This window comes from Macaca thibetana, chromosome 3 (assembly GCF_024542745.1).
Source record: "Macaca thibetana thibetana isolate TM-01 chromosome 3, ASM2454274v1, whole genome shotgun sequence".
In the NCBI taxonomy this organism is placed as follows: Eukaryota; Metazoa; Chordata; class Mammalia; order Primates; family Cercopithecidae; genus Macaca; species Macaca thibetana.
The window spans coordinates 29,197,308-29,341,486 of NC_065580.1; the positions used below are offsets into that span (position 1 = coordinate 29,197,308).

At 42.9% G+C, this 144,179-nt stretch overlaps 1 protein-coding gene across 2 annotated transcripts; it reads left to right on the forward strand.

The window, feature by feature from the left end:
- Positions 1-1,490: 1,490 nt before the first annotated feature.
- On the forward strand, positions 1,491-120,143 carry UBE2H (ubiquitin conjugating enzyme E2 H). Of its 2 annotated transcripts, none has more exons than XM_050782547.1 (7): positions 1,491-1,977; positions 68,489-68,565; positions 69,746-69,820; positions 90,986-91,025; positions 92,757-92,809; positions 111,538-111,666; positions 115,826-120,143. In XM_050782547.1, the coding sequence occupies exons 1-7, from the start codon at positions 1,925-1,927 to the stop codon at positions 115,948-115,950; spliced, it is 552 nt and encodes a 183-aa protein (XP_050638504.1). In that variant the 5' UTR covers positions 1,491-1,924; the 3' UTR covers positions 115,951-120,143. The 2 variants fall into 2 exon arrangements, with proteins under 2 accessions (XP_050638504.1, XP_050638505.1); XM_050782548.1 differs by lacking the exon at positions 1,491-1,977 and adding an exon at positions 2,001-2,990.
- The last annotated feature ends 24,036 nt before the right edge of the window (positions 120,144-144,179 follow it).

The window sequence follows — 144,179 nt, forward strand, 5'->3', positions numbered from 1 at the left end:
CAAACTTCACTGTGCATAAGAATCACCTGGGGGCTGGGCGCCGTGGCTCAAGCCTGTAATCCCAGCACTTTGGGAGGCCGAGACGGGCGGATCACGAGGTCAGAAGATCGAGACCATCCTGGCTAACACGGTGAAACCCCGTCTCTACTAAAAAATACAAAAAACTAGCCGGGCGAGGTGGCGGGCGCCTGTAGTCCCAGCTACTCGGGAGGCTGAGGCAGGAGAATGGCGTAAACCCGGGAGGCGGAGCTTGCAGTGAGCTGAGATCCGGCCACTGCACTCCAGCTCGGGTGACAGAGCGAGACTCCGTCTCAAAAAAAAAAAAAAAAAAAAAAAAGAATCACCTGGGGACCTTGTTAAAACTGCAAATTCTCATTCAGTAGATCTGAAGTGAAGCTCTAGCGGCATTTCTAACAAGTTCCCAAGTGATGCTGACACTATAGACCCACAGACTATACTGGGGGGCTGTGTAAATTTAGTCTTCCTTTTCCTTTTTTTTTTTTTGGAGACAGAGTCTCACTCTGTCGCCCAGGCTGGAGTGCAGTGGCACGATCTCGGCTCACTGTAACCTCTGCCTCCTGGGTTCAAGCGATTCTCCTGCCTCAGCCTTGCGAGTAGTTGGGCCTACAGGCGCCCGCCACCACGCCCGGCTAATTTTTGTATTTTTAGTAGAAATGGGGTTTCACCACGTTGGCCAGGCTGGTTTTGAACTCCCGATCTCAGGTGATCCTCCTGCCTCGGCATCCCAAAGTGCTGGGATTACAGGCGTGAGCCACTGCGCCCGGCTAAATTTAGTCTTTCTTAGTTCACCATTATATCCTCATGTCCAGCAAGGTGATTAGCACATAGGAAGTGCTTAATAAATATTTATTGAATGAATGAAGTATTTAAGATTGGTGTAGGAGGTTCACACACTTTGCGAAGTTGCCTCATGCTCTGTAGAATAAGGATAGTAGTACTAAATTATTTCTGACCTTACCACATTGCTGTGTAAACTCTAATCTTTGAAATAGTGCCCGTAGACACGTGGATTGTGATGAACCCTGGTATTCAAGCCTGAAGAAGCCTTGCTGTGGTCTACAATCCTTGGAAACAAATTCTCTCCAGCCAAGGAGGGAGCGGAGTGCAAGGAACCTGCTGGTGTGGGAATTTCCAGATTTTGGTGCCTGAGTAATTGCTACCTTGGGCCTCCTCCAAATCAAAGAAATTAACAGCTTGTTAAACAGAGTGTGTGTGGAGGTTCGTTAACCTAAAATCCACGCATTTAATAATATTGCCATTATTTACTATTATCGTTTAGGATGATGATAACGACACTGGCAGTTGAGCGATGAAGTAGGTGGGGAAGTTGGGGGAGGGGACAGAGGGTGTGAGACAGCCGGAGAAAGAGGAACTACAACTCCCAGAATGCACCGGGAAAGCCCACGCCGCAGCGGCGCCCCACCCCTCTCGGCGTCCAGGCCCGCCCCCTCCGATGACGTCACCTCTGTGACGTCACGGCGCCCAGAGCGAGGCTGGGGTAGGGAGGCCGACTGAGCAGGAGTCGTCCGCTTGTAGTGGAGGCTGCTAGGAGCCGGTCAGAGGGTGAGTGGGAAACAGGCGAGCGAGCCAGAGCAGGCAGGAGGGAGCGTCGCGCGGCGCAGAGGAGTGCCGGGGCCGGGCCGCGGCGGAACCACAGCCAGAGAGGGGCTGCCCGAGCCGGGCGCCGCGGGGTCCCCACCCCCACCCGGCCGGACAGTGCCCGGTGTTCCCCCGTGCGGGGGGCGGCGGCGGCGGCTGACGGGACCGCCGGGACCGCGGGGGTGTTGCCACCTCCACCGAGGAGCCAGCGCGGCCGCGGGCTCCTCAGAGCCGGGGCCCGGGGCCCGTGACAGACGGGCCGAGGAAGGGAGAGAGGCGGCGGCGGGGAGGCGGCGGCGACACCATGTCATCTCCCAGTCCGGGCAAGAGGCGGATGGACACGGACGTGGTCAAGCTGTATCCTTCGTGGAGGGGAATTCGGGATGTGTGTGGGGGGCGGTGTGGGGATGCCCAGGGCACCCCCGAAACCACTGCAAAGGCCCTGGGGCACTCCAGGCCACTGTCCGAGACTCCCCTCCTCCCCCAGTGCCTACGGCGGCTCCTTGGCACCTCCCAGGGGCCGAGAGCCTTTTCAGCTCGCCTTTTTCCCGCAGCACCCCGAAATACGCGTTGCTGCTCGCTCTTCCTGTATCCCCACAGCCCGTGACTTTCCTTCGCGACGTTTGGACTCCCAGACGGCCTTATTTCTTTTTGCAGGACCAGTCGCCTCACTCTCTACCACCGAGCCCATCTTCAGGGTTTCTCTCTCCTGTTTGCTCGCTCTGGATTGAGGGACTCAAGGCAGAAATTCCCGAGACGGAAGCCTTTCTCCCTTCCTTGAGATGCCCCCATTTCCTCCAACCACAATGCTGCTTGAACTGGGGTCATTCAAGCGACCTCTTTTATCCCTAATTCCTTTCTATATTAGGAAGAGAGTCGCCTGCTCAGGGCCCCCTCTTCTAAGAAAGAGCTCTGTGTGTTTTCAGTCAGTCCCTCCTGTTAAGCTTTCTGGTCCCCGGGAGAACCCTACTGTTTTCCTTTCCACTGACAAAGCCTGTCCCACCCATAGTTGTATGTGATGAAGACCCTTGGGCCCTCCAGCAAGCCACCCTCCATGTTGTGGGTATGACAGCCGGGGAAAGAGGAGCTCCTGGACAAAATAGTCCCTGGACTGGCCACTTGGGCAAAACTTCCTCTGTGAGGGTCAGCTTCTTGGGGGAATACTTGCCCTGATGTCGCCAAGTGACACCCTTTATTTTCTGCCCCCTCCCCCCAACTTTCTGCACTCTGGAGGCTGCAGTGGGAAAGCCATAACTGATAAGAGCCCTTCAGGCAGTGGTTTTGGTTGAAGTCCAGACTGATTATTTAAGGACCAGCTAGAGAAATTCGCGAAGGTTCCTGTGACAAATGGAGAATTTGTTTTTTGAAGGGTAATTTAGAGGGTGGGGGGAGCCCAGAGTTCTGAACAGCTAGTCCTTGGGGAGGGGGGAAAGTGGGGGCTTAGGGGGTGGTAGTGTGGAACACAGTTTAAAAGTCCTGTCTCCTGTTTCTCTCCCTTCTCCCCATCCCCCCACCGTTTCCCCCTGTTGCAGGGTTTTGTTTATATAACTCAAGTTGTTTGGCTAAATTCTTCAGGTGAATTCCTTTTTTCTTCCTTTTACTTGTTGCTGTTTTTGATTGTTTTACTTCTTTGTAGAGGTCAGTGATTATTGTCAAAAAATTCAGTTAGGGAATTTGCTGAAGTTTTAAAAAAGTAGTTTTTGCATATGGTTTGGCAATGGGGGATGGGAGGGAAGTTGTCTGGGCAAGACATTTTTTAAAAAATAATCTTTTCAGAAATAAGGTGTTTTTCTCCTTGCTCAGGGAAAACTTGGCTAGAAATTAGGAGCAGTAGATAGACTTCTAAGTTTGTGGTTTGGAGTTTAGAATTTTTTGGGGGTGGGAGATTAGAGCGGAGCAACTAATAAAGTATAGCGTACCTAATATATGTTCAGGCACAAGTGAAATCAACTCTTTATGAGCTGTTTGTGGCTGTGATTGTTTTGTAAATGTGTGAATGATACCAGTAATGTTGGCTTTTCATAAGGCTGCAGGAAAACTTGTAACTGACTGTGTGTACATTTTAGACAAAGCAGTTTCAGGTTTTATTTTTGTTTAGAAACTAGGAAATGACATGGTGGCAGAATCTGATTTATTTTTATCTTGAATTGAGAGTTACTGTCACACCTAATGCGAATTTCTACCTAATGTTTAATTGGGATGGAGTGGGGAGATAGAATTCCAGCTGTTTGTGATCATTGTCAGAGTCTCAAATTATGTACATAGACATATTTTTAAAAGATTGAGGATAAAGAGGGGGGCCTAACTTGACCTGATGCCTTTTCCATACAGTGCCTTTTGTTCATTTAGTAGTTGTGGCATCTAGAATGATTACCGCATTTAGGAGTCGGGGTGTGGGGGGTGGAGAGGGAGAGGAAAACAGACAAAGAACAGCAGGGTGTCTTTTTTTTTCTCCCCCTAAGTGGCTTATTTCATAGCTTATTTTTAGTAGAAGATGAAGAAAGGCAAAGATGCATTGGCCTTCTGTTCTTTCCCCACCTTCCTTCCTTTCTGACAAAAGAAAGCAGAGGCGCTTTAAAATTGTAGATCTGAGATAGGAGGATAACAGTTTTAAGATTTAAAAGCCAGAGGTTATCTTTGTTTCGTGTTTATTTTCTGGTATAACGGAGTTTGGAAGTTAAAATGTTTCGGATTTCCTTTTGTGTGTGTTGTGTAGGTGAGAGATTTTGTGTCCTCCTTTCTCTGTTGAATTCACAGATCAGTAGGCCCAAATGGAGCCAACAATTTTTGAGTAAGGTATATTTAGCAGAAAATTTAAGGAAAAATTCCCAACCCTCTCTACTAAAATGAGTACAATTGTGTGAAAAGGCTGGGGGTTGAGAAAGATGGTGGAGAGGAAGTAGGAAGAAAAGGTCTGAAGGAATGCACTTCTTGCCCCCCAGTGTCCCTTGATGATTTCTTTGGTGTGGGGAGTGATAGCTGGTTTCCTTGCAGTCTCCTGTTTCAGCCCATTTTTGGATGTCTCCTAGCGTAATTATACCACCACAATTTACAGCCTAGCAGGGAACCTATATAGTAGGAAAGTAGCAGTGTGGGGGTAGGGAGAGAAGAGGATGTGTAACTAATTGGCCGCTGCCTTCCACCACCTCGCTTGGTTCTTTTGGAGACACTGTCCCTGGTTGTTGTTTGGAGTCAGTGATATTTCTTTTGTGACGGGTTGGTAGGAGGAGAGCTGACTCCCAAGTTATGCAGGGAGTGAGTGTTTTGCACCAATGCACTTAATAATCTGCTGGGTGATTATGCTCTGAAACTCTGACTCATTCATTGTTTCTCTTCTGATCCTTTGCTCAGGGTTGTGCAAACCTCCCCAGGAGCCTAGAAACTGATTTACATGACTTTTGGATCCTTTAGGAATGTGTCCCAATAAAAAAACCTTGCAGTTAGCCCAGATCCTATGGAATGGTCTCGAATAGTGCAGCCATTTGTTTGCAAAGTCAGGTAGATTGGTGATCTGTGCTGCCCAGAGCCTGGCAACCTTTGAGGTTTCCACCTCCGACCAGCTGATTATTTAGATTGTCTGAGAGCTGGGGCTCTGGTGACCTTAAAGCGTGATTTGCCCTAAAGGAATATCGGTTTAAGTTCTCCCTGGTGGAGGAACAAACAGCTCAGATTACACGGGTTTCCTTGTTGGTGGGGGTTACTCGTCTCACCCTGTTGCACAGCCCTGGTGATCCTTTCATCTGTGAACCAGTGGCCCCTGCTGAAGGCTAGAGCTGCTTGTTTTGGAAAAGCGTATGCAGGCAAAAGGCCGCAGGCACCGCTCCTCAGCGCTCATTGGCCGCCCTGTTACTACCCGGAAAAGGAGGAGGGGAGGAGCTACCAAACAGCTGATGGAGTGTGTGACAAGAGAGTGTGTTTATATACAAAAGAGGTGGGGGCTGGGGAGGCCCTCTGAGTGGTGTTACAGGAACAAGTGTGTTTTCGAGGGGTAAAAAGAGGAGAGGAAAACCTGACCTGTTAGAGTACAAGAAACGTTTAGAAAAATTAAGGCTAAATCAGAAAAGTAGATCAGATAATAATGGGGACTGGCATATACCATATGTACAATTTTGTAACTTATAATACCAAGAGTTTTCAATGATTCTTCTTTTCAGAGGGAGTACAGTAATAAAGTAGGAAACACCCCTTTATTTATTTTTAATTTTGTAGAGACCGAGGTCTGACTAGGTTGCCAGGCTGGCCTCCCAACTTCTGGCCTCAAATCTTCCTCCTGCCTTGGCCTCCCAGAGTGCTGGAATTACAGGTGTGAGCCCAGTGCACCTGGCCCAGGGCATGCCACTTTAAATGCACTTAACTGACTCATTTACAGGGATTCCAAAGTATGGCAGAAATGTCAGCTTCCCTTAAAGCATCAAGAGTGATAGAAAGGGACAGCGTCTTACACTAAATCCATTAGCAGCCTGAGTTAATTTTACAGAATTGCTGGTGTCTGCTTTAGGGTTTCAGAGGCTTTCTGTAACAAATTCAAAACCTCGGATGTTGCTGAGGTTGATGGCTCACACCTGTAATCCCAGCATTTTGGGAGGCTGAGGCAGGAGGATCATCTAAGTGTAGGAGTTTGAGGGTCCAGTGAGCTAAGATCATGACACTGCACTCATGCCTGGACAACAGAGCAAGACTCTCTCAATTAAAAAAAAAAAGCTGGCACGGTGGCTCATGCCTGCAATCCCAGCACTTTGGGAGGCCAAGGCAGGTAGATCACCTAAGGTCAGGAGTTCAAGACAAGCCTGGCCAACACGGCGAAAAGCTGTATGTACTTGTACCAAAAATATAAAAAATCAGCCAGGCGTGATGGTGCGGACTTGTAGTCCCAGCTCCTTGGGAGGCTGAGTCACGAGAATCGCTTGAACCCGGGAGGCAGAGGTTGTGGTGAGCCGAAATTGCACCACTGCACTCCAACCTGGACAATAGAACAAGACTCTTATCTCAAAAAAAAAAAAAAAAAAAAAAAAATCCTCATGTGTTTGGGTACCTGCTTTGTGCCAGCATGGTGCTGGGAGTTTAGTAGTGAAAAATTCAGCATGGGTGGTCATGGTGCTTATACAATTAGTTAAAACTTTTTTTAGTTAGAGAGGACAGGCTGTGGTTAGGTCATTGGTGTGTGTAGTGCCTTTTTGAGTAACTTGCATTTACTCTTAGAGTGGACTTTTCAAGGAATAGAAAGATGAAAAAAATTTTGTGTGTTAGGATGTATATGGGGATCTGTACACCTGTTTAAAAAATTACAAAACTAAAATATTAAAATATGTAGCCATTTGTCGTTGACTTAACTTTGGTATTTTGCTGTTAATCAGTAGTTATTCTATCCCTAAGTTAGTAGTCTTTGTTACTCTTTAATTTGTGTTCAGAGTGTAGACAATTCCGTAATCTTTTAACTAGTTCCAGTGTCAATTGGGAACCTGTGGTTTGCCTCTTTATTTCCTGTGGCCTCTGTTTTAGCGAGATGATGAGATGTAAGTTGGCACAGCTTTATGGTCTTCAAGCTAAAAGTTAAAGATTTGGCAACTCGCAGTGTTCTGAATTTGTCTTCCCTGCCTAGATTTTGGTGACAAATATAACATACTGATACTTATTTTGGTTAGGCAGGAACCTACATGAGTAAGCATTCACAGCTTCAGAACCTGATTCCTGCAGTGCAGTTCTAGTAAATTACACACAAGCATAAAAATTCAGCTTTTTGGGAAAAAAAGTATTTTGCAGATGTGACCCATAAAAGTCCCTCCTGTATTTGTGTACGTGTGTTAGAACAACCTAGATTTGTTGGTTTTTTTAGTGGTGCAATTTTCTTAGCCCGTTGACCTGCATTTTATAGATATATTTAAAATTTGGTGTTCTTTTCGGCCTTAACAGATTTGATGGTTCCAAGAATCATTGGATTTTTAGGCATGTAATCCAGACCTTACATTACATTATAATGTTTGTAATGTAACAACTTTTTACCTGTAGACCTACAGAGTGTACCTGTTAGAAAAATACTTAAAAGAACTTAGTTGGATTTCAAAAGTAAAAAGATAATTGAGGAAAACATAGGTTACAAGAAGGAAATCTAGTCACCTGTAATCCTACCCTTTAAACAGTAGTTCTCAAACTTTAATAATCACCTGGAGAGTTTGTTAAAACAGGTTACTGCATCCCACTCCTGGAGTTTTCTAATTCATTGGGTCTAGGGTGGGGTCTAAGAAGTTCCCAGATGATGCTCCTGGTCCAGGACCACTGTTTAAGAACTATTGGCCTTAAATGTTAACCTTATGGCTTTTTTCCTATGTCTTTTATTCTCCCCGGGATATATTGTTTTCAACCTGTTGATCGTACTGTATGCGTCTGCCCTGTTTTTGCTTAATATTTTTGCAATTGTTTTTCCCAGTTAAAAATAATGACTAGGGGCCGGGTGCGGTGGCTTATGCCTGTAATCCCAGCACTTTGGGAGGCTGAGGCAGGCAGATCACAAGGTCAGGTGATGGAGACCATCCTGGCTAACATAGTGAAACCCCATCTCTATTAAAAATACAAAAAAAAAAAAAAAAAAAAAATTAGCCCGGCATGGTATGGTAGGCACCTGTAGTCCCAGCTACTCGGGAGGCTGAGGCAGGAGAATGGAGTGAACGTGGGAGGTAGAGCTTGCAGTGAGCCTACATCACGCCACTGCACTCCAGCCTGGGCCACAGAGCGAGACTCGGTCTCAAAAAAAAAAAAAATAATGACTAGGCTGGGCGCAGTAGCTCATGCCTGTACTTCCAGCACTTTGGGAGGCTGAGGCGGGCAGATCACCTGAGGTCGGGAATTTGAGACTAGCCTGACTAACATGGAGAAACCCCATGTTTACTAAAAAATACAAAATTAGTCGGGCGTGGTGGCACATGCCTCTAATCCCAGCTACTGGGGAGGTTGAGGCAGGAGAATCAATTCGTTTGAACCTGGAAGGCAGAGGCTGCGGTGAGGTGAGATCGTGCCATTGCACTCCAGCCTGGGCAACAAGAGCAAAACTCCATCTCAAAAAAAAAAAAAGAATAGCTCATGTAATATGCCATCCCATGACTGTGCCATCTATATAATTCTTTGCCATTTTTCTCTGATGAACAAGATTGAAATTAACATCTTTGTGCATAGGCTTTTCTTTGGGTTATTTCTGTTTTCACGAAATGGAATTCTAGATCAAAGAAGGTAAACATTTGAATTAAAATATTTAATTAAAAATCTCAGAGCCCTACACTCAGCAGGCTCTTGTTTTGTTGTGTTGTGTCTTAGTTGGTATCGTTTTGGCACTGAAATAGCCTGGCATAGTGATTAAAGATGAATTCTAATTTCCTCTTTGTTTAAACTTTGATGTTTTTTCTGCTAATGGTGATCCTCAATTTAGGCATACTTTTGCATTCTCAGAGTGCATACTGCAAGTCGGTAGGTTAAATGTATTTATGAGCAGATACATCTGACTAACAGGAGCTGTAGAATTAGTTTTGGCATCTTGGATTCTTTTTCCTTTTGTTTATTGAGGTATAATTGACATACAGTTAACTGTACATATTTAAAGTGATATGTTTGATAAGTTTTAATGTTATGTATCACCCATGAAGCTTATCCTTATCAAGATAGTAGACATAGTCATCTTCCCCCAAAGTTTCTTGTGCCCTTTGTAATCTTTCCCTCCTTCCCCTCCAACCACTGATCTCATTTCTGTCACTGTAGATTATTTTACATTTTCTAGAATTGTATATATAAGTGGAATCATTTAGTATGTACTCTTTTTGTGTGGGTTCTTTCACTCATTCTGAGATTCACCCATGTTCATTTTTTTTTTAATTGCTGAGTAGTATTCTATTATATGGATATACCACAATTTGTTTATGCATTCACCTCTTATGCTTGGTGGCATTTGGGTTATTTCCAGTTTTGGGCTATTGCAAGTAAAGTTGCTATGAACATTGTGTGGACGTACGCTTTTTTTTCTCTTGGCTAAGCTAGATAGATCATGTGGTAGGGTTTGCGTGTGTGTGTGTGTGTGTGTGCGTGTGCGTGTGTGTTTTGAGATAGGATTTCACTCTATTGCCCAGGATTTCATGGTGTGATCTCAGCTCACTGCAGCGTTGGCCACTTGCCTGGCTAGTTTATTTTTCTTGTAGAGAGGAGGTCTTACTGTTGGCCAGGCTGGTCTCAAATTCCTGGGCTTAAGTGATCCTCTGGCCTCAGCCTCCCAAAGTGCTGGGATTACAGATGTAAGCTGCTGTGCCTAGCCATGTTTAACAGGCAGTTTGAGTTGAATGTTTACTGATGATGATCCATATTTCAACCCCAATAAAATTGTGACAACTGTTGTTTCACTTGAGTGTTTTTTGGTTTTTTTTTTTTTGTGACGGAGTCTTGTTCTGTCACCCAGGCTGGAGTGCAGTGGCGCGATCTCGGCTCACTGCAAGCTCCGCCTCCTGGGTTCAAGCCATTCTCTTGCCTCAGCCTCACGAGTAGCTGGGACTACAGGCACCTGCCACCAAGCCCGGCTAATTTTTTGTATTTTTTTTAGTAGTGACGGAGTTTCACCATGTTAGCCAGGATGGTCTCCATCTTCTGACCTCGTGATCCACCCGCCTCAGCCTCCCAAACTTCTGGGATTACAGGCGTGAGCCACAGTGCCTGGCCTCACTTGTGTATTTTTAAGGAATCATGTTAAATTACATGCTCTTAAAGCACTGATTTTTTAAAAATTATTAACCTTATTTTATAGTATATGAATTTTGTTAATTTTTTAATCAATAAAACGGATTTTATCTTATCACAATGATTGTGATACCTTTCACTTGAATAATGATTTAAACACTTTATCTTCCTTTTTTTATTTTTAAAGACAGAGTCAGTCTCGCTCTATTGCCCAGACTAGAGTGCAGTGACACGATCTCGGCTCTCTGCAACCTCTGCCTCCTGAGTTCCAGCAATTCTCCTGCCTCAGCCTCCTGAGTAGCTGGGATTACAGGGGCCTGCTACCACACCCGGCTAATTTTTATATTTTTCATTAGAGACAGGGTTTTGCCATGTTGGCCAGGTTGGTCTTGAACTCTTGACCTCAGATAATCCACCCGCCTCTGCCTCCCAAAGTGCTGGGATTACAGGTGTGAACCACGACACCTGGCCAATCTGGGTTTTTTTTTTTTTTTTTTTTTATGGAGTCTGGCTCTGTTGCCCAGGCTAGACTAGAGTGCAGTGGTGCGATTTCAACTCACTGCAACTTCTGCCTCCCGGCGCCTAGCCTAAAGCATTGATTTCCAGCTGAATTTGGTCACAGCTTATTTGGTAGCTGCTCTTCTCTCACCACCCCCATTTGAAATTAGTGAATTAAATTTTTATTGTGAAATATTTTTGTTAGCCTGAGCAACATGGCAAAAGCCTATTTCTACCAAAAAAGATAAAAAATTAACCAGGTATGGTGATGTGCACCTGTAATCCCAGCTACTCTGGGGGCTGAGGCAGAAGGATCGCTTGAGCCCAGGAGGCAGAGGTTGTGGTGAGTTGAGATCATGCCACTACACTGTAGTCTGGGTGACAGGACAAGGCCGTCTCAAAAAAAAATGTTTTGTGGCCCTTTGTAATTACACTTTAGGAATCTGACCCAGTGTGGTGGCTCAGGCCTGTAATCCTTGCACCTTGGGAGGCTGAGGTGGGCAGATCACCTGTCAAGAGTTCAAGACCAACCTGGCCAACATGGCGAAACCCCATTTCTAGTAAAAACACAAAAACTACCTGGGTGTGGTGGTACACGCCTGTAATCCCAGATACTCGGGTGGCTGAGGCAGGACAATTGCTTGAACCTGGGAGGCGGAGGTTGCAGTGACCCGAGATTGTGCAACTGCCCTCCAGCCCGGGGGACAGAGCAAGACTCCATCTCAAAAAAACAAAAACCGTATTACACTTCAGGATCATAGTCACAAACAACTATTTTATTTTTATATTTGCTTGTAGGACTCTAGCACACTTTTCGTTGATGGTAGTCTTCTCTTTGTAAAGTATTGATAAGATTTTTTTTTAAAACATTTCTTTAGCATTTCTAGTGAAGTTTACAGCAGTTGATAAATATTTCTGGAGCACTCTGTTAAAGTCTGAATAATATCTTCAGTTTTCACATGGAATAAACTTACATGAAATGAACTAATAGCAGCAACTCAGTGACAGAAGGGGAAACAGACTGTAAGAGTTAGGGTATCCTTTGATATCATGCTTTCCTGGAATGTGTGTGTGTGTGTGTGAGATGGAGTTTCACTCTTGTTACCCAGGCTGGAGTGCAATGGCATGATCTCGACTCACTGCAACCTCTGCCTCCCAGGTTCAAGTGATTCTCCTGCCTCAGCCTCCTGAGTAGCTGGGATTACATGCATGTGCCACCACGCCTGGCTAATTTTTTATTTTTAATAGAGAGGTGATCCCCCCCGCCTCGGCCTCCCAAAGTGTTGGGATTACAGGTGTGAGCCACCGTGCCCAACCTGGAGTTTTTTGAAGATTTATTTATTTTTTTTTTTGAGACAGGGTCTCACACTGTCACCTATGCTGGAGTGCAGTGGTGTGATCACAGCTCACTGTAGCCTCGAACTTTCGGATTCTGAACTCAATCCTCCTGCTTCAACCTCCCGGGTAGCTGGGACTATAGGCGTGTGTCACCACACCTGGCTTATTTTTATATTTTTCGTAGAGATGGGGTCGTGCCATGTTGGCCAGGCTGGTCTCCAACTCCTGGGCTCAGGCAATCTGGCTGCCTTGGGCCTCCCAAAGTGCAAGGATTACAGTTGTGAGCCACTGCGCCTGGCCTTAAGTTAATTTTTAATGAAATGGTGCTTAAAATTTTTTTTGGCATCTTAAGAGTTATTTGATAGGTTATTGGACACTGCCATAATAAAATTAGACATTGATTTGTAATAGTTGTTATTACATTCTTTCTGATAAATTATAAACAATTTATCTTATGGATGTTTACATGTGTGTTGCTAAAAAATAAATAAATAAATCTGGATTCAGTGGCCCATGCCTGTAATCTCACCACTTTGGGAGGAGTGCTTGAGCTCAGGAGATTGAGGGTACAGTGGGCCATGATTATGCCACTGCACTCCAGCCTGGACAACAGAGTGAGACCCTGTCTCAAAAAAATTAATATTACTGACAGCTGGAACTTTTAGTTTGGCTAACAAAGATATGATCTGGCTTGTACCTGTTTTTAGTTTGGAGCAATGATAGTATGTTTGGTGAGTAGACTGTTTTGGTATTCAGACACAGGGATGTCTGAATATGCCCTGAGCATATAAATTCCAGTGTGTTGGCCAGGTGCAGTGGCTCATGCCTGTAATCCTAGCACTTTGGGAGGCTGAGGCGGGCTGATTGCTTGAGCTCAGGAGTTCGAGACCAGCCTGGGCAACGTGAAACCCTGTCTTTACTAAAATACAAAGAATTAGCTGGACGTGGTGGTGGGCGCTGTAATCCCAGCTGCTCAGGAGACTAAGGCAGGAGAATTGCTTGAACCTGGGAGGCAGAGGTTGCAGTGAGCTGAGATTGTGCCGTTGTACTTCAGCGTGGGCAACAGAGTGTGACTCCGTCTCAAAAAGAAAAAAAAAAAAAGATTCCAGTTTGTTATTTTCTAATTGCCGAAGTGTAATTCAAGTGCATTGTAGGAACTTTTGAAAACACAGTAGTCTGTTGAGAGGCTGTTGTTGCATTAGTGGTTCTCAACTGGGTATCACATTTGAGAAGAATTAAGTTTTTGGGGGCCCAGGTACTATGGTTATTGTAATTTCTTCTGTGTACCTCACCAGATGCTTGGGGAAGGTGTCTGGTTGTTTATAGGCTGGTGCTCGTGGGGGTATCTGCCCATGCCCAGTAGAACCCAAATCCTCAAGGGCCCAGGGAAGCCCCACATGGCAGCCATATGCTTATGTGGGAAGAAGGATCCTTTTTGCCTCTCCCTGCTTTGTAGGTATCTAGGATGTTAGGTAGGCAGTGTGAATAGTTGCTGCTGATCTTCTGACCTGTTCCTGCAGAGAAGTCAGGGAGGACTAGGTAGCCCTTGTGGAGGGAGAGGTTTGGCTGGACTTTGCCATTCTCTGGAAGACTTTGTCATTCTCTGGAAGACAGGCATGGTTGGTGGGTCTGTCAGTGGTAGCACTTGGAGGGTCCATATTTAGGATATCAATTAATTGGGAATGGAATCTTTGTCTTTGATTCAATCTCCTGGTTTCTAACTTTTAAACCATTTTTAGGGAAGCATTGTGTGTGAAGGTAGGAGATACTCCCTACATACAAAATCATGTTGTTAATGTTGTGAATTATGCATTTTCTTTTTAATATTAGGCAAATTTTTTTTCATATGTCAAGTTTTTATCATGTACACTTTTCAAGGTTTTTTGGATTATAAAATCTTAGTTGAGGTAATATAAATAGAAAACTAGATACGGAGTACATGCCTGGTTCGTGTTACCTCAGAAGCAGTTGTGCTGCCACTTAGCCTAGCAAAAAGTAAATTTAGTTGTTTTGTCCAAAGGGTGCCAGTATAACTTTGGTGATCTGGATTTTACTTTTCTTTCTTTCTTTCTTTCTTTCTTTTTTTTTTTTTTTTTCTGTTTTTTTTTGAGGCAGAGTCTTACATTGTCACCCAGGCTGGAAAGCAGTGGCTTGATTTCAGCTCACTGCAGTCTCCGCCTCCCGGGTTCAAGCGATTCTCCTGCCTCAGCCTCCCAAGTAGCTGGGATTGCAGGCACACGCCACCACGCCTGGCTAATTTTTTGTATCTTTAGTAGAGACGAGGTTTCACCATGTCGGCCAGACTGGTCTCAAACTCCTGACCTCGTGATCCACCCGCCTTGGCCTCCCAAAGGGCTGGGATTACAGGCCTGAGCCACCGTGCCCGGCCTGGATTTTGCTTTTTAATTTGATGATTATATCGTATAGACAGTTTCTGGAAAGTTGATTAATTTAAAAATTCAAAATTTGGTTGGGCGTTTCCATCGCAGCATTTGTATGTAGAAGGTTGATTGGTTGGAGTCATATCAATAAGGGATCACCCAAGTGTAATACAGTTCGATATAATGTTTTCATGGTCTTACTGCTGGATGTTTACTACCCTTTTGCTGTTCTTTGAATCTAAACCTGTAAATAAATTAGTGATTCTCCTTGGCAGCAAAGCTTGGAACTGCATAACTCTTTTAATTTTATTCCAAAGGAAACTGGGTAACAAATGCTCACTTTCGCTGGTTGCAGTGGCTCACTCCTGTAGTCCCAGCTACTGGGATGGCTGAAGCAGGAGGATTGCTTGAGTCCAAGGCTGTAGTGTACAATGATTGCGTCTCCGAATAGCCACTGCATTCTCCCACCTGAGCGCTATAGTGAGACCCTGTCTCTAAAAATAAAAAAACAAAAACAGTCACTTTTATATGGCCTTTGGTTCTTACAGCTATGAATTGTACTTGATCAGATCGTGAATTCAAACTAGAGGCGGGGCATGGTGGCTCTCGCCTGTAATTGCAGCTCTTTGGGAGGCCAAGGCAGATGGATCATCTGAGGTCAGGAGTTCAAGACCAGCCTGGCCAACATGGTGACGCCCCAACTCTACTGAAAATACAGAAATTAGTTGGGTGTGGTGGCAGGTGCCCGTAATCAAAGCTATTTGGGAGGCCGAGGCAGGAGAATTGCTTGAACCCAGGAGATGTGGAGGTTGCAGGGTGCCAAGATCGCATCACTGTGCTTCAACCTGGTAATGGACTGAGACTCTGTCTCAAAAAAAAAAAAAAAAAAATTCAAACTAGGAGAGCCTACAAGTCCATAATCCTGTGAGGGGAATCTCGGACAGTTTGAGTTGGCTTTTTTTTTTTTAAGATGGCGTTTCGCTCTTGTTGCCCAGGCTGGAGTGCAATGGCATAATCTCGGCTCACCACAATCTCCGCCTCCTGAGTTCAAGCAATTCTCCTGCCTCAGCCTCCCGAGTAGCTGGGATTACAGGCATGCGCCACCATGCCCTGCTAATTTTGTATTTTTAATAGAAACGGAGTTTCTCCATATTGGTCAGGCTGGTCTCAAACTCCCAACCTCAGGTAATCCGCCCACCTCGGCCTCCCAAAGTGCTGTGATTACAGGCTGAGCCACCGTGCCCGGTCGACTTTTTTTTTTTTTTTTTTTTTTTTTTGAGACAAAGTTTCACTTTTGTTGCCCAGGCTGGAGAGCAATGGTATAATCTCGGCTCATCGCAACCTCTGCCTCCCGGGTTCAAGCGGTTCTCCTGCCTCAGCCTCTCCGGTAGCTGGGATTACAGGCATGTGCCACCATGCCCAGCTAATTTTGTATTTTTAGTAGAGACTGGTTTCTCCATGTTGGTCAGGGTGGTCTTGAACTCCTGGCCTCAGGTAATCCACCCGCCTCGGCCTTTCAAAGTGCTGGGATTGCAGGTGTGAGCCACCGCACCCAGCCTTTTTTTTTTTGTTGTTGAGACAGTCTCTCTTTTGCCCACACTGGAGCGTAGTGGTACCATCATGGTTCACTGAAGCCTTGACCTCCTGGGTGCAAAGCAGTCCTTCTGCCTCATCCCCCTGAGTAGCTGGAACTATAGTCACATGCCACTATGCCCAGCTAATTTTTCTATATTTTTGTAGAGACAGGATTTTGCCGTGTTGCCCAGGCTGATCTTGAACTCCTGAGTTCAAGTGATCCTCTTGCCTTGGCCTTCCAAAGTGCTGGGATTACAGGTGTGAACCATTGTGCCTGGCCATGGATATTTATTACAAATTATATTCAAATAGATGAAAACAGGAGGGAAAAGAATTTTCAGTATGTGGAGTAGTTTTGACAGGAGTTTTAGCCCTTTATCTTGGTGACTGATATTAATGTTGCTCTTAAGTGTACTTAAGCACACTAAAACATTGAACACAACATGTGTTTGATAACACAATTATCAAGGGAACTGAGGATAAAAGCACTCATCTTTGTATCGCAATATGACATTATTAGCATCTGTTAACTTTACAAACCTGACTCATTTAATTGTCCACAGCCACCATCGTGATAATGAATAAAGAGAAAACAAATCGTGTATTTTGTCACTCTATTCATTTTTATCTATAAAGATTTAAAATACCTTTCTTTTGAGTTAGGTTGGTTTTATGGTTGGAAGAAGGAAAGGAGGTAGACCTTTGAATGTCTTGATTGCTGCTCATTTCTCTAGGCAGTGAAGAAAGGTAGCTAAAGTGCTGTCTCTGATTATCAAATGCCATATATGTGAATATACCTGTGTTGTCTGTCGTGCTGTTGTGAACACTCACTTGCTTTCATCTTTTTTATCCATGAGCTCTTGCATTAGAGTAGTTAGTAACCAGTTCTTTCTCTTGGAGTAATTAATGTGACTTTTCCCTTGTTTGAGATTTAGCTAAGAGTTTTATATGTAACATATAAACCATGATACATCAGAAAGACTGTATTTGTGGTTCATAAAGACTGTAATTTCATTTCATTTTCATAAATTGTATGTTTTCAAGTCTATATGTTTGGGTTTTTTTGTTGTTTGTTTGTTTTTTTGATATGGAGCCTCACACTTGTAGCCCAGGCTGGAGTGCAGTGGCACAATCTCGGGTCACTGCAACCTCCGCCTCCCCAGTTCAAGCAACTCTCCTGCCTCAGCCTCCCCAGTAGCTGGGATTACAGGGACCTGCCAACACGCCTGGCTAACTTTTTTTTTTTTTTTGTATTTTTCAGTAGAGATGGGGTTTCACCATGTTGGCCAGGCTCCAGGTTGGTCTCGAACTCCTGACATCAGGTGACCCACCCGCCTTGGCCTCCCAAAGTGCTGCGATTACAGGCGCCAGCCACCTCGCCTGGCCTGAACTGGATTATTTTAATGGACATATGTATCTTTTTATTTGCTTAATGAGAATTTGGAATTCTATTTTTAATAGAATCAGAAATTAGTTTGTGACTTGTGTGCTTTTAAATTAGGCATATTACTCACTTGAATGAATTGGATAAAACATGATGGTTTTAGTCTGCCATTTCTGGCAGTTTTATTTCTTAAATGTCGTTCTTAAAGTGTTTTGTCAGCTCTGATGAAGTTCTGATGGCATCTTATTAAAGTTAAATTTTAATAGGTATTAGAGTCATAGATTTTAGCATGTTTTTATACTTGGAGAAAACCTGGACTGCAAATACTGGTATTAAAAAGCAATGGTGGCTTTCTGAATATAAGGGCTCTTAGTGTGGAAATTGATAATCATATTCTCTCTAGGCAATAGCATTTGTGGCCTTAAGTAGTAGCTTAAGAAGTATTAATGCTTAACTGTAACGCTTCAGATTAGGAGAGTAAACTCTGGTAACTTTGTTATTATTGATAGAAAAAAGTAGAGGTGAAGGTTGAGAGGATACTACTTTTCAACTGTGATTAACACCAGTTTTACTAGTAGTCATATTTGTTGTGTGAAAAATAGAATTAAAACAGCAGCCTAGTAATGTCTGTTAATCCTGCTTATGAATATAAGATTCGTAAAGAAAAATAAAAATGACCTAGTAGGTTTTTGTTTTTTGTTTTTTGTTTTTTTTTTTTTTTTTTGAGACGGAGTCTCACTGTGTCGCCCAGGCTGGAGTGCAGTGGCCGGATCTCAGCTCACTGCAAGCTCTGCCTCCCGGGTTTTTACGCCATTCTCCTGCCTCAGCCTCCCGAGTAGCCGGGACTACAGGCGCCCGCCACCTCGCCCGGCTAGTTTTTTGTATTTTTTAGTAGAGACGGGGTTTCACCGTGTTAGCCAGGATGGTCTCGAACTCCTGACCTCGTGATCCGCCCGTCTCGGCCTCCCAAAGTGCTGGGATTACAGGCTTGAGCCACTGCACCCGGCCAGACCTAGTAGGTTTTAATCAGTGTTCTGGTACCTCTCTACAACAAAAGATGGCCCTGCATCTTTTCTTAAGGTGTCAGAATTGTATTTACCCTGTTAATTTAAAGAACAACATAAGTCCTGTAAAAGTGCCTGATTTGTGGAAGCTTTTGTCAGGATAGAATGGCAGCATGCTGTTTCCTTTCAAAGTTTTATGTATTTAATTACGTGAATTATATTTTCTTTCTTTTTTCTTTTCTGGTTTTTTGTTTGTTTGTTTGTTTTTTGACGGAGTAACTTGCTCTGTCGCCCAGGCTGGAGTGCAGTGGCGCCATGTTGGCTGACTATAACTTTCACCTCTTGGATTCAAGTGATTCTTCTACCTCAGCCTCCTGAGTAGCTGGGATTCAGGCACGCACTACCACACCCAGCAAATTTTTGTATTTTTAGTAGATACAGGGTTTCACCATGTTGGTCTGGAACTCCTGACCTCGTGGTCTATCCACCTCAACCTCCCAAAATGCTGGCATTACAGACGTGAACCACCATGCCCAGCCTTAAATTTATTTTTAAAAGTTATATATGCATTTATATATGTTTATGCTTCTGTGTATACCTCTATATGTATGTTTATTTTTACCTTTCATCTCTATTCTGTGGTGCATATATATATACACACACACATGCGTGCGCGCGCACGCGCACACACACACACGTATATTTTTTGTAGAAATGGGGTCTTGTCCTGTCCTTGAACTCCTGGCCTCAAGTGATCTGATCTGGCTACGTTGGCCTCCCAAAGTGCTGGGATTACAGGGTGAGCCACCCTGCCTGTTTTTTTAAATTTTTATTTTATGTTTTTTTTTTAAATATATATTTTTGACTTCAGAATTTTCTAAGCAGTTGAAATTACTCCTTTAAATTAGTTTTGGTGTATTTTGTTTTGAGACGGAGTCTCACTGTGTCGCCCAGGCTGGAGTGCAGTGGTGCGATCTCAGCTTACTGCAAGCTCCGCCTCCCGGGTTCATGCCATTCTCCTGCCTCAGCTTCCCGGAGTGGCTGGGACCACAGGCGCCCGCCACCACACCTGGCTAATTTTTTGTATTTTTAGTAGAGATGGGGTTTCACTGTGTTAGCCAGAATGGTCTCAATCTCCTGACCTCGTGATCCACCCGCCTCGGCCTCCCAAAGTGCTGGGATTACAGGTGTGAGCCACCGCGCCCAGCTGGTGTATGTATTTTTATTTCAGCTCTTTTTTCTTTTTTTTTTTTGAGACAAAGTCTTACTGTTGCCCAGGCTGGAGTGCAGTGGCATGATCTTGGCTCATTGCAGCCTCCGCCTCCCGGGTTCAAGCGATTCTCGTGCCTCAGCCTCCTGAGTAACTTGGATTACAGGTGCCCACCACCATGCCCAACTAATTTTTGCAGTTTTAGTAGAGATGGGGTTTCACCATATTGACTAGGCTGGTCTTGAACTCCTGACCTCAGGTGATCCACCTGCCTTGGCCTCCCAAAGTGCTGGGATTATAGTTGTGAGCCACCACTCCCGGCCTCAGCTCATGTTTTTGTTGTTGTTTTTTGTTTTTAAAGCAAAGTCTGTCTCTGTTGCCTAGGCTGGAGTGCAGTGGTGCTTTCTCGGCTCACTGCAACCTCCACCTCCCAGGCTCAAGCGATCCTCCTGCCTCAGCCTCCTGAGTAGCTAGGACTACAGTCATGTGCTACATTTTAATGCCCAGCTAATTTTTGTAATTTTAGTAGAGATGGAATTTCGCCATGTTGCCCAGGGTGGTCTCAAACTCCCGAGCTCAAGTGATCTGCCCACCTTGGCCTCACAAAGTGCTGGGATTACAGGCGTGAGTGACTGTGCTCGGCCTGTCATTGCTCAATAATGTACTTTTCATTCTAATACATTTCACGTTTATCAAAACTTGCAGCGTTTTTGCTTTGAGATGTTATGGCCCACTTTTTGTGGATTAAAAATCTGGACCACACAGGTCAGTTGAAGGTTGAAGGTGCTGAGATCAGAGTAAGTCCTTATCACAGTGGATCTGGGGCTGACTATGGTTTCGTAAGCTTTTGTCCCTTATAGCTTTGCCTGTGTAGTAGATGCTCAGCAAACCCCTGTTAAATGGATTAGAATGAATTATATACTACTGGGTTTTCACCAAGTCCTTAGGTCATTTTTAGGCTAAACTTTGGCACCTGCAATTGAAGCGATAGGGAAATCTTGCAGGAAAGTGTTGAATCTTCTTCCAGTGATGGGGACTTCAGTTCTTTTCTGTGCGGATGTCATTTGCCTTTTTATGTAGTGTTCATTTTCCCACATGTAACGTGCATTTGTTTTCTGAAATGGTCCTAAATGCTAATACCTTATAGGTTATTCAATGCCATTTTCAGATGGTTAAGATTGTTTGATTCCTGGTGTTTAAGATAAAAAGAAATTAAGGTTGTGCATTGGGGAAAGAAACAGCTGAAACTTGCTTTACTTCATTTGTAAAATAGAATACCTTAAACCCATCCAAATTGTGGAGCTTTTTAGTACTCTGTTTTATACGTTGCAAAGTGTGTCAAGTTCCTCCTTACAAATTTAGAAGTTCTAAAAGGGGCTTTCCTTAATATTTGATACTGTCACTTCTTAGTTTGCTCAGGACTTCATTAAGGACCTTTATTTTGTGTTTACCTTTCATCTGTATTCTGTGACAGAAGAGGACTTAAGAACTACTTCAGCAGCTCACACCTTCCATAAAAATAATGTGGCCTTTTCTTAGTTATTCAGAATAATAGGAAAAATACTTAAACCAGGCTTTTAAAAATCTCATTTTACAGATGCAAAACCTGAAGTTTAGTGTTATATTTAAATGTGTATACACGTAAGTATAGCTTTGGTTTTTCTTTGTGTGTGGGCATGTGCTTGGTGAAAGAGAAACAGAATTTTACTCTTTAGGTTTTTGGTAAATAACAGAGGTTCTGGCACAGGTGATGTCTGGAGCCCCCTAGGGATCCCCAAGATACTTTCAAGGGGACTGTGAGGTCAGAACTTGTTTCATAGTAATATTCATTCATTATGTGCCTTTTTTGCCTGGCCAACAGTCTTCTGATATAGACATTTCTGACAGGATTTTTGATGTATGATGAAATGATGTCAACATTTGGAAGATCTGTGGAAGTCAGTGAAAACTATTTTCCAAATGGCCAGTACATGACAGAAAAATTATGCCTGGTTAAAAGATCTATTAAAAATGCAAAGTAGGCCAGGTATGGTGCCTCACGCCTGTAATCCCAGCACTTTGGGAGGCCAAGGCGGGGAGATCACGAGGTCAGGAGATTGAGACCATCCTGGCTAACACAGTGAAACCCCGTCTCTACTAAAAATACAAAAAATTAGCTAGGTGTGGTGGCGGGCGCCTGTAGTCCCAGCTACTCGGGAGACTGAGGCAGGGGAATGGTGTGAACCCGGGAGGCAGAGCTTGCAGTGAGCCGAGATCATGCCACTGCACTCCAGCATGGGCGGAGACTCCATCTCCAAAAAAAAAAAATGCAAAGTGGGCGGGGTGCAGTGGCTCACACTTGTAATCCCAGCACTTTGGGAGGCCGAGGCAGGCAGATCACGTGGTCAGGAGTTCACAGTGAAACCCCGTCTCTACTAAAAGTACAAAAATTAGCTGGGCGTGGTGTTTGGCGCCTGTAATCCCTGTTACTGTGGAGGCTGAGGCAGTCGAATCGCTTAAACCTGGGAGGCGGAGGTTGCAGTGAGCTGAGATTGTGCCACCGCACTCCAGCCTGGGTGACAGAGCTAGACTCCGTCTCAAAAAAGTAAAGTAGAACAGTGGATTTTAATATAAGAATATGAAAAGTTCATTGGTACAAATTAAGATTCCACGTTGTAGTTAGCTTTTAGGAGACAACCGCTTGTCTGTCAATTTTGGCATAATATCAACAAAAAATGTCCAGAATTACCTGAAAAGTCTATTAAAGGACTCTTCTCTAATTACATTCAGAATATACCAGATTCAATACAGAAGCACATATGAAAATCCAGCTTTCTTTTCTTAAGCTGCACATTAAAGAGAGTTGCAAAATCATTAAAAGCCGTTATTATATTATTCTTTGTTTTGGAAATTAATTTTTTCATAAAAATGATGTATACATGCATAAGATTTACTTTTAAAGGAATTAATATTTTGTGTCTCTAAAATGGTAAGTAACACACATAGAAAAGCTCTTTGAGGTCTTCAGTTTTTTTTTTTCTTTCGCCAAGGCAGAGTCTTACTCTGTTGCCCAGGCTGGAGTGCCATGGCGTGATCTCTGCTCACTGCAACCTTCGCCTCCCGGGTTCAGGCAATTCTCCTGCCTCAGCCTCCCCAGTAGCTAGGATTACAGGCGCACACCACCACGCCTGGCTAATTTTTTTTTTTTTTTTGAGACAGGGTTTTGCTCTTGTTGCCCAGGCTGGAGTGCAGTGGCACAATCTCGGCTCACTGCAACCTCTGCCTCCTGGGTTCAGGCGATTCTCCTGCCTCAGCCTCCCAAGTAGCTGGGACTACAGGCATGCACCACCACCCCCAGCTAATTTTTTGTATTTAGTAGAGATTGGGTTTCACCATGTTGGTCAGGCTGGTCTTGAACTCCTGACCTCAGGTGATCCACCTGCCTCAGCCTCCCAAAGTGCTGGGATTACAGGTGTGAGCCACCGTGCCCTGCGTTTTTTAAAAATTTAATTTAATTTTTTTTTTTTGAGACGGAGTCTCACGCTCTCACCCAGGCTGGAGTGCAGTGGGGCAATCTCGGCTCACTGCAACCCCTGCCTCCTGGCTTTAAGCAATTTTCCTGCCTCAGCCTCCCGAGTAGCTGGGACTACAGGTGCGTGCCACCATGCCCGGCTAAGTTTTTGTATTTTTAGTAGAGATGAGGTTTTACTGTGTTAGCCTGGATGGTCTCGATCTCCTGACCTCGTGATCCGCCCGCCTTGGCCTCCCAAAGTGCTGGGATTACAGGTGTGAGTCACTGCACCCAGCTGTTAATTTTTAAATTTTTAGTAGAGATGGGGTTTCACCATGTTGGCCAAGCTGGTCTCGAACTCCTGACCTCGTGATCCACCCACCTTGGCCTCCCAACGTACTGGGATTACAGGCATAAGCCACCACGTCCAGCCGTGGTCTTTAATTTTTAAGAGTGTAGGCCGGGTGCGGTGGCTTACGCCTGTAATGCTAACATTTTGGGAGGCCAAGGTGGGCAGGTCACCTGAGGTCATCGGGACTTTGAAACAGCTTGAGCAACATGGAGAACCTCGTCTCTACTGAAAATACAAAATTAGCTGGTCATGGTGGCGCATGCCTGTAATCCCAGCTACTCCGGAGGATGAGGCAGGAGAATTACTTAAACCCGGGAGGCAGAGGAGACAGAGGCTGCGGTGAGCCGAGATCACGCCATTACACTGCAGCGTGGTCAACAAGAGTGAAACCCCATCTCAAAAAAAAAAAATACGAAGAGTGTAAAGCATGCTGAGACCACAGTGTTTGAGAGCCACTACTCTAGCAAATGTATGTTGGAAGAGAAGTCATATTGTGATAAAGTCTAGGATGTGCTTTAATTGTAACCTAGCACAGTTTCTGGTATATCAGGTTTTTTTTTTTTGAGACAGAATCTCTGTTGCCCAGCCTGTAGTACAGCGGTGCAGTCTCGGCTTGCTGTAACCTCCACCTCCTGGGTTCAAGTGATTCTTCTGCCTCAGCCTCTCAAGTAGCTGGGATTACAAGGGGCCTGCCACCACACCTGGCTAATTTTGTTGTTTTAGTAGAGACAGAGTTTCCCCATGTTGGCCAGGCTGGTCTCGAACGCCTGACCTCAAGTGATCTGCCCACCTTGGCCTCCCAAAGTGCTGGGATTACAGGTGTCAGCCACTGTGCCTGGCAATGTGTTAATATGATATTTGAACCAGACTGGATTGAATTATTAAGTAAACCATGTCAATACACATGTAGCCAAGAAGGAAAATTGGTGGTGTGTGAAGATGTGTATTTTATAGATTCTAAGACCTTTTTTTCCACATCTTAACATCTTTGAAATTGAGATGTCTTAAAATGGTGATAAGTCATAGTCTAATGGGCAACTTTTTTCCTTTCTTGGTGTGTCATAAAATAATGGTGTGTCATAGATGTGATGAAATGTGCTAGTGTCTCTTTGTGTGTGGAGAGGAGAAGGAAACATACTGGATAGCACTTCAATTCTTGAGCTGCAGGATATGGTGCATTAAATGTTACTCTTCTTTTTTTTTTTTTTGAGACGGAGTTTTGCTCTTGTTGCCCAGGCTGGAGTGCAATGGCGCAATCTTGGCTCACTGCAACCTCTGCCTCCTGGGTTCAAGTGATTCTCCTGCCTCGGCCCCCCAAGTAGCTGGGTTTACCGGCATGTGCCACCACGCCAGCTAATTTTTGTCTTTTTAATAGAGACGGGGTTTCTCCATGTTGGTCAGGCTGGTCTCAAACTCCCGACCTCAGGTGATCCACCTGCCGTTGGCCTCCCAAAGTGCTGGGATTACAGGCGTGAGCCACCACGCCCGGCCCCTGAATGTTACTCTTATCAGGCATTTAATTGACTCTGGGCTCATAGTTGCAATATTCTATTCATAAAGCAATTATCTTTATTTCAAGCCAGAAAACTAGATTTCAATGCTAGAATTCAAGTCTTTAAAATAAAATGTAAAACGCATATTTGTGTATCTTTTTTAATATGCAGAGCCTTTTTTCTGTGTAACCATATTGTTGATTTTCTTATCTTTATATATATTTTTTTTTGTTCGTTTTTAATTGATGTATTTATGGCATACAGTGATACTTCTATAGATATATACAATGTGTAATGATCAAATTGGGCATATCTGTCACCTTATCACTGCTTTGTGTTGGGAACATCCAAAATCCACTCTTCTAGTTATTTGAAAAGACAAAATAGTTTTTATTTATTTATTTTTGAGACGGAGTCTCGCTTTGTTGCCCAGGCTGAAGTGCATTGGTGCGATCTCAGCTCACTGCAACCTCCACCTCCCGAGTTCAAGCAATTCTCCTGCCTCACGCTCCTGAGTAGCTGGGATTACAGGCATGTACCACCACGCCCAGCTAATTTTTGTATTTTTAGTAGAGACGGGGTTTCACCATGTTGGCCAGGCTGGTCTTGAACTCCTGACCTCAAATGATCCACTTGCCCTGGCCTCCCAAAGTGCTGGGATTACAGGCATGAGCCACGGCGCCTGGCCATAAATCATGTTTTTTTTTTTTTTTTTTTTGAGACAGAGTCTCGCTCTGTTGCCAGGCTGGAGTTCAAGCAATTCTGCCTCAACCTGCCGAGTGGACTACAGGTGTGCGCCACCATGCCCGACTCTTTTTTGTATTTTTAGTAGAGACGGGGTTTTACCGTGTTGGCCAGGATGGTCTTGAACCCCAGACCTCATGATCCGCCTGTCTCAGCCTCCCAAAGTACTGGGATTAAAAGCGTGAGCCACTGTGCCCGGCCAAATTTTATTTATTTTTTTAATTTTGAGATGGTATCTCGCCATGTTGCCCAGGCTGGTTTTAAACTCCTGGGCTCAACTGATCCACCTGCCTTTGGACTCCCAGAGTGCTGGGATTACAGGTGTGAGCCACTGCGCTCAGCTACAATAAATTGTTAATTACAGTCACCTTCCAGTGCACACTAAGACTTATTTCTTTTATCTACCTGTAATTCTATATTTGTTAACCAATCTCTGGCTACCTCCCCACCAGACTCTAGTAACCACTATTCTGCTCCATTTCTATGAAATTAACTTTTTTAGCTCCCACATGTGAGTGAGAATATGCGGTACATGTCTTTGCGTGCCTGCTTTATTTTACTTAACATAATGTCCCCTAAACTCATTCATGATGCTGCAAGTAAGATGGGGTTTTTTATTTTTTTAATGGCTGAGTAGTACTCATATATAGTGTATTACATACCACATTTTCTTTATCCATTTATTTGTTGTCCACTTTTTTTTTTTTTTTTGAGACAAGAGTCTCGCTCTGTCACCCAGGCTGGAGTGCAGTGATGCAATCTTGGCTCACTGCAACCTCTGCCTCCTGGGTTCAAGCAATTCTCTGCTTCAGCCTCCCGAGTAGCTGGGATTACAGGCATGTGCCACCACGCCAGGCTAAGTTTTGTATTTTTAGTAGAGACCGGGTTTCATGATCTTGGCCAGGCTGGTCTCGAACTCCAGACCTGAGGTGATCCACCTGCCTCGGCCTCCCAAAGTGCTGGGATTACAGGCGTGAGCCACTGTGCCGGGCCGAGGCCAAGAGTTTCATTACAGCCTAGGCAACAGAGCGAGACCCTTTATCTTAAAAAGAAAAAATCATAGACTTTTTCAAATGTGTGACATTTGAAGACGTAAAATACAGTGGAATAACTATAGGCTTCAGTCACAGATTGGATTTGTATCTCTTTGCCTTGGTTTCCTCAACCGAAAAAGGAAGGAAATACTTGTAACTTGTTTTGAGGTTATTTTATATGAAATGTATGTGAATGTATTTAGCATGTGATTGCTTACTGGACAGATCAGTTAGGAATTGTAGTTGGCTGCTAGTAACAGTTCTGGAATAATGTAGTTGTGACAGTAAGTTAGGTAGGCAGGTAAGGGCGGGCTTCATGTCATCAGGGAATCCAGATTGCTGCAGTGTGTATTCACAGCCCTCTTCAGTGCATTACTTATTCTTAAAGGAATCGCTTCTGCAGTCACCTCAGTTTCATGCAGTGGGAGGAAGAAAGGGGTGAGTTGGCAGAAGGCTAAGAGCTAGCTAAAACTATTCCCCTTCTCCAACAACCAAAGGAACTTTTCTGAATATGCCTCCCTACACATTGCCCTGATCATCTTGGGCGAGAAGTGTCTCGTTGCAAGAAAGGCTGGGAAACAAGGCTGTTTGACTGCCCTTAATAAAATCGGGGTTTTGATAGTAAGAAGGAGATAATAGGTATTGGGTTGGATAATGTACAGTCTTTCACAGCGAATGTTGTTTCACTTTTTTCTTTCATTTACGTATTTGGGAGTATTATTGTATAGGCCTAGCTCCCATGAACTGTCCCACACTGTGGATTTTATTTTTTTCTTGTTTTTTTCCACCTGGAGAGCACCGTGAATTTTTGTTTATGAATATCTTTTTTTCTTTCTTTCTTTTTTTTTTGAGCCTTAATCTCACTCTGTCTCCCAGGCTGGAGTGCAGTGGCGTGATCTTGGATCAGTGCAACCTCTGCCTCGGCCTCGCGAGTAGCTGGGATTATAGGTGCCCGCCACCACGCCTGGCTAATTTTTGTATTTTTAGTAGAGCCGGGGTTTCACCATCTTGGCCAGGCTGGTCTTGGAACTCCTGACCTCGTGATCCACCCTCCTTGGCCTCCCAAAGTGCTGGGATTATAGGCGTAAACCACTGTGCCCGGCCATTTATGATTATTTATGTCTTTTGGGTTCTGCTTTGCTGGGGGACTGGGCTTATGTGATAAAATTACTTACTTGAGCATTAAAGGAAAACAAAAAGTTTAACTTTTTTTTTTTTTTTTTCCCGTTCATAGTTTAGCTTACCCTCAACCTTTAACTCAGAGGACCTGATTTGGTAGTTTGGCGGTGGTTAAAGGTTGGTAGAGGAGAGGCAGAGTGTTGCTAGGAAAAGAGACTGCCTGGAGGACCGTTCAGGGCTTTCGTCCTTGGCTCTGTGCTACTCGGAGGCCTTGGGGCTTTTGGTTCCTTCTTGGGTTATCTGTGTCCTTATCTATCAAATAAGGAGTTGGTTTAGATGATTTTAAGTCTTTCCAACTTGAATATTCTGATTTTATATGTAGACATACATGCAACTCTTATTTTTTGTGTGTGTGTGTGAATGTAAAAGGCCTTCACAGCCATATGTATACCTGGTATTGCCTTCTAGGGAATACAGAAGTGAAGATAGAGTTATGACATGAAGTTAAAATCTCATTTTGAATCTTAGTCTCTTTGCAGATAAATATGCACAGTAAAACTAGGTAAATTCTGCAATTTATTACCTTCTTGGTATGAATTTTTACTAGGGCTTTTTTAGAAGTTCAAAGTAGAAGACTTTTAACATCTTCATTTTGGATTTTAAAATGTGGCAGTGAAATATTTTACATTTAGAAACCTGTGTTAATGTTGACTAGGAAAAGTCTCAGTCTTATGCCATTAGTAATGATGTGTTTGTTATCCTTTTGTTTCTAGAAATGGATCTCTGGAATTAGATGGAGTATTGTGAAAGTATGATATTAAAAAAAATGTTTTTGTAGAGACAGGGTCTCACTGTATTGCCCAGGCTGGTCTCGAACTCCCAGGCTCAAGTAAACCTATCACTTTGACCTCCTGAAGTGCTAGGATTACAAGTGTGAACCACCATGCCCATCCTGAAGGTATAATTATTAAAATGCTATCCGATGTTCATAATCTGCTTATCCAAGAATTCAAATACTTTGTTTGCCCTACTTAGGTCAGACTTTGGCCTACTCTGTGAGTGAATCAGTTTTTGCTTTTGTTACAGATGGTAGAATTGAGTCAAAATGTTAATGGCCCTTGTCCAATATGGGGAGCTAGTTAATGTCTTCTGATTCTATCCTGTGGAGTGAGAGTATCTATTTGTTCACTTGATGGAAACTTACAGTTCCCTTGTGTCTTGTTTCAGTTTTGTTTTTCATGTGGAATACATCTAGAGAGACAGTATGGTTTAGTGGATGGGACAGGCCCTTGTGAGAATTATTTCAAATAATTTTGTAATTTCAACCCAGTAAATTTCTCCATCAGCGTTCCTGATCCCTGGCATTATGAACAGTAGGTTTCAGAAAGCTTCCATGTTTTAGAACCTCTCCTACCTAACAGTAATCACCTCAGATGTTTGTAATTTGTAATTGGAATATTTAATTATTAGGTAAGAGCAAGGTATTACAGATTCTTTGGAGTGCAATGGCTCGATCTCAGCTCACTGCAGTCTCCACCTCCCAGGTTCAAGCGATTCTCCTGCCTCAGCCTCCCGAGTAGCTGGGATTACAGGCACCCGCCACCACACCCAGCTAATTTTTGTATTTTTAGTAGAGACTGGGTTTCACCATATTAGCCAGGATGTTCTCGATCTCTTGACCTTGTGATTTGCCCGCCTTGGCCTCCCAAAGTGCTGAGATTACAGGTGTGAGCCACCACATCCAGCCAAGGTGTTATAGATTCTTTAACCTAAATTTGGCTTGTTACTTGGAAATGTTACTGAGGAAATTGGTAATCAGTTTTATGATTTTCTAAATTACTATGTAACTTCTAGTCACATAAAAAGTGTCTAAGTCCAGTAGCAAGAGAGGGCTGCTTCAAATTGTGATTAATGATATTGCAGAACAAATTCTGGGTTGGTAGTAATATTTATTGGTTAAAATATAGTAGTAGGCCTTTAACATGGATATGACTGTATGTCTTTATTTTCAGCTGCCACATATTTATGAATAAAACCAAACTTAGAAAAAGCAGGTAAAACTTTATTTTATTTTGGAAGTTAGTTGACAAGGGTAATTCAGATTGAATTGCATAATAATGGCAATATTAAGTTTCTTGTTTAACAGATATAGACTGGAAAGTTCTCTTTCAGCACTTTGGGAGGCTGAGGCGGGTGGATCACAAGGTCAGGAGATTGAGACCTTCCTGGCTAACACGGTGGAATGCTGTCTCTACTAAAAACACAAAAAATTAGCCAGGCATGGTGGCAGGCACCTGTAATCCCAGCTACTTGGGAGGCTGAAGCAGGAGAATGGCGTGAACCCGGCAGGCGGAGGTTGCAGTGAGCCAAGATCACGCCACTGTACTCCAGCCTGGGCGACAGAGCAAGACTTCTTCTCAAAAAAAAGAAAAATCTCAGATACAAGCCAGGCACTTGTAGTCCCAGCTACTTGGGAGGCTGAGGCTGGAGGATCATGTAAGCCCAAGAATTCAAGTCAGTCTGGGCAATATAGCAAGATCCCCATCTCTAAAACAGAGCAACTCAGATACATATAATTAGAATAGTATAAATAAATACCTGTATGCCATCCTACTATATGGACTCAATATTTTGCTGTATTTGCTATCATATTTTTGGTTGAGCCATTTATAATTTGCAAATACCATGAGACTTCAGCATACTTTAACAAGCATCTTCAAAGAATAAGGACTTTTCTTCTGGGCACGGTAGCTCGTGCCTATAACCTCAGGACTTTGAGAAGCTGAGGTGGGTAGATCACTTGAGGTCAGGAGTTTGACACCAGCGTGACCAACATGTTGAAATCCTGTCTCTACAAAAATTAGCCAGGCGTGATGACGTGTGCCTGTAATCCCAGCTACTCAGAAGGTTGAGGCTGGAGAATCACTTGAGCCTGGGAGGCAGAGGTTGCAGTGAGCCAAGATCACGCCATTGCATTCCAGCCTGGGTGCCAGAGCGAGACTCCGTCTCAAGATAAAAATTAAAAGGACAAGCACAGTGGCTCACGCCTGTAATCCTAGCACTCTGGGAGGCTGAGGTGGGTGGATCACCTGAGGTCAGGAGTTCAAGACCAGCTTGGCCAACATGGCGAAAACCCGTCTCTACTAAAAATACAAAAATTAGTTGGGCTTGGTGGCTGGCGCACACCTGTAATCTCAGCTACTTAGGAGGCAGGAGAATTGCTCCAACCCAGGAGGCAGAGGTTGCAGTGAGCCAAGATCGCGCCACTGCACTCCAGCCTGGGTGACAGAATGAGACTCTGTCTCAAAAAAAAATTAAAAAAGAATAAGGATTTTTCTTACATAAACACAATACCATTATCACACCAGAGGATATTAATAGTAACTTCAATTATATCATGTAATATCCATACAGGAAATATTGAAATGGTGAGATGTTTCATCTAGCCACTTTCAAAGAAAGAAAGCCTGTATTTTTACGTTTTAAACAACATTAATCAGACAAAATTAGCGCCAAAAAGATTGCTCTGAAACCCATGCAATGTTACTGGGCAAAATGTTCTCATGCGTTCTAATAATTTATGAAGTCAGCTTTTAAATTAGTGTTTAAATTTGCTTTTGTAGCTGCGTATTTTAAAAAGTTTGCTTGAGCCCAGCAGGTTGATGTTGCAGTGAGCTATGATTGCGCCAATGCACTCCAGCCTAGGCGACAAAGTGAGACCCTCTCTCTGGAAAAAACAAAATCTTTCTAAAATAGAAGAGTCAGTTTTTCTGCCCTTAGAAAACATAGAATGGTGAATACAATTGGACCCTCAAGAGTAAAGACCAGAGACAGTGACACAGTCTAGTAGAAAATAATAGTACCTGCTGCAAAGGGTCATTGTTACCAAGTATGTGAAATTGTGTAGTAGTGGTTAGCACAGTATCTAACACATAAGTACTTCAGTGTTAGCTTTAAAAAAAAATCACATGTGGAATATGTGTTGATTTGGAACTATAAACACCAGGACTTTTTTTTTTTTTTTTTAAGAGGCAGAAAGTCTTGATAGATTGTCCAGGCTATTCTCAAACTCCTGGCCTCAAGTGATCCTCCCACCTTGACCTCCTAAACAGTGAACCACTGCACCTGACCAACACCAGGACATTTTAAAGGTTGCTTTTTTTTTTTTTTTTTTTTTTTTTTTGAGACGGAGTCTCGCTCTGTCGCCCAGGCTGGAGTGCAGTGGCTGGATCTCAGCTCACTGCAAGCTCCGCCTCCCGGGTTCACGCCATTCTCCGGCCTCAGCCTCCCGAGTAGCTGGGACTACAGGCGCCCGCCACCTCGCCCGGCTAGTTTTTTTTGTATTTCTTAGTAGAGACGGGGTTTCACCGTGTTAGCCAGGATGGTCTCGATCTCCTGACCTCGTGATCCGCCCATCTCGGCCTCCCAAAGTGCTGGGATTACAGGCTTGAGCCACCGCGCCCGGCCCAAAGTTGTTTTTTTTTTGACATCTTCTAGTCATTTGTTCACTACATTTTTTTCAATGACAAAATATTTTAAGCACCACAACAAATATGTGGAATAAAATAATGAACAGCATCCGTTTCCCAGTTGTCAGATTTTAACATTGTCTTCAGAATTTGTTTTTAAGGAAATAACACCTGAAGTCACACTAAAGACTCTTGTGATGTCTTTCCTGATTCTGCTTCCCTCCCTGTCTTCATGAATTATCATCTTTCCATTCATGTTTATTTTCTCATATATATATGTATGTAGTATTTCGCATGTTTATATAAATATACTTATACATTTTGATTCAATATTACTTTTAAGATTTATTGATATTATTAGAAGTATTCTAGTAGCTCTAGAATTTGTTTCCAGTTCATTTATATTGAGTTATATGTGTGTACCACATTTTTTCCATTTTGTTAATGCACATTTAGGTTATTTCCAGTTTTTTACCATTATATACAGTGTCATAATTAACATTTATGAGTGTCTTTTTGAGCACATATGTGTTTTTCTGGGATAGTGTTTTTCAAGCCTTTTTGTTCACTAGAAACAGTAAGAAATGTACTTTACATTGAGACCCAACATATGTATGTATGTGTATATTTGCATAATGCTCCTATATATGCATAAATATTTATGTGTAATGGAAATTTATAGTTTCATAAAATACTTACCCTGAAAAAATATTTACCCTTATAATGTGAGAGATGCATTCTTGAGATATGAATAAATATCCCTTCATTATAAATATGCTGATCAGAACAATATTTTACAAATAATAGTCTAATATATGTAACCTGAAGCAGAATTGCTGATCTTGATGGTGCTCATTTTCAGCTTGGCGAGAGATGAAAAAAATTCCTCTTCAAAGTGGTTTTACCAAACTCACATTCCCATCAGGAACATGTGAGAGTTCCTGTTTATTCATATCCATACCAACATTTGTCCAGCTTTCTAATATTTTGCCTATCTGATGGATGTGAAATGGTATCCCAATGTTTTCTCAGTCTGTTTTCTAGTCACACATTTTTAGTGCCGCCTTTCTGATTTTTTTTAAAAGCAAACACTGAAGTACTTATGTGTTAGATACTGTGCTAACCGCTACTACACAGTTTCACTTACTTGGTAACAATGACCCTTTGCAGCAGGTACTATTATTTTCTACTAGACTGTGTCACTGTCTCTGGTCTTTGCAAAGCAGTAAAGATGCTAACAAGAGAGGTGAGACATGGCTTTCCTATTCTAGGGAGCTTACATTCTAGGAGAGAGATGAACTTTGTCTCCCAGTGAGTGACAGAGGGACACACAACGGGGTGCAATGTGCAGCCTGCCTGGGGAAATGGGGCTGTTCCAAGAGAAGAAGTTTGACCTTGGTCTTGAAAGATGAGTGGACGTTTTCAGAGAGCTGTGGAGTTGAGGGGCATTCCAGGTGGAGGGGAGGCAAAGGCATAGAGCCGTAAGACCACATTATTCAAGGAACTTAATGAGTGTTCATGACTGTGCAGAGTCCCAGGATTGGTGAGGCCAAGGGATAAGCAGAGGAGCGCCTGAGGACATGGAGGCAGGTGGAGTTGTATGCTGCCTGCACCCAGACTCATTGAAGGTTTTAAGTAGGGTGTTAACAGGAGTTTTGTTTGGTTTTGTTTTTACAAGTCTAGGAATGGATTCTGGTATTAAAACAAACTTGATGGTCAATCAAGTTTTTGTCTTAATTTCAGTTTCAAACTCATTAGCTTGGCTGTTTACTACTGTCTTTTTGAAACAGGTAGATAATAGAAATTATTATACTTTGAACTAGAGTTAGTCATTTTCTGTTCTTTCCTAGCATATGACACATTTCCTTTCATCCATGTGCCTTGCTTTTGGTGGGGTTTTTTTTTTTTTCTTTGTTTGTTTTTGTTTTTGAGATAAGGTCTTGCTCAGTCACCCAGGCTTGAGTGCAGTGACACAATCATAGCTCACTGCAGCTTCGACCTCTCAGGCCCAAGTGGTCCTTCTACCCCAGCCTCCCCGGTAGCTGGGACTATAGGCGTGTACCTCCACACCTGGCTAAATTTTGTATTTTTTTGTAGAGATGGGGTTTCACCATGTTGCCCAGGTTGTTTTTGAACTCCTGGGCTCAAGTGATCTACCTGCCTCAGCCTCCCAAAGTGCTGGGATTACAGGCAAGAACCACAGTGCACAGCCCTCTTTCTTTTCTTTCTTACACGTTAAACATATACGTAGAGAAAGGGTCTACATTGCCCAGGCTGGTTGTGAGCTCCTGGCCTCAAGCGTCCAGCCCATGCTCCTTAGTTTTAAGTGGGACAACAGATGGCCTTCACAAGTGTTTTTTATTCTCAAATATGAATAGGTATGGCTTTGTACAGGTTGGTAATTTTAAGAATTTGGAATTTGGGACTGGGCGCTTGAGCTTGACCAACATGGCAAAACCCTGTCCCTATATTAATAAAAATACAAAAATTAGCTGGGTGTGGTGGCACATGCCTGTAATCCCAGCTACTTGGGAGGCTGAGCACGAGAATCACTTGAACCCAGGAGGCAGAGGTTGCAGTGAGTCTTGATTGTGCTACTGCACCTCCATCCTGGGTGACAGAGCAAGATTGTCTCAAAAAAAAAAAAAAAGAGAATTTGGATTTTTTGGGCAATGTCTTTCCTGAGGATACTTTCAGTCTTTATCTCTTACTCTTAATACATTGTATGTAGCAAGTATGGATATAGTTAAAAGAATTTCCTTTAGAAAGCTGGAGTGCCTCCTGTTAATCAACTGTATGTGCATGTATGTATATATAAAGGTGATGATATGAGAGATTGCTTTGGGCTTCTTGCAGCTTTTGGCATTCCTGGGCTGCCAGTCCTTTTTTAATAGGAGCATTTGTCTTGCTTTAAGACATGAAAGTTTGAGGCCTGCCAGTGTCTAATTTAATAGAAGCAGTTTTCGGAGAGCAAATTATAGAGTCGTGTTTTGAAATTCTCAGTGCCTTAAAAGAATAAACGTGAACCATAGCATGGAATAGTAAGCACTTACTCTCGTGTGCATACTTGATACTAGCTTTTGGTGAGAAGTCTCACACTTGTGCTAGTATTAAGGAGCGTATTCAAAGGTGTGTTGGTATGTTCATTGAGATGCAGGGGCAACACTGAGCGTTGCATAGATCCTATTTTTGATTTAGGAGAATCCTATGCAGGTAAGTTAACTTTTTTAAACTTTACAGTTCAAAGTTGTTGTTTTTTTTTACCCCTCCTTTTCACCTCCCAGTTCAAAGTTTTCTTTTTTTTTTTTTTTTTTTTTTTTGAGACAGAGTCTTGCTGTGTCGCCCAGGCTGGAGTGCAGTGGCCGGATCTCAGCTCACTGCAAGCTCTGCCTCCCGGGTTCATGCCATTCTCCTGCCTCAGCCTCCCGAGTAGCTGGGACTACAGGTGCCCACCACCTCGCCCGGCTAGTTTTTTTGTATTTTTCAGTAGAGACGGGGTTTCACCGTGTTAGCCAAGATGGACTCGATCTCCTGACCTCGTGGATCCACCCGTCTCGGCCTCCCAAAGTGCTGGGATTACAGGCTTGAGCCACCGCGCCCGGCCCCCCAGTTCAAAGTTTTAATTGTGTTTCCTAGGTACTTGATATTTAACAATTACATACTTCCCTGCTATCTCTAAAATAAAGTCTTTTTGTTAGTTCACAATTCAGTCCAGGGAGAGCTTTTACTGTGTGAACCATGCTTGAGATGAAAAGAACTAGATAGAAGCATGTGTTACCCAGTGTCCCTGCCTGTGCCCTTTCTTCTCAGAAAACCCTGGCTAGTTGATTGTCTCAGCCTCATGGTCTCCTGTTACCACTAACCTCCCTGCACCCCAGACTCCAGCAGGCACACACACATGTGGGCACACACACATGTGCACACACACACAGTTTAGCTGGCGGTATGTCCTCAGGGTAGGGGCTGGGACTATTTCATTTTCTTTCTGTCTTCAGCAAATGTAATGCATGTTAACACCTTGGCAGTAAAAGTAGGCTGGGTCAATTGGATACAAGGTGACTGTTGTAAAATAAACAGAATGAAACAGCATAATCTAGAATTTGTAGGCAACATGTGAGACCCAGCAAATGGAACTTTTTGTTTTGTTTGTTTGTGACGGAGTCTCGCTCTGTCGCCGGGCCGGAGTGCAGTGGCAGGATCTCGGCTCACTGCAACCTCCACCTCCCGGGTTCAAGCAATTCTTGGACTACAGGCGCCCACCACCACGCCCAGCTAATTTTTTTTTTTTTCAGACGGAGTCTTGCTCTATCGCCCAGGTTGGAGTGCAGTGGCACGATTTTGGCTCACTGCAAGCTCTGCCTCCCAGGTTCATGCCATTCTGCCGCCTCAGCCTCCAGAGTAGCAGGAACTACAGGTGTCCGCCACCACGCCTGGCTAATTTTTTGTATTTTTAGTAGAGACAGGGTTTCATCGTGTTAGCCAGGATGGTCTCGATCTCTTGACCTCGTGATCCCCCTTCTCAGCCTCCCAGAGTACTGGGGTTACAGGTGTGAGCCACCGCTTCCAGCCGCAAATGGAACTTTTGCAGGTGGTTTGGCCATTAGCCGTGTACATGCTCAGAGTGTGTTTAGGCTTGGACAGGATGCTCTGTGTGTACTGTGTAACCTTGAGGCTTTGCATCTATTTCCATTTCCCTAGAAATGAAATCTAAAACAGATAGGCTGCTTTCCTTCCTCCTAGCTTTCCAAACAAAAGTAAGGCTTGTAGATGTGAACTAGACTGTTGCAAAGTGCTGGAGAGGATGGCTGTGGTTTGGGATTTGATTTTTTTTGGTGAGGCTTTTTTTTTTTTTTTGAGTTGTTAGAATTCGAGTGCGATAAATGGCTTTTTTTTTTTTTTTTTTTTAAGTGGGAAGAAAATACAAGATCATTAACCACTTGTGCATATTCTATTTCAAATGGCTTAGAAATTTAAAGCATATTTGTTAAAGTTTGTAGAAGCTGAGTGTGTTAATTTCTGTGGTGGATAAAAGCCAATGCTGTATCTGGAAACTGTTTTCCTATTTTTCTTAGATACCCCTTGAATCATATCTGTTTAATGGAAGAGGATTTCTCTATTAAGCTGGTTATAATGCCTGTTAAACTTTGTGTTTAAGATATTAGAGTCCTGGAATGAATATAATTACCTGCCTATATAAAAAGAGCTGAAGTCATTTGACAAAAAATTAACAAGTGCAGGCATATGAGCCATTTGAAAATTTAAAATGCATCTGAGAGAGCTTTCTGAGATTCAGAGGGTTTTATGGATTTTTTCTGTCTTTTGAATAATTGAACTTGATATGAAATGTACATTTTAGCTGGATGGACTTACAAGGCTGATAGAGGTAAAGAATTTTTAAATTATAGATTATCTTTGCATTACCTTTGGTCTGTTTCTGTATTCTGAACTGATGATTGAAAGAACGACTTGTGGAACTCAACATTTTTATGAATTTTGAGATACAGAGGGAGCTCAAAGGTAACTGCATGCTGAGGATGGTAGGAGTTCTCTTGAAAGACAGGCAAGGTCTGGACCACTTAGCCTGTTTGCTTTTCTTTGGTCACAGGTACAGGCATGCTGTTTTACAAAGAGTTAAAGTTCTGCTTCTAAACAGATGCCTTTCTGTTTCACTGTTTCTTCCTGGTGCTCTGAAAACCATATGTGGGGAAAGTAGTCTGTTCTGTTTAGAGGTTAAGGGTGTTGCCTGCCTGAAAGCACCAGTAGTAGCATTTAGTATAAAGTGTGAAGAAGCAGATGAAGAAACCTTCGTACCATTTAACAAAAGGGAGCCAAGCCCGCGGTTTTTGTCTCAGGAAATGTGCTTCTACCACTCCTTTAAAGCTATGAAAGTTAATTTCACAGCCTCGGGGAAAGACGTCGTTTCCCCTAAAGATCAGTTCTTGAAGTTGGAAGTTGTCATTTGGTCTATAACTTAACGCTAATGAAAAGCCTCTTGGAGTGCTTACTGTGTGCCAGACACATTAATCACAGTAGTAACAGCTGACATTTGAGCGCATCTTGGGCCGGGCACTGTGCTTTTTAGCACTTTAAATAACTTTTTTTTTTTTTTTTTTGAGACAGAGTCTCGCTCTGTCGCCCAGACTAGAGTGCAATGGCGCAATCTCAGTTCACTGCAACCTCCGCCTCCTGGGTTCAAGCAATTTTCTGCCTCAGCCTCCCGAGTAGCTGGGATTACAGGCACCCGCCACAATGCCCAATTAATTTTTGTATTTTTAGTAGGGACAGGATTTCACCATCTTGGCCAGGCTGTTCTTGAACTCCTGACCTCATGATCCACCTGCCTCGGCCTCCCAAAGTGCCAGGATTACAGGCGTGAGCCACTGCGCCCAGCCAGCGCTTTAAATATCTTCCTCAGTCCTCAGAATAACTCCAAGAGGTGGGTACTATTTTTTTTTTTTTTTCCTGGTTTGGAGATGAAACTGTAGGCCCCAATCTCTTGCCAAGTAAGTTGCAGAGCTGAGAGATAAACTCAGTCTGTCTAACTCTGGAGCTTTGACTCTGAATCACTAAATTCTCTATTACGGTACTGATAATCCCCTGGACTATCTGGCAGAAAGGGTGGTCTTATTTCATCAAGGGAGTGGGCTCAAAGAAGTAATTTACTGTCATAAGCCTTGTGTTGAAACCAGAACTCAAACCTGGGTCAGTTTGAAGTGAAAGCTTATGTTCTTGCCACTGAGTATATCATATGACCTCTTAGAGTACATTACTGTAATATCTGATTTACAAAGATCTTTTTATTTCTTGTGTCGGCTGCCCTCTGCTTCTGGAGGGAAGCTGTTTAAAAAGTTTATTTTTGGTCGGGCATGGTGGCTCATGCCTGTAATCCCAGCACTTTGGGAGGCCAAGGTGGGTGGATCACTTGAGGTCAGGAGTTCACCCTGGCCAACATGGCAAAACCCCATCTTTACTAAAAATACAAAAGTTAGCCGGGCATGGTGAGGCGTTCCTGTAGTCCCAGCTACTGGGGAGGCTAAGGCAGGAGAATCGCTTGAACCTGGGAGGCGGAGGTTGCAGTGAGCCGAAATTGCACCTCTGCACTCCAGCCTGGGCAACAGAGTAAGACTCTGTCCCCAAAAAAAAAAAATTGATTTTTGAGGTGGCTGTTGGGAACTTGATACATTGTCTGCTGGCAGCTATGTTGCACCTGGTTGTGGTTCTGAGACTGTCTGGCCAGAGCCCATTGGTACATCAATACGTGTTACCTCCTTAAGCTGCTGACACCAACCTGGCTTCCAAGATTTGCATTGAGTTTCAAGTGGGGAAGACAAGCGGATATGTGTTTCCTAGTGTCCAGATTCCATTTGTTCCTTTATGAGTGTTATCTCCCTCCAGGTCGGTAACAAACTACAAAGTATGGGGTCGTGGTTAAGTACAGAGCTTCTGAGGTCAGACTTGGTTCTGTCACCCGCTCCCTACTAGGTGACTTGAGGCAAGGCCCTTAACCATTTTTTCCGCTTGAGAGACAGGGTCTGGCTCTTGCTCAGGCTGGAGTGCAGTGGCGTAATCATAGCTCACTGCAGCCTCCAATTCCAAGGCTCAAATAATCCTTGTGCCTCAGCCTCTGGAGTAACTGGGACTGCAGATGCATGCCACTGCACCCGGTTAAAGGCTCTTAACCTTTCTGAGGCTCAGTTTCCTCATCTGTAAAATGGATGTCCTCATGGGTTATCGAGGGGCTCGAATGAAACAAACAGGCCTTAGATGCTTGGAATGGCATCTAGACAGAGTGGGTATTCACAAAATGATGGCAGTGGTGGTGGAGATAGCAACAACTTCTCTGCTGTGTGGCCCTTCTCTTCTGTTACAAAAGACCAGGAGCTTTTGTAACAGGTCAAGGTGAATGCTTTCTGGAGTAGACTGTTGTGTTAACGCTCTGAATTGGATATAAAGTAAAATTTGGGATTCCCTTTATTTTGTAGGCACATGTAAGTCAATAAATTGCCTTGTAATTTAAATATTATATTGTCAAATTCTATGCTGTACTTTTCTTTTTTTTTTTTGAGACAGAGTTTCGCTCTTGTTGCCCAGGTTGGCATGCAGTGGCACGATCTCGGCTCACTGCAGCCTCTGCCTCCCAGGTTCAAGCCATTCTCCTGCCTTAGCCTCCTGAGTAGCTGGGATTACGGTGCCCGCCACCACGCCCAGCCAATTTTTTGTATTTTTAGTAGAGACGAAGTTTCACTATGTTGGCCAGGCTGGTCTCGAACTCCTGACCTCAGGCGACCCACTTGCCTTGGCCTCCGAAGTGCTGGGATTACAGGCGTGAGCCACCATGCCCGGCCCAATGTTGCACATTTTTATATTGTTTAAAACCTTGACTTTTATTGGAAATGCACTTGGTTGTGTTGAACAAAATATTTGAGGAAAATTTTTAATGATTAACTTTGATAGTTAAAAATGAGCCTTTTAAGTTCTTGTTGAACTTGAACATAATGTACGTTTCATTTCTCAAATGGAGAAACTGAGGTAGTAAGTAGGGATAAGCTTCGCCTAAAGGCTATTGAGTAAAGCATGAGTGAGCAGGCTTTATAAGGGCCAAAAACAGGTTGTGCATCCCTCATCTGAAAATCCAAAATCTAAAATGCTCCAAAATTCAAAACTTTCTGAGCACCTACCTAATACAAGTGGAAAATTCCACACATAAGTACTTAACAGACTTTGTTTCATGTACAGAATTATTTAAAATACTGTGTAAAATTACCTTCAGAATATGTGTATATGTATATGAAACATAAATAAGCCCAGTGCAGTGGCTCATGATGTAATCCCAGCACTTTGGGAGGCTGAGGTGGGAGGATTGCCAAGCCCAGGAGTTCAAGACCAGCCTGGGCAACATTATGAGATCCCATCTCTTTAAAAAAGAAAGAAATATAAATGAATTTCATGTTTAAACTTGAGTCTTATCCCCAAGATATCTCATTATGTATATGCAAATATTCCCAAACCAAAATCCAAGCATTTCTGGTCCCAGGCATTTCAGATTAAGACTGCTCAACCCGTAGTAAATATTTCAGGTTTTGTGGGCTGTATGGTCTTTTTTGCAACTATTGAACTCTGCTGTTGCAGCACAGAAGCAGCCATTGATCATACATAAATGGATGGGCATGGCGTGTTCCAGTAAAACTTTATTTACAAAAACAGGTGGTGGGCCCTAGTTTGTGGACCCCTAAACTGAGGGAACATTTTAAATTCTATCTCATAATAAAGGCCTACCTTGGTCCTACATCTCTCTGTGTACATAGATGAAAGGTTGTTTTTCCCATAGGCTTCATTCTCAGTCTTTTCACGTAACACATCCTTTACTATAAAATGATTCATAGACCAGGTATGGTGGCTGGTGACTGTAATCCCAGCACTTTGGGAAGCCGAGGCAGAAGAACTGATTGAGGCCAGGAGTTTGAGACTAGCCTGGGCAACATAGACGTCATCCCTACAAAGAAAAATTTAAGAATTAGCCAGGCATGGTGGCACACACATATAGTCCCACAGCTACTCTGGAGGCTGAGGCAGGAGGATCGCTTGAACCCAGGAGTTCAAGGTTACAGTGAGCTATGATGATGCCACTGCCTTCCAGCATGGGCAACAGAGTGAGATCCTGTCTCTGAAAAATAATAATTTTTAAAAACCATATATGTGCATTTTTAGTTGAGTTGTTGTTTCCTAAAGTCTAGGTTAGTGTAGGTTCCTGCCTTCCAAATATCTCTCCAAGACGATCTCAGCAGGCCCCTAAAACTTTGCATGTCCAATACTGATTTCAGTACTATTTCCTCCAAACTCTCACTGTAGTCTTTTTGTTTACTGATCTATTGCCCAAGTAACAACCTCCCTCATCCTGTTTGTTCTTTTTTTTTTTTTTTTTTGAGATGGAGTCTCGCTCTGTCACCCATGCTGGAGTAGTGCAGTGGTGCGATCTCAGCTCACTGGAACCTCCACCTCCCGGGTTCGAGCAGTTCTCCTGCCTCAGCCTTCTGAGTAGCTGGGACTGCAAGTGCCTGCCAGCATGCCCCACTAATTTTTTTTTTTTTTTTTTTTTTTTAGTAGAGATGGGGTGTCACCGTATTAGCCAGGATGGTTTCGGTCTCCTGACCTCGTTATCCGCCTGCCTTGGCCTCCCAAAGTGCTGGGATTACAGGCATGAGTCACCACGCCTGGCCTGTTCTGTCCTCTTTATTCTCTCCCCCCACCCTGCCTTCCATCACAACCACCACTATTGGATTCAGGGCCTCAGGACTTCACCTGGACTGTTGGAGATAATCTCACAACTTCAGGGCTCCCTGCCTCTAGTCTATCTCCTTCCAGTCTGCCTTTCATCTTGGCTGCCAGAGTGATCCTGTTTTCTTTGTTTGTTTTTGTTTTTTTGAGACAGAATCTTACTCTGTCACCCAGGTTGGAGGACGGTGGCGCGATCTCTGCTCAATGCAACCTCCGCCTCCCGGGTTCAAATGATTCTCCTGCCTCAGCCTTCCGAGTAGCTGGGATTACAGGTGCCCACCACCACACCTGGCTGATTTTTGTGTTTTTAGTAGAGACAGGGTTTCACCATGTCATCCAGACTGGTCTTGAACTCCAGACCTCAGGTAATCAGCCCTCCTCGGCCTCCCAAAGTGCTGGGATTATAGGCGTGAGCCACCATGCCCATCAACTTTTGTTTATTCAATATTCACTTCAAGCCTTGCATCTTCCTCAAAGCCTTCCTTGAACCACCCCCGCCCCCCCCATTTGTCTTAGACCCTTTTCCTGTCTTCTGTATGCTTTAATTGAACCCTTTGTTTTCCCCTCAGATAAAGAGTTAACCACTTTATATAATCAGCTGTTTGCTTGTGGCTCCAACTCCCACCTCTTTCAAGCTGCTCCTTTAAGGATAGATTCTGTGTCTTACCTCTTTGTGCCTAGATCCTAGAACTGTTTGTATTGCATCTGGGCTTAAGCATTGTGAAGAATGGGTGGAAAATGGTAAATATTTATTACTAAAGATGTGGGACCACATGTACATTTATATATTTTTTTAATACAGACAGGGTCTCACTATGTTGCCCAGGCAGGTCTTGAACTCCTAGGGTCAGGTGATCCTCCCACCTCAGCCTCCCAAAGTGCTGAGATTACAGGCATGAGCCACCACTCCTGGCCCATTTTTCTCTTTTTGAAGGATTTTTATTTCTACTCTTCCAGGGCAATTAGAATCAAAAGGAAAAGACCCTTGGACTGGAGTCTGGTAGAAAGAATGCTCAGTGAGCAGACCTGGGCCTCTGAACTGTCCCCTTGTATGTTTTCCACGGCCTTGCAGCTGACTCCTTGGAGCAGTGGTTCTTTGAGGTGTAGGTCAGAAATTCATGGGGTGCTTAATCAAAGTGTACATGTCTGATGAATACCTACCCCCTGCTGTCCCTCTCTAGGTATCAGTGGGGCGGGGAATGTCCCTCTCCTGGTGATTCTTGTACATGTTTCTTCTTCCCATTTCCAGTCATTTTTCCCACCTGACATTTTCTCCCTGCTTCTCATATTACATAGTTCTTTATGGTCTTTCTCCTGTGTTTTGTATTCCTTCTCTGAGAGAGGGGGCTCCAGTTGCAGTAAGGTTCAAATGATGGTTTTAGTGTCTCAATTAAAGCTCTGAATGCACTTTTTTAGTAAAAGCATTGGTATAGATGATGGCTACTATTCCAGAGTTAAATAGTGTACTTCAGATACAAGTGAGTTAAATTGGCTTTTATATCTGGGAAGTTACATTCCGAGTTCTAAGGAATGGACTTAAGAACTTTTGAAACAAAACTTAAAGCTGTTAAGGATTCATGGAGTCAGATCTGCAGTAGAGAACATCATTCTATACCTCCTGCCTTATCCCCCTCTCCCCCATTTCTTCCCTTTACTGGTAAGAAACCCAGGAGCAGGCAGTCTTTCTTGGGGATAACTGTAGATTGGCCCCTGGAAAGGGGGTTGGAAAATTTGAAGGTGGTGCTCATTTGTGTTTAAACAATTATTTGCTATCATATTTAGTAGTATGCTTTGCTGGTTTTTAGGTTGAGCCTATGCAGATAGTTAGCTGGAGCTGTAAAGAACCTTTTTATTCTTGAGTGACTGACTGCTTAGTAATCTACATAACAAATGAACCATTTTGCTTCAGAGATGTGAAATAGGCATCTATAAATGAATAGTTTTTGAAACTAAAGTTGTTAAGACAAAGTTCATCTTTTCACAGTAGGGTTTCTCAGAAAACCCTCTTTACTCTATTGAAATGCAGCTAGTTGAACTAGGAAAGCATATTCCAGTAATAGGCCCATGCAATTAGCCTTTAGTATAATGGAATGAATGCTAGAATTTTTTGTGCATTGTCATCATCAATTGATGTTAGTCCCAAACCACATAATAGCTAGAAACCTTGATTGAGAGACACAAACAAGGGTTTCTTATTCATGGGCATGCTTTAATTCTTGAAACTAGTAAAATGTTAGACTTTTAAATTTTATACTTGTTTGATAACCATCTACTGGTAAGATTAAGACATGGTGCCTCGGAATTGTCATTACTTTGAGTTAGAAGAAATGCCAAGGAACTCTTCATTTAGCATCATACCCAAGCCAAACCTTGTATAGAAATGACACGGTGTGCTGGTGAATATTAAACCACCACCCTGGGGAGGGGGATAAAGCCCTGATTTGTAATGTTTGCTGATTTCTGAGGTATAAATACTCTTATCATGGCTGGTTTCAGGCTACTAGTGTGAAGTTGCTGAAGTTGGGAAAAAATGCGTATAATCAGCTGGCTTGAATTAATCTCAGCTATCAAATGTTCAGGATTTTACAGCCTGATTTTTTTTTCCAGCTGGTATTTTAATAATCAGCTTATTCTTGTCTTTACCTTTGTCCTTTGTTTTTAAAAAATTAGTCTTACTGAGGTATAATTTATACGCAGTAAGATTCAGCAGTTTTAAGTGTATACATTTGATGAGTTTTTATGCATGTATAGCTCACCACAATCATGATATTCCATTACCCTTTCTATACACAGTTGCCAGATTAATTTTCCTAAAATTGTGCTTTGCATCCATCCTCTACCTAGGCATAAAACCTTCCCTGGCTATGCAGTGTTCATAGGATAAAGTACAAAATTCTGTGGTCTGGCTCTCTTACCATCTTGCTTTTTGTCTACTTATCTGCCTTTATCTACCACAGCCTGGCTACATGGACCTCTTATTCCAATAAAACTGATCAACTGGTTCTAGGCACAGTTCCTGCATCTGTGCCTTTGCTGTCAGCTGTACCCTGCCTACGATATTCCTTGGACCTTATATTCCTTCTTGACTGCTTGGCCTTAAAGGCTGGCTCAAGCCCCATTTTCTTATACGATCCAGGCTTTCCTGATTACTCCTGCATTCCAACTGCTATTATACCGTTTGTTTTGGCACTTAACTATTGCAACTTGTGTTGAAATTCCAGAGATGTTTTTTGGAGTCATTTGATCTTACCCAACGAAGTTGTAAACTATGATGGGGTAGGAAACGTACAATGGAGTGTACGTTTCCTCTAAGAACCCCAGTTCTTAGCACTTTGCTCAAGAAAAAAAAAAAAACAAAACCCTGATAAATGGCTTTTGATGATGATAAACCTGTAAGCAGCTCTTCCAACTCAGTGAGTCACAAATTCAGTAACACTGCTGGGGAGAATAGTGCTCTGCTATACCATTGACGTAGAGACTGAAGGTTTGGTCTGTCTCAGAGCATAAATGTGTAGTAATGTCTCTCAAAACTAGTATTAGTCATTAAAATGCACATTGGAGATTTTATCTCTTCCTTGAAAATTCATCCAAAGGTAGTTAGCATCATGGACTTTGGACTTTTGGCAAGGATTAAGTGTTTAAAGTAGGTCTCAAAAGAAACTTCTTTGTTTCTCTCAACCAGCTTTATTGCACTTTCTAAAGTACTGGTAAGAGGTCAGGAGGGTGTATCTCATTGGTTTCTTTACTGTCCCAGGAAGCCATATTATGGTATTCTGAAAGAACTTTTGTCTTTTTCAGTAACTTTACTATAAGCAAATTGTTTTTTTCTTTCTTTTTAAAACTTGTGTTTTTTCTGTAAGACATTGCATACTTATTGAAAGCAGACATTAAATGATAACGTAACAAATACTTGTAGGTTCCTTTTATTCTCTTAAATATTGGTTTTACTCAGGACTGGGCGCATGGCTCACACCTGTAATCCCAGCACTTTGGGAGGCTGATGCGGGTGGATCACATGAGGCCAGGAGTTCGAGACCAGCCTGGCCAACATGGTGAAACCCTGTCTCTACTAAAAATACAAAAATTAGCCGCATGTGGTGGTGCACACCTGTAATCCCAGCTACTCAGGAGGCTGAGGCACAAGAATCACTTGAACCGGGAGGCGGAGGTTGCAGTGAGCCGAGATGGCACCATTGCACTCTAGCCTGGGTGACAGAGCAAGACTCCGTCTTAAAAAAAAAATTGGCTTTACTCCGGGTTTCACAGTTCATCCTTATCTCTTGGTAGGTAGTATCCTATTCTTGAGTGATTTCGTCTATTATTGCCTGAATGTGTTTTTAGAATAAAAATTCCATATCTCTTGAGCTCTGGTCTCGGATGGCCAAATGCCTACTGGACATCTTCTCTTTGCTGCTTTTCAGAGACTCCAGATTCAGCATGTCCTAAATGGAACATCTCTATAAGTCTTTTTTTTTTTTTGGAGATAGTGTCTTGCTCAGTGGCCCCAGCTGGAATACAGTGGCACTATCATAACTCATTGTAACCTCTAACATCTGGGCTCAAACCATCCTCCTGCTTTGGCTTTCTGAGTAGCTGGGACTACAGGCGTGAGCCACTGTGCCTGGCCTCTCTGTAAGTCTTAGGCCCCCCTCTTATTCCTCGGTTGCTGATAGTAATACCATTCAGCAATCCAAGATAACTCAAGATAACTCAATTTGAGATAACTCAAGCCAGAAACCTTGGAATCATCCTTGGCTTGTCCCTCTTCCTTCTCTTTCTGTATCTGTCAGGTCCACCTCAAACATTTCTTAAAAAAATCCTTTTCCTCCTCTGTTTTGAGTTCTGGCCAACCTTATCCTTTGTTGGGAAGGGGACTGCCCTGCCTTCAAAGCATCTAATTTGTGAACTACGAGCAGATCTACTTCCATGGCATCAGATAAACCAAGCTCATAAGTCTGAAAGATACAACTGGAAAACCAGCATACAATTTTCATTGTGTACCAGTGTCTCTGCTCCCTGTAGGAAAACATAGTTGGAATCCCATACTATCACTGGAAAGAAGGTTATTTGAGAAGGAATTAGAACAAAAACAATGAGATAAATCAAATGTATAATGGTCTGACACAATCTGATGATGCCACCATCTCATCGTAGATCTTTTGTGACCAGAAAACTCATGTCTATGAACAAAGACTACTTTTTCTCCCCTATTCAGTTGTCTCAGTGACCCCTGCCAGTCTCTCTTTTTCTTTTTCTTTTTCTTTTTTTTTTTTGAGACGGAGTCTCGCTCTGTTGCCCAGGCTGGAGTGCAGTGGCACAATCTCGGCTCACTGCAAGCTCCGCCTCCCAGGTTCACGCCATTTTCCTGTCTCAGCCTCCCAAGTAGCTGGGACTACAGGTGCCCACCACCACGCCCGGCTAATTTTTTGTATTTTTAGTAGAGATGGGGTTTCACCGTGTTAGCCAGGATGGTCTCGATCTCCTGACCTCGTGATCCGCCTGCCTTGGCCTCCCAAAGTGCTGGGATTACAGGCATGAGCCACTGCGCCCGGCCATCTTTCTCTTTTTCATTCTTCTGTGCTTGCAGGGGTGACCCTTTTATGAGATACCTGGATTGTTTGCATGTCTGAATACATTGATTCTGGCTGTACTTGAATCTTGCTATGTGGGAAACCAGATTTTCTCTTTCAAATGGCTTGTACTCCCCTCAGTCATTGTGTGTTGATCTTGAGTTGAACTCTGAGGGGCCATCTTACTTCATGTCCTTGGAAAACACTTCACTGTAGCTGCCATGTAAGAGCAAAATGCTAATCTTCCATTGCATTTAGCCAGCATCACCACTCTTGAAAACACCTTTGGCTTCCCCACCTCCTGGATTAGGACAGGAGCACCTTCAGTGTGCCTCCTTAGCACTGCTGGGTAACCCTCATATCACTCTCATCTTCCTCTTTGGTAATTTATTGATTGTTCATTTCGCCACTAAACTTGGAGCTTTCAGAGGGCAGATGCTCTCTTATTTCCAGATCCTACTGTCTAGCGTAGTGCCTGGCACCTACTCACACTATTCATTTAACCAGTTTCTGTTGAGCATCCACTGACACTTAGCTGAGGCTAGGCACTCAGCTAAATGTCAGGAATAAAGGCAAATAAGGTTCTTGCCCTCTTGGAACTCGAATTTCGTTTGAGGTGAGGGAGGATGTAAGAAGACAAAATAGTACTCATGATAAAACCTACAAGGAAATAGACAGTAGAATGAGGTAGAGAATAATTGGGATGGTCCGTTGGGCATGTACTTCAGGTGATGGGAAGGTCTCTAAGAAAGTGCCATTGAGACACACCATAAAGGCCTGGTGCAGTGGCTTACACTGTTAATTCCAGCACTTTGGAAGGCCAAGGCAGGAGGATCCCTTAAGGTCAGGAGTTTGAGACTAGCCTGGCCAACATAGTGAGATCCCCATCTCTGTTAAAAAAAAAAAAAAAAAAAAAAAAAAGACACACCACAAAGGATAAGAATCATCAAGCTATCTGTCAAAACAGGGAAATAAGGGCTGGGCAGAAGAAACAGCCATTGCAAAGGCCCTGGGGAGGAAGAGAGCTTATTGTGTTTGAGGAAATGAAAGAAGACCAGTGTGTCTAGAAAGGTAGAGAGGAAGAATGTGGCAGACTGAGACCGTTTCAGGCATATTGTGGGCTTGGATGAGTGAAATTAGACAGCTGTCGATACAGTGAGTGATTCACATACTTTAGATTCATTTGGAACTAGCACTATTATAACTTGGGATTCTAAATGTTAATTTTCCACATTCTTTTCTGGACTGTTAATACTCAAATAATTATTGAAAGATCACTTATAATTTATTATTTTTTAAGAGACAGAGTGTCACTCTGTTGCTGAGGCTGGAGTAGAGATGCCAGCATAGCTACCTGTAGCCTTGAACTCCTGGGCTCAAGGGATCCTCCCATTTCAACCTCCTCAGTAGCTTGGATAACAGGTGTGTAACACTGTGCTCAGCTAGTTTTGTTTTGCTTTTTAAATAATAGAGATGGGATCTTGCTTAGTTGTCTAGGCTAGTCTCGAATTCCTGGGCTCAAGCAATCCTCCTGCCTTGGCCTCCCAAAGTGCTGGGATTACAGACGTGAGCCACCACATGCAGTCATAGTTTTAAACTTTTTGTAGGTATGGCGTCTTGCTGTGTTGCCCAGGCTGTTCTCAAACTCCTGGCCTCAAGTGGTCCCCGGACCTGGGTCTCCTAAAGTGTTGGGATTACAGGCAGAAGCCACTATGCCTGGCTGAGAATTTCAGTCTTTATGTGAAATATATCCTACAGTTACAGACACTCTTAAGATGTTCCTTTTCTTGTCTGAATTTCTATCCTTCAGGAGCCTGGAATAAAGCTATATTGAGAGTTTTCTGTGTCATATTGAGAATTTTCACGTGGTCTTATTAACAGTTGTTGCATCTATTTTAGCACAGCTGTTGAAATAAATACTATTCATTTAATGCCACATCCTTATCTGAAAATCAGTTCAAGGATAAGCACAGCTGAGTCATTTAAGCTTGTATGAGTACAGTTTTTGAACTTCCTGGATAGTGCTTTAAACTAGTGTTTAGATTCTCTGTAGGTGCGAGGCTTCTTTCCTCCCCTGCTCTCACACATTCTGTCCCCTTGGCTGCACTGGGTTGCATATGCATTATTGAGGTTAATGGGAAGCCAAGTGCAGAGCAGGGAGCCACAGTGAGTAGCAGCTCTATAGCAAGGTCAGACTCAATAGCAGTCTGACCTTGGACAGGGTTGCAGCCCAACAATGTATTCATTTTTTATAATGGAAATAATACTTGCATGATAGGATTGTTGAGAGGATTAAATGATGTAACATATGTAAGACACTAACACCTCTTGATAGAGGCTTGGTAAATATTTGGCACCTGTTAATCCTCAGTTTCCCCATAGGGTGAATATGTTTATTCCCACTTTTGTAAATGGTAGCGGGAGGCAAGGCTTAGAGAACATTTCACTTGCCTTAGGCTGGTGCTTCTCAGTCACTGGGGATGCTTGTTAAAATGCAGATTTTGATTCAGTTAGTCTGAAACTGGGGTGCAGTGTATTCATTTCTAACAAGCTCCTCCACCTTAAGTAGGTAGGCCCTAGGCTACTTAACCTAGGAAATGGGGGAGATGGGCTTCAAAGCCAGGTTTGCTCTACTCCAAAGCCTTCCCCTGCTCCATGGAGCCTCCCTTATTCTCACTCGTGCAATGGGCTTTTTGTTTGAGATGGAGTCTCGCTCTGTTGCCCAGGCTGGAGTGCAATGGCACGATCTCGGCTCACTGAAACCTCTGCCTCCCAGGTCCAAGCGATTCTCCTGCCTCAGCCTCCCAAGTAGCTAGGATTGCAGGTTCCTGCCACCATATCCCAGCTAATTTTTTGTATTTTTAGTAGAGACGGGGTTTTGCCATGTTGGCCAGGCTGGTCTTGAAGTCGTGACCTCAGGTGATCTGCCTGCCTCGGCCTCCCAAAATGCTGAGATTACAGCTGTGAGCCACTGTGCCCGGCCATGTAATGGGTTTTGTTAAGAGGCTTGTATTTAATCACTCCTTATACTAAGATCTGAAGTTACATTTTTTTATTCATTTGCTCAGCCTTTACTTAGAACTCTTTGTATGCTGAGTTCCCTTTTTAAAGATCTACTTTGAAAGAAGTAGGACTAGGTGAAAACGGGTTAATACTACTTAATGTTGTCTGTTGGACAATTACTTGTTGTCTCATCGTGTTAAATATGCCGCATTGTTCTTCTCTGCCCCACACCCCACCCACCACCACCAAACTTGCTCCTGCTACTCCTGCCTGCCTTTTATTTTTGTTAGAACAGTGTCATTGGTCGGGTGCGGTGACTCACACCTGTAATGCCAGCTCTCTGGGAGGCTGAGGTGGGTGGATTACTTGAGGTCAAGAGTTTGAGACCAGCCTGGCCAACATGGTGAAACCTCATCTCTACTAAAAATACAAAAAATTAGCCAGACATGGTGACGGGCACCTGTAATCCCAGCTATTCAGGAGGCCGAGGCAGGAGAATCGCTTGAACTCGGGAGGCGGAGGTTGCAGTGAGCTGAGATCGCACATTGCACTCCAGCCTGGGCAACAAGAGCGAAACTCCGTCTCAAAAAAAAAAAAAAAAGTGTCATCATCTACTAGATTGGAAATATCAGATGATATTGAGTCTTTCTTCTTCCTCATATACAATTAGTCATCCAGTTCTTTTAGTTCTTCAAAATCTCGTTGAAATGTGGCTTCCCCTCCAGCCAGTCTGCTGCCTGTCAGAGCTTACCTGTCTGTGCATTAGCCCCCACCGACATCTCTCCTACCAGTGTCTCCCCGTGGCGCCGTGCAGTCTCGCTGTTGGTCACCTTCCTAATCAGAACAAGCCTGAGTGTGCCACACTCCTCCAGAAACCCTGTGGTCTTGATAGAGAGAGACAAATAGGGTGGCTCAAAGAACAGACTTGAACTAAACTGCCTGGGCTCCTGTCGTCCCTCCACAACTCACCAGCCGCAAATAGTGAGAAAGGTACATTTGCTAGGGAAAACATTTAAATACAAATACTCATCTTGATGTGTCTAAACATGTTGAGACAGTTCTGTCTGAGTTGAGGAACAAATTAAGGATAGATACATTGGTTTCTTATTCATTTCGTGTTTAAGACAGTGCTTATGGCCTTGAGGAAAAATACTGTAAAGAAAAAGAAAACGCCGGCTCATGCGTGTAATCTCAACACTTCGGGAGGCCAAGGTGGGCAGATCGCGAGGTCAGGAGATCGAGCCCATCCTGGTTAACATGGTGAAACCCCGTCTCTACTAAAAACACAAAAAATTAGCCGGGCGTGGTGGCAGGCACCTGTAGTCCCAGCTACTCAAGAGACTGAGGCAGGAGAATGGCGTGAGACCAGGAGGCAGAGCTTGCAGTGAGTGGAGATCGCGCCACTGCTCTCCAGCCTGGGTGACAGAGCGAGACTCTGTCTCAAACCTCAAAAAAAAAAAAAAAAAAAAAGGAAAAGAAAACCTAATCATATAATACTATGTGGCTCAGAAGTGAATATTTACATGGTCATTATATAATCTCTAAATAGTGATTTGACCAACAATGGTGATGTGATTGTATTCCATGGAGAGGGAGAAGAAACATGGGGTTGAGTTGAAAATCCTGATACTCCAATGTGAGAAAGTTTGAAACTATAATTTGATAATATTTGAAACTATAAAATCAAATAGTATATACGAATGTTATATAGATATAGAGAATTATCTTCCATGTGTTTGAATTATCTTCTATGGGATCTCACATTTAAGTAGTCAAGGGTAAACTATGGCTTTTAGCAAATTGGAGAGTAACATATGTGTTACATTAATGTTGGATGTTGAGGTAATTAAATCCATGTCATTATTTTGTGAGAACACATAATTTTGTGTGCTGTAATAGCACAGTAGTTTGGAATAAGGAGCTATTTGACATATCAGGTCCACCTAAGAAATTAAAAATATAACTTCATATCCTATTTTGGGCATAGATTTATTTTATTATTTTAATTTTTAAAATTTAAATTTAAATTAAAAGTGATTTAAATTTAAAATCACTTTGTCGCCCAGCCTGGAGTGCAGTGATGTGATCTTGGGTCACTGCAGTATCCACTTCCCATTTTCAAGCGATTCTCCTGCCTCAGCCTCCCAAGTAGCTGGGATTACAGTTGTGTGCCACCACACCTGGCTAGTTTCTATATTTTTAGTAGAGATGGGGTTTTGCCATGTTGGCTAGGCTGGTCTCGTACCCCTCACCTCAAGTGATCTACCTACCTTGGCCTCCCAAAGTGCTGGAATTACAGGCGTGAGCCATGGCATCCAGCCCTATTGGGGCATAGATTTAGAAGTACAAATACTTTTTAAGTGTTTGAGGTGTAGGTAAAATACTACTCCTTGTTATTTGATTAAGTGATGCTGTATCAGAGTAAACTCTGTCCTTATTTTTAGTATTTTTCTGATCAGGTTCTGGAGTTAACCTGTTTCACAGGTTAAGTGAGATTTAATTGATTAGCCTTCTTTTGAGATAGTTGATGAAAGGTGCTTCATATCTTAGTAAGTTTTTGTTTATGAATCCTGAGCACATGCACGTGTTGTGTTAGAGAGGCAAGAAGGAAGGTCAATAGAGCGAATCCTTGTGAAAAGCATGCTTTTCCCTGTGGGTCACCTAGCCAGGTCTCTGTTGGATTGGTGAACAGCATGAGAGAAAAAAAGCACTGGGCAGTTTGAGCTGCATTTGGCAATTGAGGTGGTGTTTAAAGGTGAACTTCATTTTACTATAAAAGCTTTAATACCAGTATTGGTGAGAGCATGAGGGAAACAGGTCTGCTCATGTGATGGTAGTTAGAAAGTAACTGGGTGCAACCTTTTTGAAGGATATTTAGGCATTATATATCAAAATTAGGGATACAGCCCTTTGAATAGAAGTTTCACTTCTAGAAATTGCAAACAGATACTTGAAAAAATATACCAACAGACATGTACTGGGATGTTTATTGTAACTAATAGCAAAAAACAACAACAACAAAAAAACAGACAACAGCCTTCCTATTCACTAATGGATATGAAATTATGGATAGGTAAATATGGTATTGGACATTATGCAAGCACTAAAAAAAGGAGTTTAAATCTATATGTCCTCAAACATATCCTCCATAGATGCATGGGCAGAGGTATTTGCAGAACAGTTTGTACCTACATGTCTGTGTATGTGATGACGTGGATGTGTGTGTATATAAACATTTCTATGGAAGGTGCATAGGCAGTGGTAGTATCTAGGCAGTGGGACTAGAAGTTGCGAGATGGAAAGGCTATTTTAAGCCCCAGTCATGTTTTTAAAAGACAAGAAGAAAAAAGGGCCTGCAACTCAACACTTGATCTGATGAGGTTATTTGGTTGTATTGAAGGTGCTCTTGTGTCTTTCAGGAGGTACTCTCCTCTGCACTGTGCCCTCTGATTGCAGCACCAGCACATCTCACATGGTGGCACCTGAGCCTATCAGTTCTACTTGTCTCCGTGGTGCAAACACGAGAGAAGGAAACTCAATAGTTTTGTCACCTTTTCAATGTCAAGTTTTCTTACTATACATACATCCACTGTTGTGTATGTGTCTAGGTTTGTTTTCTGTTGTTTTGCTAAATAGCTTGATTTTTTTCATATTATTCAATTATTTAGGAAGTACTACTTCTTGTGAGAAACTTGATTTTTAATTTCCTTCTCATACTTCATAACAATACAGCCTTTATTCTTATTGTTGATGCATATTTAAATCTCAAACTTCTACTTAAGTGATTAGGTTGGTTTCCATACTGTTTATTTATCACTTCCATATGTCCTAATTGTACCTGACAGATCATTTCTTAACTGTGTGTTAATCATTTCTGTTGGTCTTGAGCTAGCAGTTTTGCTAACATGGCAGGGTGGCTTTTTCTCTGAGATCTATCACCTGTTAGTAGTATGATGCTGAAAATAACTCTACCACTCTTGTTGTATCACATTGCACACCTAGATACAGTCTACTTTCACCTCCCTTGACTTTCCAGGGTTTTCTTGCTTATTTACTCATATTGATGTGATCTTCTTATGGTAGGGTGTTTCGTTAAAGCAGTTTTTTTCCGTAAAATAATTCATTTCTTTTGCTTTTCACTATGGACTTTTTAAAAAAGCAGCATTCTGGTTTCTGTTGAAAGTTTTTAATCCCATTTCTTCCATCCTAAATGTTAATAAAGATAATAAATACAGACAGCTTATAATAACTATTTGAACATATTATCAAATAAGGCATTTTTCTATTAACTACACTTCTGTATAGTTTTTAAGCAGAATTTCAATCAAGAAGACACTGCTATTTTTCCATATCTCTTTAGATTATTTTTTGATTTTTTAAAACACTGTTTATACAAGTTTTTATCAAACTTCCAACAGATAATGGGTACTGCCTCTCATAAATCTTTCAAAGGGACAATGGAAGTTGGGCCCAGTTGAATAAAGGCATATTCATTTGTTTTGGAACGCAGAGTTCTCTGCGTGTAGATTGCATTTAGCATTCTGTCTAGTGTATCCATGTGTAGTTTTGCTTTTTTCAGAATAAAACCTTGACAGTAATTTTGAACCTGTTACTTTCTTTTTGCATGTATTGCTTTAAAAAGTCCAAACTCTAATGTCCTCTTCCCCTTTTTAAGTTTTATGAAATCAAGGTTAAATTGATATTAGTGCCACTTAATATTTGACACCTGTTACGCCTAATGAACTTGAAGTAGTAAAGGGAGCAGCAGGGGTCAGCCACTCATGTTATGCAAGATAACTAGAGATTGAGCGGGCTATGATAAGAGCTTTAGACTAGGGGGTTCTAACCTGTTTATAAGAGCAAACTCATTGTTTATATGTGCATATGTGTTACCTTTTCCTTTTTCCTATGGATTCATAGATGTTTATATTTGAATTTTAGGAATTTTCTTGAGATTATATTGTAGAAGTCATTAAGATGGGGAATCAATGTCTAGAGACATTAACTGGTAATTAGCCTGTGTAGGGAAGGAAAGGAAGATGAGGCATGGCCTGGTTTGTAGACTGGGTCTTCGAGTAAGTGCTCCATAACTTTGGGGTGTGCTGAATGTAATGTAAGAGGAAGAGAGTGATGGTATATCTAGCATCTCTTCCTGCTTATTTTTTATGATCCATTACTCACACTTTGATCATCTTTATCTGCTGAATGGGTACCACAGCTCGGTATTTATTAATTATCACCCACCACTCTACAGGGTAACTATTTGTCACTATGAAGAATGCCAAAGAAAATATTTCCTCGTAAAATTTAACTGCTTACTGTGAATGATTCATTTATGCCTGAATAAAATGTCTGTGAGTAGAGATCTTTATGCACTGACTTAGCTAAATACTATCTTCATTGAGTAGCATTGCAGTCTATATGTCAAGTTAGAGTAAAAACTATATTTAAAATGGAAAAAAAAAAAGGGCCAGCCAAGGTGACTCACACCTGTAATCCCAGCACTTTGGGAGCCTGAGGTAGAAGGATCACTTGAGACCAGTAGTTTGAGACTAGTCTGGGCAACATAAGGAGGACCTCATCTATACAAAAAATTAAAAATGAGCCGGATGCGCTGATGTGTGCCTGTAATCCCAGCTACTGGGGTGGCTGAGGTGGGAGGATCATTTGAACCTGGGAGGGTTGAGGCTGCAGTGAGCTGAGTCAAGGTCTCGCCACTGGACTCTAGCCTGGGCAACAGAGTGAGACACTGTTTCAGTCAATCAGTAAATAAATAAATACAATGAAAATAAAATGAAAAATGGAAGCAGTGTTCCTAAAGATTTTTTTTTTTTTTTTTTTTTTTTGAAACAGAGTCTCACTCTGTCACCCAGCCTGGAGTGCGGTAGTGTGATCTCGGCTCACTGCAACGTCTGCCTCTTAGATTCGAGCGATTCTCCTGCCTCAGCTTCCGGAGTAGCCGGGATTACAGGTGCCCCGCCACCACGTCCAGCTAATTTTTTGTATATTTTAGTAGAGACAGGGTTTTGCCACATTGGAGGCTGGTCTTGAACTCCTAACCTCAGGTGATCCACCTTGCCTCGACTCCCAGAGTGCTGGAATTACAGGCGTGAGCCACAACACCCGGCCAAAATTTTTCAAGGAACACTGGAAACTTGAATACCAAAGGCACTACATAGATACTCCATAAAGTCATATTAAATTTAGCTTTTTATTGAGAAGTTGCTTTGTGTTGAGCACTCTGGGTGGTGTAGCAAAGACACGTACAGCCCAAAAGGGGAAGTAGGATTTTTTTGTTGTTGTTTTTGAGACAGAGTCTCGCTTTGTCGCCCAGGCTGGAGTGCAGTGGCGCGATCTCGCCTCACTGCAAGCTCCACCTCCCGGGTTCTCGCCATTCTCCTGCCTCAGCCTCCCAAGTAGCTGGGACTACAGGCGCCTGGCTAATTTTTTTGTATTTTTAGTAGAGATGGGGTTTCACCGTGTTAGCCAGGATGGTCTCGATCTCCTGACCTCGTGATCCACCAGCCTCGGCCTCCCAAAGTGCTGGGATTACAGGCATGAGCCCCTGTGCCTGGCCTAGTAGGATGTTTTTAAATAGATATTTTGGGGAGGGGGAGTTGGGGGGAAGAAATAAATAGATGTTTTCATTAGGATTTTGCAGAGGGCCGCCTGATTATTTGTATGTCTTTGTATCATTTATGGGGAAATTATATGTTGCCTATGACTTGGAAGTTTTCAAGGTGAGTTGCTCTTGTCATTTTTAAGGTTGTGATTTGTTTTCCTTGTCTTGCCAGCCTCCTGTGATTAGGTAGGTTCTGCCTTTGGAATGACAAGGTTCTTCCTGTATGTTTTTCTCATGTGCACAATGGTTTTGTTTCCCCTCCACCCTTGGAATTTGCAGGTCTAGGTCTTCCACCTGTGCTTCCCTTCATGTCATAGCCCCCATGTGACAGGTGCTAGAGACTGTGTGATAGCCATAACTAAATGCCACTTGGGACTTCTGCACAGCATGTCAGACGCACAGCTCATTGTTTGCCTCCAGGCCTACAGTTAACCAGGAAAGATTTTTGTTGTCTAATTATTTTATAATTTCCTGAGAGCAGAAAAAGTGGATTTTGATTAAGTACCAGATGTCTTTTAAGGTCCTGCCTTCTAAAAGTTTTCCAAAAAGTCTTCAAAACAATTTTTCTAGATTTAGAATTTCATTGTGGACCTGTTAATGTCTCTGAAGTGTCTCATGTCTTGAGAACCTTGTAGGACTTTATTCTCTGCAGTTCAATCCAAGTTTGCAGATTTTAAACTGAATGCTTGACTAGCTGATAGTTATTTGACAGTGAGTGTCAATCTTTCCATAGAAGTAGGATGTGCTTTGAGAAAAGAAGTTAAAAAAATGATGGGGATGGGCCAGGCGCGGTGGCTCAGGCCTGTAATCCCAGCACTTCGGGAGGCTGAGGCCGGTGGATCACCTGAGCTCAGGAGTTCGAGACCAGCCTATCCAACATGGTGAAACCCCATCTCTACTAAAAATACAAAAAATTAGCTGGGCATGGTGGTGCGTGCCTGTAATCCCAGCTACTCGGGAGGCTGAGGTAAGAGAATCACTTGAACCCGGGAGGCGGAGGTTGTGTAATTGCAGTATTTTGGGAGGCCGAGGCGTGCGGATCACCTGAGGTCAGGAGTTCAAGACCAGCCTGGCCAACATGATGAAATACAAAAATCTAAAAATACAAAAATTAGCCGTGCGTGGTGGCAGGCACCTGTAATCCCCGCTACTTGGGAGGCTGAGGCAGGAGAATCGCTTGAACCTGGGAGACGGAGGTTGCAGTGAGCCGAGACCACACCATTGCACTCTAGCCTGGGTGACAAGAGCGAAACTCCATCTTTAAAAAATATATATATATATGTATGTATATAAAAAATCACTTCATCTGTCTGAGAGGCTAAAATTGTATTAAGGTCTCAGACTGACAACTTCATTCATGTGTTCATCTTATTTTTAACTTTATTTAAATTTATTTATTTTTAAGCGACAGAGTCTATCTTTGTCACCCAGGCTGGAGTTCAGTAATGTCATCATAGCCTGCTACAGCCTCAAACTCTTGGGCTCCAGCAGTCCTTCTGCCTCAGCCTCCAGAGTAGCTGGGACTACAGGCTTGTACCACCCTGCCCAGCTAATTTTTTGGTATTTTTTGTAGAGATGGGGGTCTCACTATGTTGCCCATGCTGGTCTCTAACTTGACTCCTGGGCTCATGTAGTCCTCCCCTGTCAGCCTCCCGACTAGCTAGGGCTATAAGCACGTACCACCGTGCCTGGCTAATGTTTAAAAATTTTATTTTTGTAGAGACTGGGTTTTGTTATGTTGCCCAGGCTGGTCTCAGACTCCTGGCCTCAAGCGATCTTTCTTCCCTTGCTTCCCAAAGTGCTGGGATTATAGGTGTGAGCCACTACACCTGGTCTCATGTTCATTTATAGTCTACTATTTGCTGGGTACTCTTCTGTGAACAAAATAAGCAATTCCTGCTCTTATGGAGCTTGCACTGTAGTAGGAGATATAAGTAAAATATATAGTATATTGCATGGTGGGAATGTTAGGAGTATGTGGTTGTAAATAGGATATCCCAGAAGGCCTCACTGAGAGGGAGACATTGGAGCACATATGCTTTGTTTACACTTAGACATTTAGAGCTTGATTTAGAAATTAGAAGATTGATTTGGAGATCCAAGTTTTTGATTTCTCATGAAAATTAGACACGGTAGCAACATTAGCGCTTTCTACTGGCTCTGCCAGGTCTATTCAGCTGTGAAGGCCTGTGAGGGCTCTGTTTAATGTCCCATAATTCCTGTGGCTGTTACCTTAGTTGAGGCTTTGAATATTTCTTTTCTACTCTTTTGCTTTAACTTTGTTTATTCCCACCTTCAGCCACTCCTACACACCACAGTTGGGTCATCTTTGTAAAGCATAGGTAGATGCACTGTGCATGGAATACTGTTACCCTGTTTGCCAGATAAAATCCACACTTCAGAGCCCTCCGTAATCTGGTCTTGGCGTACTTTCTAGTATTCCCTGGGGTCCAGTCATCAAAGTAAAAATGTATTGTTCTCATTTTCCTGAATCAGTGCTATACTAAATCTTTGCATTAAATTCCTTCTCCCACCTCGACGTGTCCAAATCACACTCTGTTTAGGACATTTTGTAAATCCTTGCCTTCCAAAGCAGACCATCCCTATCCCTCCCTCCGGGCTAGAAGAAATCTCTCCTACTCTAAGCTATAGTAGTACTTTATGCAAACTCTTTCTGTACTTGTTAATGAACAGATCTCATGTTCGCTTGCTAGACTTCAAACTTCCGGAAGGCAGTCTCTGTGTAAGAGTAGTTTTTGTGGCTGGGCATGGTGGCTCAAGCCTATAATCCTAGCACTTTGGGAGGCTGACGTGAGCGGATCACTTGAGGTCAGGACTTCAAGACCAGCCTGGCCAATGTGGTGAAACTCTATCTCTACTAAAAATACAAAAATTAGCCAAGCATGGTGGTGCAATCCTGGAATCCCAGCTACTCGGGAGGCTGAGGCAGGAGAATGGCTTGAACCTGGGAGGCAGAGGTTGCAGTGAGCCAAGATCTGGCCACTGCACTCGAGCCTGGGCGACAGAGCCAGACTCCGTCTTAAAAAAAAAAAAAAAAAGACAGGATCTTGCTATGTTGCCCAGGCTGGTCTCTTAACTCCTGGGCTCAAACAATCCTCCCACAAACAATCCCTCCTAAAGTGCGAGGATGGCAGGCGTGAGCCACTGCAATGGTCCCTAATTCTTTATACATATGGATTTCATCATGGATAGAAGCCACTTCCCATTGTCTTTTCTCTATGCTACTTTTTTTTTCTCTTTACTTAGCAAACCTTTCCCAAGATATGCTCATTTTCTGAATAGCTTTTATTTCTGCCATTCAATTTCTCTTTTGAATAAAAGGCTTCCCCCTCTTCATTTGAAGAACATTAAAAACCCTTAAAATTTTTTCAACTTCTTATTTCAATCAGGGGCCTTTCTATTGGACATGACCATTTTTCCTTGTAGTTTCAGAGCATATCTTTGGTTAGGATGTTGCCCAGAGGCTGTTTGTCATGGATATACAGACACATGCTTGTCTTTCTTCCATATGATTGAATTTTTCATAGACATCCTTACGAAGCCACTTGAACTTATTTCCTTCAGAATGTTAGCTGTTGATTTACTGTCTTGGCAGAGTATGCTTCTCTTTCAATGTAAAGTCTTTGTTTTTTTGGTTTTTGGTTTTGTTTGTTTTTTGAGACGGAGTTTCACTCTTGTTGCCCAGGCTGGAATGCAATGGCGTGGTCTCGACTCACCGTAACCTCCGCCTCCCGAGTAGCTGGGATTACAGGCATGTGTCACAATGCCTGGCTAATTTTGTATTTTTAGTAGAGACGGGGTTTCTTCGTGCTAGTCAGGCTGGTCTCAAACTCCCGACCTCAGGTGATCCACCTGCTTCGGCCTCCCAGAGTGCTGGGATTACAGGTGTGAGCCACCATGCCCAGCCAGTCTTTGCTTTCTTAAATACTGGATCACTTGCTATTTTTTGTCTTCTTCAAACTGTTATATTTCAGGAAAACTTAGATTGTTTCATAAATGTTCAAGAGAGGCCGGGCACGGGCCTCATTAATAGTGTCACCTTTGGCTGGGCGTGGTGGCTCACGCCTGTAATCCCAATGCTTTGGGAGGCCGAGGCAGGTGGATCACGAGGTCAGGAGTTCAAGACCAGCCTGACAGGGTTTCACCATGTTGGTCTCTACTAAAAATACAAAAATTAGCCGGGCGTGGTGGTGCACATCTGTAATCCCAGCTACTTGGGAGACTGAAGCAGGAGAATCACTTGAACCTACAAGGCAGAGATTATGGTGAGCTGAGATCGCGCCACTACACTCCAGCCTGGGTGACAGATCAAGACTCCGTCTCAAAAAAAAAAAAAAAAAAAAAAATTCAAGAGAGCTCTAGTAGGTAAATTCTAATTCTAGTTCTTGTTCTTAGCTCTAGTAGCTAAGCTTTATGTCTCCACAAGGCTAAACTTTTGATGATAACTATGTTATTAGGTTTTTAAAGAACTTTTACTGTATTATGGAAAACTTAAAAATAGCGAGAACAGTGTAACAGATTACCATGTGCCACTGGGACTCGATCATTAACGTGGGATTCAATCATTAACATTGCCGGCCCACTACCGTTTTTCTATACCTCTCCTACTCACACTAGCAAATCCTAGATACATTTTTCTTAGTAAATATTTCCATTTATGTCTCTAAAAGAGAAGGATTCCTTATAAACATATCCCCCCAAAGCACTATTTTTGTGATACTTACATATTAATGGATTAACAGACGTATCTTTTTTTTTTTTTTTTTACCAAAAAAGAAAAAAGAAAAAAAACCAAACCAGGTAGTGAAAGTTGCCAAGTTTCTTCAGCTTTCCTAGTGTGATTCTTCTCCAGGAGAGTGGGAAACAGGTGGGTCTGAACACAGAAATCCACATGGCTTGCTTCTGCCCTCTGCACAGAAGCACGTTCTTTATGCCAGGGCCTCGTTCCCTTCCACACAGCTCAAGGAGGGCACCCTTTTATTTTATGAACACGTTATCAGTAAGTTTAGGTCTCTGAATGGTCCCTGAATCCTTGGTCCTTGACCTGCTATTGTCAATCCTAAGGCCCAGACTTCGCCTTTGGCTTCCTTTCTGGAAAATTTCAGAACTGTATAAAAATCACTTGTAAAACTCTGATAGACATATTTTGCCAAGAATATCATTTATATCTTGACAGTTTGGCATTTGCCTTTAAATATTAGATTGTGTAATCATAATGGCATTCAGGGAAAATAATGTGAGTGGTGGCACTTCAAAAAGTGAAATGGACTTGGGTTCTTGGGAATGTTAATCATTATTCTACACAAAATGGTGATACCCCTTAGTAGTTAAATGCTAAGTGGGTATAAAGCAGTATTTGTGAATAAGATCAAAAAAGGTGAGTATAAAATGTGATTTATGGGTTTATTTAATGAGTTTTTACCAGAACAGTGTATGAAGGATATTTTATATTTTTAAGCTGTGAAACAGAGAAAGTAATGAGGAATCTTCTAGTGAGTCCCACCAGTCTCCCAGCCTGACCAGCACGTCCAGAAATAGATCATTATTTTTGTCATTTTATCCTGCCTTCTTACTGCCTTCCTTGCCCTTGCAGCAGAGAGGAGAAAGAAACTCGTGGTCTCTCCCATAAATACACATGGTAACAGCAGAGAAGTAATTATTATATTTTTTGTGGCAAGTCATTCATTCAGTGGTGATGGAATGGCTTATTTTTAATGCAGTGTTTTTCTTTAGACTAAACCTAAATTCTTTTTTCTATCTCATTTAGTGTCTGTACCATTCCAAGGCAGCATAAAGTTAGCATAGCTTCTCATTTTACCAGTTTGGTAAAAGTTTTAAAGGTTTAGTTCAGTTTGCTTTTGGGTTTTCATATGAGGTAGACTATGAGAACTCTTTATGATGTGATATAGAAAAACAATCCCATTGTATCTGGCATGTGGGCTGTACTGGGGATCATGGGAAAGAGAAGGCTTGGAGAATCTTCTTTATAAAATAGATGTAAGTTTGCACTAAATTCCAAACAAACCGCAAAATGGAAGGAACCTCGTTTTATCACATCCAGGTAAAGGATAGAAAAGGTGTCTTCAGTTTTCCCAGAAGTGACATGCACGAGGACAACTCGTAATTTTAAATGATTAAAAGTAATTGCTGTAGATCAGTGTCATTCATAGCAAATTAGTTCTTATCGATGGATAATGCTGCATCTGTGGATTTTTATGTTATAAAATTAGTTTAAGACTTCTTTTGTTAAAGTCGTTTAATCTTCTGCACTACTCTGTTCTTTCATTATCCTTGTCAGTTTTAAGGGCTGGAATATCTTTGTACAACTAAATTCAGTTGACTTCTTCTGGATACCCAAGTTGAACAGACACATATGTTAGTGGAGCTCTGGTTGGAAAGGGCCCTAGTAGACATTACTAGTAGCCTACTGCATATGGTTTGTGGTTTTTGTTTTTTTTTTTTTTTTTTTTTTTTTTTTTTTTTTTTTAAGAGAAGTTCTCACTCTGTCTCTCAGGCTGGAGTGGAGTGGTACAATCATAATTTATTGCAACCTCAAACTCCTAGGCTCAAACAATCCTCCTGCCTTAGGCCTTCCAAAGTGCTGGGATTATAGGTATGAGCCAGTGCAGCCAGCCACCTATTGTGTAAATGGCTTATAAGTCATTTCACCTGGCTAGGCATGGTGGCTCACGCCTATAATCCCAACACTCTGGGAAGCCAAGGTGGGAGGATCACTTGAGCCCAGGAGTTCAAGACCAGCGTGGGCAAAGAGAGAGACCCTGTCTCTACAAAAACTAAAAAAAATTAGCTTGGTGTGATGGTGCCCGCTGTAGTCCCAGCTAGGGGGAAGTAGAGGTGGGAGGATCACTGGGAGGTAGAGACTGCAGTGAGCCATGATCATGTTACTGCACTCCAGCCTGAATGAGAGTGAGACTCTTATCTCAAAAAAAAAAAAAAAAGTAACAGTAATTCATTGAACCAGTTTCTTATTGATAAATGTTTAGACTGTTTCCATTTTTAGACTTCAAATATTCCAGTAAACATATACGCAGATTTATCAGAAACATGTATTTATGTAAACTTTTTTTTTTTTTTTTTTTTTGTGATGGAGTTTCACTCTTTGTTGCCCAGGCTGGAGTACAGTGGTGCGATCTCGGCTCACTGCAGCCTCCACCTCCTGGGTTCAAGTGATTCTCCTGTCTCAGGCACCCGCTACCACACCTGGCTAATTTTTGTATTTTTAGTAGAGATGGGGTTTCACCATGTTGGCCAGGCTGGTCTTGAACTCCTGACCTCAGGTGATCCACCCGCCTCGGCCTCCCAAAGTGCTGGGATTACAAGCGTGAGCCACCACGCCCGACCTTCTGTAAACTTTTTATTAAAGAATAACATATATACAAAAAGTACAGAAATTTTTATTCTTTTCTTTCTTTATTTTTTTGAGACAGAGTCACACTCTGTCACCCAGGCTGGACTGCAGTGGTGCAATTTCGGCTCACTGCAACCTCTGCCTCCTGGGTTCAAGCGATTCTCCTGCTTCAGCCTCCTGAGTTGCTGGGATTATAGGTGCACACCACCACACCTGGCTAATTTTTGTAGAGAAATTATTTCTGTAATTCATTGATGAAATCTGTAAAACCCATACATTTATGTGTATCAAATTCATTCTTTTTTCTTTTTTTTTTTTTTAAGTTACATTTTGTTTGAGATGGAGTCTCACTCTGTTGCCCAGGCTGGAGTACAGTGGTGCAGTCTCAGCTCACTGCAACTTCTGCCTTCCGGATTCAAGTGATTCTCCTGTTTCAGCCTCCTGAATAGCTGGGACTACGGGCACCTGCCACCACGCCCAGCTAATTTTTATATTTTTAGTAGAGACAGAGTATCACCAATGTTGGCCAGGCTGGGCTCAAACTCCTGCTCTCAAGTGATCCGCCTGCCTTGGCCCCGCAGACTGCTGGGAGTACAGGTGTGAGCCACTGTGCCCAGTCTATTTTTCTTTTTTAATGCTTTGTAATTTTGTTTTGGGTGACTATACTACAGCTTATTCTTTTTGCCATTGATGAATATTTGGATTGTCTCCCATTTTTGGATGTTACAAATAGTCCTGTGAACATTCTTAAACATGGGTTTCGGTGAATGTAACTATCCATATGTATTGGGCGTATCTCCGGGAGTAGCACTGACACGCATAGGGTATGCATATGTGCAGGTTTAGGTACTGCCAACAGTTTTTCAAAGTGGGTGAAACCATATCACACTCCTACCAGCAGTGTCTGACTATTTTTAAAAAATAACTTCATATAAGTGAAATTTGAATAGAAGAGTAAATTCATTTTAAGTTTTGGAATATAGTGCTGGATTTGTCCTCAGAAGTACTAATTCATAGTCCACTGAACACTGGATTTTATCCAGCTCTTCTGTTGTTTTCATTGTTTATAATGAAAAAGTATCTTTTTAAACTTCTTTAATGAGTTGGACTTTTTTATACTTCAGTTTTACCCATTTCAGTTTTCTTGACTTGGATGTTCTGGCCTTTTCTTTCTTGGGGTATTTGTATTTTTTTCTTACTGCTTTGTAGTAACTTATTTTAAAAACCCACGTTTTTGTCTTCCTAGTTTGTCCTTTGTCTTTTACAGTATAGAAGTGTTTTCCATGTCTGTTTTCTTTAAGGGCTCTATTATTGAGATTTAATTTTATTTTAACTGGATTTGCTTTTTTTTTTTTTTTTTAACCTGACACAAGGGTGCTTTTTTAAAAAACTTTAAAAATTTTAAACATGTTATACTTTTACTTATTACATTAACTTTAACTTTGGAGTATTTTGCAGGATGTCAGAGGGTGACTGGTCAGAGTACGCATGCATGTGTCATTTGACCAAGCAAGAAATAAAGCCAATTTTCCTATGTGGACAGTATTGAATCCTTTCAGTGTGCATGTTTCAAAGGTAGTTAGTTATCATTTAGAAAAGAATTAGATCAAATTAGCCTAAACTGAACTATATTTAAATACCTCTTGTGGATACTATTCAGGGCTCTTGAGCAAGGACTTTACCAGAATTACACCTGGCGTCTTGCAGTCAGTTCTGTGTCCCGTTGGACACAGTCTTGGAGTGCCATATATTTAATTTCAGATCTTTAAAAATATTCTCTATGAGATTATTAAAACTTTTTAAATGTTTCTATTTTGTGTAACAGTATATAATTTGCACTGCTAATGGAGAAATATGAGACCAGTCTATCATGTTTTCCTTTTTAATGTTACAGTGGGATTTGAGAGCTTCCCAAAGCCTCTGTCACCTAAAATTCCTACTGAGAGAATCATTTTTGGATTTTACCACAAAGCAGATATATAGAACAGATTTTAAACCAGTAGTCCTCTCTTCTAATATGGATTAATTTGGTTTCTAGAATTGAATCTTAGCATCTTAAAGGGGCAAGGATCTCAGGGGTAGGTAAGTTTTAGAGGAAGGGAGCACAGCCATGTTACCCCTCTGTGATTAGAGTCCTGGAGCATACCAAACCTTGAGGCGAGTCTGAGGAAGGTGGAGTTTGGGGGGCGGTGAAAACAAATGCTCTGAATGAGATCTGAAAAAAATTTTTTTTGTTTTGTTGGTCTTTTGCATTTGGCAGTACTGCTTGTGGCAAGGTTGTATCATTAACTGTGTTGATTATTCCATAAGCCAAGGAGACAATTGTAGGACCTCTCTTTAGTAAATCCCTCGTTTTAGGAGCATAGCATTTCCAGTGTAGGGGAATTTGTATTTTGGTGAACATTTGAATTTGACTAAAGGGAATACTGGGTTTATATGACAGGCTCATTAGGGATAGATTGAGGAGGAGAGGGTAGAAAGGGAGAGAAGAGCTAAAATTAAGCACGTGTTTTTCTTGTATATTTTTTATTTTATTTTTGAGACTGAGTCTCACCCTATCACCCAGGCTGGAGTGCAGTGGTGCGATCTTGGCTCACTGCAACCTCCGCCTCCCAAGTTCAAGCAGTCCTCCTGCCGCAGCATCCCGAGTAGCTGGGACTACAGGCATGCACCACCACCCCTGGGTAATTTTTGTATTTTTTAGTAGAGATGGGGTTTTGCCATATTAGCCAGGCTGGTCTCGAACTCCTGATCTCAGGTGATCCACCCACCTCTGCCTCCTAAAGTGTTGGGATTATAGGCATGAGCTGCTGCGTCTGGCCAGTTTTTTATGTATGTAGGCAAAATGCAGTCTTACACATTTTACATGTTTAACCTGTCTAATCCTCACAGGAATCCTATGAAATGCTGTTTTCCCAGTTTGCAAAGAGAAAACGAAGACTCAGGGAATAAATTGGCATTATTTTGGCTAGGCTCAAAAACTCAGTAAATGGCAGTCCTGGGATTTGAACGGCAGTCTCTGAATCCAAAGCTCATGTGTATTCTTCTCACAAGAGTATATAGCCTCCTAAACTACCAGAATTATTATGTATATTTTATCAATGTCCTGCCAAATTTTGGTAACACTTTAAGTGGCATATCCCGGGGGTGTTATTGGTAATTCTGCCAGGTACTGTAAAGCCTGTGTAATTTCCTTTACCATCCACCTTAGCATTGAGAGTAAACATGAGGTTACGATCCTGGGAGGACTCAATGAATTTGTAGTGAAGTTTTATGGACCACAAGGAAGTAAGTACATGTGTTGGTATGTGTTCTTCTATTACAGTCTTTTACTCTATTCCTTAATGAATATCAGAGACAGATGGTAGCATGCATAGTTTCTGAAAAGCAAGTTTAGTTGGACTCTGGAACCAGTGAGGAAATATTTCTCTTATCACAATTCCTTGATATACAGTCGTCCCTTGATATCTGCAGGGGATTGGTTCCAGGACCACCTCATGCCAAAATTCACAGATGCTCAAGTCCCTATATAAGATGACATAGAATTTGCATGTAACCTGCACATATCCTCCCATGTTCTTTAAATCGTCTCTAGATTACTTGTAATACCTAACACAATACAAATGTTATGTAAATAGTTGTTATACTATATTTTATTTATTTTTTAAGTGAAGGAGTCACACTCTGTCACCCAGACTGGAGTGCAGTGGCACGATCGTGGCTCACTGCAACCTCCACTTCCTGGGTTCAAGCAATTCTCCTGCCTCAGCCTCCCGAGTAGCTGGTACTACAGGTGCCCAGCTCATTTTTGTATTTTAGTACAGACAGGGTTTCACCATGTTGGCCAGGCTGGTCTCGAACTCCTAACCTCAGGTGAGCCACCACATTTGGCCTTTTTTGTATTTTTTTGTGTTATTTTTAATTGTATTGTTTTTTATTATTGTTTGGATTTTTTTCTTGAATATTTTTTATCTGTGATTGGTTGAATCCAGGAGTGTGGAACCTGCAGATATAGAAGGCTGACTGTAGTTTTCTCTTTATATGACAGTACTAGACATGAGTTGTAAATTCTGGGTTTTGTTATGGATGGCCACATAGATGGTTTCCAGGAAATGTTTTTTGTTGTTTTCTTTTTGTCCTTGGAGGGGGGATGAATATGGGGTTTATTGAGATATGAGGGAAAGTAACATGGCTATTACTTACCAAATAATTGAATAGTGTTTAGTACTTTTGAAGAATCAAGTAAATTGCAGGAGAGAATGAATCTGTTTATTTTTTAACTCTGGATCTTCCCAAGAAAAGTATCTTAATCTGAACATGATGCACCTACTGATTGTAATAGATTCCTGACTCTTGAAGGAATTAATTTGGAAGGTTTTCAGATTAGGGGATAATGTTTAATTTACACTCAGATTTATTTTCTAATTTGGAGACGCAGTTCTGATGAACATTTTTACTTTTATTTCAGCACCATATGAAGGCGGAGTATGGAAAGTTAGAGTGGACCTACCTGATAAATACCCTTTCAAATCTCCATCTATAGGTATGTGACTACTTGGTTTTTCTCCTTAGAGAGTTTTGAAATCTAAGGGGAAAAAAATCCTGCATTTCAGGGGAGATAATTCCAGAAATGGCTACCTAATTGAATTTTTCCTTTTTTGGCTTTGGTTAATTAATCAGTGACTTTTGGGGGGAACTTCTATAGTGTGTTAGAAGACATTTAAATATACCCTTTGCATAATTATAATGACCATTACTTTAGATTTTTGTCTTTCAATGTCAGATTAAACCAGCTTTCAGGCCCCACTGTCCTTTAAGCTGTTAGCAGGAAAATAATAAACATATCTTAAGTCTAATTTTGAATGCCAGATTGCAAGAATGAATGTTATATAGTACGTGTTTTAATCCTATCATTTTCAGAAATCCTCCCTAGATCCTACTTTGCTTTTTTGTTCACTCCAACTCTGGGTACCTTACAATTAAATGACCCTTTGCAGTCTTCCCACCTCCAGTCTTTTCAGCCCCCTAAACAGCAGAAGAAAGAGTAGAAACCTCAGTAGAGTTGTACAAAGAGGTACTTTCTCCTCACCTTCATCTCCCTTTACCTTAATGGGTGATGTTATTTACCTGTCACCCCCATTAAGGCACTCAGTGACAGATCTATCTGATTGAAGGTTGACACCTTTAAATATTTGGAGACTGTAGAATGGTAGTACTTTTTGTTAATTTAAACCAACTTTTCTTTTTTTGCTTCACTTTATACATGTCTTTAAAGTATTATAAAATATTGACCAATTTTAAGTAAGAACAATAAAATTGTAATATATTGAGCATTCTCTGACAGACTAAGCCTCATGTTCAGAATTGCCAGAGTTCAAACATTTTGCTACTGCTTTGGGCTGTCGGCTGCCTTTTTTTTCTTTTTTTTCTTTTTTCTTTTTTTGAGACAGAGTCTTGCTCTGTCGCCTGGGCTGGAGTGAGTGGCACGACCTCAGCTCACTGCAAGCTCTGCCTCCCGGGTTCACACCATTCTCCTGCTTCAGCCTCCCGAGTAGCTGGGACTACAGGTACCCCCCACCACACCCGGCTAATTTTTTGTATTTTTAGTAGAGACGGGGTTTCACCGTGTTAGCCAGCATGGTCTTGATCTCCTGACCTCGTGATCCGCCCACCTCGGCCTCCCAAAGTGCTGGGATTACAGGCGTGAGCCACTGCGCCCAGCTGCTGTGGGCTGTCTTAAGAAGTAATGCCCGATCTCAGGCCAGGCGCGGTGGCTCAAGCCTGTAATCCCAGCACTTTGGGAGGCCGAGACAGGTGGATCACGAGGTCAGGAGATCGAGACCATCCTGGCTAACACGGTGAAACCCCGTCTCTACTAAAAAATACAAAAAACTAGCCGGGCGAGGTGGCGGGCGCCTGTAGTCCCAGCTACTCGGGAGGCTGAGGCAGGAGAATGGCGTGAACCCGGGAGGCGGAGCTTGCAGTGAGCTGAGATCCGGCCACTGTACTCCAGCCTGGGCGGCAGAGCGAGACTCCGTCTCAAAAAAAAAAAAAAAAAAAAAAAAAAGAAGTAATGCCCGATCTCCTGGAGTCTAGACCACCCCTCACTACACTCCTACTCCTAACCAATTGAATCAGAAATTTATTTCTTGCTACAGGGGCCTCTAAGTTTCAGCATTGTGAATGGTAAAGTGGGACTGGAGCTGTGAGGTGTTGAGCCTTTGAGACAACCCCCGAGCACATCTGACTTAGCACCTGTATAGGTGTAGAAACGTATATGCCTGTACACCCTCTCCTTTTGAGAGGGCTTTTCTGTTGTGTTGGTGGTTCCCTGTCCCCAGTTTATTCATCTTCTAACTTTAGGGTGTTTCTGTCTATTCAGCGATTTAAAACTCTTATGCTGTTTAGTGATATGAATTTAAAGCCTTTATAGAAGTCCAAACCATGCAAGTTCATTCAGATACATTTCATAAATACCTGCTTACCTAAAGGCTAAAAACTGGCATGCTAAGTCTGGTTTTGTTAACCCCACATTCCTAGTCAGGAAGAAAACAATAGAGCTTGTTGAAACTAACAGTGAACTTATAGAAATGCAATTTCACATCCTGTAGAAATGTAGTTATTTCTCAGACCTTATATTAATGTATTTTTCTAGGTAATATGATTATCTCATCATAACTTTCTAGTTAATAATGTCTAAACTTTAGATGTTGCTTATTTATTAACTAATGACACAAAAAGCCTGCATGCTTTCTTAAATTAATGATGCAATATGAAATTTGGTTTGGACAAATGACTCAGCTAATTTAACTTCTTCATAATTTTTTCTTTTGCCTTTCTCTGTGCTTTCAAGACTTGATAATGCCTACAAATGTGTATCATCTTCTCTTAGGGAAGTAGATTTAGCTGAAATATTTGTACAAGCTGTTCTTGTTTCCTCCAGAGGAAGGTTGCATAAGAGAGTTTCAGTCAGTTGTGAGGGTGACCCATTTTCAGGTCATCAACAATGTAATTACTGTTGAGATGTGCTTTAAGCATTCGGAAAGGTTGTGGCTCACTTAGAAAAGGCAAGGATTCCTTTTTGAGTTGCATAGATAGGTGTAAAATTATACAGAAGGACGAGGAGGTAAGATAAACCCAATCTCAACATTCTTTTTAAATCTTGCACCTGTTGTATCTGGGTAGGTGTACTGTTCTTCCTGAGCCAAATTTTGAGCTTTTAAACAATCAACTGTGCAAATTTAGATCAAACATCTTTAATGCTTGGATCTTGGAATTTTGCAGTGTCTGTGTACTTTGTTCTATTTCGTGTGTTTGTGTATGGATGTATATTTTAATTGTATAAATGACCCATATCCATTAGAATAATGTAAGAAAATCTGTAAGCCAAAGTAAAGAAAAATAAAAATGTCTCATAATCTTATCCCTTAAAGGGTGTCATTATTTACATTCTGGCATATGCTCTTTAAGACATTTCTCTCTGAATATTTAAATATATATTCAGTATAATGTGATATGCTCATCTTTGGGACACTCTCCAAATATAGTTTTGGAAAGCTCTCAGTAGTTCCATGATTGCATGAGATGTCCCTTTAAAACAATTTGCATCTGCAAATGAATGGGTATCCTAAATAGTGGCATAGCTACTTTTTGGAAAGAAAAGGAATATAAATAGACACCTTAGGAGGTTATGAACTTACTCTTACAATGCCATTATTGTTTCAAACACTTTGAGCTCTTTTTTTTGGAATTTTACTTCTGTTTGAATATCATAAATGATGGCAAATATTGATGCTTTGAAGCTGGATATGAATTTTTGAAATGACTAACAGTCATTTAAGCCCAAAGAATAAGGTGAATGGAAAAACGAGTAATATCAATTGGGGTATAAAACTGGCCCTCTAGGCACATTGGAAGAGTAATTATAAAACTCCTTTAATCAACTATAACATCGCTGAATATTTGCATAGTTTTCCAGAGAGACTGCTTTGAAATAAATCATATTTTAATCTTTTTCTGATTTACTTGAAAATTCAGACTTTTATGTTTTTCATTCAGAAACATTAGTTCCTAGAGTGCTTAGCAATGCTGCTGGGTGTTACTGTATAGGAGTTAGGAGAGTGTGATTGGTCAGTGGACTGGTTATCAGGACAGAAGTTCTGGCCCTGGTTCTCCTTGACCATGAGAGAGATACTCAGCTGAACCATTGTTTTCTCTTCTAGAAAATGAGATACTAGAATTAAATGGATTCTGCATGTTTGATATGACCAGTATGTTAAAACTCAGAGTACCTGGCATCCTGCTGGACATGAGGAAGGCTGTAGAAGATCTTTACTGGTTAGGAGAGAAGAGGAACATAAATAAAATACTACGTGTACTTTAATGGCATGGTTCCATTGTTTTTTAGGAGAGGTGTGAGTCAGCACCTCAATTTAGAAGATAGAGTGTAAGGAAGAAATAAGTTTCTACAAGAAAGATTGTCTTCACAAAAGCTTCAGAGTTGTCGAGATGTGCATGAGGACTTTAGAGATACTCATTCAGAACCCCAAGTAATCCCCAGTTCATGAAGATTTTGTTTTATGCAAAGAAGTTGCTGCAGAGACTGCCATAGCTCACACTTCTCTGGGTTCACAGTTTTTAGCCTTTGATACTTGCACTGAGCTATTAAGTGAAAGCTTTCACTAAACAGACTTGCAGTTACAGTGTGGGTGAAATAAAGATGAATGATCTCATAGAAGAGGGTAATATGGTATAATTTTTAATAAAAAAAATAAGCAGAGGATACAAAATGGTTTTATGTCTAATCCAAAAGAATGCAGATTAAAACGATAGTACAGTATATGATTTGTCAAACTGGCAGATAAAACAGTATTGGCAAAGGTATTATGATATAGCCAGTCTACCACTATGTATTGCTTGGTAAATATTTTATATCCTTCAAATATTTTTATTTAAAAAGTTTAAAATTATCTAAAAAAAATTTAGCAGTCTGCACTGTCAAAAGAATACGTGAATTTTAGTGTTATAATACCTAAAAGTCAGAAGCAACCTAAATGACCCAGTCTGTGATAAAGTAGCTAAGTGATAGTACATCTTAGTGAATAAAATGTTTTACGGCCATTACTCATGTTTTAACACCCTCTTCGAAGGGCTGCACAGGAAAGTCTTTTTTTATATATTACAACTCTAATGTTTTCCCATGCATTTCACATTTGAATGCCAAACTATTGATGTTATCCATAGCTGTTCAGTTAAAGGAAACTAAAAGCATACTATTCTGTAATTTCCAAATAGTCTACAATGTTTGCTTTTATTACAAAAGTAAGTATTTTTAAACATATTGCAAATGTCTTTTGACTGTCCTGTCTGCATTATTGTCTGAGTCTACACTTTGCTGTCTTTTGCTTTAGAAAGCCATCAGGCTCGGCCAGAATTCCCCCCGGTAGCTTGCTTAGGACCTGCCTGACCCACGTGTTTCCCGGCAGCCTCCCTTCTTTTTTCCTTTAAATTTTAATTATGTGTGTGTGTAAGTGCACACACAGTTTTCCTTCCTTTGTTTTCTACTCAGAGTTTAGCCCATCTCAGATACTGTCTTTACACACAACTTTCTTCACTTCTTTCTTCCCCCTTTTTCTCTTCTCTTGGTTGGTTACCTCAAGTACTTCTCACCTTTTTCTTTCCTGCCTGACTCTTCCACTTCCCCCTTCCCTTGTTCCATTTATCTCTTCATATAAACTGAAAAAGGTCCCTCTTTAGAGCTTATAATCATAATGGGAATACTTTTGATAAGCCTAAGCCAAGGAGAAAGAATATAAAAGTCTTCTAATAAAAGATACAGGGCCGGGCGTAGTGGCTCACGCCTGTAATCCCAACACTTTGGGAGGCCAAGGCGGGTGGATCATGACGTCAGGAGATTGAGACCATCCTAGCTAACACAGTGAAACCCCATCTCTACTAAAAATACAAAAAATTAGCCAGGCGTGGTGGCGGTTTGCCTGTAGTCCCAGCTGCTCAGGAGGCTGAGGCAGGAGAATGGCGTGAACCCGGGAGGCGAAGCCTGCAGTGAACCAAGATCGCGCTACTGCACTCCAGCCTGGGCAACAGAGCGAGACTCTGTCTCAAAAAAAAAAAAAAAATATATATATATATGTGTGTGTGTGTGTGTGTGTGTGTGTGTGTGTATGTATGTGTGTGTGTGTATACATACATATACACACACACATATACATATACACACACATATACACTATATATATGTGTGTATGTATAAATTGTGTGTGTGTGTATATATATATAATTAAATTCAGGGCTTCTAGCTGTTAAACATCTTGCAACATCCAGAAGTTCTCTTCTGGATCTATTATATTCTCCTTCATATCATATCTACTTTACTTAAACACTAGCATTCCAGATAAAATTAAGACGTTGTCATCTTATCTTACATTTAAATGATTATTGGCTACTATTAACAGAATTGTATCCTAATTTCAGATAGAACTATAGAATATTTTAGAATCTTTTGTAAATAACTTTAAGAGTAAAAAACTTTAAGGAACCCTGTCATCATTTATACTTCTTAAAATATAGAAAACTGTGTTATAAGATTCAAGTAACAAGTTTAGAAACCAATTTGTGAAATGCTACCAATCTGTATCTACGTATTTTCAGTGAGGAGGACCCTCTATTAGGAGCAGGCTGTATGCATTGCATCTGGGTTGCAATTTGATGATACCAAAGCTGGGAAGGTAAGAGAAATGAGTTGAGAACAGGATTCTGGAGGAACTGCTGAATGGTTTGCTGAGCATTGGTAGAATGGTCAGGTACAAAAGCAGCAAGCTCGGGCTGCTGTAGAACTTGATGTGAGGCCAGGCACAGTGGTTCATGCTGTAATCCCAGCACTTTGGGGAGGCTGAAGCGGGCACATCATTGGAGCCAAGGGGCTCGAGACCAGCCTGAGCAATATGGAGAAACCCCATCTCTAAAAAAAAAGATACAAAAATTAGCTGGGCATGGTGGTGTATACCTTTAGTTCCAGCTACTTGGGAGGCTGAGGTGGGAGAATCACTTGAACCCAGGAGGCAGAGGTTGCAGTGAGTTGAGATAGCGTCACTGCACTCCAGCCTGGATGACAGTGAAACTGGTCTCAAGAAATAAAAAAAAATTTTAAAAAAAAAAGAGAGAATTTGATGTCAGTGGCATGAAGCAAGAACTTGCTAGACCCATTTGAGTAAATGGAGACAAAATGGAAAAAGTCACGGCAATACAATAGTTAAAATGCGCTGAGCTGGCTGGGCACAGTGGCTAACGCCTGTAATCTCAGCACTCTGGGAGGCCGAGGTGGGCGGATCATGAGGTCAGGAGATCAAGACCATCCTGACTAATACGGTGAAACCCCTTCTCTACTAAAAAATACGAAATATTAGCCGGGCATGGTGGCGGGCGCCTGTAGTCCCAGCTACTCAGGAGGCTGAGGCAGGTGAATGGTGTGAACCCGGGAGGCAGAGCTTGCAGTGAGCCAAGATCGCGCCACTGCACTCCAGCCTGGGCGACAGAGCGAGACTCTGTCTCAAAAAAAAAAAAAAAAAAAATACTCCAAGCTATACTAGTGGCCTTTAAAATTGGGTCAAACTATCAGGATGGTTCAGGTTGCCCTGTTCCACTAGACTAGACAGCCTGTCAGAGTTCCTCTTGAATTTCCCAGTCTGCCATAGGTTCTTAGTTGAAAGATACTCTGATAATCAGTGTGCCATAATTTTTTTTTTTTTTTTTTTTTTGAGATGGAGTCTTGCTCTGTCACCAGGCCAGAGTGCAATGGCACCATTGCAGCTAACTGCAACCTCCGCCTCCCAGGTTCAAGTAGTTCTCCTGCCTCAGCCTCCTGAGTAGCTGGGATTACAGACATATGCCACCATGCCCTGCTAATTTTTGTGTTTTTTAGTAGATACGGGGTTTCACCATGTTGGCCAGGCTGGTCTTAAATGCCTGGTCTTAGGTGATCCACCCACCTTGGCCTCCCACAATGCTGAGATTACAGGCGTGAGCCACTGTGCCCAGCTGATAATTTTTTTTTTTTTTTTTTTTTTTAGCTCATGCAAGTGATAAAGGGAACTGTGTTAATCTTTTTCATTGTCAGAATAGTAGACTGTTCTGGCATTATACATTTTTTATTTCACTCTGGCCAGAAATGACCTCACACTATTTTTGGAGTGGAGGTTTATAATATGGCTTGACTAAACTAACTATAGAACTTAGACTACCATTTTATTTTATATCTTCCTAGATGGAATCATTCCATAATTACTCCCTCAAGAACTAGCATGAGTAACTTCACTGAGCAGTATTTAAGCAGGGGTGGGCCAGTATTTGGAGTAGAGAGGAGTGTGTCATTCACAAGAGGTTTCAGATTAGTCATTTAACAAAGGCCTATTTGAACCACTGTCTTTTCGCAAATAAAATGAATTCTGGGACTGGGCATGGTGACTAACGCCTGTAATACTAGCACATTGGGAGGCCGAGGCAGGAGGATCACTTGAGGCCAGGAGTTCGAGATGAGCCTCACCAACATAGTGAAACCCCGTCTCTACTAAAAAATACATATATATGTAAGTAAGCTGGGCATGGTGGCACGTGCCTGTAATCCCAGCTACTTGAGAGACTGAGGCAGGAGAATTGCTTGACCCTGGGAGGCAGAGGTTGCAGTGAGCTGAGATGGCGCCGCTACACTCCAGCCTGGGTGACAAGAGTGAGACTCCGTCTCAAATAAAATGAATTTTGGGGCTGGGGAGGCAAAATTCCATTAAGATCACCTATGTACTTCTCTAATAACCGTGGTTATGAATTTAGACCTGTCCCAAACAGTTATATAATTGCTACTCTGTAGTGATCTATATCTTTTTTTTTTTTTTTTCTCCTGATATGGAGTCTTGCTCTGTCGCCCAGGCTGGAGTGCAGTGGCACAATCTCAGCTTACCATAACCTCTGCCCCTCGGGTTCAAGTGATTCTCCTGCCTCAGTCTTCCGAGTAGCTGGGATTACAGGCATGCGCCACCAAGCCCAGCTAATTTTTGTATTGTAGGAGAGATGGGGTTTTATAGTGTTGCCCAGGCTGATGTGGAACTCCTGACCTCAGGTAATCTGCCTGCCTGCCTTGGCCTCCCGAAGTGCTGGGATTATAGGCGTGAGCCAATGTACCCAGCCAATGATAAGTATCTTTTGAATTCCAGTAGAGAAGAGAAACAAGTTTCTAGTAAGGAAGGTTTTTTAAAAAAAATAAATAGAGATAATGCTATGAGAATATAAGCCACTGTTAAAAGTTCTTTTACTGGTGTTCTGAAAATGACATTTTTCAGGATAGATTTTTTTAAAAATTATGTCTGGCAGCTGAGACTTTGGCTATGGCCTACATCATTTCTTCTAATCAGTTTCACAAATTTAGTGGATACCTGCTGCGAGCTGGGTGTTATTCTGGGTGCTGTGGATGCAGAAGTGAACAAATTGCTCTCTTAATACTCTATGTTCTTTTGGAATGAGAAGATAAAGCAAAATTTAAAACTTCTGATAGCAGCCGGGCGCAGTGGCTCACGCCTGTAATCCCAGCACTTTGGGAGGCCAAGGCGGGCGGATCATGAGGTCAGAAGATCGAGACCATCCTGGCTAACACGGTGAAACCCCGTCTCTACTAAAAAATACAAAAAACTAGCTGGGCGAGGTGGCGGGTGCCTGTAGTCCCAGCTTCTCAGGAGGCTGAGGCAGGAGAATGGCGTGAACCTGGGAGGCGGAGCTTGCAGTGAGCTGAGATCCGGCCACTGCACTCCAGCCTGGGCGACAGAGCGAGACTCCGTCTCAAAAAAAAAAAAAAAAAAAAAAAAAAACTTCTGATAGCTTTATGCAGAGAATTAATGGATAGAATAGGTGTCTTGGATCAGATATTCAGGAAGGGTCTGACAAAGTAAATTTAAGCTGAGTCTTAAAAAGATTAAAAAAAAAAAAAAAATTAAGCCAGCCGTGATCCTCCAAAATCAGGGGTAAGAGCTTTCCAGGCAGAAGAAATTTTGAATACAAAGGCCCCAGCCTGGAAAACTGTGTAAAATGTGAGGTGTATGACACAGGGGCCAAGCGGCAGGCAGGGTCGAGTTCACAGACCGCTTTGTAGGCCAGGTTAAAGGCTCAACTTTCATTTTAAATGTAGTAGAAAGATTACATAGTCTTCAGCAGGGGAGTGAAAGGTCTCATTTTGTGTTTTAATGATCATTCTACTGCTGTGGGGCAAGAAACAGTGACGGGATAGAAGCACAGTTATAAAAGCTTTTGTAGCCAGAGATGCTGGTGGCTTGGACAAGGCTGCCAAAGTCAAGAAACTTTGTTCTAGACATACGCTGCTCTGAAGAAATGTGGCTCCATTAAGGAAATCATCCAAATGGGGGTGGAAGATAAAGGGATGGTCTGTTGTTTGTTTTTTAAGACGGGGTCTCATTCTGTTGTCCAGGCTGACCTCCAGTGGCGTAATCTGGGCTCGCTGCAGCCTGGACCTCTGGACTCCAGGCATAGGCCACCACGCCTGGCTAATTTTTTTGCATTTTTTGTAGACATGGGTTTCACCATGTTGCTCAGCCTGGTCTTGAACTGCTGGACTCAAGCGATTGGCCCGCCTTGGCCTCCCAATGTGCTGGGACAGCAGGTGTGAGCCACTGTGCCTGGCCTGTTTCTAATTTTTAAATGGAAGATTCTGAAGGATTTTGAAGTGCTTATTGTAGAGAGATGTTTAGAAAAGGGAGAGCTTGGTGATGCTGGAGTTGGGAAGAGAATTGCAGGAGCACCACCATTGAGAAGGAAGGAGAGAGCAGGATCGGAACCCAGAGGCCTGGTGTTTCAGAGGAGGGGAACATTTGTGCAAGCTGTTGAGGCAGGGAGAAAGAGTGTGTGTGCAGGGAGGAGTTTAGAAATTTTTATGGAAAATGAGGGATCCTGCCAACTGACTTTCATCTTCTCAAAGAAAAGGGACATGGCTATTTAGTGAAAGAACTGGAGGAGAGGGTTAGGGGAACAAAGGGAGAGAAAGAAAGTAGATTTGCAGGATCGTGGTAAAATGTAACAGTCATGGGAGACTGGGGGAGCAAGCCACTAGAGAAAGGAGAAAGGAAGATTGCAGGTGATGCTGAGTCCATGAAAGGCTGTTGAGCATGTTTAGATAAATTGGTATATATTTGTTTACTTATGTCTCTCCTCCCTGCCAGCTCAGTAGATGTGAACTCCATGAAGGCAGTCCCTGGGTCTGTTTTACTACCACCACCTCTGTCCTCCCAAATACTCACTACTCAGGGCCTGATACATTGCCCGTTCTGCAGAAGAATATTTGTGTGAGTGAATGAATGCCTACCTAGTGGTACCCTCAAGTCCAAGTTGAACAAATGTGAATGATGCTTCCGGTGGTAGATTTGCTAGATGGGCATTTTGGAAGGGAGAGGACAGGAGATTTGCAGAGGGTTGCTTGAGAGTGAGGATGGTGATGGCTCTTAAATCTTAAGCTGAGTAAGAAGCCAGTGAAGATAAGAGGGCTGGTAGGTGGGAAGAAAATGGGAGGATCTGTGGATTACATTTAACAAGTGAAAAAAATTAGTGATTCCTGGGGTGGGAAGCTTTTGGCAAGGATAGGAGATTGATTGGTAGGATAGGAGATGTCTGAATTTGTGATTGGGAATGTTTTGTAGCCAGAGATGCTGGCTACAGAATAACAAAGGTCAGGGTATGTCCTTGGGAGCATGAAGTGGAATGGAATAGAAGAAAGGTCATTGAGGAGAAGCTTAAGAAACAGGCCAGGCACAGTGGCTCACGTCTGTAATCCCAGCACTTTGGGAGGCCGAGGCAGACGGGATCACCTGAGGTTGGGAGTTCAAGACCAGCCTGACCAACATGGAGAAACCCCGTCTGTACTAAAAATACAAAATTAGCTGGGCACGGTGGCACATGCCTGTAATCCCAGCTACTCGGGAGACTGATGCAGGAGAATCGCTTGAACCCGGGAGGCGGAGGTTGCAGTGAGCCAAGATCGCGCCATTGCACTCCAGCCTGGGCAACAAGAGCAAAACTCTGTCTCCCCCCCGACCCCAAAAAAAAAGACCCAGGTGTCAGGAGTATGGTCTGTATTGTCACCAAAAATGACAGGAGTTGGGGCGGAGAGCAGCTTGAGGGCCAAGCCAGGTGCTGAAGTTCTCAGTGAGAGAAGCCAGTGGTCAAATGGTCCCTTTTAATGTGAAACCTGCCGTGAGCAGGCTGTAATGTCTAAATTCATTTACCTGCATCTTGCTATTAGCCAGAGTAAAAATAGTACAGTAGCTTTCCCACTCCCTTCCCCAGGCTGCCACCTCTAAGGATAACCCTGCTTTTGCGTGTGCTTGTTACTATCAGAGGACTTGTCCATTTCTTTCTTAAAGTTGACTGACGCCGGTTTTAATTCTGCCTTTGATGGCTCATTATTATGTAATCTTTTCATTTGCTATTTAAACTTCCATCAAACTTGCTGCCTAGGTTAGTTCCTACTCTGTATTGGATGACCTCTAGCTTTTGAGCTGGTTATTCTGACATCTTTTTGGCATTAAATCTATTTTTTTCCCTTTAGGATTTGGTGTCATAATGAAAACAAGTATTTTTGGCTTCCTTTTTCTTTAAACTGAAATTCTTTTGGAAACAACAAAAGCAGTGTCTTAGTTCTTTCTAAAAACCTGTTCACAGTTTGAGATTTGCTTATATTCCTGGTGTTGGTGAAAACTGTGTTGTTAAGTGGAAGTTTAGAGATTATGACATCCAATTTGCCTGATTTTAAGGATGGAAAAAAATGAGGCTGAGATGTATGACTACTAACTAGTTGCAGAGTCCGTCTTCTGGCTTCCAGGTTAGTGTGTGTGTGCTCGTTTTTTAACTATACCAAATGCAGTCAGGATTTTTTTTTAATCTAATTTTTGCTTGCACATCAAGAAAGGATGGTCTTTTTAATAATAAATATGGGGCACATGTTCTCAGGACCTCCTGGGGCTGTGTCACAGAAATAATAAATATTAAAAATAAAAATTATAATTGTATTTTCCATTTCCAGGGTGACAGAGTTACGGGAAACATATCTCTAAATAATAATATCCTCTCATGTTCTTGACACTTGTAAGAGCATTAAGAGATGGACACATAGGGTAAATATTAATCAGTTTTAGGATGAGGACAGCAAGATGAAATTACTTGTTCGTTAAACTTATTAAGCTAATTCTAACATTACTGCATGGTTACTGTATGCCAGTTACTGTTCAGATGCTTTACCTATATTAACTCATTTAATCTTCACAATTAATGATGTGTAGATGCCATTATTTAACCTAGTTTTAGGAATAAGGGAACAGAAAGGCAAAGAGATGAAGTAGATTGCTCCAGAGGCTCACACAGTGGCATTTAGGCATTCTGACTGGAGCCTAGTCCTTTTAAAAAATGTATTGTTACATCAGTTACACACATTTTTGGGGTACATGTGCTATTTTGGAACATGTATGCAATACGTAATGATCAAATCAGGGTAATTGGGATATCTGTCACCTCAAACATTTATCTTCAGCTCTAAAAGAGTGGTAGAGAGTTGTAGCTGGGTCTTGTGAGTTCAAGTCCAATGTGTTCTGTACTGTATTGTCTCTGACCATGAAAATAAATACTGCCTGATCCCAACAGTGTGGTTATATGAACGACCAAGTGATCGAAAGATAAACTATGGAAACAAGGCAGAAGTTAGTCTCCCAAAAATGAAACCATAGGAAAATAGGCCAAAGGTTTTTGTAATCCACTAGGTTGGTAGAAGGGTTATGCTATTGAAGGATAATAACACTTCACCTTTTCTTAGTTATAAATGAACTTTTCTTATCCATCTAGCCCATTCCTCAGACTCCATATTATCAGAGAGAAAGGAAGAAACAGAAAAGAGGACCCCTTTTTGAGTTTAGCTCTCCTGAACACACACAGGATGAGTTCAGAAGTTCATATGACACAGGGCATTGAGAGTGAGCTCCTTGCCTGGTTCCTCACCCGAGAAGAGACCGGCCCAGGTCCATCTCTCCTGAGTAGGAAAGGCTCAGCTTTCTGAAGAGATTTCTACCTGGGCACAGGCTGCCTTGGGCAGGGCCTGGCTGTCTGAGGTAAGATGAAAATCTATCAGATTGTGCAGTACTGCGCACGGCTGGCCAATGGCTGTCACTAGTGGAGCTGGCAGCCCCCCCCCCACTTACTCAATTGGAACACCCCAACTCTGGTCACCCTGTGTGCTAGGAACAGAGATCCAAGTTATTACCCTTAAATAATTTGTAGTCTGAGGTACTGCAAGGGAAGATGAGATTCAGTCTTTAATAATAATATTTTAAACAATTATACTGACTCAAAAAATAGAATTAATCAGTTTGGTTGTGAATATTCTACTTTATGTGGGCAGTTGTTGTGAAGATAGACAATCAGAATAACTTAATGTATTTACTTAACTGTTTTCTCACAGGAATTCATAAGCTTATAATTAAATTGCATCAGCCACAGCTGCCTGAGCCACCTTAGTCTAGGCTCATTTTATCCCTGGGACGTAGCTGCTGTTTTGGCCTTTGGTGCTCTTCACCTGTTTATCATAGGGTGGATTTACTTTGATTCACAAGTCATTTGTCTAACCTCTCATTTTGTCAAGATAATTCCAGGTGAAATTTCTGGTGATTGGCCCAAAGTATTTCATCTACCCACAAATTTGATCATTATCCTCTCAAATAAAGGGAACAAAGATGGAAAATAGGTGAAGCTTGGCCTCATTTATTTACATATTGACCCCAATGTCCGAAGTTACTCAGAAGTGTGTACAACTCTATATAGACCCCTTCCTGGAACTGGACACAGAGGCTGAAATAAAAACCAGTTTTCAGCATGACTTAGCACAATGTTATTTATGTTCACTGCCTATTAGCCTATGGGTCATGAGATTTGTTATTCTAGAGCAGTTGAGTATTGGAGTGAAACAAGCAAAAGCAAGGCATGTTTTTCTATTGTAATCTGTGCTTTTTATTTTTTAAGGTATATGATAATAGTTTTACATCAACTAAGTGTGATCTGGATTCCTTCTCCAGAATTATAAATTACCTAATTCCCTTCTGCTAAAAGATGCAGGACAGAGAGGGTAAGCTTTTTAGCTGGATATTTATTCCTGTTGTACGATCCTCCTTATCCCCTTTAACGAGTGCTAGAACTACGCCAGAGTATAACTGTCCAAAAAACTTAAAGGAGTTCTGATTTTTATCTGGTCAAATCACTGAAATATGTCATTAGAAAATGCCTGGTAGTGGCCGGGCACGGTGGCTCACGCCTGTAATCCCAGCACTTTGGGAGGCTGAGGTGGGTGGATCACGAGGTCAGGAGATCGAGACAATCCTAGCTAACACAGTGAAACCCCATCTCTACTAAAAATACAAAAAAATTAGCTGGGTGTGGTGGCCGGTGCCTGTAGTCCCAGCTACTTGGGAGGCTGAGGCAGGAGAATCGCTTGAACCCATAAGGTGAAGGCTGCAGTGAGCCAAGATCGCACCACTGCACTCCAGCCTGAGTGACAGAGTGAGATTCTGTCTCAAAAAAAAAAAGAGAAAAGAAAATGCCTGGTAGTGAATAAAATCTTAAATCATGTAGATTAAAAATAACCTGCTACTTCTACTTATGTTGCCATAAAAGCAGTTTTCAAAATATGTTCTCTTAAAATATCTTGAAAATAGTTCCTGGTCTAATGGAAACAAGTGTTGGGAAAATTCTCTTGTTGCAGACATATTCATTAGTGTGATGATAGCATTGCCAAAAGGAAGGAGAACATGCCAGGGCCAACACACACAGTCCTGAGAACATTCCTTCTCTGAATTTCTGGCCCGTTCTTTCTCTGTCTCCCTTCTCCTTGTCCAGGAGCTCCATTGTTGGCATCATTATCCAGAATGTAAATGGCTTTGCCAGAAACACTGCCCACAGCTTGTCTAAGAACAAATGTCAAGGAGATATGCTCTTTTCCATGTATTTGCTTTGGATATTTTTCTAACAATTAAAAAAGCCTGAGGGCCGGGTGCAGTGGCTCATGCTTGTAATTCCCCACACTTTTGGAGGCTGAGGTGGGTGGATCACTTGAGGTCAGGAGTTCAAGACCAGCCTGGCCAACATGGTGAAAACCCCGTCTCTACCAAGAAATACAAAAATTAGCTGGTTGTGGTACTCCCAGCTACGTGGGAGGCTGAGGCAGGAGAATCTCTTGAACCTAGTAGGCAGAGGTTGCAGTGAGCTGATAGTGCACCACTGCACTCCTGCCTGGGTGACAAAGTGACCTTGTCTCAAAAAACAAAAAAAAACAAAAAACACCTGGTATTGGAAGAGATCATTTTAGTTTAGAAAGTAGGAAGTTTCTTGATAGAGTTGGTCTGGTTGTGTTCATTCCTCAAAGGCAAGATTATAAACTGTTTCTGCCTACTTTGGAAGAGTCAGAGGGTTTGTTTTGTGTCTCCTTATGGTATTTTATCATGTTGGTGGTTTTGTATTCTCTAGAAAATTCCTGTACTTAAAAATGCTGCCTTACAGAATTAATTTCCTTTAAGGACTTAACTCTTGGATATTTCCCCTTAATTCCTCTGTTCTCAGAGTGCTTGCCATTGTTATTAAATGCCAGATTTTTAGAGCTGATAGGGCCTTTAGAAACAGAGTAAGAGAGGAGAGTTTGGAGATCATGTAGTTCAACTATTTGTCTTCATAGCTAAGGAAACAGACCCCATGAGGTGCAGTGCCCAGGGCCTGCAGTTGATGAGTTAGGGCTAGAACCCACGTCCCTGTTGAGTACTTTGCTCTTCGTGGTGTGATTCTGCACTCTGTCCTAGTGCTCAGATGATGTTCTATACTTAGCAGGGGCACTGGAGACTGAGCTCCAAACCATTTATTACTAAAGTGTATGTTTACCAAGTCCTTTTTGGTTCTGTTATTTATTCCTGTACTCAACTAAGCCAAATCTAGATTTAATTGAAAACTGTATAGACACTGTTAATTCCAAGTGTGCTCTTCAGGCCATGTCCAATGAGGGAGCCACCTTAGTCTTTCAGAGACCATTTTGATAAACATTTAAAGCTTACCATAGTTATTTTTTTGACTTAACACCTTTAAATGCCCCGTGGCATCCGATTGTTGAAGCGTAATGCCCTGTAGGATTCCCATTTCGTTTAGGTTGAGATCTGCCATTCCCCAGCACTCAGGTGAGCTGATTGAGCTGTTCTCCAACTAACCTATTTTAGGACACAAGCTATTTGTTAAACAAGCCAAGTATGTGAATATGTCACTGTTCAGGCACTAGTCTCAGTGGCCCCCCATCTCCCTCAGAATAAAAGCCAACGTCCCTAAAAGGGCCCCGAATGCTGATCACCTCTGTGACATCACTTCTCATTTTCTGTACTTTCTCAAATCCCTTCAGTTTCAGGAAAAAACTTCAGAGCATCAGGCAAGCTCCTAATGTACTTTGCACTTGGCTGTTCCCGCTATAGAGACCTTCTCCTCTCCTCTTGGTACCAGGTGGCTCCTCTTTCACATCCTTCAAAGCAACTCACCTTCTCAGCAAGTCCCTTACTGACCATCTCATTTAAAACTGCCACCCCGCCCCAACCTTTCCATTTCTGTTCCCCTCCTCTGCTGTGTTTTTCTCCATAATGCTGGTGACCTTCTAATGTAGGACTTATTTTTTCTAAAGACCTCTCCTTACAGGTATTTCCCCTTAAGTCCTGTGTTCTCAGAGTTCTTTGAGTATTGGTTTTAGTTTATTTAAATGAAAACTTCCCAGTGCTTCTCATCTGTAGCCAGCATTGGGAACTTTTGCCATAGACGTGCTTCATTAAGTGTTAGTTTTGAGAGTTCTCACAGAGGCAGAATTTAAGTATCAAGAACATATTTTTAATTCTTTTTTTTTTTTTTTTTTTTTTTTTTTTTTTGAGACGGAGTCTTGCTCTGTCACTCAGGCTGGAGTGCAGTGGCCGGATCTCAGCTCACTGCAAGCTCCACCTCCTGGGTTTACACCATTCTCCTGCCTCAGCCTCCCGAGTAGCTGGGACTACAGGCGCCCGCCACCTCGCCCGGCTAGTTTTTTTGTGTTTTTTAGTAGAGACGGGGTTTCACCGTGTTCACCAGGATGGTCTCGATCTCCTGACCTCATGATCCGCCCGTCTCGGCCTCCCAAAGTGCTGGGATTACAGGCTTAAGCCACCGCGCCCGGCCTTAATTCTTAATAGTAGCTTCAAGCAATGTTTTTCATATAGTAAGACCATTCTCTTGCATTAAACCACATAGTGGCTCAGCATTGTTCCCTACTCATCAGAAAGCTTCCCTGCAGTAGTGATAGCAGCATGTTCCTATATATAACTGATTTTGAGGACCATGCACCTTATAACCTGAGGTTCCTCTGATTTTAGGGGGAGGATAATGAATTTGTATTATTTGAATAAGAGTGTTAAGATATGAGTTTTCAAATAAAATGGTTAGTTTTACTGACTTTTTCTTAAAATAGTGCAGCACTAGTTAATGTTTGTATAATTAAGTCTATTTTAGAATATTTGATTCTATGTATAACTTTTTTTTTGGAAATGGAGTCTAGCTCTGGCTTCCAGGCTGGAGTGCAGTGACATGATCTGCAGAGGCTCACTGCAGCCTCCACCTGCCAGGTTCAAGCAATTCTCCTGCCTCAGCCTCCTGAGTAGCTGGGACTATAGGTGTGCCACCACATGCCCGGCTAATTTTTGTATTTTCCATACAGATGGGGTTTCACCATGTTGGCCAGTGTCAAACTCCTGACGTCAAGTAATCCGCCTGTTTTAGGATTCCAAAGTGTTGGGATTTCAGGGGAGAGCCACTGTGCCCAGCTGATACTATGTATAACTTTTTATTTGAAAGTTTTTTTACTCTCAACTATTAAAATTACACATTGTAGAAATGTCAGAGAGCCAAAAGTGCAAGTAGAAATAATGGGAGAATCTCTCAAAGATGACAGCCATCGACACCTGTTTTCTAGCCTTTTCCTATTGCTGTGGTCCTAGTTCGGTTCAGGTGTGATGAGATTTGAACAGTGCAGTGGAGAAAATCCTACCACCACTAAGAATTCTGCACTGTTAACATTTGTACTTACTTTCAGTTTCTTATTTATGTGCATATGTTTTAAACAGAGCAAATAATATACAAGCACATTGTCCCTTTTTAAAAGGAATATATTAATAGTGTAAAAAAATAATATACAAGCACATTGTCCCTTTTTAAAATGAATATATTAATAGTGTTACATAAAGTCTTTTTTTTGTTTTTTTTTGAGACAGCTTCGCTCTGTCGCCCAGGCTGGAATGCAGTGGCGCTATCTCGGCTCACTGAAACCTCCGCCTCCTGGGTTCAAGTGATTCTCCTGCCTCGGCCTCCTGAGTAGCTGGGACTACGGGCACATGCCACCACCCCCGGCTAATTTTTGTTTTCTTTTTACTAGAGACGGGGTTTCACCATGTTGGCTAAGCCGGTTTTGAACTCCTGACCTCAGGTGATCCACCCACCTTGGCCTCCCAAAGTGCTGGGATTACACGCGTGAGCCACCATGCCCGGCCAGATAAAGTCATTTTTAACCACTGTTTCCCGTTCTGTTCCCTATTCCCATCATGACCCCAGCCCTGGTGCCCTAACTGAAACCATTACTTTTGCAAATTTGGTACATGTTGGTTCAGTACAGTTTTCCTATACTTGTTACCATGGAGAATAGGTAGTATTGCTTTGTTTTAGTTTATTAAATAACCTCAGGCTGTAAATATAACATCCTGCAACTTAAAAACACAAACAAACCTTAGCTTTAGATGTATACAAGTTGATACACATTGATCTACTTCATTACCCTTGGCTACGTAGGACTCAAGTAGATGGATGTACTCCCCTTTATCCAACCCTATCCATTGACAGGGTTGAATTTGGCTCTTGGCTTTTATAAATAATATTGCAACAAATACTCTCATGGGTCATCTGGGACATGTGTATTAGTATTTTTCTAAAGTTATATAGAATTTTTTTACCCTAATTTTTCTCCTCTTAATACCAAGACATGAACATTTCCCATTATTAAAATGTCTTCATAAACCACATGCTTCTTAAATCTAGACTAATTTCCTTAATGAAAAATTAATATTGGACACAAAGCTTTTTTTTCATCAGAGTAACTTAAATATCACATGGGCCCTCTTGATTGTGGTAGATAGAAGATTATGCTGTTTCAACACAGAGCATTTAAAAACAAAAGCTAAAAGTGTGAGTGACTAGAGTGGTCTAAGACTGGACTACTTGGACTTGGTATTCTTATCTCCTGTTTTCTAACTCAGGGGAAGTTTCTGAGGTTTTTGGAGACAATCTCTGTAGCACCTCACTTGAGGGTCCTCCAGTGCCATTTCTCTGCATCTTTCCTGACTTCCTGTTTTATTCCCCCTACTGTGTCAATACTTTATTCAGATTGCAGTTATTTATTGGTGTGTCTTGTCCCACTGCCACAGTGACCTCCTCAAGAATAGTGAACTGTCTTATTTTTGTACCCTATCCAAGCACAATGCCTGCAGTGTAGGCATTGTGAATGCCAAGCTGAATGAATGAGAGAGAGACTATGGGGATGGCGGTGAGGGAGGGTGGGGGTCGGAGATAGTGGTGGTGATACTCACCTTAATAAGGAACTTCAGATACTGAAAGTGTGGAACAGAATGAGAGTCCTAAAAGGAAATGAAGTGATAGGGATGACAAAATGACACCTTTGACAGTGGATCTCTGCTTTAGAATATTGCCATTTGCATATATACTGACTGATTGAATCTCTGGTTTTATTAATTTCTCCTTGAAGTTTAAATGGCCAGATAACTATTAAAGTGTGTACTTGGTTTGCTAGGAAAAGTTTTAAAAACTCCAGCCCGGGCTACAGAGCGAGACTCCGCCTCAAAAAAAAAAAACAAAAAACAAAAAAAAACTTAAACCTCCAACAGATATAGCCAACTTAGAGGTTGTTTTTTTTTTTTTTTTTTTTTTTTTAAACTCCTTGCTTCATTTCTTGGTTGCCCCAATTTTAATCAAAACTGGGTTTCCCTGAATGAGTGGACTAATGTTAAAGGAAATATTTTGGTCACTGTTCTTATGAAATCCTTTGTGGTTTGAAGTGGTATTCCTTTAGCATTTCAACAGTTTCATTCATGTTCCGCGCACAGTGTAGCCAAGTGATACCAGTAAGTGAGCTTCAGAAGGAGAAGTTCAAATGCAGAACCTCCAGATTTAGAGCTTGAACAATAAAACTTCTGGGAGGGAGAGTCAGACTTTTATCATGACACTGGTTATGAACCATTTAGTAGTATAATTTATCTTTGGGCAGTATCTTCATAGCTCAGAAAACAGTTGCTTTAATGATTATTTTGTATAAGAAGCTGCATTTCTCCCAGCTTGCTTTTTTTGTTAATAGAACGCTGATGTATTCTAAGTAATTGGAGCTATCAGGAGAATATAATGTTTATCAGTAACCAAAGATCTATGGTTGAAAGTAGTGATTTATAAGTATTATCACCTTTTCCCAATACTGAAATTGTTTCCAGTACTGCAATACTTTAAAAAACTAATTGTTCTCTGGATACTTTTTGCTGCTAATTAACATCTCTTTTTACAGGATTCATGAATAAAATTTTCCATCCCAACATTGATGAAGCGTAAGTAACTATTTTAAAATGTTTAAATTTTAGCAGCAACTGCTCTTGATTAGCATTTCTCTCTCTGTTATAAAAAGCCTCAGTTATCGTTTTGGACCTTATCAGGAGTTAGGAATGTATGAATGGTCATGTAAATGATAGAATCCAAAGGATATGAGGTCCTCAATACCTTAGTTCACATTCTGCTATTGTACCACTTAGTCTTTTCCATTGTCGTGACTGGGTCCTTCATTTTTCTTGTTATCCAGCAAACAGTAGTAATATTCCGCATCTCAATTCTCTTTGTGTAGACACAATTCAGAGATGTGTTTTCAGTCTATGGATTGACTGTTTTCAGACCTTATAGTATTTTCTTTTTTTTTTTTTTTTTTTTTTTGAGACGGAGTCTCCCTGTGTCTCCCAGGCTGGAGTGCAGTGGCCTGATCTCGGCTCACTGCAAGCTCCGCCTCCCGGGTTCACGCCATTCTCCCGCCTCAGCCTCCCAAGTAGCTGAGACTACAGGCGCCCGCCACCACGCCCGGCTAGTTTTTTGTATTTTTAGTAGAGACAGGGTTTCACCATGTTAGCCAGGATAGTCTCGATCTCCTGACCTCGTGATCCACCCGCCTCGGCCTCCCAAAGTGCTGGGATTACAGGCTTGAGCCACCGCGCCCGGCCTTTTTTTTTTTTTTTTTTTTTGAGACGGAGTCTCGCTGTGTCTCCCAGGCTGGAGTGCAGTGGCGTGATCTCGGCTCACTGCAAGCTGTATTTTCTCGATTCTTGAGAGTAAGGCAAAATGACTATAGAGTCAGTTAATGAATCTTATTTATCCCTTTCTTTCCTTCTAATATTTTATTAATGATACTTTAAAATATTCCAGCATATCCTGTTTTATACTTCTAGTGCTGTTTAGAATATATTATTATTTGGGATGCGGTTTTAATTTGTCATGGCACTAAGCTTTGCTGTCTCTCACAAGCATATCTAACAGGTTTTTCTGAACCCTGTGTGAGTAGGTTGTATATATACATACATCATGCCCCTTAGTCCTTTAATATTAATACTTTGTTGTATCAGTTATCCTAACAAGGATATTCTCTTATCTGTCCACAGTATATAATTGTCAGATTCAGGAATTTAACATTAATGCAATACTTTTTATTTAATCTACTGCCATATTCCAGTAACTTACTTTTTAGCACTTTTTTCTTTCAGTAAAGGATCCAGTCTAGAATCACACATTACATTTAGTTGTCAGGTTTCTTTAAACTACTTTAATCAGGATTAGTTCCTCAGCCTGCCTTTTTCTTTTATAAAATTCACATTTTAAAATAATATAAACCCATTATTTTATAGATTGTTCCTCAATTTGGGTTTATCTGATGTTTCCTGTTCATTAGATTCAGAGCATGAACACGCTTAAGGCCAGAAAACTACAAAGTAAGATTGTATCTTTCTTGGGGTATCACATTCAGAGACATACAAGGTCTGTCTGCCCCTTGTGTTCTCAGCACCTGGTTCAGGTGTTGTCTGGTTTCTCCATTGTATAGTTACTATTTTCCCCTTTCAGTCTGTAAGGTGACACTTTAAGACTTTGTACTATTCTGTTTCTCATCATAGTTTTCCCCAATTGGGATTCTTTTTTCACAGATCTATTAAAAGTATTTCTCTTGATAAGTAAAATTAGTTGCCAGATACATGCAACTAACTTTCTAATTTTTAAAAACATGCCATTCTTTCCATCTGTTTCAGGTCAGGAACTGTGTGTCTAGATGTAATTAATCAAACTTGGACAGCTCTCTATGGTGAGTTTGGCCATGGAATATTTTTTGGAGATGTTGAGACATTGCCTTAAAAAATGTTATTTGGCTTTTCTTTTCTGGTTTAAGATGTTTTGTTGGTAATGGGAAGGGATTTTTGAGGGACCGACTGGGAAAGTTTGATCAGTGGAAAAAATATTTTCTCTCAAGTACAAATATATCAGTTTAGCTGTGGAAATTTAAAATGATTTTGTGAGATTCCAAACTTAAGGTATAGTGATACAGGTGCGCACACACGAATACGTGTGCAAACATATGTATGTATTAGAAGCACATAATATATATATTTTAGTTTTAGAAAAAACTAAAACTACTTAGGAATGTCCCTCTGAAATGAGAGAGAAATGATATAGTAAGAGGTTTTAGGGGATCATCTTTTCAAAGGCCAAAACTTCCTTATGAAGGAAGAGTAATTTAGCCTTACCTTCAGTGCTGAAATTGACACCCCATCTCCTACAGGGAATCAACAAATGAATTGCCCAGCTCTGCAAAGTACTATGCTGAATATCACAGAGAGTTATAAAGAGCATCAGGCCTTTCCTCCTTATCACCTGGTTGGGGAGCTGAAAATATTTTAAAATATAGTCGTCCCTTGGTATCTGCAGGGGATCAGTTCCCAGACCACCAGCAGATACCAAAATTCGTGCTTACTCAAGTCCCACACTCATCCCTGCAAAACCTGCTGACATGGAGGGCTAGCGGTATTTATTGAAAACCACATGTGAGTGGACCCATGCAGTTCAAACTGTGCATGGACCCATGTTCAAGGGTCAGTTGTACATTTGAAGTTAATTACGGATACAACAAATAAATTTATTTTTCCCTCCACTTGTCCAAATCTCAGGCTTCGTAGAGTCTCCCTACTCCAGTGCTCCTACCCCATATACTTCTGCTGATTCTCCAGCTGGAAGTAATCTCTGGATACTGTTACATTTTATAGCTCCTTTTTTTATGGCCCACTTTTACTTTCTACTGTGTATTTGTTGTTTATGCCTATTTTTTTGTGCTACTAGATTATTTCCTATCTTAAGGGCTATCAGGTGTATGTCTGATTCATCTGGAAGGCCCAGGATTCTTATCACAGTGCCCTTCACCAATATGGGTTGAAAGAATGAATGGTACAGGTAACAGTTGCTGAGAGGCACAAGAAAAGAAGGGAAAGCTCAGTTGAGGCTGAGCTTAACCGGGGATGGCTGCTTCTTGTTGAAGACTTGTGTGACCTTTTAATGGTCTGAGGTAGATAAGACTTCTTAGTCCAGCCACAATTTGCAAGTTACCTTTGCCAGATATCCTTGAATTACGTTGGTAAATGAGAATCACAGAGAAAGGTTGGTCAGCAGCAGAACACAGTTAATCACTGCCTCCACCTGATTGTGCCATTCAAAAATTATTTTCTCTACCTGGAATATTCTCCCCTGATCTTTGTGTGGTTGGCACCTTCTTCACTCATCTCACATATCACTTCCTCAGAGCAGTTTCCTTTCCCAGCCATTCCATCTGAAATGACACCCCTCCATAGCACAGCACCCTGTTGTATATATTTTTTTAATTTTAAAATTGTTTTTTAATGCATAGAAACAGGGTTGCACTCTGTTGCCCAGGCTGGAATGCAGTGGTGTGATAATAACTCACTGCAGCCTTGAACTCCTGGGCTCATGATCCTCCCACCTCAGCCTCCCCAGTAGCTGGGACTATAGGAGCATACTACCAGGCCTGGCTAGTGCCCCATTTTCAGTAAGCTTCTGAAACTGGTATTTGTTTATTGGTATTTGTTTATTGTTTATCTTATCCCCTTGGATTGTAAGCACGACAAGTAGGGACTTCGTCTTGTTCTTGTCTTTCTCTCCACGCACATGCGACTATAACAGTGCCTGGTGCACAATAAGGGTTCGACTATTTGTTGTCTTAATGGGTGAATTAATCATGTCCAGTACTGTTTAACAAGAGAGTTTTAGGGGAGATGGTGGCATCTAGTTGAGGCAACAAGAAAGAACATACACTCTGAGCTTGATTAAATGGATTCATTTTAAGATTTTTTTTTTGGTAAAAATGTCTCATGGCAGGCTGCCTGGAATATCTGATGTAATGATGTGTTTTCTTAAACTACATTCACATTTTAGAAATGTACATATCAAAATACTGCAAGCTGGTTCCAATTACAATGAAGTAAATTGATGTTTAGTTTTGCTAAAGCTTTTACCATTGACCAGAAAAGCTTTGTGGAAGATGTTTGCTGACTGTCAAGTGCCTCATGTCTCAGAACAGATTTTTTTAAAAAAAATAACAGTTTCACTGAATTCACAGACATGCAACTCACCCATTTAAAGTGTGTAATTCAGTAGTTTTTAATATATTCAGTTATATGCAGCCATCACCACAGTCAATTTTAGAACATTTTCATCACCTCAAAAATAAATGTGTACCCTTTAACTATTCCCTACCTACCCCCCAGCCCTAGGCGACCACAAATCTGCTTTTTGTTTCTGTGGATTTGCCTGTTCTGGACACTTCTTAGAAATGTAATTATATAATATGTGGTCTTTTGTGACTGGTTTTTTTCACTTTGCATTATGTTTTCAAGGATGATCCGTGTTGCATGTATCAGAATTTCTTAAGGCTGAATAATATTTCATTGTATAGATAAACCACATTATTTGTCAGATAATAGACATTTGGGTTGTTTCTGTCTTTTGGCTGTTATGAGTATTATAAATATTTGTGGACAAGTTTTTATGTAGACATGTTTGCATTTCTCTTGGGTATATAGGAGTGAAATTGCTGGATAATATGTGTAACTATTTGAGGACTGATAGACTACTTTCTAAAGTGGCCAACATGAGTAAGTTTTCATCACATTTATAAAATGTTAGCGTATGTTCTTATATTAACTTGCAAAGCATTTAATAAGCAGCAAGAGTTAAACCACGTTGGTCCAAGTGAACTGAAAGCAGACTTCTGTGTTACATGTGTATGAGTTATTGAACATGTTCCATAATACAGGTATGTGGGCACACTAACAGGTAAGTGCAGGAAAACAAGAAGAAATATTTTCAGAGTATACTCAAAAGTATACTGAGCATGGGAGAATTGTTTTGACATTTTGCTCAAAACTATTTCTCAAGAAAATTCAACATTTCTTTCATGGAAAGTTTTAGGAACAGGTAAATACAATTATATAAAGTACCAGTAGAATATGTTCGTTCGGATGACCTTGAAGTATTTTTTCAGACTTATCTGATCTTGAGATCTGAACTGAATTTTTATTACAAACTGTTAAAGCCTCTGGCATTGAAGGTTAGTTCATAATTGGTGAGTTCTGAATCACTTCATTTCCTGCAGTGGTTCCTGAGAGAATCTGAGTTCAAAGGACCGCCCCCACCAACCCCTGCCCCGCCAAAAAAAAAAAAAAACTAACACTACATAACTAATAGGAGAAAGTTGGCATGTCAACATAAATATTCAACTGAAAAACAAAAGGCTAAGCCTGGCACCTAAAACTTGTTTCAACACTTTCCTCTGCTGTAGATTTGATGAGGGAGCAGGGAGTGGATTGTGAAATTTCCTGCCCTTTACCTTGCCCCAGGGCATTACTGTGCTGTGGGTTATACATATTTGTAGCATAACAGCAATTCACAGTTGAAATTTCAGGTTTATGTTAATCATAGCCTAATATTAAACTGCATTCATGTTAGCAGTAAATTTAGTCCTCTGTCCCCTCACACCCCTCCCCGTCATTGATTTCTGGTAAGCCAGTTGACTCATTGCTTCTGTTCTTACCCTGTTTTCTCTTTGCCAAGTGTATGTGCAATTTGTTTATTCAGAGTTCAAAATTGGTATAATTGTGGTTTACTCACCCAGTAATTTTTAATTTTATATTATTTAACCTTACAAGAGAGCTAATTATAGTGAGGAATCGGATTAATTTTGTAAAGATGCTTGTCATCAGTATGAAGTTATCAAGTCTGAAGTTATCTATTGTTATTCTTATGACATTAAACAGAAAGTAGCAGATGACCAAATTGATTGATTTTGGCTTCCTGCATGATAGCATCTTTTTTTTTGCATCCCTTCCTGCTCTTCCAGACAGCAGTGACAGAAGCTCTGAGAAACATAAAATGTAGCCAAGGGGATCTGGATTTCCATTTCAAAGCAAATTAATTTTAAGGACTGATAGGAGAGTTCATTAAGCCACAGGTAGCTTTTTAAGCACTCTTCTATTTTCCAGTTTTCCTTTTTTTCTCCAAAATATATTTTATCCGTAGTTGGCTTATCACCCTGCACTCCTGGGGGCTCAGGTGCCTTCACTGCAATACAGCTTTAATCTCTCTCTCATCCCACCCTTCTGGACAAGGCATGCTTGATCCCTGCAAATGTGTTTCTCTCTCCAACTTTCGTTTTATTCATTCTTTTACTTGGTAAATTATGTATATGATGGATTAAGTTGTAGGCTGGGCACAGTGGCTCACACCTGTAATCCCAGCACTTTGGGTGGCTGAGGCGGGCGGATCACCTTAGGTCGGGAGTTAGAGACCAGCCATGACCAACGTGGAGAAACCCCGTGTATTTCTACTAAAAATACAAAATTAGCTGGGCATGGTGGTGCATGCCTGTAGTCTCAGCTACTCGGGAGGCTGAGGCAGGAGAATCGCTTGAATCCGCGAGGCGGAGGTTGCTGTGAGCCCAGACTGCACCATTTCACTCCAGCCTGGGCAATAAGAGCGAAACTCCATCTCAAAAATACAAAAAAAAAAAGTTATGGAGAAGTGAGGTGGAAGACAATTTTCTTATGAAATTGGGCAGTTTACATTTTCACCCTTAGGGTTGCTAGCCAGTGGACTGGATACTTGTACTCTTATTTTACTGGGCAGAAAAATCAACATTTGGGAGAAGTCTTCCCCTAGAGTTATCTGGGGAGTTAGTAACAAGCAAATTAAATTGACTACAACAGAAGGGAATACTTCAAGGACTTTGAGATTAGGCAAGAGATATAAAATTTCTTTCTTTTTTTTTCTTTCTTTTTTTTTTTTTGAGATGGAGTCGCGCTCTGTTGTCCAGGCTGGAGTGTAATGGCGCGATCTCGGCTCACTGTGAGCTCCGCCTCCCGGTTTCATGCCGTTCTCTTGCCTCAGCCTCCCAAATAGCTGGGACTACAGGCGCCTAAAATTTCTTTTACCGGGCATTTAGAAATTTAAAATACAAATTTAACACGTATCCCATCCCCTTTTCAGTCAGATAAGTCTGTGAATCTTCCCAAATAATTCAGATTTTGGCAGAAGGTGTATCTTAAAATAATGCTTTATGCTGGATTAGTGCATGCTGTTTCTAAACATTTTAGTGTAATTACACAGATAAGAAATACATGTATGTGTCTGCATGGATGATTGGCCAATTACTATTTGAACAGCTTGAGAACTTCGGTATTGGTCTGTCCATGTTGAATCATGAACATCATCCTGCCTTTGGAACAGCTGGATATCATTATTTCTAGATAGAGGCCAAGTAGAGCAATTCTGTCCAGTACTATTGGGATAATGTCACCTGTTATACATAATAAAGAAATATGCTCAGTTGTGGATTTGCGCTTCAACAGTACTTAGCTAGCTCTGTGACCAACCTTCTTTATCTGTCTGCTTGGAAATCTTCAGATGTGGTGTATGTGGCTCAGGAGTCTAACTAGTTATATACATAAAAACGGAGTCTTGCTTGCTTTGAACAACTTAGCGGAAATTCATTAAAAATATCACACTCGGCCGGGCGCGGTGACTCACGCCTGTAATCCCAGCACTTTGAGAGGCCGAGACGGGCGCATCATGAGGTCAGGAGATCGAGACCATCCTGGCTAACACAGTGAAACCCCGTCTCTACTAAAAAATACAAAAAACTAGCCGGGCGGGGTGGCGGGCGCCTGTAGTCCCAGCTACTCGGGAGGCTGAGGCAAGAGAATGGTGTAAACCCGGGAGGCGGAGCTTGCAGTGAGCTGAGATCCGGCCACTGCACTCCAGCCTGGGCGACAGAGCGAGACTCTGCCTCAAAAAAAAAAAAAAAAAAAATCACACTCACTGGTGGTCAGCTTTAAAACCATGGAGTGGTCCGGGCTTTTTGGATCGTGGGACGTGAGCCAGCCAGGGTATGGCTCTGAAAAACAGCCACAGCTGCATTCTACTTTCGTAGGGGCTCTGATTTCAGGGCTTGTTTCCTTCTTGATTATATGTAAATGCAACCTTGATTTGTTTTATCTTCATTCACTTGTGATTACTGAGTTAATAAAGTCTTCCCAGTGTATGGACACTTGGCTTGTAATTGCAGGAAGTTATCTCTCGTTATTCTTTTCTGATATTAACAACAACTAAATTATCGTCTAGTAATTACAAGCTTGAATAGCGAGTTTTAGTATGACAGCAAGACTAGCCAGCTAGCTAATTACACATTAACTGCCCACATTTCTGGAAGGCTAATAACAAATCCTATTACCATGTTTTAGCTTACAAGCTCTTAAGGTAAGCAGGGTCATAACAGGTTTGAACTAGGATGAATGACCTCTAAAAAACACCCAAGTAAGATGAGAATTGTTTTGAGATTGACAATGCAACAAGAGCAGTGTTTTTGATGAACAAGAGCTTGTTTTCATTGTGATCTGTGCAGTAGCATTTATTTTCTTCTGCAGCTCTCTGAAGTTTAAATATGTTGGGGGGAAAGGGGCTACAATTAGGCAATGAATGGGAAATTACCTTTTAAGCAGGTTTGGAATGCTTTAACACCAGTCCATGTCCTATAACTACACACCTCAGATTGGTGACCTGGTAGCCTGGCCCTGAGCAGAATGTGGCTGGTTTTCCCGGCTTCAGCACCCTGTATTCATCTATCCATCTATCTTTTCTTTTCTTTTTTCTTTTCTTTTCTTTTTTCTTTTCTTTTCTTCTCTTTTCTTTCTTTCTCTCTCTATTTATCTTTCTCTCTCTCTCTCTCTCTCCCCCCACCCCACCTCTTTCTCTCCTTCTTTCTTTCTTTATTGAGACAGAGTCTCACTTTGTCGCCCAGGCTGGAGTGCAGTGGTGCAGTCTCGGCTCACTGCAACCTCTGCCACCCAGGTTCAAGCGATTCTCCTGCCTCAGCCTCCCAAGTAGCTGGGATTATAGGCATCTGCCACTGCACCTGGCTAATTTTTATAGTTTTAGTAGAGATGGCATTTCACCATCTTGGCCAGGCTGATCTTGAACTCCTGACCTCATGATCTACCTGCCTCAGCCTCCCAAAGTACTGGGATTACAGGCGTGTGCTACCGTGCCAGGCCAGCGCCCTGCGTCTTTCATATTTCCCTTTCCCACACAGCACAGGAACACCTGTTTCTAGCTTAGAATACTTAAAAACAAAATGTTACTAAGTGAGATTTAAATGTTTTTTTTTTTGAGACGGAGTCTCGCTGTGTCGCCCAGGCTGGAGTGCAGTGGCTGGATCTCAGCTCACTGCAAGCTCCGCCTCCCGGGTTTACACCATTCTCCTGCCTCAGCCTCCCGAGTAGCTGGGACTACAGACGTCCACCACCTCGCCCGGCTAGTTTTTATTTTATTTTATTTTTTAGTAGAGACGGGGTTTCACTGTGTTAGCCAGGATGGTCTCGATCTCCTGACCTCGTGATCTGCCCGTCTCGGCCTCCCAAAGTGCTGGGATTACGGGCTTGAGCCACCGCGCCTGGCCGAGATTTAAATGTTTTTATCATGTATGTTGCAAACATTCTTTGATTGTTTGAATTCCTACTAATTGTTCGTTCTTTCTTTCTTTTCTTTTCTTCTCTTTCTTTTCTTTCTTTCTTTCTTTTTTTTTTTTGAGACAAGGTCTTGCCCTGTCACCCAGGCTGGAGTGCAGTGTGGCTCACTGCAGCCTCAACCTCCTGGGCTCAAGTGATCCTCCTGTCTCAGCCTCTCAAATAGCAGAGACTACAGGCATGCACCACCACACCAAGCTAATTTTTCATTTATACTACAGATGGGGGTGTCACTATGTTGTCCAGGCTGGTCTTGAACCCCTGGGCTCAAGTGATCTGCCCACCTTGGCCTCCCAGAGTGCTAGGATTACAGTCGTGGGCCACTGCACCCAGCCACCATGTTTGAGAGGTAGGAGGGAGGTGTTCGGTGTGTTTTTAAGGCATCCCACTTCTTTCCGGGTAAGGGAGGTGTTTTCATCTGTTTTTTATTTTGTTTTATTTTGTTGTGTTGCCTGCATGGCCCTCTTCATTAAGACTTTATCTTTAAAAGATCCCCATGGACTAATACGAGAAGATACGTGAATCTGCTGAGCTTAGACTTTTTATATATTTTATCCACACATGAGACCCTCTCAGTTAAGTAATTGTATGAATTCTTTAATATAGCTTTTAGTATTTGGCAGCGGGTTGTATTATCTTATTTGCAGCTAGTTAGCCTTCAGTAAACTAAGTGCAGCATGGTGAGCCCTGTGGCCAGCTGGGCCTGAGCCACAGCACTGCAGGAAGTCTGGTGGGTTGCTTCAGCTCGCCACCTGTGTGCCCTCAAAGCAGCTGGAGAAATGGGCTTTTTGTCACTGAGGTTGAGTTCAAATTAATTATTTTATTATTTCATTATATTTTATTTTGTTTTATTTGAGATGGAGTCTTCCTCTGTCACTCAGGCTGGAGTACAGTGATGCAGTCTCAGCTCACTGCAACCTCTGCCTTCTGGGTTCAAGCAATTTTCCTGCCTCAACCTCCCAAGTATCTGGGATTATACAGGCGCCCACCACCAAGCCCGACTAATTTTTGTATGTTTAGTAGAGACAGGATTTCACCTGCTCTCCAGGATGCAGGTTGGTCTTGAGCTCCTGACTTCAAGTGATCCACCCGCTTCAGCCTTCCAGAGTGCTGGGATTACAGGTGTGAGCCGCTGTGCCCGGCTCAAATTAGTTATTTTAGAGAATATTACTTTTAATCTCAAAACTGTTTCTTTGAAGTCTACCTGCCTATCTGATTGGTGTTATTGAAGTTTTCCTTGAGAATAACTGCTTGGTTGTGTGCAGCGTAGGACTCTTTACAGGTTTTTGACTACTCTTCCTTTCTTGTAGAATTTCATTGTCTTTTAATGTTTACAGACTGTAAGCAGGATAAAATTTAAAAATTCAACCATTATTAACATTGCTGCTTTGTAGGAGCTGGTAAAGGAGTGGAAGGTAAAGATCTATTAGTTATGGTGTCTAATACACCATTGAGGAAAATCTGTTAACCCCAAATTATTAAGTACCTAAAGAAATCTGGAGATCTTAATTTATTTGCCCTATTTCAGGCCTTAACAACAACAACAAAAAAACTACCTAGTTTTTGTACATATAGTAGATACCCACCACCACCACCAAAAATAATTGTTGAATGAACAAGGTGAAATTTTATGGTTGGCTTTATTTTGAGCACATATTGTAAAATTCATGACTTACGTGGCAGTTCATGACGAATTCAGTACAGTTCCTAAAGTCAACCGATGGGATTTTGAAAGGTCAACAGCTGCTTTTCTCTAGTAGTCAAGGATGCGAATAACATGGTCGAAATTCCCAGGAGTTTCAACTGTAATGACTAAAAGTGCAGGGAAGGAGATCTGTGTAAGTCACAGAGAGAGAATCATCAGTTCTGGACAACAATCAACTTATGATTTTTGTCCATCTTTTCCTCTAGGTGTGAAGAGGATTTTTCTTCCTTTCCTTTCATCCCTGTTCCTTAAAGAATTACAGAACAGATAAATACCTTAGACAGTAGTGACTATCCCTGTGATTTTCAGCTTGGAAAGCCAGGAGTCCTCCCCCAGAGGGGAGAGGGATGGTGAAGGAAGTTTGGATAGCATGCTTCTGGAGGGTGCAGAATTTTGATTGACAGATAATCATTGTACATATTCATGGGGTGTATAGTGATATGTTTTTTGGTTTTTTTTTTGTTGTTGTTTGTGTTTTGTTTTTGTTTGAGACAGAGTCTCGCTCTGTCACCCAGGCTGGGGTGTAGCAGCGTGATCTCGGCTCACCGCAGCCTCCACCTCCCGGGTTCAAGCAGCTCTCCAGGATGCAGAATTTTGATCGAGGGCAAGAGGAACTTATTGTTTGTGGGAAATTACCTACATGATTGTTTTAAGGAAACTTTCTCTGATTACAAAGGCGAGAGTACAGAGCCTTGAAGGCCATTTAGTAGATGACTGCCCTGATCCAGGGCTGGAATGATATATTGGGCTTGACATAGTTACATGCTAGGGGAAATAGAAGAAAAACTAGAGACATTTCTGGGAAACTGAATACATGGAAGAAATGAAGAACATCTAGCCAGATTCCTTCTAGAGGCTTGGAGCCTGAGAGCAAGGGCGTTAGAGTCAACCTACTCCCTTCATTAGGTGAAGGGAATGGGTTTTCAGGAAAATAATCTTAGACATGTAAAGTTTGATAAGACTATACGACTTATGAAGGACCAGTTTTATGGATTTGGTAGTTACCAGCATAGACTTCTTATTTTTCTTTCTGTCTTTATTTAAAGAGACTGGGCCTCAACTGGGCATAGTAGCTCATGCCTGTAATCCCAGCACTGGGAGGCCAAGGCTAAGAGGATCACTTGAGCCTCAGAGTCTGGGACTAGCTTGGGCAACATAGAACTTGTCTCTGCGAAAAAAAAAAAAAAAAAAGAGAGAGACTGGGTCTTACTGTGTCATCCAGGCTGGAGTGCAGTGGTTGTGATCATAGCTCACTATAACTTCAAACTCCTGGGCTCTAGTGATCCTCCCTCCTTAGCCTCCTGAGTAACTGGGATTACAGCTGCAAGCCACCACACCCAGTAGACTTACTTCTTTAAAATTGTAGGATTGCCTGGCACAGTGACTCACGCCCGTAATCCTAGCACTTTGGGAGTCTGAGGCGGACGGATCACCCTGAGATCAGGAGTTCGAGACCAGCCTAGCCAACATGGCAAAACCCTGTCTTTACTAAAAATACAAAAAGTTAGCTGGGCATGGTGGCATGCACCTGTAATCCCAGCTACTCGGGAGGCTGAGGCAGGAAAATTGCTTGAACCCAAAAGGCAGAGGTTCCAGTGAACTTACATTGAGCCACTACGCTCCAGCCTGGGGCAATAGAGCAAGACTCCGTCTCAAAAAAAAAACCAATTATAGGATGATGGGCTTCCCGGGGTAAGAGTGTACAAGGCTAATTCTTAAAATGCAAATGCCACAGAATTTGAGCTGCTGTGCAGGATGCTGATGTCTTTCCAGATAAGTTTTTTATTATGTGTTTTTAACAAACAGGATGTTGGGCTTCTGGGGGACAGATGGTAGAAGTAGAAAGGGGATGGGGTAGGTCGGTTTGAGAACAGAAAAATGGCTTTGGTGGTTCTTGGCACTTGGCACCACTTGGTGGTTTTTGAGTTACAGCATTTATTTTTCAGTATTAAGTCCGAAAAACAAATGAAGAATATTTAGGTAAAAGTCTCCAAAATGACTGCCTGTGTGCTAATTGTGGTTCCCAGTGAGGCAGAACATGTCAAGGTTTGGGTGTCCACAGGATTTTAACCTGAAGAAAGCAGTGTATGTTACAATTTTCTGGGGGGATTGGGCGTAGAGAGAGGGTCTTGCTTTGTCACCCAGGCTGGTATGCAGTGGCATCACAACATACTGCAGCCTCGGCCCACCCACCCGCCCCTGACTTGAGCAATCATCTCCCCTCAGCAACTACTGAGCACCTCCTCTCCTGAGTAGTTGGAACCACAGGCACATGCCACCATGCCCAATTATTGTTATTATTTATTTTATTTTATTTTTTGTAGAAACCGGATCTCCCTATGTTGCCCAGGCTATTCTTGAACTCCTGGGCTCAGGCAGTCTTCCTGCCTTGGCCTCCCAAAGTGCTAGGATTACAGACATGAACCACCATGCCCAGCTTGAAATTTTCCATTTATTTCAAAGGAAATAGAGGAAAAAGAAATAACTTGTGGTCACTGGTTCATAAATAGCCAAGGATAAAACATGAGATGTGTGATTCATCCCCTCTTGTGTTTTCTCCTTCAAGCCCTGAACCATCTCATTGTGAGTCACCTGGAGTAGGGCGATTTTACTTTAAGAGTTGGTACGTTTTTTTCAGTGTAACTCTTTTTAGTTAATACATATCCTTTAAGGGATACAGGTAGCTGAAATGTCTACCCTTTGAGGATGTCATATTTGTATTAATAGTTCACTTCTCTGGTGCAATTTGAAGTATATCTTGTAGTCACTTTTAGTAATGTGTGTTACTTCCCTGTAAGGAATAGCAGTGTTATACTTCTCCTTTTGCAGTGAAGAAGTTGAGATGTAGAAAGGAAGAGACCTGCCCAAAGTCTAAGAGCAAGTCAGTGGAAAGCCTGAAATTAGACTTGTGGTCTTTTAGATTTTTCATCTGTTGTTCACCACTGAGGAGCCAGCTTTCTGTTTGCTGGAGACAGTTCAGCCTAATGGAATTTGCTCTGCCGGATGTCCACAGCATGTTAGGTGGTGATTCTAACCATCCCCTAACACCCATTCTCCTCCAAAGTGGCCCTTTAGTCCCCCTCCAGAACAGATCTGCTTTTGACTGCCTGTGGTTTGGCACACCTCTGCCTAGAGATAACAGTGGTAACAGCAGTGTGCAGAAAAGAGGGAAGGGTTAGGGAAGGTCACTAAACCAGAGTCGAGCTGTTAGATGCGAACATTTTCTTGCACAAAAGAACCTACAAGCAAATGGCCCTTTCATTCCCATCTATTTGGGGATAGGGGATCATGGGCCAGGTAGTGTTTCCTGACTGTGCATTTGCACACAGGTGTCTGTATCACACACGTACAGATCCCATCCAATCCTAAACCAGAAGCCCTGGGGTAGGTGTGAAGCTACAACCTTAGGATGCTAAGCAAATTTTTGGAAAAACTCCACAGGTAATTGTGATAGACAAGCAGGACCTAGACTTAGCCCAGAACCACTGCTCTAGACTAAGTGATGCTGCTTTTGACGATAAGTTGTTATGATTTGGGAGTCTCATTCCATTGCCCAGGCTGGAGTGCAGTGATGTAATCTCAGCTCACTACAACCTCTGCCTCCCAGGTTCAAGTGATTCTCCTGCCTCAGCCTCCCAGTAGCTGGGATTACAGGTGCCCACCACTAGAGACAGGGTTTTGCCATGTTGGCCAGGCTGGTCTCAAACTCCTGACCTCAGGCAGTCCACCTGCCTCAGCCTCCCAAAGTGCTAGGATTACAGGCTTGAGCCACTGTGCCAAACCTGTTTTTAAATATTAAATATAAATATAAACTATATGCCTAAACTGAGATTTGAGTGTTATAATTTTAACATTAATATAAGATCAGACAGAAGAGTCAGTGCTAATGAACCACATTTTGGTTCTAATTGAGTTTAAGGCAAAAGTAAGGGCTGTTTGCTCATCATAAGCCGTTTACTCAGGGATCTTGGAACTTGCTTTAAAAGTTAAGATAGCCGAAAATGGCGTCAGCTGACTGTACTCTACAGGTTTAGGTCAACTGTATCGGGCTCTCTTCCTTTTTAAAGGAAGTTGAAGGTTAATGTTTTTAGATAAAGATCTTTGAACTGACACATTTTTATTATCACTATTATCAACACATTTTTATCGTTTTAGCATTAACAAAAATCTAGAGAAAAAATGTTCTTTATTTTTCTACAGATGAGTATCTTTATTTTATTATTGATTTATAGTTTTAGTCTTCTCTGCCAGTGTATTTATCTTGAAAGAAGACTATCTGCACATTTGAGAGATGCTCCTTTCAGAAACACCCTCAGGAGTAATCACTGTGTTAGCCACTAGCAGGAAAGCCTCATTGCTTTAAGATGGCCAGAGCCATCACATCCTGGCCTCCTGAAGTTGTCATCTTCACCCAAAACTAGGCCTCACGTGTTTCCTTTTCTGCTCTTCTGTTTTACAGGTATGACTCAGCACATCTGTAAAATGGATCAAAAGTGTTTTAATGCAGGAAGACAGTAGATACAAGAAGGAAGAACCAATAATTAAGGGTTCTTTTATTTGTTTGGAACAAATTCATAGGCAAAGCCTTTTATTGGTAGCTTGAGGAAACTTAAAAGTAGTAGGAAAGGGTATAAAATCTCTTTCTGGGACACGTGAAGCTCCTAGTTTTATAACATGTTATCTGTAATATTTCTCTAGCCCTAAAGCACTTCTGAACATTACTTCAGAACATAAAACCTATGCTTTGTTTTTAAAGGTTTTTGTTGTTACGTAATAGCATCCAGCTGCTAATCCTTTTGAGCAGCACCTGTAATAATAATATGGCAGGAGGAGCCTTCCATTCACGGTGTGCGGGTGTCTGCGGGTTGCCTCCTGCGGTGGAGTGGTGTGGAAACAAGCACATGGCCTCTGTGAATAGCCACAGAAACACCTGAACGTCCTTTGCTTAGCATCCTTCTTTGCACTTGTGAGAGATTCTTTGGGGAGGATGTGATCATCTCTGATCCATGGATTTAGCTTCCCTGCCAACGATGGTGTGCGATTTTTGACCTAGAGACACGGGGAGCTTGTGCCTTCGTGAAAGTTGGGGCAGTGTGTGTTTTATCCATTAGCAGAGGCAGCATAATGGATGAGCTCAGGTTTGAGTTCCAGATCCATACGTAAGCTCTGCGTGCCTCAGTTTCTCCATCTGTAAAATGGTACCTACCTCATTGGAAGAGTGCCTTGCTTGTAGTAAGCACTATGTAAGCATTAACCTGCCATTACTGTTAATGGGCCAGGCGCAGTGGCTCACACCTGTAATTCCAGCACTTTGAGAGGCCGAGGTGGGCAGATCACAAGGTCAGGAGATCGAGACCATCCTGGCTAACACGGTGAAACCCCATGTCTACTAAAAATACAAAAAAATTAGCAGGATGTGGCGGCGTGCGCCTGTAGTCCTAGCTGCTGGGGAGATTGAGGCAGGAGAATGGCGTGAATCCGGGAGGCGGAGCTTCCAATGAGTGGAGATCTCACCACTGTACTCCAGCCTGGATGACAGCAAGACTCCGTCTCAAAAAAAAAAAAAAAAAAAAAAAATTACTGTTAATGTAACTATTGTTTGACTCTTCCCTGTTCTGGGATCACATTAAATTGTAAAACTGCTATTTTTTATTTTTGTTTTTGTTTTTTTGAGATGGAGTTTTGCTCTTGTTGCCCAGGCTGGAGTGCAATGGCGCATATCTCGGCTCACTGGGTTCAAGAAATTCTCCTGCCTCAGCCTCCCAAGTAGCTGGGATTACAGGCACCCGCCACCACACCCAGCTAATTTTTGTATTTTTAGTAGAAACGAGATTTCACCATGTTGACCAGGCTGGTCTCAAACTCCTGACCTCAGGTGATCCAACCCATCTCAGCCTCCCAAAGTGTTGGGGTTACAGTTGTGAGCCACTGTGTCTGGCCTATAAAACTTAATTTGCTTACCTTTTGGCATTTTCTACCACTGCCTTAATAACTCACCCACCCAAGGATAAAGATAAGAAAATAAAAACATTTTCAGACTTTTCATGTTTTATTGGATATTTCAAACATACACCAAAATAGAAAGGACATATTTACAGGAAAATGTTATTTTTATTTTATTTATTTATTTGAGACAGGGTTTCACTCATTCACCCAGGCTGGAGTACTGTGGTGCAATCTCGGCTCACTGCAACCTCCACCTTCCCAGGTTTTCAAGCAGTTCTTCTGCCTCAGCCTCCCAAGTAGCTGGGACTACAGGCACGCGCCATCACGCCCAGCTAATTTTTGTGTTTTTTAGTAGGTACGGGGTTTCACCATGTTGGCCAGCCTGGTCTCGAACTCCTGGCCTTATGTGATCCACCCACCTTGGCCTCCCAAAGTTCTGGGATTGCAGACGTGAGCCAAAAATGTTGATTTTTAAAGACAAAAGAAATGTCATTTGAAATGTGAAAAGTAGAAGTTACACACCTATTGCCTTGACGTAGCTTTTTAAAATGTTCGTCTTATGCATACACACTGTACATAGTTGTAGTTCTAGAAAACATACCATTTTATGGCCTTTCTCTACCCAGCATTCAAGTATAAGCATTTTTTTCCATTGAAAACTACTTGTTTTCAATGTAGTTGAAACAAGTACATTGTTTCAACAAGTAGTTTTCAAAGGTTTTGTACCATAATAATTGTTTCCCTTTTTAAAAAATATATAAATGAAACATTGGTAAAAATCTTACTGCAGATAGTTTGGGGGTTATCTAGGAAGGTGATTTTTGTTTTGCTTTTTTGATTAAGAGTGTCAGCATTTCTTTCGTGGTACATGAGAACCTTACTATAAAGTGGCTCTTTAGGACTGTTCTGAAGTCAGCCTTATGAAGGTGAAATAAACCCTGATGAAATCACCCCAAGTCTGTGGCTTTTGTTATAAGGCAGAGCTGCTCTATGTCAATACCTGGTGTGTGAGAACAGGACGTGGTAGCTGTCATGGGGCCCTCTAGCCCATCATTCTCTAGACCTGCACTGTCCAATACAGGATCTACTAGCCATTTGTGGTTATTTAAATTTAATTAGAATTAAATAAACTGAAAATTAATTTCCTTATTCACACTGGCCATATTTTGAGTGCTCAGTAGCCACTTGTGGCTAGTGGCTATTGATTTAGATGGGGCACATATAAAACGTTTTTATCACTGCAGAAAGTTTGGTTGAGTAACACAGCTCTAGATTATTCTCTAACTGCTCAGCTTCTTAACCTTACAGTGGTAAGAGCCACCTCTTAGGTAAGATTTTCTAGAGCAAAGTTGGGCAGACCTTGGGTACTTGTTTTTGTATGTGTAGTTTTATAGGAATACAGCCACATTGATTTGTTGACCTATACTCTGGCTGCTTTTGTGTTAACAGTGGCAGAGCTGAGTTTTGAATAGATACGACAGAGACCATATGTGGCCTGCAAAGCCTAAAAGTATTTGACCCTTTACAAAAAGGTTTGCCTACCCCTTTTATCTAGATCAGGGTTTCTCAACCTCAGAACTGATGACATTTTGGTCTAGATAATCGTTTGTTGTGGGACTGTCCTGTGCGTTGTAGGTGTTTAGCAGCTTCCCTGGCCTTCACCCACCAGATGCCAGTAGCACCCCTTAGATATGACAACCAAAAATGTCTCTAGACATTGCCAAATTCCATGGGGAGCAAAATCACCCCTGCCTGAGAACCACAGATCTCAAGCAGTGTGGCTTGGCGAAGCATTCGTCTGTAATACTGCAGAGGAGCGCCCATTGTTAAAAATGTGTTGAAAGAGTTGACTAAATTAACGAGTAGTTTTGTATGCTACTTAGTATACTTCAGCATTGTCTGCAGAAACAGGAATGTTTGATATAAAACATGACAAAGTCGCTGGAGTGGGGCAGAGTCATGGAAGCATTCTCATGTCCTATTTCTCAGGGGTGCCACAGTTCACTGAGGAGCAGAGAGTGGAAGTTACAGCATCTCTGAGCTGTGGGGCATGTGGGTTGTGTTATATCCAGGTTCTCAGGGCCTGCTTTTCTAAAACGCTGGGTAACTGCAGGTGTTTGTTGTTTGCTGTGTGTAGATATCATCTGTGTATGCCTGGCAAGAAAGGAGTTAATGTCACGTCTGTAATCCCAGCACTTGGGGAGGCTAAGATGGAAGGATCACTTGAGTCCAGGAGTTCAAGAGCAACCTGGGCAGCATAGGGAGACCCTGTCTCTATTAAGAAAAAAAAAAAAATTTAGCCGGGCATAGTGGCACATGCCTGTAGTCCAATTTCCTTGGAAGACTGAGGCTGGGAGGTTGGCTTGAGCCCAGGGGTTTGAAGTTGCAGTGAGGTATGATCACACCTGTGCATTCCAACTTGAGCAACAGAGTGAGATCCTCTCTCAAAAAAATCTTTTTTAAATAAATAAATGTAGTAGATTGGTGCTTATCTGTCTTATGAATATTTGTGGTTTTATGTGGTCCATGTAATTCCTATCCTCATTACCCAGAATAGTTGAAAAATTGGTTGTATTTACCTCCATTAGAAGTTGCAAGAATTGAATTAAATGTCAAGTCCTATAAAATTGTGTTCAAGGCTGAGCACAGTGGTTCACACCTGTAATCCCAGCACTTTGGAAGGCCGAGGCTGGCAGATCACTTGAAGTCAGGAGTTCGAGACCATCCTGGCCAACATGGTGAAACCCCATCTCTACTAAAAATACAAAAATTAGCCAGGCGTGGTGGCAGGTGCCTGTAGTGCCAGCTACTTGGAAGGCTGAGGCAGGAGAATCTCTTGAACCTGGAGGCAGAGGTTGTAGTGAGCCGGGATTGCACCACTGCACTCTAGCCTGGGCAACAGAGCGAAAAAACAAAACCAAACCAAACAAAAAAAACTATCTTCAATTCTTTTAAGACCCAGCATTTGAATACCTTTCACAGTGGGGGGTTTTGTAAGCTGTAGAAAATGGCTATGTGAAATAGCCATAGAAATAGAGTGAAATAGAATTGGGAAAATTGTCTTTCAAAGTGAGTATCAGGTATATCTTTATCTCGTTCTTCAAATTAAAATTAAAAATTTTAATTGGTATTGAAATGAATGTGTAATACAGGTCACATGTACTAGAGCACACTTGTATGGAGAATCATCCCCATGTAGTTAAATATCTAAGAAGGTAAGCAGCTTGACTACTGAATGCAGGTGAATTTTAGGTGAACTTGTATTTCCTGTGCATGACATGTTTCTGTTTGGTTTTTCAGATCTTACCAATATATTTGAGTCCTTCCTGCCCCAGTTGTTGGCCTATCCTAACCCCATAGATCCTCTCAATGGTGACGCTGCAGCCATGTACCTCCACCGACCAGAAGAATACAAGCAGAAAATTAAAGGTAAGAGGGTGCATAGTTTACCTAGAGACAAAAGAACTTAAATCTGTTGGGCTTCAGTCATTAAAAGTCCTTCTTAAATTACTTAGTTCCTAATACTTTTTCTCGGGCCTAAAAAGAGACAGCTGTGGGCTGAAGTAGCACTCACCAACCTCGGGTGGTAGTAGCACCAGTTTGCTCATCCTTTAGGATTTAGAATCCTATTTTCCCATTCTTGAAACAGTTTACATGCTGATGGGATGTGAGTTTGATTTAAATGAAGATAAGTTTGCGAAAGAACATATAGCTGGCCATGGTGGCTCACGCCTGTAATCCCAGCACTTTGGGAGGCTGAGGCAGGCGGATCACGAGGTCAGGAGGCCGAGACTAGCCTGGCCAACGTGGTGAAACCCCATCTCTACTAAAAGTATGAAAATTAGCCGGGTGTGGTGGCACGCGCCTGTAGTCCCAGCTACTCGGGAGGCTGAGGCAGGAGAATTGCTTGAACCGGAAAGCAGAGGTTGCAGTGAGCCTAGACTGTACCATTGTACTCCAGCCTGGGTGACAGCAAGATTCTGTCTTTAAAAAAGAAAAAAAAAAATCTAAAACTCACCTGAATTCATTGGATTGTCCATTTTACCTCTGTTACTTTTCATAGTGAAAAGTCTAGATACATGAAGCTCCACCAAGAAGCAAAGGAATTCAAAGTGTGTAATATACCTGCTGTTTTTAACCAATGGCAGGTATTAGTATCTAGCCCGTTTTTCACATGATGGGCCCGTCTGCATAGCAGTCCAGAATGTTGGCTTCCTCAAAATGTGTGGCCTATCTGAGGTACATTTGCAAGAGGTGGCAGTAGAAGTAATTTACCAGAGCTTGAATGTGCAGGTCTTCACTCTGAAATGTGCAGGTATGAGGCAAACAGGGACTATTCATGAAACAATAGCTTTTCTTCTGTTTGTTTTCTAATTCTTCTTCCAAGGTCTCTATAGGGTATTGTTTGGAGCTTTTGTTGAGATAAAGCAGAAATAAATTTACTATAATTAAGTAGATCTCAAGTGCTTTGCAAATTAATATCTAATTTATGTAGCAAAATATATAGCTGAGCAAACATGTATTTGAAGAAAAAGGCAGTTTCAGCCAGATAAAGTGCTATTATGAGACTGTATTAAAATTGCGAAATAGGAATCACTTAGCAATGTCTGCAAACCACAGATATCTTGGAGCAGAGTATATTTCTCTAGTTCACATATGCATTCCGTCTCAACAATTTAGCAGTAGCCCTGTTTCAGTACATATCTGCTATAGTCCCATTTACAAAAAGAACCCAGCCTGCATTTATCTTAGAATGGCTCACTCCAGGGTACGGACCCCCGGCCTTAGGAAATGTTCATGTTGGCTATCATTTTGTCTGTCTTAGAAATCTGAGAAAATCATGGCCATCAGACCTGAGCTCACCCCCAGTTCCTACTGTACCTTGATGTCTTCTCCCCTCCCCCTACATCTTTTCTTTGTTCCTGTGGGAAATAAGAGACACTCTTCCTCATTTCTCAAACTCACTCCCACCACCAACCTGTGATCTTGTTTCCCCAACCCCCCGCCCCTCCCAACGCAGTCTTCCTCCTGCACCTGCCAGAGGTCTCCCTGTTTCAGAAGCGGTGATCTGCTCCTGTGGGCTCCCTTAGGAGTCATGCTGTTTATTCCCTTTCATTTTCAAACTTGCATCCTCACCGTAAACTCCTCTAATTTTTTCCCCTCCTCTGCTTAATCTGTGCCCTCATTTCTTCCCAATCCTTTGGACTCTTCTCAGGTTCCATTTTGCTGGACCTCTCTGCAAGTGTTATATTCTACCCTAACCTTTCTGGAAAATTCTCATTCCGTTTCCTCAATGTGGTCATTCACTTAGGACTTGGTCCCTGGGCTCCGTCTCTTCCTCTCACCCCTGGGGACCTGCTTCACCTCTCACAGCTTCAGTCAGTCCCCTCCAGGGAGATGATTTCTCAATGTGTGTGTCTAGGCCTGGCCTCTCTCCCAAGCTGCTGCTGGACATTTCCATTTGTGTGGCAGTCACCACCAACTCAACACACCTAACACAGTCAGCGTTCATATTTAGTTGGCAGTGTCTTGTAGTGCATGTCTGAAAACGTGTTTAAATATTGGATAGCCCATAGCACTGGGCACCATTGGAGCTGTCTAAAGCTGTCACTTCCCTGCTCAGAACCCTTTGCTGGGTGACATCTTTGCCTGCCATTCAGGGCTCTCTGATACTGAGTGGAATCTACCTCTTTGCCTTTACTCCTTTTTTTTTTTTTTTTTTTTGAGAAAAGGTCTCAAATATAGCTCTCCCTCTCTCTTTTTTTTTCGAGATGGAGTCTTGCCCTGTTGCCTAGGCTGGAGTGCAATGGTGCGATCTCAGCCCACTGTAGCCTCTGCATCCCGGGTTCAAGTGATTCTCCTTCTTCAGCCTCCCGAGTAGCTGGGATTACAGGCGTGTGCCACTACGTCTGGCTAGTTTTTTGTATTTTTGTAGAGATGGGGCTTCACCATGTTGGCCAGGCTGGTCTCGAACTCCTAACCTCAGGTGATATACCCACCCTCCCAAAGTGCTGGGTTTACAGGCTTGAGCCGCTGCACCTGGCCATAGTTCTCTCTTAAGGTTGTGTTTAAGCATCCCAGCCACTTACTTTCAGCAAAGCAAAGCCTTTCCCTGGAGTGACCTCTGCTATGTCGTAGCTGGCAGGACTTGGAGGTCAGTGTGGCTGGGACTGCCTCAGCCGTTTTTCTTCTGTAACTGCTTCCCTCTGGTGACACCTAGCAGCTCCTTCCTTTTATCTTCCTCTGTTTCCTCCTCCTCATTGGTGACCTTGCTTTTCCTTTCCCTATCCCAAAGGCCTTGTCCTAAGTACTTAATATACATTTGTTTCCTTGAATATATTAAAGAGGGCTGATAGTATCAAATTCTAGTGTCAAAAAAACAATGTCAATATGTAGCTTCTACAAAGGAAGACGCAAAATAGCCAACCCATTAGAGGTTAAAAATAAAATTGTTAAAGTTTGAATAAACATTTATTTCACTCAAAAATGTAAATTAAGGTAAATTCCTACCTAATCATGGGCTACTTTAATCTCATCAAAATCATTAGCATAAAGTTTTGTTATAATGAATTTGAAGGGCTCTAAGTCTCAAGTCTGCAAATCTTTTCTGTAAAGGACCACATTGGCCAGATGTGGCCTTTATCACACGTTCTGTTTATTTTTTTAAGACAATCTTTAAAATATAAAAACATTCTTAGCTAGGCCCTGTGCTAGTTATTCAAATCCGGTAGGCCCATTTGGCCATTCCGCTTATCTTCCTATTGCAGTGAGTCCCTGCAACTCTATAGGAGGAAAAACAAAGCCACAGGGTGTGTTTTTGTGTGGCTTGCATTTTGAATAGGTTTCTGTCTTGTCTTTTCCTATTATGTGTAGGTTATTCACTTGAAAACAGAGTTTTTAGGAACAAGTTTGTTTATTCAGCAGTTCTTAAAAGCAGTTTCAGCAGTCTTATTCAGCCTAGGGTTCCACCAAGGCTGTAGCAGTGGAAATCTACCTTCAGGTAAATTATACATGGAAAAGCCACCCAGAGCCAAGTGGTGTCTCCATATAGCAGCTTAGTCCTGAGCAGATTGAGCGATGGTTTTGCCAGCTGTTTCAAAAGCCTGACAGGCAGGATCTGTTTAGACTAAAATCGATTCCTAAAATAATAGACCTGGGCTGACTGTAATGATGTAACTGCAGATCTAAAAATGATGGGGGATTTCCTTATAAAATTACTATGGAATCATGACTAGTCCTGTCTGTACTATCTGGGAGGTGAAAGTAAAAAGAAAGCATGGGGCTCCCATTTCCCCCGTCCCTGAAGAGGTCTTGGGGTGCTGCAGCGCACATATTCCCTTGCAAGCTGAGCCTGCTGTGTTGCTCTTCCCAATATCCCTTCCCTCAGGGGGCAAAATGCAGAAACCCTGTCCCAAAGAAGTCTCCTTGTGGGATTCCCCTTAGCTGTAGTGACCATGATTACTGTCATCTTTGTCCCCCCGGTGTTCAAGGTAAGTTTGAACCTCCCCAGCCTTGCCAGCTTTTTGGGGTCGCCAAGCACATGCCTACCCACTCACTGCCCTTGTTGTCTTTCTCCCACCCGGTGCAGAGTACATCCAGAAATATGCCACGGAGGAGGCACTGAAAGAACAGGAAGAGGGCACCGGGGACAGCTCATCGGAGAGCTCTATGTCTGACTTTTCCGAAGATGAGGCCCAGGATATGGAGTTGTAGTAGAAAAAGCACCTGCTTTTCAGAAAGACTATTATTTCCTAACCATGAGAAGCAGACTATAATATTCATATTTAAACAAAGCAATTTTTTTTATTACTAAACAAGGTTTTTATGAATAATAGCATTGATATATATATATTATATATCACCCTTTAGATCTTGATTTCTTGGTCATTTCTCAACCTGAGGTGCATAGCATATTCCCACATTCCATTTGGTAGCAATATGCGGTCCGAATGCATGCATTCATGAGTCCATGTGGCCAAGTCAGCCTGTGTGCTACTGAACTGTCAAAGGAAATAGCCGCTCTGATAGGTAGACATGAGTAAAAAGAACAGGAAAAAATCGCTTCTTGTATTGATGGTTCCAAAGAAACAAACCAAACCAACCAGCTCTTGGATGTGAAGATAAAATAGTGCTTTTTCAAAATCGAAAGGAAAAACTTGGGGAGGAAGAGGCCTGCTGTGGGGGCATTAGAGCCAGCCACATAAGAATCAGAGCCGCTCCTTCCTGTGAATCCTAGGTGGCCCTATGTCTTCTGTGGAGTTACAGTATATAAAACAGGGAGCTAATTAGAGTATTAAAACGTAAAACCATTTTTTTGACTCTGATTTTAAGTACATTTTTATATGTCAGTTCCTGCCCCTCACACTACCAGGCCCTGCAGCCACAGTGTTCTGTTGGAGAAACTTGGAGAAATATTTTCTGAACCGGTTCTTTTTCTTGGGGTAGAACTTGTAATCCAGACCTGTTTTTGAAAGGACAGCACAGGAGGAGAAAAGTGACTGGGACGATGCTTCCTCTCATCCAAAACACATGCAGAGTCACATCCTCGTCCTAGTGTTTGGCAGTTTGAGACCGCTACCCTGAACTTACGAGCTTTAAATAAGAGGGTTGTGTTTTCGGGGGGTTATTTTTTTTTGGTGTGTGTGTGTGTGTGTTGTGCTTAGAAAGGTTGCAGATTTCATCTTCACCTACCAAGAGGCGGCTGCCTCCTTGGACAAGCCGCTCATGGACCATTAGACTTGAGAAGAAGACCCATGTGGTAATGCAAAGCCCTGGGTACTTGGGTGTTTTGGTTTGGTTTTCCCTTTTTCTGCTGCTCTTGGCAGCAGCCTGGTCATCATCTGCTTGTGGGAGTGGGAAATGGGTATTTTAGACCCAACACAGGTTCTAAATTTAAAACGAATAATAATTGGAACAAATAAAGGTTTTTGTACCCAGAGTGATTCTACATGGGAAAAACAAACCAACTTTTTTCAGAGAGTGACCGAATAGGAAGAAGGGATTCAGAAATACGATGTTGTAGAACATGCCTTGCAGGAAGAAAATGTTTTCTCTCCTGTGTATGTTAAGAGGAAATCAGTTTAAAATGCCTGCTAATCAAATGTCGACTCAGCTAACCATATGTCCAGGTTGCTGCAGAGTTTCTTTCAAATCTCAGTGTTGCCTGCTGAACTTGGAGGGGAGTTTGGAGAAATCTTAGACAGCAGCTCTGTATTTTTTTGCCGCAGCCAATAAGATAATAGCAGAATTAGCCAATCCTAAAACCTTCTAAAGACGATTTTTGAGCATCCCACTGGGATTATTTAATTTTTCTTTTTGACGTGTGTTTTTAGTTTAGAAGTGCTGTATTCCACAAGGTTTAAGTCAGTGAGGTTGGAAGATACCCTCTTTTTTTATTCAAAAAGCACAATCAATCTTTTCTTTGAAAATCTATATAAAGTACAACTTGCTTTTAGCATGATTATTTTCCTAAATAAAAAGACAAAGAATTTACATTTATGTTAATTACGGGCATGAAGCAAAAGGTTTTCTTTTAAAAAAAAAAAAAAAGTGCAGTGATGTAGGGCTGTGGTTAGTTAACCGTACTGAGTTATCCATCTAGCATCTGTGGCTTGCTGGAAGGGTAGTATTAACTATTTAACATGTAATGGTGTACTTCACTCTTACCTAGCACGCTGTCTTCTCATTGCTTTGGGGGAGGGAGGGTCTCTGCTGGCACTGTCTAACTTGCTTACCTGCTGACTTTGCAGTTTGCTTGTGCTATGACATTTATTGTAGGTGCTATTTAGGGTAGGCTTAAAGTGCTGGGTGGTGATTTGAGTTCAAACAATAAAAAATTGTATTTTTTCAATATTGTATAAACAATAGTGTTCTAATTACCTTAAAAAAAATAATGACCAGTTAAGAATTGCTTTTGATCTTGTCAAAAAACCGAGTAGACCCCAGTTTCGGGAAGGTGTGTGAGCAGTGTCATGGCTCTGCCCCTTACCTAATCCCACATCTCTCTAATGATAAGACATTGGCTCGCCTCTGACCAGAGCCCCAGCACCAGAGAGCGGAAGGTGCAGAATTGTCAAATGACCTGCTGGGGGAGGTTGTAGGAGTTAAGCAGATTTGAGTGTGGCCGCAGAGTGTGTGTGTGTGTATATGTGTGCACACGTGCGAAGAGAGTGTGAGCGAGAGAGTGTCCATCTAAGTCTGTATGATGAAGGTGGGATAAGGCTCCTCTCTTAGCGCTGGAAGCTTCTGTAATTGCCGCATAGATCCCACTATGCCCTCTTGCTCTGTGCAAGTCTGTCCTGTCCGGGCACTAACCTTGGTCCCATGCATGTTTACATTCTGGGTGGGGCTTCGCCTCTCCGCTGGGAAACTGACTTTTGCTGGGTTGAACAGAGTCTCTTCTTATGCTTTTTGTCCCTTCCCTGCGCCTGGGAGAGGTGTGAGTAGGAACCCAAAACGTACAGGTACAGAAAGATCTGGAAGAAGGCCTGGCAGTGAATCTGAGGACTCTGGGCCCCCTACAATAGATGGTAGCGTAAGTCTGGAGCAGGAGTGTTTCACCACCAGATGCCTTTCCAGGCTGCCCTTCCAACACTCAGAAGAGCATCCAGATCCCTGGGCCGAGGCTGTACATTCTTGGCTTTAGAGGTGGTGGCAGCGGCAGCAGGTCAGAGCCACTTCTGGCGGTTTCCCTCCCCTTTTTAGTGCTTTAGTGCCCATAGTTTTTGGATCCTCATGTTTTACCAGCGCAAGCCATTCTTCGCCCCTGTTCGCATAACTGAGCTCAAGCTCTTGCCAAACACCAACAAGCAAGATGGTTGCAACCTGGCAACATTCAATCCACCGCCCTTAGGCTCCCTCTGGAAGCCCCAGCACCGGGGGCTTATGGGCACAGGGTCAGTGGTGGCCATCCTGGACACTGGCATTTGGCTTTGTCTTCAATCTCATCGCCCTCCTTGAGGTTACTGTGCAGTTTCAACCAGCATTTTATACTAGTGAGGTCATTATCAGGAGTTGCCATATCATCTCTCCAGTACCTAACATTTCTCATCCTCTTCAAAAGCTGTTCTGACTGCCAGCTGGCTGATCTAAGCTCCTGAGGAATGTCTCCTCTCAAAGGCATTTTTCCCTCCAAAGGCCCCCAGAAGTCCTAGTTGGCATTGGCCTGGCACGTGCTTTATATTAGGCCTCCCGTTGGGATGGCTGAGAATCATGAAAGACAGATCCTCCGCTAGCCTCAATGGGTCATTTCTAGACACCAAGTCTCTGGGAACTAGTGTTTGATTTTAAATGGCATATGGCCCTTCTTGTTTCAGTGACTTAGAAAAGTAAAAGCCACTTACAAAAGTTAGCAAGATTTTTTATCGACTTCCCACCTGGGCTCCTAGCCTTGTTGAATGAAATCAAATATCTCTGATTGGGCGCAACGAACTGCATTTCTTTGGACTTCCGAATCCATGTTTATGCTTTCTCTGGCCCCTTAACACCTCGGCGATTCCGTTAGGGATGGGATGAGTGGGAGGAAGCCCTTTGAGAAGGGGAAATCGGCCCTCTGGTGCGCAGGTTTTCCACTCATCTGAGGAAGGGCCAGGGCTCTGAACTTAGCCAAACACTCATCTTGGCTGTGGGCTTGGGAAGAAATGGCCATTATTTATGGATTGTATTTGGTACATATTGTGTGATACTTGAAAAGATAAAAGGGACTGCCAGCCCGTAACTGAAATCTGAAGCTTCTTATCGCTTATTTTTCCTTGCCCTGTCTCCTCCCTTCCACCTTTCTTCTTGCATTGTGATGATCTAGTAGGCATGTCTGTCAACAGGACACATGCCTCCTCTGACTATAACCTCTTAATAGTTGTGTATAATGAAAACTGTAAACTTTTTTAAATAAACGTGTATATACCTTGGCAAATGGCTGGACCTTGATCAATAAGATAATAGCCCTCATGATTACTGTCAGCTGGTTTTCTAAAATACCCTCTCTGTTCTGGCTCCTTTGAGTAGCAGACGCTGGCTCTTCTGGCTGAGCAGCTCTTGGAATGCAGGTGACTAAATTAGTTTGGGAAGGGAGTGGCACCCTTAGGCAGTGATAACCTAGAGGCTCTGCCCAGAGGCCTGTCCTTGAACCTGGAACTCAGATGCAAGACTGCTGGCTATGAACGGGGCTGTGAGGCTCCTCCACTAGAGCCTTGTAAAGCCCGAAGGTCCCTATCTACCCCTATGCCTAAACCTTCTAAGCCCTGTCAACTCACACCCAGTGAGGATACTCCGAGGCCTGGAGTTCACGGACAGTGCAGCTTCCTGCCGGGGCTGATCTGCCTAAACAGGTGGTCCTCTGCCAAGTGCTACGCCTCCTGGGAGATGAGGACGGTGGGTTTTGCATGGGAAAACGCTTATCGCTGGATTAGACCAGCATTTCGATTGCTTTCTAAAGCGTTTGCTCTCGGTTACCACCAGATGGCGATACTGCTCAGTCTAATGGAGACGGTTTTGTTAGCAGGACCTTAAGACAAAGGAAATACTTTTGCTTTGTTCGTGTGTTCTCATTCCATCTCTTTTCCACTGTTTTCTCCTTGTTCATTCCCCTAAACTCCTTTTTCTCCTTCCCTACATCCTGATGCATACTCCTCAGTTGGCCCGGCTTCATACCTACCTGCCAGATTGAATGAGGTGGGACTGCTGAGGAATGGTGTGCCAGTGCCTGCTCCCTCCCCACTGGCAGGGAACCCCCTAGCTACCCTGGATGCCTCCAGAGCCCAGAAGCAAAACGTTTAAGACCCTCTTTGTGGGTGGCACTCACGGGCCCTTTAGCCAAAGGACTGAACCACAGAGCCATGAGTTGAAGTCCCAGCCCTTCCATTAACCAGCTGTGCAACTTCAGGCCCCTCACTGGGCTTTCATGGACCTTGGGTACTGAGCTGTAAAGCAACATCCCTAGACTAATAGGTTCTGACTCTGCCACCCTGTGACTCAACTCCACCCAGGCCGCAAAACAGTGCCCCGTCACAAGATAGAGTAACAGAGAGGATGCTAGATATTAACCACGAAACACCAAGGTTTGAACACAGGTTTAGAGTTTTTAGGCCAAAGAGCTTTGGGGGTGTAGAGCAGTTTCCATCCTAAACGGGACTTAAGAGGTACATAGGCCATGTGAACAGTCATTCCATTGATCTCACATAAGGCAGCTGCTTTTAACCTCCCCCTACTTTCCCCCCACCAAGGAGAAGTCTCAGTGCAGTCGCTGGCACTTGGGTCTCCCAACCGCCCCCCTCTGCCAACCCTGGGAATCTCACCCAGCACCACTCACCCTCGGCCTCAGTCTAGCTGCTTCCCAAGTGGCAGGTGGCTTGTCACTACCTGCCTGAGTCATCGTTCCTTTCCTGGGAAGGGGACCGGGGTTTCTGAGGCACATTGTCCTGGAAAAGAAAGCTGGTGGGCTCTGAGCCTCAAAACTTTCTTGCTGGCTCTGAAGGCTGCTCTGTCCCCCTGGGAATGAGTGCCTGTGACACTGGATCTGGGGGTGTCCCGCTCCCCACCCAGAACCAAGACAAAGGATTTTTCTGACTCCCACAATCCCTGGAGCTGCAGAGGCCTTGTAGCCTCCTGGCAGGCTGAAGCAGCCCTATTTGTAAGTGGCATCTCAGGGACTCACCCCCTGCTGAGCCCCAGACAGTGCAACTTGGGCCCAAGCCTGCTGTCTTGGGCCTCAGGGTGTACTGTGTGTGTGCCCCCAACTTCTTGGAACTGAAGAGTTATCCTGACCAGGGATTTAATGTTAGAAGATAAAAGATAGGAGCATTTCCCTCTGTGTGTGTGTGGTGCGCGTGTGCCTGTGTGCGTGTATGTGTACCTACGTAGTGAAGGGTGTTTATTTTCGGAAAAAGGGCACTTTTGTAGACCTGAGCTCCTCAGAGCTCTTTGGGGCTCAAGACTTGGCTCCCAGGACCTGGTGTCAAGGGGTCAGAGGTGGCAACAATGGACTTGGACTCCCTAAGAGAAAACTACACCCTTCTGGCTGTGCCTGTAGGTGACAGTGAACCTAGAATGGGGTGCTGGACACCAGGTGCAGCTGGCATTCAGGCCTCCCTCAGCTTCCTCTCCTGGGGTCCTGGCCGCCAAGGCTGGCCAGCGCGCAGCAAGAGGCTCCTTGGAGAAGCTTCAGCCTCTTTGTGGGCAGCCTCGCCTCCACTTTCCTCAGTTCTGTAAGCAGCCCTTCAGGACCTGCTGCACTCCACTCGTGTGTGTTCACACGCACAGGACAAGGCTTTTAAAGATGCATTTTTTTCTTTTTCTTTCTTTCTTTTTTTTTTTTTTTTTTTGGAAACACGATCCCACTCTGTTGCCCAGGCTGGAGTGCAGTGGCATAATCATGGTTCACTGCAGCCTCAACTGATCCTCCCACTTCAGCCTCCTGAGTAGCTGGGACTACAGTCACATGCCACCACGTCCAGCTAATGTTTGTATTTTTTATACAGATGGGGTTGTGCCATGTTGCCCATGGCTGGTCTTGCACTTCTAGGCTCAAGCGATCTGCCCACCTTGGCCTCCCAAAGTACTGGGATTAAATTTTAAAACGAGTGTAAATTGTTCTGAAAAACAACTTTGTTTTGTAGGACTACGTGTCACTTTAAATGTTGAAAACGTAGCGTCCAAATTGAGTTGTGCTTTGTGAAATACTCCCTGGATTTCAGAGTTAACACAAAAGTAAGAATGTTCTAATGAGCCACTGCGCCCGTCTAAACGATGCATTTCTGCCAATTTGAAAATTATGTGCTGGTAACAAATCAGGATTCCAGAAACATGCCCTCCTCCAGAGGGGACCACCATGGGCAGGGCTGAAGAGGGCTTCCCCTCGCGAGCCTCACTCACTGCAGTGAGCCCTTCGGTAAGTAGATCAGGACATTAACTGCTTATGCTGTGCCAGGTGACTTAGTCACACAGACAGTGGCATAACTGTGCTAGAACCTGGGTCCTCAGGCCATCCATATGTGTTCCCTCCAAGAATCATGCTGTGCCAAGCTTAATGCCTGCCCCCAATGCCCGCTGGGGCTGTGGGCACCTGTGTCTGTGTGACCCTCATGCCGCCTGGGCCCTATGAGATGCTCCCTGGCTGACCTCCTGCCCAGGGCTCACTCTATGAGCATGGTCTCTGAGGATCAGGGCCTTTCCCCGTACACATCCCCATTTCCACTGACAATGGTGTCCTCGACCTCCGGTGCCTGCAGTAGGGTCAGAAAATAAAACTCTAGATTTACCTCAAACCCTCTTCCTAGTGCAGAAATATAGAAATAGAATGTGATCTACATTTATCATTAAAAACATTCTAGTAAATGTTTTTAGTTCTAGTAAATCTAGTTTTTAGATTCTAGTAAATCTAGTAAAAACATTCAAACCTTTTTTTAAAAAGGTTAAATGTTTCATTTAACTCAATATATCAAAAACATTTCAGCGTGAGGTCGGGCACTGTGGCTCACGCCTGTAATCCCAGCACTTTGGGAGGTCGAGGCAAGCGGATTACCCGAGGTCAGGAGATCGAGCCCATCCTGGCCAACATGGTGAAAACCTGTCTCTACTAAAAATACAAAAATTAGCCGGGCATGGTGGCAGGCACCTGTAATTCCAGTTACTTGGGGGGCTGAGGCAGGAGAACCAGTTGAACCTGGGAGGCAGAAGTTGCAGTGAACCAAGATGACGCCACTGCACTCCAGCCTGGGCAACAGAGTGAGACTCTCTCAAAAAACAACAACAACAAAAATTCAGCATGTAATTCACAGTGAAAGAATAAGATAGTTTGTATTCTTATTTTTGTGCTAACTCTGAAATCCAGGGGGCATTTCACAAAGCACATCTCAATTTGGAAGCTACACTTTAAACATTTAAAGTGACACGTGGTCCTACAAAACAAAGTTGTTTTGCAGAACAATTTACACTCGTTTTAAAATTAAATATTAATTAAAATTATATACCATGAAAAATGTGATGATAGCCACAGCTGGCTACCTATTCAGAAGCGGGGGCATAGCAGCCTCTGTGTGCAGTAGAGATCTTTAGAGAAGCAGTCCTGGCGCAGTGGCTCACGCCTGTAATCACAGCACTTTGGGAGGCCGAGGTGGGTGGATCACTTGAGGTCAGGAGTTGGAGACCAGCCTGGCCAACATGGTGAAACCCCGTCTCTACTAAAAATACAAAAATTAGCCGGGCGTGGTTGCACACATCCGTAATCCCAGCTACTCGGGAGGCTGAGTCAGGAGAATCGACCGAACCTTGGGAGGTGGAGGTTGCAGTGAGCCGAGATCGTGCCACTGCACTCCCGGCTGGGCGACAAAGCGAGACTCCGTCTCAAAACAAAAAACAAAAACCACAAAGCAGGCAAGTCACAAGAGCAAAGGAGCAACTTTGCTTGGGAATCTAGGGCAGAACCCAGAACCTCCCAATCCGCAGATAATGTTCCCGGGACTGGAAGGGTGGACGGCGCACCCAGTCCGGTCCCTGGGGGCGGACTGGGTGGCAGGGCCGGAGCTGGCAGTCAGGGGCGCCTGGGCAGCGCCTCGGTCCCCTAAGGGCCGTGACTTCCAGGACGTGAAAACGCCGCCAGCCCTGCCTCATGGGGCCGGAGTCTAGCAGGCCCCGGTAAGGGAATCACTCTGTGGGTTACACCTGTCCTCCGCGGAATTCGAGCTGTCCCGGGCTCGAGGCGTGGACAGCGTAGCCCAGCAGGTGAGCAGAGCGGGGCGAGGAGGGCAGATTGGGTGGGTGGGATTGGGCGGGGCAGGCGGGGTGGGGCGAGGCTGCGGAGCCCACGCGGCCGTCCCCGCCTCGGCCACCAGGGGGCGTACGTGCCTCGTGCTTCGGCACCGACTCGCGAGCGGGAGTCTGGGTGGGGCGGGGTCGGCCGGGGCGGGGCGGTCCAAGGAGCCCGCGGGCGTGGACCCCGGAGGCCTCTGGCATCTGCCCCACCCGAGAGGTGGGAACCGGGCAGGGAGGGACGTAGATTTCTCATCGACGTGACCATTGTAAGGAAAGAGCCCCCAAAACAGGGAGTTCGGTAGAGGCGTCAGAGCTGACATGGGCACTGCCGCAGTGCCAGCCACGGCCACCAAACCCTCCCAGCAGGGCAGAGCGGCCAAGGCAGGGGTGAGCACGAGAGGGGCGGTTCAGCCCGCCTCCCCCGCCGATCTGTCGGGAAAGGAGGAGGAAGGGTCATGAAAGCCTCACACATGGCTAGGAGAGGGCATCCTGGAGCAGGGGGCTGGATCAGGACCCGGCTGGATGGGAAGGAGCTGGTTAAAGGGAGGGCACCCGGGTAGGGCGTGGCCCGGGCTGTGCGGAGAGCGGGGAGTGGACTCGGGGAGGGGTCAGCGTTCTGGCTGGCCCAGGGGCACGTGACCGGGGGGCACGGTGGGAAAGGGGTGGGATGGTGGCGTGTTGGCTTGGGGCCAGGTCAGGCATCAGAGGCACAAAGCAAAGGATACAGAAAGAGGGAAAGAGAGAAAGGGAGAGGCAGAGACCTGAAGCGGGAGGGCGGGAGGCGAGGACAGTGGGTGGGGCTCGGGCTGCAGGGCTGGAGCCTGGGGGACCTGGAGCACAGGGGCAGGTGGAAGGGACGGGAAGGATACCTGGGCCTGCAGGGCGTTCCCTGCGGAGATTGATTGAGTGAAGACTGCGGCGTCCACCTTCAGGGCTCTCTCTAGCTCCCTCTTTCTGTCTCCTATCATTGCTCTGGGGGAAGCCAGCGGATTGTTTTGAGCTGCCCTCTCCTTTGGAGTGCCCCACCTGGCTGGGAACCGAAGCCCTAAACCAACAGCCAGCAAGAGTTGAGGCCTGGCGACAACCGGCGCGTGAGCCAACAGTGGATGCCCGGACCTGGTGCAGCTAGGAATGGCTGCAGCAGGCCGCATCAGCGATCCTGAGCCGCAGCAGCCTGGGAGCAGCTTCCCGGACTCCTGACCCTCGGAAACTGGGAAAAAGATGGCAATGCGGGTTTGCTGCTTTAAGCTTCTAAGTTTTGGGTGTAATCCATTATGCAGCAATAGATACCTAATAGTCTGGTTTTTCGGAACCACTGTATTTTCCCCATACTGCTTATCTCTTAACTAGGTTTATGTGAGATAGAAAAATAGGCCAGGCATGGTGGCTCACACCTGTAATCCCAACAATTTAGGAGGCCAAGGCAGGAGGATCACTTGAGCCCAGGAGTTCCAGACCAGCCTGAGCAACATAGGGAGACCCATCTCTACAAAAAATTTAAAAATTAGCCCAGCGTGATGGCACACGCCTGTGGTCCCAACCACAAGGGAGGCTAAGGTGTAAGGATCACTTGAGTCCAGGAGGTTGAGGCTGCGGTGAGCCAAGATCGTGATATTACACTCCAGCCTGGGCTGCAGAACATGACCCTGTTTCAAAAAATAATAATAATTTGTAGCATATTTAAGGCACTGCTATAAATTTTTTAATTTTCTACTTATTACAACTAAACCTAATCTTAAACGATTCTATAATAAAGACTGGAAATAAGAATGGAATGGGAAATTCATTTCCTATTCTTTCTGTCTGTCATTCTAGCTTTGACTTCCATTTGCAAAGCCACTTCCTGGTTCAATATAGCTGCTGAGGCTCCAGAGAAAAAATGCTCATCTCAGCTGACAGTTCCTTTTTTTTTTTTTTTTTTTTTTTTGAGACAGAGTCTCACTCTGTCATCCAGGCTGGAGTGCAGTGGTGCAATCCCGGTTCACTGTAACCTCCACCTCCCAGGTTCAAGCGATTCTTTAGCCTCAGCCTCCCGAGTAGCTGGGATTATAAGCACCCACCACCACACTCAGTTAATTTTTGTATTTTTAGTAGAGACGGGGTTTCACCATGTTGGCCAGGCTGGTCTTGAACTCCTGATCGCAAGTGATCCACCCACCTCCACTCCCAAAGTGCTGGGATTACAGGCGTGAGCCACGGCACCTGGCCTGACAGCTCCTTTTAAGGAGTCTTGGAAGCCTCCCTCACGCTTCCACTTAAACCTCTTGGGCCAAACTGAGCCACAGGCCCACACCCTGCTTCAGGAATGTTGGGAAATATACTTCTTCACCTGGGCACACTGCCCTCTTGAATAACATTGGGGTTCTAGCGTAACGTGGACCTTGCATCTTTGGAACCTATTGGAACAAGTCAGCTCTTTAAAAAATTGTGAGACAATTGGGGAAATTTAAACAGTAAGTAGTATGTTATGATATGAATAAATTATTATTATTTTTAGAAAGGATCTCACTCCATTGCCCAGGCTGGAGTCCAGTGGCACAATCATAGCTCACTGTAGCCTCGATCTCCAGGGCTCAAGTGATCCTCCCACGTCAGCCTCCCAAGTAACTGGGGCCACAGGCGCACGCCACCATGCCCAGGTAATTATTTGGGGTTTTTTTTAGATGTGAGATCTCACTCTGTTGCCCAGGCTGGTCTCAAACTCCTGAGCTCAAGCCATTCTCCTGCTTCAGCCTCCCAAAGTGTTAGGATTATAGGCGTGAGCCACCGCACCTGGTAATTTTTTTTTTTATAGGTGATAAAGGTATTGTGTTTTGTGATAGTTATTGTGTTTTATATGATATTGTGCATATGAATATATTTACTAGCGTATATGTTCAAAAATTACCTGTTGGAAATACTTACCGAATTTATGGATGAAATTATGTGTCCAGATTTGTTTCAGAATAATCCAATAATGGGGTGGGAAGTAATAGAAGAAACAAGGTTAGCCATGTGTTAAAGCTGAATGACGGCTACGTGGCTGTTCTTTATACCATTCTCTCTTTTAAATAGGTTATACATTTTTCATAACAAAAGTTTATTTAGTCTGTTTTTTTGTTGGTTTTTGAGATGAAGTCTCGCTCTGTTGCTCAGGCTGGAGTGCAATGGCACAATCTTGGCTCACTGCAACCTCCGCCTCCTGGGTTCAAGCGATTCTCCTGCCTCAGCCTCCCAAGTAGCTGGGAGTACAGGTGCGTACCACCATGCCCAGCTATATATATATATGTATATATATATATACACATACACACACACACACACACACACATATATATATATATATATATATATATATATTTGTATTTGTAGTAGAGAATGGTTTAGTAGAGAAGAGTTTCACCATGTTGGCCAGGCTGGTCTCGAACTCCTGACCTCAAGTGATCCACCCACCTCAGCTTCCCAAAGTGCTGAGATTACAAGCATGAGCCACTGCACCCAGCCTTTGGTCTGTTTTTAAGTAAAAGTCTTAAGGTCTATATTTGAAATTTTGCAATTCTAAAAAGTCAGGATTCTATTAATATTACTAAGGAATAGGAGAGGTTGGCTTTGCCAACATATAGAACAGGCTCTGTCACAGTGATTAGCAGTGGACCCCAGTCCTTAACTGGCAGAAGTGGGCCAAATGCCCCTTGATCTGATGTCCTCCCTCCAGGCTTTGCCACCAGCTAGACCCCTCGATTGCCTGGGACTTACTGGATCCTGTGTGTGGCCAGATTTGCATTCCAGGCCTTGGAGAAAGGGGTTTAGCTGGAGGCATATGAGACCCTGGCCCCAGTCCCAAGCAGTTTATAATTTATTTGAGCAACCATCACAAAGCAGCAACACCCACACTCCACGTAATCACTCCAAGATAGCAGCTAAGTACGTGGCAAAGTGCATGTGTGTTCTTTCAATGAGAAGGGTGAGGCCAAGGTGTGACACCTGGAGGAGCAGGCAGGGATGAACTGGGGAATGATAAGGAGAGGAGACCCATCTGAAAGAAGAGCATGGGATCAGGAGGTTTTGCTGAGCCTCGCTGCCAACTGCATGGCCAGGGGGCTGAGGGAAACAGGCTCTGTGCCTGTTTCTGGCCCTAGCAAAGGAATGTGGTGTTCGAGATAAAAAGGCGAGCCACAGAGTCTGCCTGTTAACAGTGACAGTCATAACAACAGCAACAGCAGCTAGTGTTTTAATGTTTCAGGCACCCAGCTAAGGGTTTAACTTACAGCAAGGCCATGAGGCTGGTATGATTGCCCTGCCGTGGACACCTGTTATTTCTGCCTGCCCAGCATCTGTTCCCCCTTCCTCTGGTATCAGTGCTGCAATGCTATTTGAGGGAACAACCCTGCCTCCCTCACCTCATCCAAGCTGTTTTTGGAAGCTAACTCCAAAACTCCCCGTCCCCGCAGTGGTGGAGCCCTCTGACCCAGCCAGCCAGCCAGGCCCCGTACTCAGTTCAGAGAGGAGCATGGGACTGGGGCTTGTGTTGAAACCATTGGGAAAGACTTTTCCCTCTGGGGCTGCAAAGCTCCGAGCTGCTGAGACTAGAGCCAGGTTGCGGAGGGCCTGCCTGAGAACCTCCCTGGACTTCTCCTTTAGGGGAAAACATCAAGCTCCTTCCTGTCATTTGCAATCAATAATCCTGAGTAATACACATCTTTAGTATTCAAGTGCAGTTACAAGCCCAAGGTTACCATGTCCTCTTAGAGTCTGCAATAGCCAAAATGAGAAAGGCCGTATCTTGAGCCTTAGGAAGAGAGACTTCCAAAAGTGTAGATAAAAGAATTAATCTAGGCCGGGAGCGGTGGCTCACGCCTGTAATCCCAGCACTTTGGGAGGCCAAGACGGGTAGATCACGAGGTCAGGAGATCGAGACCATCCTGGCTAACACAGTGAAACCCCGTCTCTACTAAAAATACAAAAAATTAGCCGGGCGTGGTGGCGGGCGCCTGTAGTCCCTGCTACTCAGGAGGCTGAGGCAGGAGAATGGTGTGAACCCAGGAGGCGGAGCTTGCAGTGAGCCGAGATCATGCCACTGCACTCCAGCCTGGGAGACAGAGCAAGACTCCATCTCAAAAAAAAAAAAAAGGAATTAATCTGAACCAAAGCTTTAAATAGAAGAAGGTGGAACTACTTCAATTAAAAATGGTCAATGGCCAGGTACGGTGGCTCACGCCTGTAATCCCAGCACTTTGGAAGGCCAGGAGAGGCGGATCACTTGAGGCCAGGAGTTTGAGACCAGTCTGGCCAACATGGCAAAACCCTGTCTCTACTAATAATACACAAATTAGCCGGACATGGTGGCATTCACCTATAATCCCAGCTACTCGGGAGGCTGAGGCAGGAGAATCACTTGAACCCAGGAGGTGAGGCTGCAGTAAGTCAAGATCACGCCTCTACACTCCAGCCTGGTGACAGAGTAAAACTGTGTCTCAAAAAAAAAAAAAAGATGGCCAGTTGACCATACAGGTTAATCTCACTCCTCCGACACCAAAACTCCATTAAAATGACAGTAGAGGGTTACAAAAACAGGCAAGGCACATAACCCACAGACACAAAAAGTAAGGAAGAGTAGACATCGGCAAACCAACGAAGCACAACAACCAAAAGATTCTTGTTGTTTGAGCCGAGGAGTTCCAGGTCACCGTGAGCTATGATTGCGCCACTGCTCTCCAGCCCAGCGGACAGTGAGACCCTTGTCTCTAAAACAAACAAACAAATTGAAAACTGGAAAACAGGTGTACTTGTAGTAACTAACTTAATAGATTAAAAGCAAAACACTGCAAACCCCCACCCCAAAGATGAGTGGTTCCAGGTTCCTCTGATCAGTGAGGGGTAAATGAAGGACTGTGACAGGTTAGGTTGAAAGCTTAAGACAGCGTGTGCGGTGGTTCATGACTGTCATCCTAGTACTTTAGGAGGCTGAGGTAGGCAGATCACTTGAGGCTAGGAGTTGGAGACCAGCCTGGGCAACATGGCGAAACCCCGTCTCTAAAAAAAATTAGCCAGGTGTGGTGGCATAAGGCCTGTAGTCGCAGCTCCTTGGGAGCCTGAGTTAGGAGAATCACCTGAGCCCGGGGAGGTCGAGGCTGCAGTGAGCTGTGATGATGCTACTGCATACCAGCCTGGGTGACAGAGTGAGACCCAGCCTCAAAAAAAGAAAGCTTAAGACATTTTGGGGATCTAGAGCTCCTCCCCACCTCTGTGTACCCAGACTACTGACCCGTTCCCAGCTGAGCAGAAGACTAGAGGATTCTGCTAGGAGGGGATATGGATACAACTGAGAGGAAATTACCATACCAAAAATCTAGCTTTAAAATGAAAGTTAACGTGAGGAATGGTATCACAGTCTCCCTCCCCGACTCAGCTCCCACAAGCCTGGCAGCCAGGCTTATTCCATTCAGGCAGGAAATGGAAGGGCTCCTCTATAAGTGCTCAGACCAACTCAAGAGGAAGGACCCAAAGGTACTAACATTAGGAGTTTCCCAATGAAACAGCCCAATCAGATTACAATTGGTGAAGGTCACTGGTTGACAAGCTCACCCGTGCATGCAGCTTCTAATCAGCTTTATTTTCATTTTATTGATTGATTGATTTGATTTATTATTATTATATTTTGAGACAGAGTCTCGCTCTGTCGCCCAGGCTGGAGTGCAGTGGTACAATCTCCGCTCGCTGCAAGCTCCACCTCCCGGGTTCACGCCACTCTCCTGCCTCAGCCTCCCAAGTAGCTGAGACTACAGGCACCCGCTACCACGCCCGGCTAATTTTTTGTATTTTTAGTAGAGACGGGGTTTCACCGTGTTAGCCAGGGTGGTTTCAATCTCCTGACCTTGTGATCCACCCGCCTGGGCCTCCTAAAGTGCTGGGATTACAGGTGTGAGCCACCATGCCTGGCCTTTTTAAAAAATTAATTAATTAATTAATTAATTAATTTTTTTTGAGACAGAGTTTTGATCTTGTTGCCCAGGCTGGAGTGCAGTGGCATGATCTCAGCTCACTGCAACCTCTATCTCCCAGGTTCAAGAGATTCTCCTGCCTCAGCCACCCGAGTAGCTGAGATTACAGACTGCACACCACCACGCCCGGCTAATTTATGTATTTTTAGTAGAGACGGGGTTTTACCTTGTTGGCCAGACTGGTCTCGAATTCCTCAGGTGATCCACCTGCCTTGGCCTCCCAAAGTGCTGGGATTACAGGTGTAAGCCACCACGCCCAGCCTTAATCAGCTTTAAAAAAAATATGAATAAAGCAAGATTCAATTATATGCTATTTATGGGAGACATATTTTAGATTTAAGCATACAAATAGGTTGAAAAATTTTTAATGGAAAATGATACACACAGTAACCATAAGAAAGCTGCAGTGACTATACTAATATCAGACAAAATAGACTTTAAAACAAAATATGGCTGGGCGCAGTGGCTCATGCCTGTAATCTCAACACTTTGGGAGACCAAGGCTGGCAGATCACTTGAGGCCAGGAGTTTGAGACCAGCCTGGCCAACATGATGAAACCCCGTCTCTACTAAAAATAGAAAAATTAGCCAGGCATGGTGGCAGGCGCCTGTAATCCCAGCTACTCAGGAGACTGAGGAAGGAGAATCACTTGAACCTGGGAGGCAGAGGTTTCGGTGAGCCGAGATTGCGCTATTGCACTCCAGCCTGAGTGACAAGCAAGATTCCGTCTCAAAACAAAGAAAATATGTCACTAGAAAATAATCAGGGACATTGTATAATGATAAAAAGGTCAATCCATCAGAAAAATATAACAATTATAAACATGTACCTAAAAACAGAGCCACAGAATATATAAAGCAGAAAACAGACGGAATTCAAGGGAAAAATAGACAATTCACAATATAGTTGCAGACTTTAATATCCCACTTTTAATAATAGATAGAGCTAAACAGGTAGATAGGCAGAAGATCCATATGGAAGCAGAAGACTTGAACAACACTATAAACCAACCAGAGCTAACTGACATCTGTAGAATACTCCACCCAACAACAAGAGAATAGACATTCTTCTCAAATGCACATGGAACATTCTCTAGGATAGATTATACGCTAGGCCACAAAACAAGCATCAATATGTTTACAGGGAATGAAGTTGGACCAAGGATGTTTTCTGTTCATAATGGAGTGAAGTTTGAAATTAATAACACAAAGAAATTAGGAAAATTCAAAAATATGTGGAAATTAAACATATACTCATAAGTAATCAATGGGTAAAAAAACAGACCACAAGAGAAATTAGGAAATACTTTGAGATGGATGAACATAAAAACTCAACATGCCAAAATGAATGGGATGCAACTAAAACAGTATTTGTAGGGAAAATTATAGTTGTACCTGTCTATATTTAAAAGGAAGAACAACCACAAATCAATACTCTTAAGTTTCTGCCTTAAGACACTGGAAAAAGAAGAAGAAACTAAGCCCCCAGCAAACAAAAGAAAGGAAATAATAAGGATTAGAGCATAAATTAACGAAATAGAGAATTTAAAAAAAAATAGAGGAAATTAACCACACCAAAAGCTGATTATTTGAAAAGATCAACAAACTTGACAAACCTTTAGCTAGACTGACCAAGCAAAATACAAACTAACTAACTAACTAAAGGGGGGAAAAAAGAGAAAAGAAAAAAAATTATGAAAATCAGGAATGAGAGGGGGGACATTACAACCTCACAGAAATAAAAAGGATGACCTATAAAGAACTCAATCAAATTTACAAGAAAAAAACAAACAACCCATCAAAAAGTGGGCAAAGAATATGAACAGACACTTCTCAAAAGAAGACATTCATACAGCCAATAGACACATGAAAAAATGCTCATCATCACTCTCCATCAGAGAAATGCAAATCAAAACCACAATGAGATACCATCTCACACCAGTTAGAATGGTAATCATTAAAAAATCAGGAAACAACAGGTGCTGGAGAGGATGTGGAGAAATAGGAACGCTTACACTGTTGGTGGGACTGTAAACTAGTTCAACCATTGTGGAAAACAGTGTGGCGATTCCTCAAGGATCTAGAACTAGAAATACCATTTGACCCAGCCATCCCATTACTGGGGATGTACCCAAAGGATTATAAGTCATGCTGCTATAAAGACACATGCACACATATGTTTATTGCGGCACTATTCACAATAGCAAAGACTTGGAATCAACCCAAATGTCCATCAGTGACAGACTGGATTAAGAAAATGTGGCACATATACACCATGGAATACTGTGCAGCCATAAAAAAGGATGAGTTCGTGTCCTTTGTAGGGACATGGATGCAGCTGGAAACCATCATTCTCAGCAAACTATTGCAAGAACAGGAAACCAAATACCACATGTTCTCACTCATAGGTGGGAATTGAACAATGAGATCACTTGGACACAGGAAGGGGAGCATCACACACCAGGTCCTATTGTGGAGAGGGGGGAGGGGGGAGGGATAGCATTAGGAGATATACCTAATGTAAAAGATGATTTAATGGGTGCAGCACACCAACATGGCACATGTATACATATGTAACAAACCTGCACGTTGTGCACATGTACCCTAGAACTTAAAGTATAATTAAAAAAAAAAAAAAAGGATGGAGCTCAGTACAGTGGCACATGCCTGTAATCCCAGCTACTCGGGAGGCTGAGGCAGGAGGATAGCTTGAGGCCAGGAGTCTGAGACTAGCCTGGGCAACACAGTGACACGCTGTCTCCGCTGTCTCTAAAATAAAAAGAAAAAATGAAAAGCGAATACTATGAACAACCATATGACAACAAATTAGACAACTTAGATGAACTTGAGAATTTACTGGAAAGGCATAAACTAACAACTCAAGAAGAAATAAAATATCTGGATAGACCTATAACAAAAAGCTTGACTTAGTAGTTTGAAAACTGTCCACGAAGAAAAGCTTAGGCCAAACCAGTTTCACTGGTGAACTCTACCCAAAATTTAAAAAGGAAATAATACCACATTTTGACACTCTTACCAAAAAATAGAAGAGAAAGGAGCACTTTTCAATTCATTTTATGAGGCTAATAGTATTGTAATACCAAAATCAGACAAAGATATCATAGGAAAAGAGAACCACAGACCAGTATCTCCTATGAATACAGATGGAAGAATCCTCAGTGAGATACTGGCAAACCAAAACCACTAGCATGTGAAATGTATTATACACCATGACCAAGCAGGATTTATCCCACGTATGCAAGGTCGGCCTAACATGGGAAAATCAATTAATGTAATACATGTATTACTAGAATAAAGGACAAAACCCACATAATCATCTCAATAGATGCAGCAAAAGCATTTGACAAAATTCAACACCCTTTAGTGATAAAAACACCTGACAAACTAGGAATAGAAGGGAAATGTCTCAACCTGTAAAGAGCATCTACAAAGACCATCTTTTGTAGATGTAGATTTTTTTTTATAGCAGAAAAAAACAGAAAAAAAAAATTCTGTTAGAATGAATGAAGAAGTTTAGCAAAGTTGCAGGATACAACTAGCATCATGCTTACTGGTGAAAGACTGAAATATCTCCCCTACATCAGGAACAAGACAAGGATGTCTGCTCTTACCGCTTCCTTTTTTATTTTATTTTATTTTCATTTTTTGAGATGCAGTTTTGCTCTTATTGCCCAGTATGGTATACAATGGTTTGATCTCGGCTCACTGCAACCTCTGCCTCCCCGGTTCAAGTGATTCTTCTGCCTCAGCCTCCCTAGTAGCTGGGATCACAGGTGCCCACCACCACACCTGGCTAATTTTTTGTATTTTTAGCAGAGATGGGGTTTCACCATGGTGGCCAGGCTGGTCTCGAACTCCTGACCTCAGGTGATCCACCCGCCTCGGCCTCCCAAATGAGCCACCACGCCTAGCTGCTCTTATCACTTCTATCTAACATTGTGCTAGAGGTTCTAGCCAGGGACGTTAAGCAAGATAATTAAATAAAAAGCATTCAAATTGGAAAGGAATAAATAAAATTGTCTGTATTTGCAGATCACAGTCTTGTATATAAAAAGTCCTAAGGAATAGATTGATTAAATATCTATTAGAATGGGCTGGCGGAGTGGTTCACACCTGTAATCCCAGCACTTTGGGAGGCCAAGGCAGGTGAATCATCTGAGGTCAGGAGTTCAAGACCAGTCTGGCCAGCATGGTGAAACCCTGCCTCTACTAAAAATACAAAAAATTAGCCAGGCGTGGTGGCAGATGCCTGTAATCCCGGTTACTTGGGAGGCTGAAACAGGAGATTTGCTTGAATCCCGGAGGCCGAGGTTGCAGTGAGCCAAGATCTTGCCATTGCACTCCAGCCTGGGCAACAAGAGTGAAACTCCGTCTAAAAAAAAAAAAAAGATTCACTAGAATGGCTATAATAAAAAAGATGGACAATAACAAGTGTTGATAGAGATGTGAAGAAATTGGAATCCTCATACATTGCTGGTGGGAATGTATAATGTTGCAGTCACCTTGGCAAACAGTCTGGCAATTTCTCAAAAGGTTAAACAGAGTTACCATGAGACCCAGAAACTTCATTCCTGTGTATATGCCCAGGTGAACTGAAAACAGAGTCCACACAAAAGCTTGTATATGAGTGTTCATAGCAATAGTACTCATAATAGCTCATTAAAAAACCCAAATGTCAGGCCGGGCGCGGTGGCTCAAGCCTGTAATCCCAGCACTTTGGGAGGCCGAGATGGGCGGATCACGAGGTCAGGAGATCGAGACCATCCTGGCGAACACCGTGAAACCCCGTCTCTACTAAAAAATACAAAAAACTAGCCAGGCGAGGTGGCGGGCGCCTGTAGTCCCAGCTACTCGGGAGGCTGAGGCAGGAGAATGGCCTAAACCTGGGAGGCGGAGCTTGCAGTGAGCTGAGATCCGGCCACTGCACTCCAGCCCGGGCTACAGAGCGAGACTCTGTCTCAAAAAAAAAAAAAAAAAAAAAAAAAAAAACCCAAATGTCAACTGATGAATGGATAAATAAGGTAAAATTTGTCCATATGATGAAGTATTATTCAGCCATTAAAGGGAATAAGAAATAGTGCTACATGCTACAACATGGGTGGACCTTGAAAACATTATGCTAAGTGAAAGATTCAGACACAGAAGCCCACATATTTGTATGATTTCATTTATATGAAGTTCAGAACAGGCAGATCCATAGAGACAGAAAGTAGATAAGTGGTTGTCAGGAACTGAGCTGAGGGGAGAATGAGAAATGATGGCCAATGGGTAACAGGTTTCTTTTTGAGGTGATGAAAATATTCTAATATTAGATAGTGGTCACAGTTGTATGACTTTGTGAGTACAGTATACGAAAATCACTAAATTGTTTGCTTCAAAAGAGTGGATGTTGTGGAATGTGAATTATATCTCAATAAATCTGTTATAAAATGTTATTAGAAATGTTTCTGTGCCAGGCATGGTGGCTCACACCTGTAATCCCAGCACTTTGGGAGGCCGAGGTGTGCGGATCATTTGAGGTTAGGAGTTTGAGACCCACGTGGCCAACATGGAGAAACCCCATCTCTACTAAAATACAAAAAATTAGCCAGGTGTAGTGGCACGTGCCTGTAGTCCCAGCTACTTAGGAGGCTGAGGTGGCAGGATTGCTTGAGCCAGGATGCAGAGGTTGTAGCAAGCCGAGATCACGCCACTGCACTCCAGCCTGGGAGAGAGAGTGAGACCCTGTCTCAAAAAAACAAAAACAAAAACAGAAACGTCTCTCTTAATGAAAGGATTGGGGTGTTTGTTTTGTTTGTTTGCTTGTTTGTTTTATTATTAGTTTTTATATCCATGGTTTAATAGGACAAAATTCAGGAATAATTTTAATCTTATTTATTATTTATTTATTGTTTGTTTGTTTGTTTTTTTGAGAAGGAGTCTTGCTCAGTCACCCAGGCTGGAGTGCAGTGGCGTGATCTCGGCTCATTGCAATCTCTGCCTCCCGGGTTCCAGCGATTCTCCTGCCTCAGCCTCCCAAGAAGCTGGGACTACAGGCACCTGCCACCACGCCCGGCTAATTTTTTGTATTTTTGTAGAGACAGGGTTTCACCATGTTAGCCAGGATAGTCTCAATCTCCTGACCTCGTCATCTGCCTCCCTCAGCCTCCCAAAGGGCTGGGATTACAGGCGTGAGCTACCGCGCCCGGCCTATTTTTTTATTTTTAAAGATGTGTGCATTGAGAAACTTTGTTCACATAAATAAGGAGATGGGAATAGAAAGCACTTGAATACAGCAATTTCAATCAATTCCCGGAATTTTTTTCTGAATTATAGCCAAAATCATAACATAATCTATCAGCACAAACTATTTTTAATGATCTACCTGCTGACAAATGTATTCAGTTCTCTTCTAATTTGCTGAAAGCTAAGAAGTAGAACTCACCTGACTTGCAAAACCTTTTTTTTTTTTTTTTTTTACTCAATCACTAAAGTGAATTCCCTTCATCAATTTCTGGCAAGTATGCCAAGAAAGCTTAACTAAGACTTATCAAGTAGCTGTAATTTATACATGTTATTTTTTCACTTACAGGAATCTTGCTTAACCTAGCATATTTCGAAGGGTTAGGAAACTAAGGTATGCGAGGTGACTCACACCTGTAATCCCAGCACTTTGGAAGGCTGAGGCAGGTGGATCACTTGAAGTCAGGAGTTTGAGACCAGCCTGGCCAACATGGTGAAACCTCGTCTCTACTAAAAATACAAAAATTAGCCAGGTGTGGTGGTGCACACCTGCAGTCTCAGCTACTCGGGAGCCTGAGACAGGAGAATTGCTTGAGCCTGGGAGGCGGAGGTTGCAGTGAGTCGAGATCATGCCACTGCACTCCAGCCTGAGTGCAGTGAGACTCCATCTCAAACACACACACACGCACACACACACACACACAACTGTAATCTTTGAGGTTACCTTCTCTACACAACAGAAATAATTTGCATCTGTCCTGAGCAAACATACACAAGTTCACAAGTACCTTCACAGAGTGTGGTCCCTAAGCAACAGTCAAGCAGTCAAACACAGATACCTTCTCCTAGAGAACTGAGTAATCCCATGGCGGACGCGGTGGCTCACACCTGCAATCCCAGCACTTTGGGAGGCTGAGGTGGGAGAATTGCTTGAGCCCAGGAGTTTCAGACCAGTCTGGACAATAAAGTGGGATCCCATTTCTATCTAAAATTTTGTTTCAAGGTGGCAGGGGTGAAAAGACACATAGCCATGCTGTTGCCTTATTTCCACATTTTGGATAATTTGTCCTTACACTCATTATTTATTGTGTATCTATGTAATTCAATGTGTTACTAAGATGGTAAATAATTTATGACTTGAAGGTTATGGGAAGAAGGTATAAAATTCTTTCAATAAATGTGTGCTCCGGTGTTTCATACTCCAGCATTTCCCTTTGGGGAATAATTAACAAGAATCTTGTATTAGAAAATCAGGGGGCCAGGCTGGTGGCTCACGCCTGTAATCCCAACACTTTGGGAGGCTGAGGCAGGAGGATCACTTCAGCCCAGGAGTTTGAGACTAGTGTGGGCAACCTAGTAAGACTCCCAACTCTACAAAAAATTAAAAATTAGCTAGGTGTGGTGCACCTGTGGTCAAGGGGCTACTGTGGGAGGATAGCTTGAGCCAGGGAGGTCGAGGCTGCAGTGAGCCGTGATTGTGCCACTGCACTCCAGCCTGGGAGCACGATCCTATCTCAAAAAACAAGACCAGGTGTGGTGGCTCATGCCTGTAATCCCAGAACTTTGGGAGGCCGAGATGGGAGGATCACTAGATTCCAGGAGTTTGAGACAGGCCAGCCTGGGCAATGTAGTGAAACTCCATCTCTACTAAAAATACAAAAAAAATTAGACGGGCATGGCGGTGCACTTCTGTAGTCCCAGCGACTTGGGAGGCTGAGGTGGGAGAATTGCTTGAACCCAGGAGGCAGAGGTTGCAGTAAGCTGAGATCGCGCCACTGCACTCCAGCCTGGGCAACAGAGCAAGACCCTGTCTCAAAAAAAAAAAAAAAGAAAGTCAGAAATAATGCCGTTAATTTTGTTAGACATCATGATCTAACTTTTACAATAACTTTAATAAAAAAGAAAAGCATAAGAACTAATTAGATAATTTTATTTTTCCTGATGGGAGAAAATATTAAACACTTTATTAGACAAAATAAAATGAAGGTTAGTTATAATTGGAACAGTATTTTCAAGTCATATTTTATGACATGAGAAGATAGGTTTTAAAATATGTCACTTATCAAGGCACATGTTCATTTAAAAAACAAAACCCAGCTGGACACGGTGGCTCATGCCTGTAATCCCAGCATTTCGGGAGGCCCAGGTAGGCAGATTATGAGGTCAGGAGTTCGAGACCAGCCTGACCGACATGGTGAAACCCCGTCTCTACTAAAAATACAAAAATTAGCTGGGCATAGTGGTGGGCACCTGTAATCCCAGCTACTCAGGAGGCTGAGGTAGGAGAATTGTTTGAACCCAGAAGGCGGAGGTTGCAGTGAGCCGAGATTATGCCACTGCACTCCAGCCTGGGCAACAGAGTGAGATTCCATTTCAAAAAAGAAAAAAAAAAAAGAAGGAAAGAAAACCCAATCACATAGAATTTACAAAACTGAGTTTTGGCCAATCTATCTTGAAAAAATGTGCTAGTCTCCCAAAACATTGCAATTACTTTAGAAAAATAAGTGTCTCTAACGTATATTGTTCCAATTATTTTAGGAAAATTTTCTTCTCAGACAATGGTCTATGTTAAGAATGGATACTGAGACGAGCCTAAAAAGAATTTCTTACATTTAAACATGGCTGGGCAGTGGGGTGGGGTGGTGTGGAGGTGAAGCTATTTTTAATATTCAGTCTTTGTTACTGATGCCAGCTTTGCCCTGGCCTCACAGAACTTTTGCTTTTCTTTTTTTTTGAGATGGAATTTTACTCTTGTCGCCCAGGGTGGAGTGCAGTGGTGCAATCTCAGCTCACTGTAACCTCCACCTCCTGGGTTCAAGCAATTCTCCTGCCTCAACCTCCTGAGTAGCTGGGACTACAGGCGCATGCCACCATGCCCAGGTAATTTTTGTATTTTTAGTAGAGACGGGGTTTCACATATTTTGGCCAGGACCTCGTAATCTGCCTGCCTCAGCCTCCCAAAGTGTTGGGATTACAGGCATGAGCCACTGTGCCCAGCCAGACTTTTTCTCAAAAGCAGTAACACTAGAGTATGAAAGAGGCGAAATGTCATCATCCCCACACCTCCCACCCCCATTCTACAACGTACCTGAATTCTGAAACCCCAACAAGGACCAAAGAGTAGGTTCTTTTTTAGAGACGGGGTCTTGCTATGTTGCTCAGCCTGGTCTCAAACTCCTGGGCTCAAGCCATCCTTCCCTCTCAGCCTCTCAAAGTGTTGGGATTATAGGCGTGAGCCACAAACTACAGGTTTTTGATGTTGTTGTTTTTTGTTTTTGAGACAGAGTCTCACTCTGTTGCTCAGGCTGGAGTACAGTAGCATTATCTTGGCTCACTGCAGCCCCCGCCTCCTGGGTTCAAGCGATTCTTGTGCCTCAGCCCCCCAGGTAGCTGGGATTACAGGCACCGCCACCATGCCTGGCTGATTTTTGTATTTTTAGTTGAGACGGGGTTTCATCATGTTGGCCAGGCTGGTCTTGAAGTCCTGACCTCAAGTGAGCCTCCTGCCTTGGCCTCCCAAAGTGCTGGGATTACAGGCGTGAGCCACTGCGCCCTGCCAAAAGTATAGTTTTGAACCCCTGCTTCACCCTTAACAGATACACAGAAATGACAAGGAAAGGCCCAGAAGCCAGAGACTTATTTGGCCTGATTAAGCTTTTGGGAGGCATCCCCAAAGCAGATTTTCAAATTATGCGTTCGTATGCATCTCTGAAGGTTTTTGTACCCAGAGGCAGTGAACCTTCAGAATGCCATAGATGGGAGCGGGGTTCGGCGGGGAGGCAGGCCAGGTGAAAGTGGATGTGAAAAATATTTTATTTTATTTTTTAAATTTATTTTGAGACAGTGTCTCGCTCTGTCATCCAGGCTGGAGTGCAGTGGTGTGATCATGGCTCACTGCAGCCTCAACCTCCTGGGCCCAAGCAATCCTCCTACCTCAGCCTCCCTGGTAGCTGGAACTACAGGCACGCACCACCGCAGCTGGCTAGTCTGTTTGTTTTACTAGAGACAGGATCTCTCTATGTTGTCCAGGCTGCTCTTGAATGTCTGGGCTCAAGGGATCCTCCCGCCTTGGCTTCCCAAAGTGCTGGGATTACAGGCATGAGATACCTTGCCTGACGGAAAATATTTTAATGTTATCTCCAGCTGCCATATGGAATATGTATTGGCTGGGTGCGGTGGCTCACGCTTGTAATCCCAGCACTTTGGGAGGCCGAGACAGGTGAATCACCTGAGGTCAGGAGTTTGAGATCAGCCTGGCCAACATGGCAAAACCCCATCTCTACTAAAAATACAAAAATTAGCCAGGTGTGGTGTCATGGGCCTGTAATCCCAGCTACTTGGGAGGCTGAGGCAGGAGAATCGCTTGAAAATGGGAAGTGGAGACTGCAGTGACCCTATAAGGGTAGGGGAGGGGAAGGAAGGGGAAGGGAGGGGAGGGGAGGGGAAGGGAGAGGAGGGGAGAGGAGAGGAGGGGAGGGGAGAGGAGAGGAGGGGAGGGGAGAGGAGAGGAGGGGAGGGGAGAGGAGAGGAGGGGAGGGGAGGGGAGAGGAGAGGAGAGGAGAGGATCGAGGGCATGCATGGAAGCCAGAGGGCGGTGTCCCAATCCAGGCTGGAGAGGTGGTGGCCTGGGCAAGGGTGGGCCAATGGAGGGGGCTGGCTTGCTTTGGAGTGGATGCGCTGGGGAGAGAAAGAAGAATTGATGATGAAGCCTGGACTTCTATTTGAGTAACCAGGTAGTGAGAATTCCACCAACTGAGATGAGAAAGGAGGCAGAGGAGGAATTTGGGGAGGGAAGGATATGGAGAGTTTCAGAGGATCACTCAGCAGGTGAAAATGTCAGGCAGGAAATTAGAGAAATGAGTCCTGTGTTCAGTGCAAGGCCTTGTGGATATATCCAATTTGGGAGTCATTTGCACCCAGATAATGCTGAAAGCCTATGGAATTGAATGAGGTTACCGAGGGACCTCGGGAGAGAGATGGATAGAGATCCACTTTTCCTACCTCCCTGCTTTCAAACGTGCTTTCTCTCACATCAAATATTTATGTTCATTAGCTCTACTTCCAAACTCTTCATTTTGTTTCAATTATTGAAGCTTTTATTTTGCTGGGCACCATATTGTTTAAAATACTGCTATGGTTTGAATGTGTCCCTCAATGATCATGTGTCAGAAACTTAATCCCCAGTGCAGCAATGTTGAGAATGGGACCTTTTGCGAGGGCTCTGACTTTGTGTGTGGATTCATGTCCTTATCAGCGGAGTGGGTTTATTATGAAAGCAAGTACTCTCTTGCATTCTCTCTCTCTCTCTCTCTCTCTCTCTCTCTCTCTCTCTCTCTTCATATGCTTTTTTGCCCTTCCACCTCTTGTTATGGGATGACAGACACAGCAAGAAGCCCAGATGCAGGCCTCTCAGCCTTGGATTTTCCAGCCTCCAGAAAGGTAAGAAATGAATCTCTGTTCCTAGCTGGGCGTGGTGGCTCACGCCTGTAATCCTAGCACTTTGGGAGGCCAAGGCCGGTGGGAGGGGAGGGGAGGGGAGGGGAGGAGAGGGGAGGAGAGGATCGAGGGCATGCATGGAAGCCAGAGGGCAGTGTCACAATCCAGGCTGGAGAAGTGGTGGCCTGGGAAAGGGTGGGCCAATGGAGGGGGCTGGTCCACCTGAGGTTAGGCGTTCGATACTAGCCTGGCCATCATGGTGAAACCCCATCTCTGCTAAAAATACAAAACATTAGCCGGGTGTGGTGGCGGGCACCTGTGATCCCAGCTACTTGGGAGGCTGAGGCAGGAGAATCGCTTGAACCTGGGAAGCAGAGGTTGCAAATGAGCTGAGATTGTGCCACTGCACTCCAGCCTGGGCAACAGAGTGAGACTCTGTCTCAAAAAGAAAAAAAAGGAAAGAAAGAAAGAAATGATTCTCTGTTCTTTATAAATTACGTGGTCTCAGGTATTCTCTTACAAAATAGACTAAGACGA

Excerpts from the sequence above, each read along its gene's own strand:
- UBE2H (XM_050782547.1), top strand. The coding sequence starts at position 1,925 with ATGTCATCTCCCAGTCCGGGCAAGAGGCGGATGGACACGGACGTGGTC. Across the intron at positions 69,821-90,985 it reads TTTCAAATCTCCATCTATAG|GATTCATGAATAAAATTTTC; the intron begins GTATGTGACTAC and ends CTCTTTTTACAG. Across the intron at positions 111,667-115,825 it reads ATACAAGCAGAAAATTAAAG|AGTACATCCAGAAATATGCC; the intron begins GTAAGAGGGTGC and ends CACCCGGTGCAG.